The 144,179-nt window shown below is 45.8% G+C and overlaps 1 protein-coding gene across 8 annotated transcripts; it reads right to left on the reverse strand.

Annotated features, from left to right (window-relative positions):
• Positions 1 to 17,776: 17,776 nt before the first annotated feature.
• LOC115474957 (probable endonuclease 4) lies at positions 17,777 to 116,932 on the reverse strand. 8 transcript variants are annotated; one of them, XM_030210697.1, is made up of 9 exons: positions 115,699 to 116,932; positions 86,054 to 86,208; positions 74,840 to 74,989; positions 66,771 to 66,983; positions 64,860 to 65,042; positions 61,238 to 61,369; positions 20,760 to 20,864; positions 19,150 to 19,279; positions 17,777 to 18,091 (listed from the first exon to the last, which is right to left on the reverse strand). In XM_030210697.1, exons 2-9 carry the CDS (start codon positions 86,187 to 86,189, stop codon positions 18,019 to 18,021), a joined length of 1,122 nt encoding a protein of 373 aa, XP_030066557.1. In that variant the 5' UTR covers positions 86,190 to 86,208; positions 115,699 to 116,932; the 3' UTR covers positions 17,777 to 18,018. The 8 variants fall into 8 exon arrangements, with proteins under 8 accessions (XP_030066557.1, XP_030066589.1, XP_030066544.1 ...); XM_030210729.1 differs by lacking the exon at positions 115,699 to 116,932 and adding an exon at positions 115,035 to 115,140 and having other exon boundaries at positions 66,771 to 66,980; XM_030210684.1 differs by lacking the exon at positions 115,699 to 116,932 and adding an exon at positions 115,035 to 115,140.
• Positions 116,933 to 144,179: the final 27,247 nt, after the last annotated feature.

Raw genomic sequence — 144,179 nt, forward strand, 5'->3', positions numbered from 1 at the left:
GTAGTTTTTTCTTTCACCGAATGTTTTGGATTAGTTGCCTTCACCTTTGAGTATTGTGTTAGGTGTATGTGCACGCAGTATATGAATAAGAAGAGTGGAGTTTTTTTTGTGAAGACTAGTGATTGAAGAAGTGGGGTGCTCCACAGATATATGGTGGTTTCCACACAGGAGCATTCTCTAGGATTTCTGAAGTCTTTTTTTCTCCACATTTCATATATGTTAGCGATCACACACCTCCAATACCCAGGTATATAATAGTGGAATTTGTGGGTTATATACTAGTAGTAGCTCCCATGGCAACACTGTCATCACCCAGAAGTGACATCTTCTGGCCACACTCAGTGTCCACATCTGTCAGGTTCTGAAGGGCACCACAATCTGTGCCCCTGGTTGAGGACAGCTGTTGCAATGGCTAGGCAAAGATAAGAAAAGGCTATACAATAGGAAGGGAATCCCAGGCAGCTGCAAATTAAGACATTTGCTTTTAGCTCACAGAGCAGTGCTTCTCAACCCTCTCCTGGATACACACCTAGCCAGATGGATTTTCAGAATTCCAATAATGAATATGCATGAGATAAATGTGTATAGGTTTGTCATAAAACGCCTAGCCACTGGCCTGGGGTTAACCCATGGCCACTTAGAGGGTCTATCCCCAGCACAGCTCAGGTCCACCTGCACATGCCTTTTATGCTCTACAATAGCACCCTCCTCCCACCAACTGGGTCACAACCACCTCTGGGCGAGTCTCTTGCTCTCAAATTATCCCCAGTGATTTCTAGGCTATTGGAGCCACTCCCAGTGGTCCCACAGTTCCCAGAAAGAACTCAAAGACTCAACAAACAAACCACCAGGATTCTTTATCAGTCCAGACAAACAGGGCAAACAAACAATTATGTTTATTCTCTTCAAAATATTGAACAGTGGAACAAAATGTGCAAATAACAAACAGTAACAAAATAACTGAAAAATGGATCAATTAGAAAACTAACTAAACATTTGTATACTGTCTAAACAGTACCTGGGAAGGTCAGGACATATCATTCGCAGAGCCTCAGCAAAGTGATCAGTCTTTCTTTCCTTCTGGGCTAAGACTGAAATAACAGCCAGCAACAACTGCTGGGTAATTTCAAACTCCAGGCCAATCAGAGCCCGGTCAACAAGATTTTAAATATATAATGCTTCTTGCTTCCTGTTTATGTCAAACTAAAGAAAAAAACACTTGGTTCTCTGAAACAGCTTTAAGCATACACATGCACCATCTGCTGGCCAAACAGGAGAAATAAACTTCAGACAAGATAGGAAAATACCCAATACATTTTACAGGTTTAAAAAACACTATTTCTTCACATCAGAGACCCATTATATGCAAATCTGTCTCACATATATTCATTGTGGTGATCCTGAAACCTGATTAGTAGGTGTGCCTTCAGGAAAGAGTTGAGAAGCACTGAAGACAGCTCTAAGCCGGGGTGGACTGACCATTTGGGCAATTGGGCAGTGCCCAGAGGCTTGCCGCCACCGCACGATACAGCCTCAGTGGGCCCTTCCTGGTACCACCTTGAAGAGCTCTGGTGGTCTAGTAGCAACACTCTTTCCTGCCCGCTGCTGCTATTCTGCCCGGCGCCTCAGTGTTTTAAAAATGGCTTCCAAGACTACCATGGGAAGTCTCAGCACCTATTTTGAAAACACTGCGGCACCGGGCAGAATAGTGGTAGTGGGCAGGAAAGAGTGGGGTTCTTTGCTGCCCTCTAAAGAAGCCACTTTACCACCAGGGCCCTTCAAGGTAGGACCACTGAAGCTCAGGGGAATGTAGTGTGTTGGAGGGGGGTGGCAGCAGTGTAGTGGTGGGGAGGGGGCGGCCAGTGGCAGCCAATGACCCTTAATGCCCAGGTGCCCAAGTCATCGTCAATCCACCCCTGGACTGAGCTGAAAGCAACACAGGAATTAGAATTCCCTACCATTCATGCCCCAAATTTGCCTCAATACATTTTCTTTGTAAATATTATGGCATTTATTTATTGATTTTAACCACATTATAACCAGCAATAAATCAATAGAAAAACCAACATTTTCTGTTTACAGTAAGAATAAAATTCCAATCACCCAGGTCACAGGTGTGATGATCCTCTATGGCCTCATCACTCTTATCTTCTCATCAATTCAGAAACAAATTAAGGCAATATTTTCAAAGTATTTTAAATATATACATGTGGCCCCCTAAGCAAATAAACTGCTTTTTCTTTCATGATCATGAGTAAAATGTCAGCTATTTAGTCCTCCTTAGATGGCACCCTTCAGGGCCAGCTTAACAGACTAGGCCCTGAACACTTCTTTTTTTTGTGTGTGTGTGTGGGGGGGGGGGGGGGGGGGGGGAGAGATCTACAATCAAGGCAAAATAATAGGCCATGACAACCAAATGCACTGAAAAAAAAACCAGCATGGAATTTTACAATTCTATGTATTTCTACAGGTCATTTTAGGAGGGGGTGGTATGGCAGTGATTCTGTTATCACACTCTTGAGTGTGAGAGGTGTCAAGGGGCCTGAAATTTAATTGAGGTGGTACAAGGCTGAAGTTTCACATAGAACTCCAACTGTGATCTGCTGAGAAGTGTTGACATCAAACGGAATACAAATGTTTTAAATAATACTATAGCACCAGCCCTGGTACCCTTTGGTCTTTCCAATGGATCTCTAGTACCAGAGCCAAAACCACCATCAGCCTAATAAGAGAGATATCCACACCTTCAACTTCTTCCAGACAACCCAAAAGAAAGGTTAACAGGAATTACATTGCACTCCATTTAAGTCCACGTCGGATAAGCGCATGCTCTGTTAAACTGCATGCCGTACTTCAGTCCCGTTTTTGGCGTCATCAATTTCTATGGGGACAAACTTCTGTTTAGCACACCACTGATAAGTGCAAGATTCGCTTATATGCATGGTTTAAGACCGCTCCTCTGCAGGAAAGACTCCGCATAAGCGCACGCACGGAATATGGAAGCTGATTGGCACGTGACAAAGAGGCGATAAATTTGAAATCTCATTGGTTACCTGCCACAGGCAATGAGAGTTAATTTGTTAGAATAAGCGCACGCACGGAATATGGAAGCCGATTGGCACGTGACAAAGGGGCAATAAATTTGAAATCTAATTGTTACAATGAGAGTTAATTTGTTAAAATAAGTGAAAGAAAGTTGTTAGAGTGTACAATGGAGTCGTTGTCGTGCAACTGTACGACTTTAACACTGGCTGAACAAATAGAAGTTCTTAAAAAATTAGAAAGCAAACAAGGTCAAGCAACTATTGCTAAAGAATATGGGGTCAATCCCAGTCAAATTTCACGTATCTTGAAGCAGAAAGATCAGCTTTTGGAAGACTGGCAAAACAATACTAATCCACCCAGGAAACGTAAACGGGCAAGAAAAGCTGAGGATGTAGAAGATGCTCTTCTTCAGTGGCTTTCTCAAATCAGGAGCAGACCATTTCCTGTCAGTGGTCAACTGCTTATGGAGAAAGCTAATCAGCTAACTGAAAGTCTTGCACTAACTGATTTCAAAGCCACTGTTAGATGGTTGGAAAGATGAAAAGAGAGGAACAACATAAAATTCAAGAAACAGTATGGTGAAAAACAAGACACTGATGACTTTGATTCTGAAAATTGGGTTGTTTCAGTTCTTCCTACCATCTTGAACAAGTTTGCACCTCGTTACATTTTCAATGCTGACGAAACCGGTCTCTACTGGCGAGCGATTCCTGATGAAACACTTGCATTCAAACAAGCCGAAACTACAGGAAGTAAAATGTCGCAGGACCGACTGACAATCCTCCTTTGCTGCAATATGGATGGGAGTGAAAAGTTGGAACCCCTCGTCATTGGAAAGAGCAAACAGCCCCGTTGCTTCAAGAATGTTAAGAGACTTCCTGTGTCATACGAGGCTAACGCAAATTCATAGATGACTGGGGAAATTTGGAAGCAGTGGCTAAAGAAGTTAGACACAAGAATGCGGGCACAAAAGTGTTTGATTTTGCTGCTTTGTGATAATTGTGCTGCACACAGGGATGATGTCAGGCTGTCTAATGTCAAGATGGTCTTCCTGCCATCAAACACTACCTCTCTGATTCAACCTATGGATCAGGGCATAATAGCCAAATTTCAAAAAACATTATCGGGCTCTTGTGCTATGTCGTCTGATGAGCGTTATGGATGACCAGACTGGCAAGGATAAACGTGCTGTTGAATTGGCTCGTAATCTATCACTGTTGGATTCCCTACATATGCAAAAAGAAGCCTGGAATCATGTTACACAGGCAACCATTGTGAACTGCTACAAGCGGGCAAGCTTTGTTAAGGATGTGGAGAGGGACGAAACAGATGTAGCTGTTGCAATCACATCAGATGAACAGGCTATTGACATCCCAGCCGGTGTTAATGAAGAGGAGTTTCATCACTACGTAGCTGTTGCAATCACATCAGATGAACAGGCTATTGACATCCCAGCCGGTGTTAATGAAGAGGAGTTTCATCACTACGTAGCTGTTGATTACGATCTGACAACAGCTGACAACAGCACTGATGTCGAGAGATGTGCCTACACGCAGGCAACGGCTGATGATGAAACAGATGATGAAATGAGCAGCGAGGCACATGCTTCCGAAATTCAACAACCTCCTGTCAGTTCTGCAAGAGCGCTGGAGAGTCTCAACACTGTGCGGGCCTATCTGGAGGCCACTGGATGTCAGTGCTATGACAGTTTTTACCGTCTGGCAGACTTAGTCTATGGAACTCACAGACACAATAGTGTACAGAGGACTATGACTGATTACTTCAAGTAAGCCTAACATCAGTTAACGGAGACTGTATACTGTACATATAATAAACAGTACGTGTTTAGCAGATTTCGAGCTTCTTTGGGTCTACTACTACTACTATTTAGCATTTCTATAGCGCTACAAGGCATACGCAGCGCTGCACAAACATAGAAGAAAGACAGTCCCTGCTCAAAGAGCTTACAATCTAATAGACAAAAATAAAGTAAGCAAATCAAATCAATTATTGTGTACAGGAAGGAGGAGGGTAGGTGGAGGCAGGTGGTTACAAGTGGTTACGAGTCAAAAGCAATGTTAAAGAGGTGGGCTTTCAGTCTAGATTTAAAGGTGGCCAAGGAAGGGGCAAGACGTAGGGGCTCAGGAAGTTTATTCCAGGCGTAGGGTGCAGCGAGACAGAAGGCGCGAAGTCTGGAGTTGGAAGTAGTGGAGAAGGGAACAGATAAGAAGGATTTATCCATGGAGCGGAGTGCACGGGAAGGGGTGTAGGGAAGGACGAGTGTGGAGAAATACTGGGGAGCAGCAGAGTGAGTGCATTTATAGGTTAGTAGAAGAAGTTTGAACAGGATGCGAAAACGGATAGGGAGCCAGTGAAGCGACTTGAGGAGAGGGGTAGTATGAGTAAAGCGACCCTGGCGGAAGACGAGACGGGCAGCAGAGTTTTGAACCGATTGGAGAGGGGAGAGGTGACTAAGTGGGAGGCCAGCAAGAAGCAGATTGCAGTAGTCTAAACGAGAGGTGACAAGGGTGTGGATGAGGGTTTTGGTAGAGTGCTCGGAAAGAAAGGGGCGGATTTTACGGATGTTGTAAAGAAAGAAACGACAGGTCTTGGCGGTCTGCTGGATGTGAGCAGAGGAGGAGAGAGAAGAGTCAAAGATGACCCCAAGGTTTCGAGCCGAGGAGACAGGGAGAATGAGAGAGCCATCAACAGAAATAGAAAACGGGGGGAGTGGGGAGGTGGGTTTGGGGGGGGAAAATGAGAAGTTCGGTTTTGGTCATGTTTAATTTCAGGTGGCATTGAGACATCCAGATAGCAATGTCAGACAAGCACGCTGAAACTTTGGTTTGGATGCAAGGTGAGATATCAGGGGTAGAAAGGTTAACTGCACACTCCGGTTAACTGCATGTATTTCTTTGGTCCCAGACCCTTGCACTTAAGTGAATTGCACTGTATTATAAATCTTCTGAATGATTATAAGTACATAAGTAATGCCACACTGGGAAAAGACTAAAGGTCCATCGAGCCCAGCATCCTGTCCACAACAGCGGCCAATCCAGGCCAAGGGCACCTGACAAGCTTCCCAAACGTACAAACATTCTATACATGTTATTCCTGGAATTGTGGATTTTTCCCAAGTCCATTTAGTAGCGGTTTATGGACTTGTCCTTTAGGAAACCATCTAACCCCTTTTTAAACTCTGCCAAGCTAACTGCCTTCACCATGTTCTCCGGCAACGAATTCCAGAGTTTAATTATGCATTGGGTGAAGAAACATTTTCTCCGATTTGTTTTAAATTTACTACACTGTAGTTTCATCGCATGCCCCCTAGTCCTACTATTTTTGGAAAGCGTGAACAGACGCTTCACATCCACCTGTTCCACTCCACTCATTATTTTATATCTCTATCATGTCTCCCCTCAGCCGTCTCTTCTCCAAGCTGAAAAGCCCTAGCCTCCTTAGTCTTTCTTCATAGGGAAGTCGTCCCATCCTCGCTATAATTTTAGTCACCCGTCGCTGCACCTTTTCCAATTCTACTATATCTTTCTTGAGATGCGGCAACCAGTATTGAACACAATACTCAAGGTGCGGTCGCACCATGGAGCGATACAACGACATTATAACATCCTCACACCTGTTTTCCATACCTTTCCTAATAATACCCAACATTCTATTCGCTTTCCTAGCCGCAGCAGCACACTGAGCAGAAGGTTTCAGTGTATTATCGACGATGACACCCAGATCCCTTTCTTGGTCCGTAACTCCTAACGTGGAACCTTGCATGATATAGCTATAATTCGGGTTCTTTTTTTCCCACATGCATCACCGTGCACTTGCTCATATTAAACGTCATCTGCCATTTAGCCGCCCAGTCTCTCAGTCTCGTAAGGTCCTTCTGTAATTTTTCACAATCCTGTCGCGAGTTAACAACTTTGAATAACTTTGTGTCATCAGCAAATTTAATTACCTCGCTAGTTACTCCCATCTCTAAATCATTTATAAATATGTTAAAAAGCAGTGGTCCTAGCACAGACCCCTGAGGAACCCCACTAACTACCCTTCTCCATTGTGAATACTGCCCATTTAACCCCACTCTCTGTTTCCTATCCTTCAACCAGTTTTTAATCCACAATAGGACATTTCCTCCTATCCCATGACCTTCCAATTTCCTCTGTAGCCTTTCATGAGGTACCTTGTCAAACGCCTTTTGAAAATCCAGATACACAATATCAACCAGCTCCCCTGTGTCCACGTTTGTTTACTCCTTCAAAGAATGAAGTAAATTGGTCAGGCAAGATTTCCCCACACAAAAGCCGTGCTGACTTGGTCTCAGTAATCCATGTCCTCGGATGTGCTCTGTAATTTTGTTTTTGATAATAGCCTCTACCATTTTCCCCGGCACCGACGTCAGACTCACCGGTCTATAATTTCCCGGATCTCCCCTGGAACCTTTTTTTATGTTTGATAATTTTTATTGATGACATCGCACAGACAGAAAATAACACAATCTGCTAATCTCAGTACAATGTGTATGTCAGTAACCACGTTGAATCAAATCTACACTCGTCTATGCATCATCACATTTAACATTTTCAAAACTACCCATCCCCTTCCCTTCCTGACGGAGTAGCAAAATATAGTACTGTTGTGTAGAAGTACATCTTGACCTTGAAATTTACACAAACAACAAATCATTTTTCCCATGTAACAATCCCCCCTACTCCCTCCCCTTCCCCTCGTGAGCTGCTTAGATGTTTAGGATATAGCTGCGACCTCTAGAAGGCAAGGTCAGCCACAGCGGTTCCCATTGCATGCGAAATTTCTCACCCGATTCGGTATCCAGGGAACGGACACCGCATCTCTCAAGTTTCATCTGATAAAGTAACTGCGTTCTCCAGTAGACCACTGGAGGTTTCAAGTCGGACAGCCAAAATTTCAAAATGGTGGAGATCCCATATAGTGTCGCCAAACGCACAAATCTCTTGAACCCTTGGGGTGGCAATCCCGAAAATTTATATTTATAAAACAAGAGGAGGGGATCGCAGACCACGGTGCACCCCCACATTTGTTGTAATGTTTGAGTGATCTCACCCCAGAATTCCATCACCAAGGGGCACAGCCAAAACATATGACCAATACTGGCCTCCCTTCTGCCACACCTAGGACAGGCCCCGTCACAGGACTCTATCATATGTGCAGCCCTCTTAGGAGGTATATATGTTCTTAATAAAAATCTGTATAGTCGCTCGCGCTGTACGACCGACACTTGTAGCCCATATAGTTTTTTTATAAAATCCTTGCATATGTCGGTCGTAACTGCAACTTCCAGGTCAGTTGACCAATCTTGGGCCAAGCGCGCATAGTCTATTTCAGAGGTGGAATCCTTTAATTGCTGGTGATGGAACCTGAGGGGAACTGATAACTGGGCGCCCAGTGAATATGTCTCCCTCAGTGTGTCTATTACATCCTCTGTTAGGTCAGTCCATTTCAGGGATGCTATGTAATGTTTTAACTGAAGATGTTCAAAGTGATTACTCCCCTGTATCCCAAATTCCTCCACTAGTGTCTGAAGGGTTTTTATTTTCCCCTCTTCATCAACTACATGTGACAGATAATGGATGCCCCGAGCTGCCCATTGTCTGAAAACACTGTTCCCCTGTCCTGGTGGGAAGTCGGGATTATTCATGATAGGCAGTAGAGGAGTGGTCTTGGCTGTAAAGTAATATTTCCTACACACCCATCGCCATGTGTTTCTAAGGGATTGCAACAAGGGGTGCCTCTGAAACGCGCATGTAGGTAATCGGTTACCTGAATGCAATAAATAACTGAAATGTATCTCCGGAAAAATAGTAGTCTCAACTTCGGTGACAGAGAACTCTTGGGTACCCCGATACCAGTCGTTAATATGACGCATCGCACTGGCGGTTGCTAAGTTCCGCACGCTCAGAAGTCCCATCCCCCCTTGTTCCCTCGGGGTTGTGATCACTGTCATCGACAATCTGGGGCGTTTCCCTTTCCATAATAACCCCTGAATTTGCTTATCCAGGGCTTTTTCATCCTTTCCTTTCAAATACAGGGGTAGCTGCTGAAAAAGATAGAGCCATCTCGGGGCTATAAGCATATTAAAGAGAGCAATACGCCCCCATATAGATAATGGTAGGGTCTGCCACAGGGATAATCTGTGTTTCGTATTTTCCATCAGTGGACCTACATTAATTCTGTACAGTGAGGATATATCCCGTGGGATCATTATTCCTAAATATTTTAAAGCCCTATCCTCCCATTGCAACGGAAAGGTTCCCTGCCACCTCTCACGTACAACTTCATCCACTGCTAAGGCACAGGACTTCTGAAGGTTTAAGGAAAAACCCGATAGCTCACCATACTCTTTCAGAATCTCTAGGGCTCTTTGCAGTGAGGGCTGTGGGTCACGCAAAACCATAAGAATATCATCTGCATACGCTAAGGTTTTGACCTCCGCCCCTCTCATCTGTACTCCTTTAATCTCCCCGGAGCCATTTAAGAGTCGCAGCAGGGGCTCCAGTGATAGATCAAACAGGAACGGGGACAAAGGACACCCCTGCCTCGTTCCTCGCTTAACGGGGAACCACTCCGATCGGTTCCCATTTGCTATGATCTGTGCCCCCAGTCCTGCGTAGAGCACCCTAATAATCTGCATGGCCTCTCCCGGGAGTCCCACCCATTCCAGTACTTGTAGCAGATATCCCCAATTAACATGGTCAAATGCCTTAGAGGCGTCTAGACTCACTAGCATGAGGGGGTCATTGTTGTTTTTACAAAGTGCCATGGCAAGGAGGATCTTTCGAATGTGTGAAACCGAGTGGCGTTTGGGAACGAATCCCACCTGTGCGGGGCCCACCAAAGCTGAGATATGTTCTGCCAATCTGTTGGCCAGAATTTTGGCAAGTAGTTTAATATCTACATTGATAAGCGATATTGGGCGGTAAGAATCAGGATCGGTTGCCACCTTCCCAGGCTTTGGTAGCAACGCAACTAGGGCCGTATTTTCATGTTTCGGGAACTCCCCTCTCTCTGTCACTTCCTGAAAGTAATCTAATAATATCGGAATGAGAGGCAATTGTAATGCTTTATAAAACTCTCCGGAAAATCCGTCAATCCCTGGCGCCGAGTTATGTTTCAAACCTCCAATAGCTCTCTGCAGTTCTCTTGATTGTATCGGCTGGGCTAATTGCTCCCGTGCTTCTGGTGTAAATTTTGGCATCCCAGCCCTAGTTAAGAGTGCCTCTGTTACTTGTTTTGGGGGCGAGCCCGTTGAGTTATATAGGTCCTGAAAATGTGCCTGTACAATTTGCAAAATATCAGTTGTTCTGTTCCTCAGATCTCCCTCTTTATTCCTCAGGGCCGTGATGGTACGGTTCCCGATCCTAGTCTGGACCAACTTTGCCAATATGCTCCCTTGCCTATTGCCATATTTATGTAATCTGTACTTTTGATATATTATGCCTCTTTCGGTCTGCTCGTGTATTAGCGAGTTTAAGGTGGCCTGGAGAGCCTCGTAGTTATCTCTGTTAATTTGGGTCGGGGAATTTAGGTATGTACGCTTGGCCCCCCCTAGCCTATCTGATAAATTAATAATGCTAGCTGCTATTTTCCGTCGTCTCGTTGCTACGTACGAGATAACTTCCCCCCTCATCACGGCCTTTGCAGTGCACCAAAACAAAGTCGGGTCTGATTTGTGTTGTTGGTTATGTAATGAGAACTCCTCCCATTTTTGGTGCAAGAATTTCACAAAAGCCACATCTTTAATTAGATAATTGGGGAATCTCCATGTCCTAGCTGCCCGACTTCCTACGTGATCTATCAACTGAAACCACACTGGGGAGTGGTCTGAGATCAACTCTTGTTCTATGCCAGCTGCTGTTACGTTTGAGAAAAGCCGGCCTGATATAAACAAATAATCTAACCGGGCCCAGGTCCCATGGGCCCGGGATCGGTGAGTGTAGTCCCTTACCTCAGGATATAGGGACCTCCAAACATCTACCATCCCAATATCCGTAATGAACGATGGAAGGATCCCTCGGTCCCCATCGTTCCCAGCCCTGGCATTCCGACTGCCTGTGCAGTCCATGCTTGGGTTCATCAATGTGTTCATATCCCCTGTAATGATTAGATTCTTGTCCCTATAAGGTAGCAGGACCCGCAGTAGCTCTGAAAAGAAATCTGAGGTAGAGGGGGTGGGTGCATATACAGATAACAATATTTCAGACCCTTGTAGGTTTAGCTTAACTAACAGGTAGCGCCCATTCTCATCTCGCATTATAACCTCAGATGTACAGACCAGATGTTTACGGTATAAAATCGCTACTCCCCCTTTTCTCTTGCCGGAGGACACATAGTCTACTTGTCCCACCCAGTCTCTCTGCAATTTCTGATGTTCCGCGTCAGAGAGCCTCGTCTCTTGTATACAGGCTATGTCCACTCCCATCCTCTTCAAATGTGTTAAGATCTTCCTCCTTTTTATTGGGGAGGAAACTCCTCCCACATTCCATGTTACTATTTTATAGTTGGAAGAGCCCACACACAAATTGTTCTATCAGTGAAACCTTAGTTATATATAAATCAGTGCCAAGGCCCCAGCCCTTCCCCGGCACCCAACTATTCTCTTCCACCGGTCTTGGGAAACTTATCTCTTCCCCACCAAATTAAGATATCGCAGTTTATCACCCCGTGTTCATAACTATAGCAGCCCGCGGTCCCTCCCGATCCCCCACCCACCCCAAACCCTTTTCCTTGTCCCAACGTAACTTGTTCTAAGCCCTTGTTGTCTCCCCCCTTATGCCCCTTATCATAGCTATAAGTTTGTGACTCCACTTTGTCGTCACCGAGGCCACCTTTCTGCGAGGGTCCCCACTCCCCTTTAGTGTCATTACTTACTTCAACATTTCACAACTTAAAGTTAAACCGTTTTCCAGTTGTCTAAACTTAGTACTCAAAACCACCAACTATTTAGAACAGTATGTCCCAACAGATAAATTCAACTAGTCTCATACCAGTTCTTAATCATGGGACCACTTCTTGTTGGCCCAATTCGCCATTTATATAATCCATGGCCAATTTCTCAGATGTAAAGGAGCTCCACTTCCCGTCTTTATGGATTTTGAGAATCGCTGGGTATGTCAGGGCAAAACGGATTTTCTTCTCTGCTAGCGCCGAGCATGCCGGATGAAACCGTCGTCTCTTTTCTTGCAGGCCTGCAGAGTAGTCCGGGAAAATTAAAATTCTCCGTCCATCGTATTGTAGAGTGTCCCTTTTTGATTTAAATCCTTGCATAATCTCCTCTTTGTGAATATAGTTGTGGATTTTTATGATGACCACACGGGGTTTTTGCTTCTCTGCTTGTAATCTCCCCAGCCTTTGGGCTCTCTCAATGCAAAAACCCCCACTACTGTCCGAGAGGGCAAATTCTTGCTGCAGCCACTTTTCCAAGAGGGAACCCAAACTTTTCTCGGCAATCGATTCGGGGATACCGACCAGCCTCAGATTTGAGCGTCGCGCTCTATTTTCGAGGTCTTCCATTTTCTCCGCTTGTAGCCTGAGCTGTTGTTCCATTTCTGCCATTCGCGGCTGGTGAACATTGCACGTGTCCTCTATCGTCGATACCCTTTGTTCTATTTCGTGGGTTCTTTTTGATAGATCCGCCACGTTCGCGTCCATCTTCCCCAGTTGGTTTGCCAGCGATTGGAATCTCGGCTCCAGGGCCTCCACCACCGCCGTAGTCAACTGAGTAAGTTGCCGTTCTGAAAATTCTTCCCGCCCGCCGTCCACCATTTTGGGCTCCGCGGGCGAGGGTGGTAACTTCCCCTTCTCCACCTTTACACTTCGCTTAGATGTTCCAGCCGGCATGGGGAGCAAGAAATGTTCCATACACACTCCGAAGTTCAGGGTCGTATTTAAAATTCGATTTTGCTGCAGTATTCAGGTGTTTGTCGTGAAATAAGAGGAGCGGGGACCCGGAGCTCAGCCTCTATGCTGTTACCGCTCCCAGCGCATCACGTGACCTGGAACCTTTTTTTTTAAATGGGCGTTACATTGGCCACCCTCCAATCTTCCGGTACCACGCTCGATTTTAAGACTACTGGCATGGTTAGCATCATATAAACTCCAGACCAGTGGCGTACCAAGGGGGGGGGGCAGTGGGGGCGGTCCACCCCGGGTGCACGCCGCTGGGGGGGGGGGTGCCGCGCGCGTGTTGGCCGAGTCCGCTTGTTCCCTCCCTGCTGCTCCCTCTGCGCGGAACAGGTTACTTCCTGTTCCAGGGCAGAGGGAGCAGCAGGGAACGAGCGGACTCGGAGCCGACAGGCACGTGGCACCCCCCTAGCAGGTAAAAATGCACCCGGGGGGATGTTTAATATCGCCGGGGGGGGGGCGCTGCACCCGGGGGGGGGCACATCAGCGATCCACCCCGGGTGTCAGCCAGCCTAGGAACGCCATTGCTCCAGACCGCCCAAAACACAGCAGCCAGGCTTATATTTGGCAAATCGCGTTTTGAAAGCGCCAAACCCCTCTGAGAAAACTCCACTGGCTCCCAATCAAAGAACGTATTGCTTTCAAAATCTGTTCCCTGGTCCATAAAATTATCTATGGCGAAGCCCCTGGATACATGGGAGGACCTCATAGACCTGCCAACCAGAAATACAACAAGATCAGCATGAACATACCTGAATCTCCACTACCCAAACAACAAAGGACTCAAATACAAATCAACATATGCATCCAGCTTCTCCTATTTAAGCGCACAACTATGGAACGCACTGCCAAAAATAGTAAAAACAACGTACAACCACCTAAAGTTCCGGAAAAAACTAAAAACGAACCTGTTCCAACATAAAAACAAGAGTACCTGTCATACACCACCACCAAGAACAAAATGGACTCACCCCAACTCTCCCTCTTCCTACCTAATGTTTCCCCAAGGTATCTACCATATATGATCCCCATTCTACCACAACCACACCTTGTCCTTATGTATACTTTGTATTTGTTCAGACTGGAACCGGCGAATCGCCGATACGGTACTATGTAAGGCACATTGAGCCTGCCAATAGGTGGGAAAATGTGGGATACAAATGTAACAAATAAAATTAATTAATTGCTTATATGCGATAGGTGTAGTAACAAATTGCCAACTGCTCTGGATGTGATGCTATTGTTCAATCACACAAAGGAGTGTAACCTGAAGAGTGACAGACAGGTCTGGCTCTGGATGCCTTGTTGGGCAGGCTGGATAACTGGATAAACAATGCAGCTCTTTACACAGTAACACAATAAATGAAGGAAGGAATAGGAACCTGTCTATACCATAGCATAAATGCACAGGAGGTTAGTGGCTTTCAACTGAAAGGAAGCTCAGGAATGAGGGGGCATAGGATGAAGGTGAAGACTCAGAAGTAACCTTCACGGAAAGGATGGTGAATTAATGGAACGGCATCCTGATGGAAGTGGTGGAGACAAAAACAGTATCCGAATACAAGAGAGCTTGGGCCAAGTACATAAGATCTCTAAGGGAGTGATAAGGAGAGTAGATGGCATGGATGGGCAGACTGGATAGAACATAATGAGGAGCATAATCGAACAGGGCGCCCAAGTTTTCCTGAGGGCGTCCTCACAGGATGTCCCCACTAAGGGGCGGGGAAACCAATATTATTGAAACAAGATGGGCGGTCATCTTTCATTTCGATAATATGGTCGGGGACGCCCAAATCTCCACATTTAGGTCGACCTTAGAGATGGTCGTCCCTGATTTTCAGCGATAATGGAAACAGAGGATGCCCATCTCAGAAACGACCAAATCCAAGCCATTTGGTTGTGGGAGGAGCCAGCATTCGTAGTGCATTGGTCCCCCTCACATGCCAGGACACCAACTGGGCACTGCAGTGGACTTCAGAAAAAGCTCCCAGGTGCATAGCTCCCTTGTGTGCTGAGACCCCCCCCCCAAAAAAAAACCCACTCCCCACAACTGTACACCACTACCATAGCCCTTAGGGATGAAGGGGGGCACCTAGATGTGGGTACAGTGGGTTTGTGGTGGGTTTTGGAGGGCTCACATTTGCCACCACAAGTTTAACAGGTGGGGGGATGGGCCTGGGTCCGCCTGCCTGAAGTGCACTGCAGTACCCACTAAAAACTGCTCCAGGGACCTGCATACTGCTGTCATGGAGCTGGGTATGATATTTGAGGCTGGCATAGAGGGTGGAAAAAATATTTAAAATTTTTCTTTTAGGGTGGGAGGGGGTTAGTGACCACTGGGGGAGTAGGGGGAGGTCATCCCAGATTCCCTCTGGTGGTCATCTGGTCATTTAGGGCACATTTTTGTGGCTTGGTCATAAAAAAATAAAAGAGGACCAAGTAAAGTTGGCCAAGTGCCCTTCTTTTTTCCATTATCGGCCGACGACGCTCATGTGTTAAGCATGCCCCAGTCCCGCCTTCGCTACGCTTCCAACACGCCCCCGGGAACTTTGGACGTGACGGAAAGCAGTTGAGGGCGCCCAAAATCGGCTTTCGATTATGCCGATTTGGGCGACCCTGGAAGGACGCCCCTCTCCCGATTTGTGTCGAAAGATGGGCGCCCTTCTCTTTCGAAAATGAGCCCAAAAGTGTTTTATCTGCCTACACTTTTCTCTGTTTCTTTGAGATAGATTTGCATACATTGGAGACTCGGGGAGGATTTTATAAATGGCACTCAAAATGGGTGCTGGAAAAGAGCAATGCCAAGCACTGTTGTATAAAAGGCACAATGCTCTGTATAAAAAAAGTGCTAGAACCAATAACTGTGCCCAACTCTGGGGGCCAGACTTACACCTGCTGAAACCGGTTATAAATCCTGGCGCCCAAATTGGGCGGAGAGACCCATTATTCTGTAACACTGTGTGCAACATTTTGGAATGTCCCTGACCTGCCCATGCGCCTCCTATGGCTACTTCCCCTTTTGAGTGGCACACTATGGGGGATTTAGGGACCCAGAGTTATAGAATAGCGTATAGCCAGATGTGTGTGCAAATCCTCATTGGTGCCAATTATCATCAATAACTGGTTGTCAGTATCCAATTATTGAGTTAACAGCTTGTTGGGCAATTAAGTTGCATGTGTGTCTCAGCAGCGTGCCCAATCTGGGGGCCAGTGAATATAAATCTATCACCCCCAGCACCTCCCTCCCTCTCCCCAGCATGCATATGCATTATGGATACTTTGAAAACCCATCTGGCCAAGTGTGCTTCCAGGAAAGGCTTGGGAAACCATGCACTAGGCTACTCTGCCATTCCCGGCAACTTTTCCTATACAACATACAGTATATAAAGAAAGGTGAACATGCCAAAACATTTAAGATTGCAAATCAGGGCATCTAAAGTTTTGATACCAACTGATAAGTTTGTGATTGTCACAGTAGAGAGGCGTGGTAGCTGTGTTAGTCCACTTTTAAAGGTAATCAGTAGAAATAAAACATGGAAAAGAAAATAAGATGACACCTTTTTTATTGGACATAACTTAATACATTTCTTGATTAGCTTTCGAAGGTTGCCCTTCTTCGTCAGATTGGAAATAAGCAAGTGTTGGTAGATGACAGTATATATAAGTGAAACATCAAAGCATTTCAGTGACAGTCTAACAGGATGGGGGTGGATAGGTGAGGGACAGGGAGATATGCATGGAGACAGGAGGGTGACAATACAGTACAATTTTATGGTTTATAATGGGCTAGAAAACCCAGATCTTTGTTAAGTCCTGTCTGGCGGGTGTCAAAATATTTAATCATTCTGACTTCAAAGGTCTTACGTTCCTGTATTGTTTTAAAGTTCCCTTTTAAGATTCTTACCATGAAGTCACTGGTACAGTGTTCTGGTTTTGTAAAGTGCTGCCCCACAGGCATGACATCTTTATTGGTACTGGCATTTTTCATATGGTGTCTATGTAAATTAAATCTCTTCTTTAGCATCTGACTAGTTTCCCCAATGTAGCAGCCTTCGTTGCATTTTTTACGATATATACACCACATTGGAAGATGAGCACGTGAAAGATTCCTTAATGTTGAATATTTTTCCTTTGTGAATGACCGTGGGGATCCTGCAAAATGTTTTGACATTGTTTGCAGTTGGATATATTGCAAGGATGTGTGCCATTCTTTTCGAGTCTGTGTTGGGAGCTTACTTCTAATTAGCTTGTGTTTTAAGTTGGGTGATTGTCACAGAACTCCACCTTTTACCTCCTTTCTAAAATCTTCCCTCCACCCCCCAACAAAAACACACACACTTCTAAAGCTTGGCCTCATTAAACTTGTGGAGGTTGTATATAGATTTAGTTTGCTCTAATCCACAACAGATTCTGCTGCAAACTGTGGCACCATTTGCAAGTCAATTTGCAATTAGTACTCTCCTATGGGAGGTCTGAAAATGGATGTCACTTCCCTCTTTAGCAGTTGCATACCTGGACTAGGTTACTTCTAGATACAAATGCGGCAGCTGGAGGGTATTATCATCATAGCTGTTATTTTGTTCATGGAATTGAACAGCTACTGCCTTCAAAGTCGTAAATTAATCCCTGCTCTCCTCATCTGTTGTGCTCACCATCGGGCCATGTGCCCGATCACTCCACAGTACAGCCTTGATTAATTAAGCTTTATTTAGGGCCTGACCCACTAAGTCTATCCTTATGTCTGAGATCACTTATGTTTTCAAGAAGTCCTGCTGTTTATTTATTTATAATCTTTATTGAAAAAGACAAGAATTGGCAAATACAGCTATAAGCAAAACAATTGATGGGAAAAAATTATAAACTAATACAAATAAAAATAAGCAAATGTTGTAACTCCAGCCAGATGGAAAGTTTCCACACCGGCACTGAAGACTCTTCTCTAGCAACCATCCTTCGCTTACTCACAAACGGATGAAGAAGTGGATTTCTGAGATAAGGTGGTCAGTCTCATTTATGTCATCACTTCTAAGTGTCACCTTCGCCTTTACAGAATGTGTAAAGCAACTCTATTTCTTCCCTGGGGTCACCATGGATTGGGCTGGACAAATTCAAAAAGCAGCTTTAATTCTGGACAATACCCTGTATAAAGCAATCATGCTTCACAAATTCAATCAGCAAAGCCTGTTACGAATGTTACAATCTGCTTGTGTCTCAGGCTCCAGCTCATCTGAACAACTCCCTAATGCTCAACGCTAATGAGATGCAGATATAGGAGTGCTCATAGCATTGAGTATTAGGGAGTTGTTTAGAAGTTAGGGGGAGGGTGATGCCTGGCACATGCGCTCAAGAGTCGCGCCCCAAACACAGCTCTTCAGCACATGCCCAAAACGCCATGGGAGGAGGAAGAGGTGCCGACTACCAGTTCATGAAATACCTTTATCACTGGTGCATGTTCTGACGCACACATTGGTATCTGTTTTCTGCACCTTTAAAAATAGGTTTCCATTTTTTTTTTTAGTTTAGAAAGTTTATATTTAAATGCAGGAAACAGGCGCCAATGTGTCCTTTCACTTTTGGGTCTGCTCTGACACATGCACATTCGTTTCTCACAACCAGAAGAACTTAGGGGCTTGCACGGGCTTCCTTCTGCTTCCAAAACCACCCACAGACTTTGGCTCCAGTTGTTACCCTTTCTGGGGTTTTTACTATCTTTAGCAGCAATAGCAGCATCATTTTTATTGAAATAATTCATGTACCAGATAAAAAGAGGATGAAAGAGCACTCACAGCTTGGCCCAGCACCACAGTACAGATAATTCCCACTGCCAAACCCATTTCTGTATAGTTTGTTGTCTAGCGCTCGCATAAACCACTCGTTAACCGCATGCTGCTGCCTGTAGCAGTTTTATGCATCAGAACCTGAGAGCCTTTAAAAAAAATTTTTTTTTTTTTAAATCTGCCAAGTCCTTTGTTTCAAAGCCCTGTGTCACTCCTCTTCATGCCTCATCTAGCACTGAACTATAAGGAAAATCTACATTTTTTTGAAGCACACTGTGGCTATGGTTTCAGGATCTCCTGTCTCCCAAGGCTGACAAGAAAAACGAGAAACAACCCTGGAGAGAAAATGTATTAAAAGGATTGTTCTGAAACAACTCACCTGTAAGGGGTCTCAAGAATCATGGGAATGTCATTAAAATGTGGCTCATTCATGATGTGTCGGAAGCCCTCCAAGCCGATGTGTCCTCGGCCAATGTTTTCATGTCTGTCCAGGTGGCAGCCCAAAGCTCCTTCATTTGGTGAGTAATAAAAAAAAACACTACAGAGAATATGATGGCAGTAACAAGGGGGGAGGGGGTGGAACTGCTGGTACACCCTTTAGAATTACGTTAACTGAGTTTATTTATTTATTGCATTTGTATCCCACATTTTCCCACCTCTTTGCAGGTTGTTATGGGACCTTCAAGAAATAGTTGAAAAAATGGGGGTCAATATTCAAAAGCATTTAACCAGGCAGGTAAGGCTCTTGCTCAGCTAAATCCCACTGAGCAAACCGGCACCTGATATTCAGCGGCACTTAAAGGGTTAGTGCTATTGAATATCACCACTGGCCATTCCCTAACCAGACAGGAAGAGGCCGGTTAATGGCTATTTTTGGTCCAGTAAGCAGCTAAATAACCACATAAAGAGCTGTCCTAACTTTATGCAGCAAGGTAACTGGACAGTGGTCTGAATATCAGATATTCAATGCCGGAAGCCACGAGTGCCCTGGCACTAAATATACAGAGATAGTTTAGCCCGCGGCTGGAAGTGGCTTACAAACCACTTACCACTGGGGGCTGAATACTGACCCCGTTTTTTTTGGTGTGTATTTTAAAATAGGTATAAGTGGAGGTTATTACAGTGGGAATAATTTTATCTCACCTTGAGCTCTATAGGGTGAAGCGAGTAATCAAATGATTTTAAAGTAAACATGGTCACAACGGGTCACGACTGATGCTGTAAACCTTGATCCATGGCACTGCTTCTGGTTTGCACGCTAGTATTCTCCACCACTGCCCATCCTGTCTGTGCACTAAGGGGTTAATCTTATGAACTTTTTTTCACATGTAAAAGGGCCTTTATATAATTATCCCAAAGGTTACAAATGTAAAAGTACATAAGTGCCAAGAGGGCTTGAACTTTTACATGACTTAGTGCAGGTGTGTTCTGGAGAGGAGTCTGGGCAGAGTGTGGGCACGGTCACAATTTATACATGTACATAAGTACATAAGTGTTGCCATACTGGGAAAGACCAAAGGTCCATCAAGCCCAGCATCCTGTTTCCAACAGTGGCCAATCCAGGTCACAAGTACCTGGCAAGATCCTAAAACAGTACGTGTAGCTTACACGGTACTCGCAAGCATTTATACTAAAGAGGTTAGGAACAGACGCATTCTTGCCTTCTCAATCTGCTTTTAAGTGGAACTGCCTATTTAATGAGGCATTAGGATTCACAGGTTTATATCATCTTAAGTACTATCTGCTCTGCAATATCTTTTAAAAGTTTAGCATTGCACTGCTTTATCATATGACTGTATAATTCTGAACTTCCTCTGGTAACTGAACTAGACATGGATAAAACTACTCTCCATATCCCCAAGAATTCATAAGCACATGGAAGCTGAGCATTTTTACCAGCACGGGTAAGCAGAGCAGTGTTCTGCTTTTTCAGCCTCCCCCCCCCCCCCCGGTGGTTGTAAAGGAAGCCCTCTGACAGCTGGAGCTCACCTTTGGAATCGTTTAGGTGGACGGCCTTCAGGTAATGAAGCCCCACCACAGAGTTAAACTCATCCAGCATCTTCTGCAGCCCTTCTTTCTTTGAGAGATCATAGCCTATAAAAGAGCAAAAAACAGAACCACACAGTAGTGATTTCAAATGTTTTGGGGAATATTGAAGAAAATTTGCTACTAAAATTAATATTCTAAAATGAGTTCAAGTCTCATGTTTATTTATTTAGAGGCACTTGATATACCTCTTAAACAAGTTACTTTTATTAAGACAATTTTCAAGTTCTTTCCCTAGATAAATGAGTTACCTGGGTAAAAGGGAAACCTTTATATTCAGTTGCACTATCAATTTAAATAGCACTACTCAATCTACTGTATGTGCAGCACCAGCATTCAGTGGCAAATACCGGCACAAGTTAGGCCTGCTATTTCAGTGGCCTCAATTATGCACATTGTATGCACAGCAAAGGAATTTCCCTATTCTACATATAACTTCGGGCCTCCAGTCCTTCCTCCTCAAAAAAGCAGTTTTTATGCATGTGAAGGGCAATTCTAGAACTTGGCAGCCAAATTTATACACATTTTGTGAGCATAAGAGGCTGCAATGCAACTAAGCGCTATTCTGTAAGGGCACCCATAAATGGCGTAGTGTGTAAATGCTAGGGAGCCATGACATGGGTGGAGCTACCACCTAGTGCTCATAACTTACACAGTCAACTTCTCTTACAGCATTTAGGTACCCACATTAACGTCTTGACACTTATTTTTCTATAACCTTTAGTCCCTCATGTCAAGTCTTATGTGAGGGACTCTAATCAACAAATTGAATCAATGGTTTAGAAGTGATGACAACTTGATGTTAGTTACTACAGATGCGACAGCCTTATACACAAACATACCTCAAGATAGGGTTAGATATTCGGTGCGTCAGGTGTTAGAAATGGAACACTACTCTGAGGAAAGGATCTCCTTTTTACAAGCCATTGCAGGGATAGTGTTACAAAGAAATTATTTTCCATTTTCAGACAAATATTTCCTTCAGATAAAGGGAACCAAGATGAGGCAACAGTTACTCCCCTCCATTGCTTGTTTATATATGGCTCAATTTGAGAAAATTTATATATAATACTGAGTTTGTTGATGTTCTCATATGAAAGAGATTCATAGACTAATTTTTGTTTGGAAGGGGGATTTAGATAGAATAAAAATATTTTCAAAATGGGTCAACTCCCTGGATGTCAATATACAGTTTACAGCAGAATAGAAGTCATATGATTCATTTTTTGGATGTTAGTATTATGTTGGAAGAGGGTCAAATGCAAACATCCATATATTGCAAAGCTACAGATAGAAACACACATATTATAGTAACATAGTAGATGACGGCAGAAAAAGACCTGCATGGTCCATCCAGTCTGCCCAAAAAGATAAACTCATATGTGCTACTTTTTGTGTATACCTTAGCTTGATTTGTATCTGCCATTTTCAGGGCACAGACCATAGAAGTCTGCCCAGCACTAGCCCCGCCTCCCAACCACCAGCTCTGCCACTCAATCTCAGCTAAGCTTCTGAGGATCCATTCCTTCGGAACAGGATTCCTTTATGTTTATCCCACGCATGTTTGAATTCCGTTACTGTTTTCCATTACCGTTTTCATCTCCACCACCTCCCGTGGGAGGGCATTCCAAGTATCCACCACTCTCTGTGAAAAAGTACGTCCTGACATTTTTCTTGAGTCTGCCCCCCTTCAATCTCATTTCATGTCCTCTAGTTCTACCACCTTCTCATCTACGGAAAAGGTTCGTTTGCAGATTAATACCTTTCAAATATTTGAACGTCTGTATCATATCACCCCTGTTTCTCCTTTCCTCCAGGGTATACATGTTCAGGTCAGCAAGTCTTTGTTCATACGTCTTGTAACGCAAATCCCATACTATTCTCGTAGCTTTTCTTTGCAACGCTTCAATTCTTTTTTACATCCTTTGCAAGATACGGCCTCCAAAAGTGAACACAATAACTCCAGGTGGGGCCTCACCAACGACTTATACAGGGGCATTAAAACCTCTTTTCTTCTGCTGGTCAGACCTCTCTCTATACAGCCTATCAACCTTCTAGCTACAGCCACCGCCTTGTCACACTGTTTCGTCGCCTTCAGATCCTCAGATACTATCACCCCAAGATCCCTCTCCCCGCCTAACACATACGTCTCCCGTGGATTTCTACTCCCTAAGTGCATCACTTTGCATTTCTTCGCATTGAATTTTAATTGCCAAACCGTAGACCATTCTTCTAGCTTCTGCAGATCCTTTTTCATTTTTTCCACTCCCTCCCGGGTGTCCACTCTGTTACAAATCTTAGTAACATCCGCAAAAAAGGCAAACTTTACCTTCTAACCCTTCAGCAATGTCACTCACAAATATATTGAACAGAATCAGCCCCAGCACTGATCCCTGAGGCACTCCACTACTCACCTTTCCCTCATCCGAACAAATTCCATTAACCACCACCTTCTGGCATCTGCCCGTCAACCAGTTCCTAATCCAGTTCACCACTTTGGGTCCTATCTTCAACCTGTCAAGTTTATTAAAGAGCCTCCTGTGGGGAACCGTGTCAAAAGCTTTGCTGAAATCTAAGTAGATTACGTCTATAGCACGTCCCCGATTCAATTCTCCAGTCACCCAGTCAAAGAATTCAATGAGATTCGTTTGGCACGATTTACCTTTGGTAAAAGCATGTTGTTTTGTATCTTGCAACTTATTGGCTTCCAGGAAATTCACTATCCTTTCCTTCAGCATCACTTCCATTACACTTTTCCAATAACCGAAGTGAGGCTTACCGGCCTATAGTTTCCAGCTTCTTCCCTATCACCACTTTTGTGAAGAGGGACTACGTCCGCCGTTCTCCAATCCCATGGAACCTCTCCCGTCTCCAAGGATTTATTAAACAAATCTTTAAGAGGACCCGCCAGAACCTCTTTGAGCTCCCTCAATATCCTGGGGTGGATCCCGTCCGGTCTCACGGCTTTGTCCACCTTTAGATTTTCAAGTTGTTCATACACACTCTCTTCAGTGAACGGTGCTCTATACACTCCATTCTCATTTGTGTTTTTGCCAGTCAATCACGGTCCTTCTCCAGGAGTTTCTTCTGTGAAAACAGAACAAAAGTATCTATTTAGCACATTTGCTTTTTCTACATCATTATCTACATAGCGGTTCGCAGCATCTTTCAGTCTCACAATTCCCTTTTTAGTCTTCCTCCTTTCACTACTTTCCTCCTTTCATTACTGTAGTTTGCATTCTCAACACCTCCGCAGTAATATTCCAGTTGGACAATTCTTTGGTCATGGAGGTTGTGTTCAACAAGACAAGACTTTAAGAATCAAGCATTGAACATGACTAGTTGTTTTCCAGCACAGGGACATACAAAACCAGTCATTAAGAAAGCATATAAAAGGGAACTGAATGCCCACTGGTTCCTTCAATAGCTTTGGAGGATTCCTCAGTGGTGTGTGTTTAACCATATTCTCCACAGACAATGCAAATTAGGAAGGCCATTCAGAGGCACTGGCACATGTTCAAATATTTTCCTGTATTGCAACAACCTTTAAGATTTGCTTTTTGAAGAGGGAAAAATTTAGGCAATTATTTAGTACGATCAGTTCTGCCAGAAATAATACAACATGATAGTGATGAGGGCTCTGTTGGACATACACAATGTAATAACTGTATATATTGTCCTTATGTGTGGGAAAGAGTACAAATCCCTCATACATTAAAAAATATTTTCTGGGACAAATGACATTGTAACACACAGCACAGGTAATTTACTGTATTAAATGCCCATGTGGACTGTATTATATATACTGGCCAAACTAAACAGAAAATCAAGATTAGAATTGAAGAACATCTGAGCAATTTGAGATTGCAAAAGAGAAGCACTGCTTGTGGAGCACTGGGTAAAGGCTCAACACAGAGTGCATGATTTGCGTTTTGTGGTACTGGATCAAATCCAGCAGCGGAAAGGTGGTGATGTTTCGCATATATTATTGAGGAAAGAACAGCGATATATTTTTTAGCAGCAGACTGTTGCCCCCACTTGGCTTCAATAAAGAAATAAAATGGAATAGCATTTGCTTAGGAAAAAGTGAGATCACTTGATTGGTCTTTCAGTTTAAATTGGCCAACGGGGTATGGAGCCCCATATGAAAAAGAGGCTGAGCATCTAAAGTTGGTTAGATTGGTGAGAGTTGGTAGTAACACTGATCAAAGAAAGTGGAAATGTTGATATTCATAAGGACTGTGATATGTAATAATATGTATTTTTGCTTACATGCAGAAATATGGATATTCCCTGAAGAAGCTGGCATACAGCAAAACTGAGACCCCAGTCAGAACTTAAAAGGAATCTTAAATACAAGTGATATTTTGGGCACGCCCGTGATCCAGTTCAGTATGAGATAGTTTATAACAATTCTTGAACTTGGAAGATGGAAAAACAATGGACTTTTAAAGAGGATAAATTTATCAAGTGTCTATTTATAAAACAGATTGCTATAGTAAAGAATGTGCTATGATGGAAAACGGGGTGTTCTTTTACAATTAAAGCACACTGAGCACATTTATTGCTGAACACAAACTAAAAATTTTTTTAAAGAGTGTTAAAAAAGAATATATAATAGTCTGAAGTATTTAATAAGGTAATAGAAGTGAACGATTTTTGTGAAATAAAGATTCTTTATGAGATTAGTCAACAAAAGTTTTCCTCTGTTAATAATTTTAATCTAGATAGGGTTGAGTTTCATAAAGAGGTTCCTTTAGTGAATAATTTTGACCCACATTCATGACCAGTCCATGGCTGGTGTAAATGAGCGCCTAAATTTTCAGCATGCCACTGCCAGTTTATATTAGAGTACAGTAGAGTATCGCTCCGCTGATGTGACAGCATCGTCGTTCAAATGTCTTTCTCGGTGTCGCATTCAGTCAAAAGGCAACATTGCTCAACAAGATTCTTGGTCACAATAAATTTTATTCACTAATTCCTGTTTCTTCCTTAACATTTACAGCACCATCTTATCCTGACAAGGACAAACTGAGAAGTGCTGAAATTAGAGTGATTTTTCTTCCTCCCAATGTCACATCATTGTGTCAGCCAATTGACCAGGGCATACTTGAAACATTAAAGAAAAAATATCGCCTTAAGATTCTAACAACGCTTGTTTATGCATTGGATGACGGAAAAAGAACGTTAGAAATGCTAAAGAAAGTGAACATTAAAGATGTAATTTACTGGATTACTCAGCAATCATGGGATGAAATTGAACCATCAATCCTAGTAAGATTATGGAGAAAGTTATTTTCTGAAGATGAAAATGGACAAGGAGATGACACTGAACATGAAGCTGCTGAGGAAGATGATAAGCTCCTTCCTTTCTTACAAGAAATACCAGGCTGTGAGAATGCAGCAAGAAGAACTAACAGTGATGTGATTGCTATGTGCTCATCCATGTTGACACTCCTAGGTACTCCTCAGATCATATCAAAAGTGACTTCATGGCTCAGAGGTTAAAGCGGACAGGTGGTGCACAGGCAGTGTTGTAAATCTTCCCTGTTGAGGGTAAAGGCCAAGGCAGAGAAGACGTCTAAAGATGAATATGTGACTGTGCAGATGGTGTTGTCAAAAGCATTTTGGCTTATTGGACCATGGAATGCTTTTCCATGGGCTGTTGAGCAGAGATGGTGTCCATCTATCAAAGAAGGGAAGAAGTATCTTCAGCAGCAGACTGGCTAACCCACTGAAGAGGGCTTTAAACTAGAATAGTTGGGGCATAGTGACCAAAGCCCCCAGGTAAGTATAAGTCCTCAGCTAAGTGAAGAATTCAATACCTCTACACAAATGGGAAAAAGGGGCAACATTTGGAGAGCACTGTATACTAATACCTGAAGTATGGGAAATAAGGTTTTAGATCTTGAGGCTGTGATAGAAGGGGCTGATTTGGATTTAGTGGCAATAACAGAAGCATGGTTCATGGAGAGACATGACTGGGATATACTTATACCGGGCTATAATCTGTTCAAGAAAGACAGGGTAGGAAGAAAGGGAAAGGGAGTGGCATTATATGTTAAAGATAAGGCTACACAACTGCAGGACCTACAGGTAAGGAAGAAGCACTGTAGGTCAACCTGGAAAGAGGGAATGGCAAATGTATTTACATTGGTGTGATATACAGGCCTCCTTCACAGACAAAAGAAATGGACAGAGATTTAATTGAAGACATTCAAAATATAGCTGTGAATTGTGAAGTACTATTAATAGGTGATTTTAATATACCAGATATTGATTGAGATATCCATATTGTAGAAGTGTGGAAGGGATCCAGTAGGGGACCAAGGAGAAGTGGAGAGTTTGTTTCAGTCACATAAAGAAGAATCATTAGGCTCTTCTGATGATGAAAGGTGTAACCTTGGATGGAACAAGCTGTGAATATTATCTGTTATCTGTAACTGCTGAAACTAAATGTACTATATAGGACCTTGAGACTACAAAGCATAAGCCAAGAAATGTGTGTATAGCCAAGCCAAAGAAAATAAGGTGCACTGTAAATGTTGCAATGTGTAAGAAAGGAAAAGGAGCACATTGTTTACCAAATTTGTGATCAAGTAATAGAATGTGCTGCCATGCTGATTATTTCTAATAGAAAGCTGGAGCTGAAAGGAGAATTCAGAAGTACATCAAGCAAGGCTGCTAGACTTCTTCCCTAAGACTTTAGCACACTTGCTCGTATATTTGGTGTTGTGTTTTATTCCCTCGTACATACCTCGGACTCTGAAGCAAGGCTGCTAGACTTCTTCCCTAAAGCTTTAGCACACTTGCTTGTATATTTGGTATTGTGTTTTATTCCCTTGTACATACCTCGGACTCTGGGAGCCAAGAGCCAAGGCAGACTGTTACCCCAGGTTGGATCAGAACCACAGTGGGACAGAATATTCTAGAATATGGGTGGACTTAACGATTAGGTGAGAAATAATTGGTGACACATTAATAAGGTAACATGTTCTGGGAGGGTACATGATTTCCTTCTTTATATGTATTGAGACAAAGTGTATAAAACGACAACGACATTGACCCAGACCAATCTCCCACATCACCCATCCCTACCAACCCATCCATTCTATCACTACCCCCCTATCGCCTATATCTACCGACCCATCCACGCTATTCCTATGTTATATTTAATTTCTTACCTTATCTAACAAAATTCTGTATAACCTAATACTATGTAAGCCGCATTGAACCTGCTTTTAGTGGGAAAGTGCGGGATACAAATGTATTAAATAAATAAAAGAAGGTAAAACTAAGATATGGGGAGGCAGACTACTTCCTCCATGTCAGGAAGCTGACTGGCTGGCCTCTCTAACTGTTCCTCTTCTTTATTTCAGACTTGCATCTAAGCTTGCGCTGCTGAGCAGCAGTTGGACTTTCTCTTATTCCTGAATAAATCTTTCTTTTTATTTCATCTCTAAGTAAGTGGTGATATTTATTTGTGTGAGGGTACTGAGTCACAATCCAGGGCTGGGAGCACTCCAGCAGACACTGCTGGGGTAGAAGTGTGGGAGGCCCCTCAAAACGGTGGGAGTTCGGTTCTGACCCACACAACCCTAGCATCAGATAACTATGATTCGGATTATTCTTCCCAATATGCATCACTTTGCATTTGTCTACATTAAGTTTTATCTACCATTTGGATGCCTAGTCTTCGAGCGTCCCAAGGTCTTCTTATAATTTCTCATAATCCGCATGCATTTGAACAATTTTGAATAGTTTTGTTTCATCTTCAAATTTAATCACCTCACTCATCATACCGATTTCCAGATCATTTATAAATATGTTAAACAACACCGGTCCCAGTACAGATCCCTGTGGCACTCCACTATTCACCCTCCTCCATTCAGAAAAAAGGCCATTTAACTCTACCCTCTGTTTTCTGTTCAATAACCATTAATCAACAGAACATTCTCTCCTATCCCATGACTCCTTCATTTTGTAAGGAGTCTCTCATGAGATACTTTGTCAAAAGCTTTCTGAAAATCTAGATAAACTACATCAACTGGCTCGCCTTTATCCACATGTTTATTCATGCCTTCAAAGAAATGAAGCAAATTGGTGAGGCAAGACCTCCCTTGGCTGAACCCATGCTGACTCTGTCCCATTAAACCATGTTTGTCTACATGTTCTGTAATTTTATTCTTTATAATAGTTTCTACTATTTTGCCCGGCACTGAAGTCAGGCTTACTGATCTGTAATTTCCCAGATCACCCCTGGAATTCTTTTAAAAATCAGCATCACATTGGCCACTCTTCAGGTACTACGGACGATTTTAATGACAGGTAACAGCTCACTAGCAACAGATCAGCAATTTCATGTTTTTCAATACATCTTCCAAGTTGACCAAGATTTCTTTCAGTTCCTCCACATTGTCGCTCCTAAAAACCATTTCCGGTACTGGTCGATCTGTTACATCTTCTTCTGTAAAGATAGAAGCAAAGAATTCATTCAATCTCTCCGCTATGGTCTGCTCCTTCCTGATCTAACTGTTCACAGGTTCCCTTGCAGGCTTCCTAATTCTGATATACCTGAAAAAAGTGTTACTATTAATTTTTGTCTCCATGGCAAGTTTTTCTTCATATCCTCTTTTAGCCTTCAAAAAACTAACTTTTTCAGTTGGGGGATTACCTCAAGGAATTGTCTGGATGGGAACATCTGGAAGAAACTGGAAAACAGTGGGCAAAACTGAAAGGAGCAATTGTAAGGGCAACAATACTTTTCGTAAGGAAAGTAAATAAAAATAGAGGAAAAGGAGGCCGCTATGGTTCTCAAATGTAGTAGCTTGAAAAGGTAAGGAAAAAGAGATTAGCCTTTATAAACTACAAGAGACTGCAGAAAGAGGAAAATAGGCAACAATATCTTGGAAAAGCTAAGAGAAGCTGGTAGAGTAGTCAGGAAAGCAAAGATGCAGATGGAAGAAAAAATAACCAAATGGTAAAAGGGGGGAGCCAATAGAGTTTTTAGACATGTTAGTGATAGGAAGAAGTGCAAAATCAGCACTGTGAGACTCAAAGGTGAAGGGGAGAAATATGTAGAAGCTGATCAAGGTGGCCAAACAGGTACAAAAGGTGATGATGAAAGCTAGAAAGATGCTTGGGTACAAAGGAAGACGAATGGCCAGTAGAAAAAAAAAAGGAGTTGATAATGCTCCTGTATAAGACTCTGGCGAAACCTCATTTAGAATTCTGTGTACAAGTCTAGAGACCACATCTTCAAAATTATATAAATAGTATGGAGTCGGTCCAGAGGGCAGCTACTAAAACAGTCAGTGGTCTTCGTCATAAAGCATATGGGGAGAGACTTAAAGATCACAAGCAAACAAATCCCACTAGAAAGTAGTAAATTCTTAACAACAAATTGGTTGACATTCAATGTGACAGATGATATAAATATCAAACATCTTATCTTTTTTATGTTTCAACATTTTTTATTGATGGAGCAATACATCAGATATAACCATTGCATGAAATATACAACATTGCAAACTGCAAACAACAAGAAAGGAAGAGAGTTTTGAAATAATTCTTCCATCATCAGTTCCCCCCCTCCCCCCATTTTGCCCCTCCCCTCCCCCAACAGTCATATATCTCACCACCACTATCCATCTTCTAAATTCCCCCCCCACCTCATATTCCATAGGACTCATACTTTGATAATCCCCGAATACCCTCCCCCCCCCCCCCCCCCCGAGGGATGTCCCCTGGTGGAGCTATACTTGCCTCAAGAGTGCTCATGGAGGCTCTCACTAAGATTACATCTTATTAAGAAGCAGACTATGCCCGCTGATACTCAGCACCCACAAATAAGGGCCCCAAATCTGTGTGAAACGCGCCAAACGCTTCGGGGACCCTCTTGCCTCCCTTGAGGCCAGCAAATGTACCTGATTCCTCCAGTGCCAATAAGCGGGTGGCTCTGGCACTGTCCAGTATTGTAAGATGCTTTTCCGAGCCACCAGGCTCATCTTACGACTCAAGAGTCGAGCGCCCACAGATTGAGCATAAAAGGCTCCTTGCGTGTCCAGTACAAAGTGGTCCCAGGTTCCCGTCACAGGGGTCCCCAACAATTGAGTCATAAACCTACTAATCTCCCCCCAAAAAGCCTTCACTCCTGGGGAGTCCCAAAAAGCATGAAAAAGTGTATGAGGGAAATTACCACACTTAACACAGGTAGCCCCCTGCAAGAAGTCAACATGAGCTAGTTGCTGCCCCAATATATATGCCCGCATAATTACCCGATATCCACATTCCCAGAGCCTCTCGTCAGAACTAAGGGTTGGAATTCCCTGCAGCGTACACCCAACATCCCATCCCGTTAGGGGGGCCCCCCGATTCTTGTTCCCACCTTCTTTTGATATCAACATAGCTTTTGGGGGGTCTCCGTCGAACTAATGCTTTGTGGAGTGCTGACATTGACATTCCTGTGGCCTCTATTTCCTGAAAAAAATCTCAGGCTACTTCCCAAATGTAGCCTCAGCATAGAAGGGTCCAATGTTGAGATGTAATGTTTAATTTTGGCATACGTGAACCGATCCCCCCAAAACGTCCCTATCCGAGTTTGCAGCTCCTCATATCCTATTAAGTTCCCGTCCACCCCTAGCAAATGTTCGATCTTTGCAATTCCCAGCCGCTCCCATGTCAGGAATACCGGGTTGTCCTGATCTCGTTCAAAGGCTGGATTCCCCCGGAGAGTCAGCTGGTCCGACATTGTGGGGCTCCCCCACAACGCCTTCACCAGCCCCCTCCATACCTCCCGTAATGGATTAAGTAGCACACTATTCCTGAGATAGCACGGGAGCTGCCTACGCGCCTGGTGTAACAACGAGAAGAATTAGAAGGGAGCAAAATACCCCCGTTCCATGTCTATCGGAGTATAAACACTAGTTTGATTAAGCCAGTCTCCTAGATGACATAGCAAACAAGCTTGGTTGTACAAAGACAAATCCGGCAGCCCAAGACCTCCTTGTTTCCAGCCTCCCAACATAAATTAATACCTCAATTTAGACTTCTTCTTTACCCAACAGAACTTGCTGAAAGTCCCATTTAAGCTTTTCAGATCTTTCTGTAGCAAGTGGAGCGGCAATGACTGCAGCAAGTATAGCCAGCGAGGAAATATGATCATCTGCACCAGATTCACCCTATCCCGCAACGACAGTGGGAGGGCTCCCCATTTCTCCAACTGCTTCTTTGTTTCACATATGAGAGCCGTAACGTTAACAGCATATAATAACTTCAGATCCAAGGTCAACCAAATGCCTAAATACTTGAATAAGCCCTCGGCCCAACTCAGAGGGAAGTCCAGACCTATCATTCTTTTCACTTCTGAGGAGGATGCCAGTGCTTCCGATTTAGTCAAATTTAGATGCAATCCTGCAAAATCGCCATATTCCTTCAAAATTTCCATTAGGGCCTCAAAGGAAGCTCACGGATCAGTCAGCTGCAGAAGAAGGTTGTCAGCAAAGGTCACTATACTAAATTGAGATGGACCCAACCTCATCCCCCTTAACCGAAGAATTATTTATGATATCCCGAATAAGTGGGTCTAATGATAGTACAAATAGTAGAGGGGACAGCGGACATCATTGTCTCTTTCCCCGAAGTATGGAGAAAATCTGCGACACTATACCATTTACCGAGACCCTGGCCTGAGGAGAATGATAGAGGGCCCGAACTGCTGACAAGAACCGTCCCGTGAAGCCGTATGCCTCCAGAGTTGTGAACAAAAAGTCCCAATGGACCTTGTCAAATGCCTTTTCAGCGTCAAAACTTATAAGTAAAGATGGCGTCTCTCTTCTTCTCCTAATCTCCAGTGCTGTCAAAATCTTCCTGAGATTCTTTGCTACCGTTCTCCCCTCCACGAACCCCACTTGCGCCTCATGCACTAGCCCCGGTAATACACCCGCCATACGACTGGCCTTGATCTTAGCCAATATTTTCGCCTCCACGTTTAACAACGAAATAGGACGATAGGATTCTGGCTTCGTTGGATCTTTACCTGGTTTTGGCAATACTACAATTTGCGCCAGAGACAAATTAGATGGCAATTCCTCCATGTGAACCACCTTATTGAGTTATCTAGTCAGAGTTGGTACGATATCCTCCCCCATCACTTTATAAAACTCCATCCATAATCCATCCGGGCCTGGGACTTTAAGCAACGGGCTCCTCTCTATCACCAAGGCCACCTCATCCTCCTGTGCCAGCCGATTTAGGTTTTCCACATCCACCTGTTTCAAGGAGGGTAAGTTAAGGTTCAGATAAAGGGTCCCCCAAGAGTCCCTGATCCAGGGGCTTTTCATACAGTTGACTGTAAAATTTATAGAAAACCCCACAGATGGCCTCATACGCACGTACCATTTCCCCATGACCATCGCTCAGCTGTAGTACCCTTCCTCCTCCCACCTTGGGCCGCACCAGTCGGGCCAATAAACGACCCGTTTTATTTCCGTGCTTATATAACTTATATTTATAATAGGCTAGAGATTTGGTGGCTCTTTGTTGTAAAAGCTCGTTGAGCACCACCTGCAACTCCATTAAACGGGATTTATGTACCTCCTTATGCGTCTGCCCAAAGAGCTTATGAGCCTTGCACACTTGGGAACTCAATCTCAATATCTCTCTATTCCATGCTGAACGAACAAAGTGTGTATAACTAATGACTTCGCCACGAAGTACCGCTTTCGCGGCATCCCAGTACAATATTGGATTATCTATATGCCCCTCATTCAAGACCGCATAGTCTCGCCAGAACGCCACAAGCTTCTCCCTAAAGCCCATATCCCCATACAGTTCAATCGGAAACCTCCAAAGCCTATTCTTATGAGTCTTTGGGCCCACTTCCCAATCCATGCTCACCCAGGCATAATCTGAAATTGTATAAGGCCCAATTTCCACCTTAAGTATTTTACCAAACAATTCCCTTAAAGCTAAGATGTAATCAATTCGTGCCTAGGTGGAGTGGGCCCGGGAGAGGTGCATGTAGTCTCTTTCCGTGGGGTGTAATATATGCCACATGTCAACTAAATCTAAAAAGCTCCCCATCCTTTTCAGGCCTCTATTTGAAGCCCCCAGATCCCGCTGGACCCCTTGCAAACAATCCATTTGGGGGTCCCATACCGTGTTGAAATCTCCTCCCACCACCACCGGAGCCCCTGAGTGACCAATTAGGTGACCTATCACTTCCTGATAAAACTTCTTATCATACTGGTTAGGCGCATATATATTACAGAGTACATTTTTTTACCTTTATTTTCCATTTCTACCAATACATATCTACCCCCTGGGTCTATAGACATGGGCCTGATTGCTGCTGCCACCCCCTTATGAAATAACACTGCTACCCCTCCTTTTTTCCCTTGGGCTGCCACCGCTGCCACTCACTCCCCCACCCACCACGTTTTCAGCTTAACGTGCTCCGCTTGACTAAGGTGAGTTTCTTGTAGTACGGCGATATCGACTTTGTGTCTCTGTAGGTGTTGTAAACTTTTTGTTCTTTTTTTTTTTTTAAAGTATTTTTATTACTTTTTTAACATACATAGAACAGATGCTAATACCAACATTTGAACCAATTTCCTGCGTGTTCAATCCTCTACTCCCTCCCCCCCCCCCCCAACACATAATATTGATAATGACCGTTATGTCTACATGGTGCTGCTTTGTCCTAGTTCCATATTAAGGAGTTAATATAAGTTTGGGTGCGTCCAAATCCACGCCAGCTGCCAGTCTCCATGCTGTATACTTGTCCCATTGTTTATAGAATTGTGTAATCCGTCCTGCCTTTATTGCAGTTATTTTAGACATTTGATAGAGATAATCCATCTTGTGTATCACCTTTATCACTGGTGGCATCGTGGGTTGCTTCCACGCCGACGCCAATGCAATCTTCCCTGCGACCAGCCACACCGAGGCCAGCTGATGTGCTGTCGATGGAATGGCTGCCGGTTGAAAATGTAATAGGCACGTCTCAGCCTTAAAGTCATATGGTTTCCCTATGATTTTTCCTAGCGTCTGAATTAGCTCCAACCAATACTCCTGTGCCTTGGGGCATGTCCACCATATGTGAGTCATATCACCCTTCTCCTTACACCCCCTCCAGCACCACCCGTTGCCTTTCTTATACATTTTTGCTATTTTGTGAGGAGTCATATACCATTGATACAACATTTTATATCCACTTTCCACTAGGGAACTAGAGATGGAAACTCGTAGCATATGCATCAGTGCCTTATCCCACTTTTTGGTATCATAGCTTATCTTTAAAGCTTTTTCCCACCTTTGGGTGTAATATACTAGTGGATTATAGTATGATCCCAACGCTCTATATAGTCGAGATATACACCCTCTTTGACATCCTCCTCCCAAAGCCATCTCTAAGGCAGTATCCTCTATGGTCAGCTCCCTTTTAGCCCTCCTATTTACATAATCCCAGATTCTAGTATAGTGATAAAGGTGTGACCCTGGCAAATCAAATTCTTCTTGCAATTCTGCGAATGGTATCATACTCCCGTCTGCCCATATTTGGTTTAAAGCTACCAACCCCTTTTGTTTCCATATTCGAAACACATTGTCTGCTGCCCCTGTAGGACATCCCATTGCTGTCTGTATCTTCATGCGCCTAAAGTGTTTCCTGCCTGGAAGGAACTTCTGTCGCAGGGTACTCCAAGTTTGTAAGGGAAAACGTACTGCGGGGGGCTCCCATCCTATACATGTTAATAATTGTCTCTGCGGGGCCCATAATATAGGGTCTAAGTTCTCCATACCCAACCAATGCTTCTCAATTTGTATCCAGGGCTTTACAATGTTGGAACCCCATGCCATCAGCACACGTAATTGTGCAGCTTGATAATATTGGAGGAAATTGGGTACCCCCATGCCCCCCTTGTCTTTAGGTTGGAACATGATAGCTGCCCTTACTCTAGGTGGTTTATGTTGCCATATGTAAGCAAATACTTTGCGATGTAAGCGGCGAAAGAATTGTTTGGGGATCGGCAGGGGCAATGCCAAAAATAAATATAGAATCTTTGGCAGGACCATCATCTTTACCGCTGATATCCATCCCAGCCATGATAGCTCCAGCCCTTCCCACCTCTCTAATTCCTGGAACAATTCTCGAATTTTGTAAGGAAAATTTGCCTCATAGAGATCTGCTATTTTAGCTGTAAGATTGATCCCCAAATATCGCAGTGATCGAGTAACCCAGTGGAACGAATACCTCTGTCGCAGCGACTACTCCAGCTCCTCGGGTAGGCCCACCCCCATTATCTCTGATTTGTCCATGTTCACCCGGAATCCCGATAGCCTCCCATACTCTTCTAAACTTTTCATTACCCCTGGTAGTGATTCCTGAGAGCGGGTTAATGTAAGCAAAATGTCGTCCGCAAACAACATTATCTTATAAGTCTCCGCCCCCAGGGTCAAACCATGTATACCAGTATGTTGTCTAATGTGTTGAGCCAACTTTTTGTTCTTTTAACTGGAGAATTAATTCCTCCAACATTCCATGTTACCAACTTTACCACGTTCTATACATTTGTAAGATGTTCAGTGCAGAAAGTTGATGTCTCAATCGCTCCCGCTCGCCATCATGCTCTTTACGTCTGTAAGAGTTAAGTGAGATACCCTTACCTTGTACAACTGCCTTAAGACCCTCCCAAAGGGTCAGGGCAAAACCTCCGGCCCAGCATTAAATTGTAGATATTCCCGCACCGCCCCTACAATATAGTCACACTCCTCTGATCCAGAAGCAACCCATTTGGAAACCACCAGAATTGCCTTCCATAGCAAGAAGAATCATTACACAACGCCAAACAAACCAGAGTATGGTCAGACTATATTCTGCTCAATAGTCACTGCATCCACCCGGGTAAGCAGCTCACGGCTCACTCCCCAAAAGTCTATTCAGGAGTACAAATCGTGAACCACCAAGTAACATGTATAATCCCAGTCGGTAGGGTGCCAATGTCTCCATGGGTCAAGGAGGTCCCACACTTCAAAAAAATAAATAAATAAAAGGCTCTCAGATGCTTTCTATCTGCCTGTCCATAATGGGCCCCACTGGAGGAGTTATCAAGCTGAGCATCAAAAGTCGAATTAAAATCCCGTCCCCCCCCACCCCACCCATAAGGTGACCCTCTGCGTTATCCGTTGTAAACAATCTAATCCCTCAAAAAAGCCTTTTTGGTCAGTAATGTGCACATAAATATTGACCAAAGTATACATATTTTGGTTAATAGTGACTTTCAAAATTAAAATGAACCCTAGCTTATCTCAAATAATATCGTGAACTTGAGGAGTAATGGAATGCGCAAAGAAAATTCCCACCCCATTGGTTTTGGTACCCCTTTTATTAGAGGCCAGAGAAATGTGGGGGCATTTTTTATGTTTAATCAAATGTTCATGGGAGGGCTTAAGCTGAGTCTCTTATATAAAACCCACCCCTCCCCGCAATTTTTTTAATTACATTTGTACCCCACACTTTCCCACTCATGGCAGGCTCAATGCGGCTTACATGGGGCAATGGAGGGTTAAGTGACTTGCCCAGAGTCACAAGGAGCTGCCTGTGCCTGAAGTGGGAATCGAACTCAGTTCCTCAATCTGTCAGCTTCCTTAAATAGGAATTGACGCTTACACGGAACACTAAGACCTCTCACATTCAAAGCAAACAAAGTAAGTTTTGACAAACCCATTTACAGAACACTTTGAAAGATGATAATACAAGAACCCAAAGCATAATAGTGCCCCTCTAGCATATGTAATAGAACATAAACCCTTTCCTCTTTCCACTCACAACACAGAATAAGACACCCTTCCCCCTGAAAATCCCCATCCCTAAGCCAAGAGATAACCCATCTATATATGGGCTCAAAGAGGAAGTCAATCCCATCCAATGGGCATCCACCAGACTCCCCTTCCCACCAAACTCCAGGGAGTATCACCCCACCTTGTAGAATCGATTGGTCCACTGCAAGTGATAACTAGTAATAAATGCTCTAACACAACTGTCATGAAAGGCCTAGAGCCCACTCTGCAGCCACCTAAAGGGTCTGTCCCAGAAATGTTCATGTCTGCTATCACCTGGTCACATGCTCTATAATGGCATACCTTTTCACCCGCCTGCTGGGTCCCACTTGCCTCTGGGCTAGTCTCCCATTCTCAAGTTATTCCCTAGTGATTTCTAGGACACTGGGGCCCACAATCTCAGGGATCCCACAGTTCCCAGAAAGCACCCACAGACCAAAACACAAACCACAAGGATTCTTAGTCAGTCCAAGACAGCAGAGTTAATAAACTAATAAGGTTTATCATCAGGAAACTGAACAGTGAACCATATAAAACAGATGGTAAAGTAATAGGCAATAGGTAACTGAATATGTATCAATTATAAAACTATCTAAATATTTATTTACTACCTGGGTAGTACCTGGGGCGGTCAGGAAATATAGCTGCTTACAGGTTATAATATATAAGTGTTCACTGGGCCTCAGTGAAGAGATCCTTCTCTCTCCCTATCTGAGAGTAAAATATTACCTCACAACTTAGGCGAGGAAAAGGAAACTGTCAGTTCTGTAACAATTTCACAAACAAAAGACAGTCACCATCTGCTGGCCAAATAAGAGAAATGCACTAGGGAATAAATATGCCATACATTCCATAAGAAGTCACAGACATAAATCCCCTGTTTCTTCACAACATAATAACTAAGTGGTATGCAAACTGGTCATCACACACAACCCTCAGAACATTATATACTGAATAACAAGAAAGTATATAAGAATGCCTGATCCTGGTCGATCAGGGGCAGCAGAAGCGCCATCAGAACTGCACTGAAGTCTTCTCCCCCTCTGAGGTCCCCGCGACCAGCGCCAAGTGCTTTGAGTGGGGCGAGAGTCCCGGGAAGCCCCCGAGACACCCTCCTCCGTGATCAACAATAATTTAGCTTCCCTTAGCAAACTTCGGGCTTCTGCTGGCGTGGTGACCTTATGCAAAACACTACGAAGGGTAAAGGAGAGGCCAAATGGATAATGCCACCTATATCTCATATCACATGAGATCAGGCATCTCGTTATGTTTCGAAATTCTCGCTGTTTCCTCAGAGTTAGTGCAGACATATCTGAAAAGATTTCTACCTTGCAGCCTTCCGAGATGATATGGACCACTTTCCTCATAGCTTGCAATATTTGCTCCTTTAAGGGAAAATGCAGAAAGCATGCCATGAGATATCTGGGCTTCTCACTCATCCTAAGCCCAAGAACCTGATGAACTCGCTTAAATTCGATCTCGGGCACAGCACACTCCGGGGTGGCCACCAAGAGGAACTGATGGCAGATATTCCTCATAAATGTCTGCGCTGTGCCATCCAAACCTGTTTCGGGGACCCCGCACTCTGTTTTCCCCGTCCTCTAGTTTTAGTAAAAGTTCCTCCTGTTTTTTCTCCAGGTCTGAATATTTATTATGCAGAGCCTCTAACTCGCCATCATAATCTACTACCTTTTCTTCAAAGTCATTCAATTTCTGGTCCATATCTTCTACTACTTTGCGGAAGTTACTTACGTCTTGATACAGTTCTTGTTTAAGGGAGAGCATGGCTACTTTCAGCTCCTCTATCGATCCCCGCAACTCACTGCGTCCCGCCAGGCGAGCATCCTCATCTGCCAGCAGTGAAATCTCCGTTGCCGCCGACTGCAGCTGGTCCACGTGTTGCATCGCCATTTTATTGGGTGTCTGCTCCGGCACCGACACTGGCTGATAAGCGAACGCTTTCAAGTCAGGCTTTCCTTTTCGCCCCGCCTTGTACCCAAGTCGATCTGCCACTCTCCACTCAGATAAACACGCTATATCGGGCAATCGATCTGCTAATGATAGCTAATAAGGTAAAATTATGTATCATACCTGATAATTTTCTTTCCATTAATCATAGCTGATCAATCCATAGACTGGTGGGTTGTGTCCATCTACCAGCAGGTGGAGATAGAGAGCAAACTTTTGCCTCCCTATATGTGGTCATGTGCTGCCGGAAACTCCTCAGTATGTCGATATCAAAGCTCCATCCGCAGGACTCAGCACTTAGAGAATTACACCCACAAAGGGACACTCTGCCCAGCTCACCACCGCCGAAACGTGGGAGGGGAAGTAACCCAGCTCATCCCCACACAAGTGGGGGAGGGGAATCCGTCCAGCTCATCCCCGCGGAGCGGGGGAGGGACACCACCCCGCCGATGCGGGGGGATCTGGCTTATCCTGCAACCGCAACCGCGGGAGGAGCTGACTGACCCTAACACCGCCGAAGTGGGAGGGGTACAAAGCTGCCCTACAGCCGCACGAAGCGGGAGGGAGTGCCGGCAGAATTTAAGTCTCAATCCAGCCCGTAAAACGGAGGGGAGAGGAATGCAGCAGCTCACTGTAACACAAACTCGTCTCAACTCTTGAAGAATCCAAGTGAAAAAACTTGAACACGAAGTCCTCCTGAAGTAACTGAAGACTAAACTTGAACCTAAAATTCAACCAGAATATAAACAGTACAGATATCTGGGAGGGGCTATGGATTGATCAGCTATGATTAATGGAAAGAAAATTATCAGGTATGATACATAATTTTACCTTCCATATCATCAAGCTGATCAATCCATAGACTGGTGGGATGTACCGAAGCAGTACTCACCCAGGGCGGGACATTGAAATCCCTGACCTCAACACTGAAGCTCCAAACCGGGCCTCCGCCCGTGCCGCCACAGTCAAGCGGTAATGCTTGGAGAATGTATGGGCCGATGCCCAAGTTGCCGCCTTGCATATCTCTTCCAAGGAGACGGACCCGGCCTCTGCCATCGAGGCCGCCTGAGCTCTAGTGGAGTGAGCCTTCAGCTGGATAGGCGGCACCTTCCCCGCGGCCACATAAGCCGCTGCAATGGCTTCCTTGACCCATCTTGCCACTGTAGGCTTAGCAGCCTGCAGACCCTTACGAGGACCTGCAAACAGGACAAACAGATGATCCGATTTCCGGAATCATTGGTCACTTCCAAGTATCTGATGATGACTCGTCTCACATCCAGATATTTAAGAGCAGAGTATTCCTCTGGGTAGTCCTCCCTACGAAAGGAAGGGAGACAGAGCTGCTGATTCACATGGAAGCGAGAAACAATCTTGGGCAGGAAGGAAGGCACTGTGCGAATAGTCACTCCTGCCTCAGTGAACTGCAGAAAAGGCTCTCGACATGAGAGCGCCTGGAGTCGGAAACTCTTCTGGCTGAAGTGATAGCCACCAAAAAGACTGCTTTCAACGTCAGGTCTTTCAGAGATGCCCTCGACAAGGGTTCAAAGGCGGCTTCTGTAATGCTCTTAGCACCAGATTGAGATTCCACGCAGGCACCACTGAGTGCAGAGGAGGGCGCAGGTGATTAACTCCCTTGAGAAAACGCACCACATCTGGCTGCGAAGCCAGGGAAGCACCCTTCAGGCGGCCCCTGAAGCAAGCCAGGGCCGCTACCTGGATTTTAAGGGAACTGAGCGACAGGCCTTTCTCCAGACCTTCTTGCAGGAATGCCAACACTGAAGAAATTGGAGCAGTGAATGGAAGAAAATGAGCCTGCTTCACACCACGCTGCAAAGGTACGGCCAAACCCTGGCGTAAGCAGTAGAAGTAGAGCGCTTCCTCGCTCTCAGCATAGTGGCGATGACCTTGTCTGAGAAGCCCTTCTTCCTCAGACGCTGCCGCTCAATAGCCAGGCCGTAAGACCAAAGGGGGAGGGGATCCTCCATCACCACGGGACCCTGATGCAACAGGCCCTGCTCCACTGGCAGCCGCAGAGGATCGTCGACTGATAGCCTGATCAAGTCCGCATACCAGGGACGTCAGGGCCAATCCGGACCCACCAGGATTATCCGGCCTGGATGCTTTGCCACCCGGTCTAGCACCCTGCCCAGCATGGGCCAGGGCGGGAAAACATAGAGAAGCTCTTGTGTCGGCCACTGTTGGAGAAGAGCATCTACTCCCAGGGATCGAGGGTCCCGTCCTCTGCTGAAAAAGCGCGGCACTTGGCAATTGGCCAATGACGCCATCAGATCTAGGCTCGGCTGGCCCCAGCGCTTCGTGATGTCCAAGAACGCCTGAGCAGATAGCTGCCACTCTCCGGGCTCCAAGGTATGGCGACTGAGAAAGTCCGCCTTGACATTCATGACTCCGGCAATGTGGCCGCTGACAGCTGTTCCAGGTTCGCTTCCGCCCACTGGCATAGACTCATAGCCTCCTTGGCTAGAGGCGCGCTCTTGGTACCTCCCTGGCGGTTGACATAGGCCACAGCCGTGGCATTGTCCGACAGGACCCGTACTGGCTTCAACGCCAGTACCGGGATGAACTCCAAAAGCGCCAACCGAATGGCTCTGAGTTCCAGGAGGTTGATAGACCACTTTGCCTCTGCAGGAGACCAGAGCCCCTGCGCTGTCCTTCACAAGCAGTGGGCTCCCCAGCCCGACAAAGAGGCGTCCGTCGTGACAACAATCCACTCCGGGGTCACCAGAGGCATTCCCGCAGACAACTTGTCTGTCTGCATCCACCAGCTCAGCGCCTTGCGCACTGCTGGTCCAAGGGAATGCGCACAGCATAATCCTCCGACATCGGAGTCCAGCGCTGCAGCAGAGCGTGTTGTAGTGGTCTCATATGAGCCCTGGCCCAGGGCACTACTTCCATCGTGGCCGTCATAGAGCCCAACAGCTGCACATATTCCCAAGCCCGAAGAGGAGAGGCTACTAGGAACTGGTCCACCTGAGCCTGAAGTTTGACAATCCGATTGTCTGGCAGGAACACTCTGCCCACTTGGGTGTCGAATCGAACTCCCAGATACTCCAGGGACTGAGTCGGGCGCAGCTGGCTTTTCTCCCAGTTGATGATCCACCCCAGGGAGCTGAAAGAGCAACCACCCGGTTCACAGCTTTGCCGCACTCTGCATAAGAGGGGGCTCGGATCAACCAGTCGTCCAGATAAGGATGGACTTGTACTCCTTCCTTCCTCAGGAAGGCCGCGATGACCACCATTACTTTGGAGAAGGTCCGCGGAGCAGTAGCCAACCCGAACGGGAGGGCTCTGAACTGGAAGTGTCGGCCCAGGACTGCAAAACGCAGAAAGCGTTGATGGGGAGGCCAGATGGGAATATGCAAGTACGCTTCCTTGATGTCGAAGGATGCCAGGTACTCCCCTGCCTTCACTGCCGCTATAACAGAGCGGAGAGTCTCCATGCGAAAGTGCCGAACTTTCAAGGCCCGATTGACCCCTTTGAGGTCGAGGATAGGCCGTACAGAACCTCCTTTCTTTGGTACCACAAAGTAAATGGAGTAACGTCCCTTGCCAAGCTGATTTTCTGGCACCGGAACGACCGCACCCAGGCGGATCAGATTGTCCAAGGTCTGCTGCACTGCCACAGCTTTGACCGGAGACTTGCAGGGAGAGAGTACAAACCCGTCTCTTAAGGGTCGGCAGAACTCTAGCTTGTAGCCGTCTTTGATGACTTCCTGCACCCAAGCGTCTGAAGTTATTGTGGTCCACTCGCCCAGAAACGAGGACAGCCGTCCTCCAATCTGCACTGGGGTGTGGACCAAGACCCCGGGGGAGGACCGGAGGGAGCACCTCCAGGACGGCGGTCTCTGCGAAAGGAATGCTGCTTGGGGGAGAAGTTCCTCTTGAAGGAAGAGGAGGCAGAAGAGCCCGACCTGCCCGGGCGGTACCGACGGGCTTCCTGAAACCATCCTCTGGAGGTACCGGGATGAGTACTAGCCCGAGCCCTGACCTCTTCTTGCCCTTAGACGTGCCGAGATCGGTCACGATTTTGTCCAGCTCGACCCCAAAGAGCAGCTTGCCTTTAAAAGGCAATTTCGCTAGGCGGGATTTAGAGGCGTGGTCAGCAGACCAATGCTTCAGCCAAAGCCACCGCCGCGCAGAGATTGTCTGAGCCATGCCTTTAGCTGAGGCCCTCAAGACATCATACAGCAAGTCTGCCAAATAGGCCAAGCCCGATTCCAGGGCCGGCCAATCAGCCCTCAAGGAATGATCCGAGGGGGAAGCCCCGCTGCACCAAAGTCAGGCACGCCCTGGCCACATAGGAGCCGCAAACTGAGGCCTGCAAACTTAAAGCAGCCGCCTCAAAGGACGACCTTAAGGCCGCCTCCAATCTTCTGTCTTGGGCGTCCTTTAGGGCCGTGCCACCTTCCACCGGCAACGCCGTTTTCTTAGTCACCGCAGTGATTAAAGAATCCACGGTAGGCCACAGATAGGCCTCACGTTCACTTTCAGGCAAAGGATAGAGGCGGGACATAGCCCTAGCCACTTTAAGGCTCGCTTCCGGGACATCCCATTGAGCCGAAATTAAGGTGTGCATGGCATCATGCACGTGGAAGGTTCTAGGGCGGGCGCTTCGTCCCCAGCATAATGGCAGAGCCACAGGGGCTGAGGGAGAGATGTCCTCCGGAGAGGTAAATCTTCAAAATGCCCATGGCCCGCACTAAACAGGTTGGGCAAATCCTCTGAGCTAAAGAGCCGCGCTGCAGAGGGGTCATCCGCTCCATCCGAGCGGGGGATCCGTCTCCTCCAAGGAATCCGCAAAGGACCGTTGGGAGAACTCAGATACGCTGCCCTCATCTACATCGAGGAGACAAAGTCCTCAAAGGCCTGGGAATCAACCCGAGGGGCGTTTACCTCCGGGGGCCTCAACCTCTTTACCAGACGAGGGAGCAGGGGCAGCGTTTTGCATAAGGAAGGCCTGATGCAGCAGCAAAACAAACTCGGGGGAGAAACCCCCCAGACTGGGCACTTCCGCAGCCTGGGCTACAGCCCTAGACGCACCCTCAACCGGCGCTCGCAAGAGCGGGGGAGAGACATGCTGCGCATCCAAGATGGCGTCCGGCGCGACACTCCGCGAAGGAGCCGCGCGGGAAGAACGGCGCTTAACTTTAGCCGCTTCTGTGCCGTCGCCCAAATTAAGGGCGTTCATGGCATCAATGTCTCCCACCTCAAGGGCGGCCCAAGAAGAAGCCGTCCGAGCCGCGTGGCCGACCAATATGGCGGAGGCGAGCCGCGGGGGATGGGCGTTTATGGCGGGAAAAACCGCCACAACCGGAGGAAGGACCGGGACACTCATCGGTCACGAAACTGTCACCCAACAAGGGCGAATCAGACTTTAAGACCCCCGCATCCCCTCTGGAAGCGCACACGCGATCCGGGGAGCGACTCTTTGCGTCCTCGCCCTCCGACGCCATGGGCCACGTGGAGACCAATCGGGGAACCCCCTGCCCGCTATAAAAGGTAAAAATTACCTGCTGTCCGCTCCGAGCTGTAACGACCTGGTGTCCCAGTGAGTAGCTGCAATAAACGTTTAAATAAACGTCGAAATAAACGCCTTAAGGACGTTCAAAATTTTTTTTTTTTTTTTTTTTTAAACGGAGCCAGCGGGAGGGGGGAGAAAAGGAGGGACCTGGCGCCACCAGGTTTGCACTTGCTCAAGAAGAGCCCTCAACCCCAGGCACTCAACAAAACCTAAAAATTAGGCTTGGAGGCCTAGCCAGAGCTGCTGCTGTGTGTAACCACCACCTGCTGAGATAGAGAACATACTGAGGAGTTTCCGGCAGCACATGACCACATATAGGGAGGCAAAAGTTTGCTCTCTATCTCCACCTGCTGGTAGATGGACACAACCCACCAGTCTATGGATTGATCAGCTTGATGATATGGAACAGTACTTTTGTGCACTTCTTTTAAACAAAGACTAACTGAAAAGCAAAAAAAAAAAAAAAAAAAAACACATTTATCTTGGTCCCTCTGGTGGTGGCCAGCATTTCGCTCATAGCTGCATCAGGGTAGACAAGGCCCAGATATTTGAAAAAAATAATAAAAGAGTAAATTCCACATTCAGATCTTCAAGAATAAAAAAAGACTATTCTCTAACTTGCCAGTGTCAGTTTCAACACCATTTTGCTCCAAAGCTTTGCAAAAAGATGTCTGCTCCGGGGTCAACTTCCTTTTAAAACTTAGCAGGTGATGTCACAAAATATAACTGGTCACAAAATACAAACCATTCAAAAAATATTCCACAAAAAATTAAAATTACTTCCTTCTCATAGAAAAGGATGCCACTCAACTCTAGTATTCAAACCCGTGGGTTCCTTGGTGTTTAACTGAAAAAAAACATTCCTGCTCTCTGCGCAATACAGCACCCTTCCTGTCACATCCCGGTCTTCCCTCTGGTATATGGTCAATCACACAGCACTTCAAAGAAGCAAATGAATGCCCCAGTGCAGCAGAAGTATTCCACCAGCGGCTCCTCCAGCCTACTGTGGGTGACAACTTCTGTGCTCATAAATCCTGTTGCAAAATGGCTTCAAGGTCTGCCCAACAAAGTTTAGGACAGGGGCACATGACAACAAAACTAATATTGCAGATTGTTTCAAATCATAACTTGAAATTTTGATTTGTAATTGGATACAAATTTCCCCAGTACTGTGCCTGATTTCACCAGCAAGCTGCTATCCGCCACACATAAAATCTCTTTCAGATTACAATTCCTACTATACGCAATTCTTAAATCCTTGGTGGCAAAAATTTTATGAACCCGGAACAAATCCCAGTGTCTCCTGAGAATCGCTACTGATTTTCCAAGACCAGTTGTATAATGTAAAATACAAGTCAGAACCCATTTTTCTTCCAGGATAGTTCACACATTAAATAAAAAGGTCCCTAGTTAGATATTTGGATCTCTTAAAAGCGGCCTTGACTATTTTGGCTGGACATCCTTTGTAGCAATCAAGACTTGAGTTCATTAGCACACTCCTTAAACATCCAAGTCTGAACAATTTCTTCTGTAGCAGCTACAAGCTGGGTGGGACCAGGATAAGTTTTTTTTTTCATTTACAGTCTGTTTAAAAGAAGTGCACAGAAGCATTAAAATTCACTGTAATGTAGAATTTGTCTATCAGTGTAGGCAGGAGGTTTTTAGCCTATGTTTCAATAACTTTTGTTTTATAATTTCTTCTAATTAAAATGTATTATACTGATCTAATGCAGTACTCTGTTGTATACAGCTGCTGATCCTATATAATAATTCTCACCTCCAACGTTCTGACCTGCCTGGGACCGTGGCTCCCTCAGAGTTGGTCAGGTAGGCTCCGTAGATCAGACTGACGTAACTGGCCACATTATGATGTGACCCTAGCAGACCAACTCCGAGGGAGCCACGGTCCAGGCAAGAAAGCACGTTGGAGGTGAGAGGCGCTGTCAGGTCAGTGCAGGGGGCCCGATACGGAGGGGGAGGGGGCGGGGATGGGGGAGGGTGGAACGCACGATGTTCGTTTCCAGGCGGCAGCATCCGACAGTCCAACTCCGTTTCCCTCTCTGTTCCGCCCTCTGACGTTGTCACGTCTTGACGCAAGGGTGGGACAGAGAGGGAAGTCTCTACTGCGCATTTGCAGGTGAGTTGGTCACTTGCCATTTATATGTTTGATTGCATCAGTATATCACTCTGTAGCAATCCATTTCTCTTTTTTTCGGGGACCTTCAGATCCTAATGCTGGGGTTAGACGGTTTCCTAAAGGACAAGTCCATAAACCGCTACTAAATGGACTTGGGAAAAATCCACAATTCCAGGAATAACGTATAGAATGTTTGTACGTTTGGAAAGCTTGCCAGGTGCCCTTGGCCTGGATTGGCCGCCGTTGTGGACAGGATGCTGGGCTCGATGGACCCTTGATCTTTTCCCAGTGTGGCATTACTTATGTACTTATGATTAACATCTCTACATACAGTGGTGGAAATAAGTATTTGATCCCTTGCTGATTTTGTAAGTTTGCCCACTGACAAAGACATGAGCAGCCCATAATTGAAGGGTAGGTTATTGGTAACAGTGAGAGATAGCACATCACAAATTAAATCCGGAAAATCACATTGTGGAAAGTATATGAATTTATTTGCATTCTGCAGAGGGAAATAAGTATTTAATCCCTCTGGCAAACAAGACCTAATACTTGGTGGCAAAACCCTTGTTGGCAAGCACAGCGGTCCGACGTCTTCTGTAGTTGATGATGAGGTTTGCACACATGTCAGGAGGAATTTTGGTCCACTCCTCTTTGCAGATCATCTCTAAATCATTAAGAGTTCTGGGCTGTCGCTTGGCAACTCGCAGCTTCAGCTCCCTCCATAAGTTTTCAATGGGATTAAGGTCTGGTGACTGGCTAGGCCACTCCATGACCCTAATGTGCTTCTTCCTGAGCCACTCCTTTGTTGCCTTGGCTGTATGTTTTGGGTCATTGTCGTGCTGGAAGACCCAGCCACGACCCATTTTTAAGGCCCTGGCGGAGGGAAGGAGGTTGTCACTCAGAATTGTACGGTACATGGCCCCATCCATTCTCCCCTTTGATGCGGTGAAGTAGTCCTGTGCCCTTAGCAGAGAAACACCCCCAAAACATAACATTTCCACCTCCATGCTTGACAGTGGGGACGGTGTTCTTTGGGTCATAGGCAGCATTTCTCTTCCTCCAAACACGGCGAGTTGAGTTCATGCCAAAGAGCTCAATTTTTGTCTCATCTGACCACAGCACCTTCTCCCAATCACTCTCGGCATCATCCAGGTGTTCCTGGCAAACTTCAGACGGGCCGTCACATGTGCCTTCCGGAGCAGGGGGACCTTGCGGGCACTGCAGGATTGCAATCCGTTATGTCGTAATGTGTTACCAATGGTTTTCGTGGTGACAGTGGTCCCAGCTGCCTGAGATCATTACCAGTTCCCCCCTTGTAGTTGTAGGCTGATTTCTAACCTTCCTCATGATCAAGGATACCCCACGAGGTGAGATTTTGCGTGGAGCCCCAGATCTTTGTCGATTGACAGTCATTTTGTACTTCTTCCATTTTCTTACTATGGCACCAACAGTTGTCTCCTTCTCGCCCAGCGTCTTACTGATGGTTTTGTAGCCCATTCCAGCCTTGTGCAGGTGTATGATCTTGTCCCTGACATCCTAGACAGCTCCTTGCTCTTGGCCATTTTGTAGAGGTTAGAGTCTGACTGATTCACTGAGTCTGTGGACAGGTGTCTTTCATACAGGTGACCATTGCCGACAGCTGTCTGTCATGCAGGTAACGCGTTGATTTGGAGCATCTACCTGGTCTGTAGGGGCCAGATCTCTTACTGGTTGGTGGGGGATCAAATACTTATTTCCCTCTGCAGAATGCAAATAAATTCATATACTTTCCACAATGTGATTTTCCGGATTTAATTTGTGATGTGCTATCTCTCACTGTTACCAATAACCTACCCTTCAATTATGGGCTGCTCATGTCTTTGTCAGTGGGCAAACTTACAAAATCAGCAAGGGATCAAATACTTATTTCCACCACTGTATACACTGACTGTGGCTCAAGAACAATTGCTTAATCTAGGTCTGGGATTTGTACCTTCTGTCAGATATGACCCATTTTTGACACGTGTCTTTATTCAAATTTTTCAGAAAGCTGCATTTAAAGAGATATTTCCTTGTTCACCCATCGTCACCTGATCAATTATGCAATCTAAATCAAAATGGATTCCTCTTGAATATTTGGATTCATCTATCCTTGCCTTCCAAAAATGTATTCTACATGATTTGGAACGAGCTGAAAAACAACATGCATTAGAATTTAAAACGTCTAATTTATCAATGACTCAACGTGAGGCTCTTGTATCATTACAGATGCAGAAGGAGATATTAGTGATGCATGCTGAAAGGTGGAGCTGTTACTCTTTGGGATATACATAAGTATGTTTCTGAGGCTTACAGACAACTGCAGGATGGCACAACCTACAAAAAAATTCCTGGTGATCCTACCCCAGAGTTATTAGAACAGATCAAACATTGGGTGCTAAATGCTATTGAAGATCAAATGCTTACTTCAAAAGAAGCCAAATTCTTGGTTTTGGAACATCCAAAATGTTCAAGAATCTATTTCTTACCTAAGGTACATAAAAAATCTTCTGGACCCACCAGGTCGTCCGATTGTATCTTTATGTAATACGGTTCTGGAACCATTATCAACATTTTTAGATTATTTTTTGAAACCTATAGCGCAGCAAGTAAAATCTTATTACAGGACACTACAGATTTTTTGAAATGTCTTCAAGGAGTTGAGATTGCAGAACATTCGATTTGGTGACAGTTGATGTCACTTCCTTGTACACTGTAATTCCCCAGGAGGAAGCCTATCAATTATATCTGAGGTTCTTGATAATCGCCTCTGCCTCAAAGGATATCTAAGCAATTGCTGATGAACTTAGCATACTTGGTTATTAATAGAAACTATTTTTTCTTCCAAGGTGAATATTATGAGCAACAACAAGGGGTTGCTATGAGTGCTAGTTTAGCAACATTATATTAGCAAAATTTGAAGAACGTTTGTTTATGATTCAAGAGATTTTAAATCTATTTCTCTATGGAAACATTTTTTAGATGATATTTTCTTCATCTGGAATGATATAGTTCAGCGATTATTAGAGTTTTGGGATAGATTGAATACTTAACAATCTAATTTTAAATTTACTTTTCACTACCATGCTTGTGAGTTGGAATTCTTGGATGTGTGGGTATATAGGGTGAATAAACAAATACATACTACATTCTGTCAGAAACCTGCCACACGAAATACTTTGCTACCTTTTACCAGCAGCCACCCTTATCATTTAAAGGCTGGTCTACCGATTAGTCAATTTTTAAGGTTAAGAAGAATTTGTTCAAGTACAATTGAATTTGAGACTCAAGCTTTGGCAATGTCTAAGCGCTTTCAAGAACGAGGATATCCTAGAATAATGGTGCGAAAAGCCTCCCTGCGAGCAAAATTCTCCCAAAGGGATCTATTATTGCAATATCGCCCCAAATCAGAAGATGACAGATTAACAGCTGTTATACCATATTCTCCTTTAAGTTCCAAAATCAATAGCAACATTCATTACATTGGAGAATGTTACAAATATGATTGTTTTTTAGAACATCCTATTTGCGCTTACAGCCGTAGTAAAACATTGGGGGAGATTTTTACTTACAAGCGTCTTGATTATCGTGCTGAATCGACAGTCTTTGGGACACTTTTGATGTGGATCCTGTCAATGGTGTGATTTGATTATTGAGGGGTCCTAGTTGGCAAAATCCGCTGAATGAAAAATTGATCTATGCTCATTCTCACACAACATGTTCAACAATAATATAGTATCTACTATAATAAAACTCACCCTCAACATTCTGAAGACAACGTTTCTGAAGTCACTCAGTCACTCACTGAAGGGTTCATGGATTCATGGTGGTGAAGCCAGAACACTGACCATGTCTCTCTGCCCCGCCCTCGCATGACGGACCCAATCAGAAAAACACCCTCAACATTCTGAAACACAAAGGACCATCACAACACCGTTCCCAAGCAACACTAGGCAACGTAAGACGGACCAATCAGAGGAAACTACGTGACAATAAGGGAGGAGCATTCCCCAGCAGAATGGCTCATTATCTGTGCAGCACGGAGAGCACAGAACCACCGCTGGAATGAGAGAAGAATATTCCTGCTGTGGGTATGTGCAAAAATAGACCAGGGGAGGGGGGGGGATTTTTAAATGCCTAATGCCAGTCCTGAAGAGTGCCAGAGGGCCTATAGCACAGACTATATTTGGGATCGCTTGACATGGAGTCAGAGGAGCCGGAAAACAACGTGCCCGTCACCATCTGGGACAAGGACAAGCTGCGGCCCAGCTGGAAGGATTACCCGCGACCCAGCCAACAGCAAACAGCGACCAAGGAAGGGGGAGGAGTAGGACTCCTTCCCTGCCTAGGAATCGCTGGAGACTGGCTGCCAAACTAACGAAACAACCGCACACCGACGCACCACCTCCATCATTAGAAAGGCATCCACTCTTTCTTCAACAGAAATGCAAACTAATAATACAAACAAACAAAGAATACATGGTTTCTCAGGTGGCTGCAGGTAACTCCCCACCCCCTTCCTCTTCCCCTTTTGCCGAAGCGGCCAAGGACGTGCCCAACCATCCCCAGCCTCAGGCAAGCTGTCTCCCACCTCGGGGATTCCCTGAGCACCCAGAAAAAGACGGCGCTGATTCCTGCAGCGCATAAATGTTCCAGCATTCCACTCCAGCCGGCCTGAAATGGACCAAACATACCGGATCACCCCCCGACGGCCCGAGACCGTGCTCTCTCCCTTCCGCCAACTTAAAACAACCATCCCCGTCCTCAGGCAAGCCGTCACCCACCTCCAGGATGCCCAGAACCCCAGCCCAATGGAAAAAGATGGCGCTGCTTCCAACAGCACATTTCTCTTCCAGCATTCCCCTACAGCAGCCCTGAAACGGCCAAAAAATACCGACAGACAAAGAACGTGCTCCTCAACCTTCCGCCCATCTAAAACAACACTGCTGCCTCAGCACAACACAAAAAAAAAAACAACACTCAACAAAGGCTGACACCTCCTACAACCACATTTACATTTCACCAACAGAAAGACCCCCCTCCACAAACCTCCTTGACAGACAAAACCACACACACACACAATACAACAGAAACACACCCTCAAAGCCACACACCAATCCAACCCACTTTGCCAGCACAGCACATCCCCCAACCCCCAAGCAAAAAACAAAAAAAGACACACATCAACAACCTGCACACACACCGCACCCTCACACACTCACACAAAATAACTCTGTGACACATACACACACACACACACACACACAAAAAAAAAACACATGCTAGCGCCCGTTTCATTGGTTTCGGAAACGGGCCTTTTTTACTAGTATGCTATAATATGTCCTTGTGAGAAAGTATACATCAGGAGATCAAGCCGTTCGGCACAAGCTTGATTGGTTGAGCATAAATCTAGAATAAAAAAATCAAGTTATCACAGCACCTTTAGTGTAACATTGGATGCAATACCAACATTCGCTCGATGATATAAAACGGAGAATACTAGATCATATACAGTTGGGATGGGAGGGTGGAAATATAGGTCAACTTTTGAATTTCAAAGAATAACGCTCTGAGCTTGACTGGTGGTCACTGATATGATTGGAGGATGAGATGCATTGTAGGAACCAATCAGAATGCATGTTTTGTAATCAGCTGTGTGCTATTTAAATTGATTGTTTAGTGCCGACAAACTGCGGCCATTTTGTTCAAACTTATGCAGGAGCATGTTTGGTCTGTAGCTGTGAGTATTTAGTTGTAAAAGGGGAGCTATACTACTATCATTGTTTCATAATGGCAGCATAAGAAATTTTATAACTTCTACTTTATTTTTCCAGGTAACCTCTTCCCTGAGGAAGAAAACAAAACTTGGCCATGTTGGCAGGGGTTCTCCTGTGGATAAAGTGTTGCCGTTGAGAAAGATAAGTGCAGATATATACTTTTAAGAAAATCGTAAAAAGCGTTAAAAAATACTCAAAGAAAAAGAAATAATAGGAATTCTAATACAAATGATAGGTGAATAAGGGTTGATCTATGAGGATTTGCGCCTCAACCATTGTCCAGGAAGGATAAAAGAACATTGAAAACTATGTTCATATGGTGAGAGCAGCATTAGTATCGGAAGATCCCCGAAAAAAAGAAAAAGAGAAATGGATTGCTACAGAGTGATATACTGATGCAATAATTATATAAAATATAACTAAGATGATGTAATGGTGGTTTGGGACAAGGACTGTAATAAATGTTTTGGATAAACAGCATAAAATGTTTTGGGATCTTGCCTGGATTGGTCACTGTTGGAAACAGGATGCTGGGCTTGATGGACCTTTGGTCTGTCCAGGTATGGCAATACTTATGCTCATGTTCTTAACAAAGCTTTGAAGTGACATTATCGCAATTATTTACAATCCCAGTCCCTGCACCAATATTGCATTCATGCATCGAGATTCTACAACTCTGCCTACCGCTGGGATCCTGAACACGGAATGGAGAACGTTTCCAAAAATGATATCCTGGAGATATCCTACCACAGGGTAGAACACACCTCCCTCCCACGTCTTCCTAAGTCCTACATATTCCATAACAGGCTCCTCCCATCTAAAACCCTATCCATCGCCTTTGCAGAGAACAGGCAAGTTACCAAGTTACCCTCGCGTCCAGTCATTCAACTATCTACATTCTTAATAATCAGATCACCATCCAGTAGAAAAAAGGAGAGAGATAATGCCCCTGTCATTGGCAAGACATTACCTAGAATTATGTGTTCTCTTCTGGAAGCCATATCCCAGAAAGGATAAAGTGGGCACATTTCTTGAAAGTTGCCCAAGTGTAAACTGTGTGGATAATTTTAATCCAAACACTGTATCAATATAAAAATGCTAAATAGTAGTAGTAGTATCAATTTTCAAAGAGCCAGTTTTTCTTTTGAAAATGGACTTGGGAAACATATGCGCACAAATTTGCACCTATTTGTGCAGGTACATTTCGCATGTAAATTTAGGTGCATACTCTTGAAATTCCAAAAGTAAGCAAATAAAAGGCAATTGTATAATGTGGTATCACACACACACACATCAAAAGAAATGCAGTTGGTCACAAGGGGTATAGGAAGCTGACGTGGTTCCTAAGTTGATCCGCATGTTAACAACTATTTGATTATTATTTGAGATTTATTGATAATAAAGTTTTACTATTTAATTTATAAGTGTTTTTTGTCTATATATGGAGGAGTAGCCTACTGGTTAGTGCAGTGGACTTTGATCCTGGGGAACTGAGTTCGATTCCCACTGCAGCTCCTTGTGACTCTGGGCAAGTCACTTAACCCTCCATTGCCCCTGGTACAAAATAAGTACCTTAATATATGTAAACCGCTTTGAATGTAGTTGCAAAAACCTCAGAAAGGCAGTATATCAAGTCCCTTTTCCCTTTCCCTTATATACAGACCCCTGATGAAGGTATAACACTGAAACATGTCCTGTATCGGGTCACCAAAAAGTTGGCCTTCTATACCCCTTCCTGTGGCCAACTGCACTACTTTTGATGTGCTTCGCTTGCCGTGTTGTTGATTCCCTCTGTTCGAGCACACGCATACTGTCGTCATGGCAAGGGTGGTGGATGCCTGGGTTGCTCTTTCAGAGGAGGTGATGGAGACAAAAACAGTAAAAGAAATTTTTTTTTAATGCAGGATACACACAGAAGATCCCTGCTGAGAAAACAATGGAGATATTTACATTCAATGAACAAAAAAAGTTTACTAGCAGGCTTATATTCAAAAGAGAACGGCACCCATCTTCCGACACAAATCAGGATATGGGCGTCCTTCTCTCAGGGTTGCCCAAATCGGCATAATCAAAAGCCGATTTTGGCCGTCCTCAACTGCTTTCTGTTGCGGGGACGACCAAAGTTCATGGGGGTGTATTGGCAGCGTAACAAAGGCGGGACTGGGGTGTGCTTAAGAGATGGGCGTCCTCGGCCGATAATGGAAAAAAGAAGGGCGTCCCTGACGAGCACTTGGCCGACTTTACTTGGTCCATTTTTTCTTGTGACCAAGCCTCAAAAAGATGCCCGAACTGACCAGATGACCACCAGAGAAAATCGGGGATGACCTCCCCTTACTCCCCCAGTGGTCACTAACCCCCTCCCACCCTAAAAAAAAAAAAAATTAAAATTTTTTTTTTGCCAGCCTCAAATGTCATACCCAGCTCCATGACAGCAGTATGCAGGTCCCTGGAGCAGTTTTAGTGGGTGCAGTGCACTTCAGGCAGGCGGACCCAGGCCCATCTCCCCCACCTGTTACACTTGTGGTGGTAAATGCGAGCCCTTCAAAACCCACCAGAAACCCACTGTACCCACATGTAGCTGCCCCCCCCCCCCCTTCACCCCTTAGGGCTATGGTAGTGGTGTACAGTTATGCAGAGTGGGTTTTTTGGGGGGGGTTGGGAGGCTCAGCACCCAAGGTAATGGAGCTATGCACCTGGGAGTTTTTTCTGAAGTCCACTGCAGTGCCCCCCAGGGTGCCCGGTTGGTGCCCTGGTATGTGAGGGGGACCAGTGCACTACGAATGCTGGCTCCTCCCATGACCAAATAGCTTGGATTTGGTCGTTTCTGAGATGGGCGTCCTTGGTTTCCATTATTGCTGAAAACCAGGGACGACCATCTCTAAGGTCGACCTAAGTGTTGAGATTTGGGCGTCCCCAACCATATTATCGAAACGAACGATGGATGCCCATCTTGTTTCGATAATACGGGTTTCCCCGCCCCTTCACAGAGCCGTCCTGCGAGGACAGCCCCAGGAAAACCTGGGTGCCCCGTTCGATTATGCCCCTCTAGATATCCCATGTAATTAGCTTAACGGAATTGAAGAATAGTATTTTCCAAGTTATGGGACCACAACTTTGAAACTCTCTACCTCATGAACTCTAATTTAATGCACTTTTAAATGCTTTCTAAAAAAATAAAGGCTTATTAGTTTACAATGGTATATAAATCAAACTGTTTGATAAAAGATGGAATTTTACACAACATGAATGACTGGTACATGGTTGGCAAATTTTAAATATATTATATGTTAAAAGTGAGTTTTATGTCTTAAGTATTTCATGCCACTTCACTGTGAATGTTTTCTCTGTTATGCACCTAAAATTATAGAGTGGAATAGAAATTATTTGAATAAATAAAATAAAAATACTAGCCCATAGCAGTTCAGCCCATAACAGAAGCATTATAACTGCTTTGTTTCTCCAAGAAGTTATTGAGATCACCTGCATGGAGCTGCAGGTATTATCCTAAATAGCAACAGCATAATTATCCTGAGGCTCAGAAACAACACTGGGACAGGTTTGCATGGAGCAGAAGTGGCACAACAGCATCAGGAATCCAAGAAGGTTGAGTGACCTGGTATGTAGGAACCCGTTAACACCCAAGCTTTAAATGCGCATGAGGAGGTCAGGTCCTTTTTACCACATCACTAACATCAGTGGCTCTGGAGTTTACTGAGCCTAAAAAAGATGACAAGGAAGGGGGCCTGAATGTCAGTTTTAAGTATTGATTTTGTAAGAAACAAAGATGAAACCTAAAATGGCCGACTAGGGGAGGAAGCAGAGGCCATCACTTTGGTAGATTTTAAGAATGCCGGGGTTGGAAAATTCTGTATTTAGAGTATGGGAACAGAAAGGAATAGCCTTGCTGGAAACTTTGTTAATAGAGAGAGGTAAGTTAATGCCATTTGATACAAGAGAAGGTAGGCCTCACATGGGGCAATTGATTTGCATATATACAAATCAAGCATTATCTGCCAAGCTGGATGGAACCTCAGTGGGGTCTCGGTTGGGATCAAACATTCGAGAATTTTTCCAGCAGATATGGGAATTGGGAGTATCAGTGTTGGGGCTTAATCAGGCTCTTAATAAAAGGACCCTGAGTAGAGTACATGCAGAGACAAAGAGGAGATGGGAGGAGGATCTGGGGAAGTCTTTGGGGGATTGGGATATAGCTGCAACTATTAAAAGCATTGTCCTCTTAACAAAAGATGAGAGACTAAGGGAGTGTGGTGTACGTGTGATGCTCAGAGCATATACAACCAAAATACAATTGGTACATACAGTGGTGGAAATAAGTATTTGATCCCTTGCTGATTTTGTAAGTTTGCCCACTGACAAAGACATGAGCAGCCCATAATTGAAGGGTAGGTTATTGGTAACAGTGAGAGATAGCACATCACAAATTAAATCCGGAAAATCACATTGTGGAAAGTATATGAATTTATTTGCATTCTGCAGAGGGAAATAAGTATTTAATCCCTCTGGCAAACAAGACCTAATACTTGGTGGCAAAACCCTTGTTGGCAAGCACAGCGGTCAGACGTCTTCTGTAGTTGATGATGAGGTTTGCACACATGTCAGGAGGAATTTTGGTCCACTCCTCTTTGCAGATCATCTCTAAATCATTAAGAGTTCTGGGCTGTCGCTTGGCAACTCGCAGCTTCAGCTCCCTCCATAAGTTTTTCAATGGGATTAAGGTCTGGTGACTGGCTAGGCCACTCCATGACCCTAATGTGCTTCTTCCTGAGCCACTCCTTTGTTGCCTTGGCTGTATGTTTTGGGTCATTGTCGTGCTGGAAGACCCAGCCACGACCCATTTTTAAGGCCCTGGCGGAGGGAAGGAGGTTGTCACTCAGAATTGTACGGTACATGGCCCCATCCATTCTCCCATTGATGCGGTGAAGTAGTCCTGTGCCCTTAGCAGAGAAACACCCCCAAAACATAACATTTCCACCTCCATGCTTGACAGTGGGGACGGTGTTCTTTGGGTCATAGGCAGCATTTCTCTTCCTCCAAACACGGCGAGTTGAGTTCATGCCAAAGAGCTCAATTTTTGTCTCATCTGACCACAGCACCTTCTCCCAATCACTCTCGGCATCATCCAGGTGTTCACTGGCAAACTTCAGACGGGCCGTCACATGTGCCTTCCGGAGCAGGGGGACCTTGCGGGCACTGCAGGATTGCAATCCGTTATGTCGTAATGTGTTACCAATGGTTTTCGTGGTGACAGTGGTCCCAGCTGCCTTGAGATCATTGACAAGTTCCCCCCTTGTAGTTGTAGGCTGATTTCTAACCTTCCTCATGATCAAGGATACCCCACGAGGTGAGATTTTGCGTGGAGCCCCAGATCTTTGTCGATTGACAGTCATTTTGTACTTCTTCCATTTTCTTACTATGGCACCAACAGTTGTCTCCTTCTCGCCCAGCGTCTTACTGATGGTTTTGTAGCCCATTCCAGCCTTGTGCAGGTGTATGATCTTGTCCCTGACATCCTTAGACAGCTCCTTGCTCTTGGCCATTTTGTAGAGGTTAGAGTCTGACTGATTCACTGAGTCTGTGGACAGGTGTCTTTCATACAGGTGACCATTGCCGACAGCTGTCTGTCATGCAGGTAACGAGTTGATTTGGAGCATCTACCTGGTCTGTAGGGGCCAGATCTCTTACTGGTTGGTGGGGGATCAAATACTTGTTTCCCTCTGCAGAATGCAAATAAATTCATATACTTTCCACAATGTGATTTTCCGGATTTAATTTGTGATGTGCTATCTCTCACTGTTACCAATAACCTACCCTTCAATTATGGGCTGCTCATGTCTTTGTCAGTGGGCAAACTTACAAAATCAGCAAGGGATCAAATACTTATTTCCACCACTGTATGAAACTGCACGAAGGGATTAATTGTAATAAATGTAAACATGTTCGACATACATTCCTCCATGCGATATGGGAATGTCCCAGAAATCAACAGTTTTGGGAACAGGTGAGACGGTTTTTGTCTAATACACTAAAAGAGGGGGTACAGGGGTCCATGGAACAATTTGTGTTAGACAAACCCAAAGCATACTATCCGATGAAGAAACATGCCACCCTTCTGTGTCGCAAATTATCCCTAGTAGCCCGGAAAGTTATATTACAATACTGGGTGCCGGAGGTTCCCCCGGCATATTGGCACTGGAGAAACCAAGTACATTTGCTGGTGACGTGGGAAGCCAGGAGGCCAAAGGATCCCCCAAGAGGAGAAAGGCTTTTTTGGCAATATGGAACCCCTACTTGTCCAGCCTAAGTTCTAGGGGAAGAAGCCTTATTGTCAATGCCTTGTGATTTCAGAGACAGATACCTAATGGGGAGGAGATGGGGGTGACATAAGCTTAACGATAGAGTGGTAAGAGCTTTTGAGAAGTACGGTTTTGAAAGCGAAAGTTTGTATAACTGCAGTACTGGTAAAAAGGTATGTCCTGTACTGTCACCAATAAATTCGATATGTAACAAGGGTGGGAACAAGGGGAATAAGGGATAGGGGGAGGGGGTTAAGGGATAGGGGAGAAAAATGTTAAGAAAGTTAGATCATTGTTCAGTAAAGAGTTGGATGTATACAGCATGACTTGTTTACGTGAAAGTACTGATATGGTGTACCATGTTGAAATAATAATAAAAACCGTTTAAACATAAAGAACGCTTGGGACAGGTGAGTAGCTGGTGATTAGAAAAGATTTAAAAGTGTTCAGAACACAGGTAAGAGGAATGAGTGTTGGGGGAGAGTTACTGCTGTGGTTGCATAACGGACTTTTAAATACATCTACCAATTGGATGGATCTCAACTGGACAAACTAGACTAACCATTTTGGACTTTACTTGTCCTTTGCTACACTGCTATAAAGAGGAAATATGAAAAAAATAAACAAACAAACTGTATTTGACACCGAAGGATCTCGCTTTGATAGCCTGACCCTGCCAGAAATATTTCACACTGCTGTGTCCCATCTTAGGTCACTTAGAGGGGCATAATCGAACGGGGTGCCCAAGTTTTCCTGAGGACGTCCTTGCGAAAGGGCAGGGAGATGGGCGTCCATCTTTCGTTTCGATAATACGGTCAGGGACGCCCAAATCTCAACATTTAGGTCGACCTTAGATATGGTCGTCCCCAATTTTCGGCGATAATGGAAACCAAGGACACCCATCTCAAAAACGACCAAATCCAAGCCATTTGGTCGTGGGAGGAGCCAGCATTCGTAGCGCACTGGTTCCCCTCGCATGCCAGGATACCAACCGGGCACCCTAGGGGGCACTGCAATGGACTTCAGAAAAAGCTCCCAGGTGCATAGCCCCCAAAACCCACTCCCCACAACTGTACACCACTACCATAGCCCTTAGGGATGAAGGGGGGCACCCAGATGTGGGTACAGTGGGTTTCTGGTGGGTTTTGGAGGGCTCACATTTACCACCACAAGTGTAACAGGTGGGGGGGGGGGGGGGGGCCTGGGTCCGCCTGCCTGAAGTGCACTGCAGTACCCACTAAAACTGCTCCAGGGACCTCCATACTGCTGTCATGGAGCTGGGTATGATATTTGAGGCTGGCATAGAGGCTGGCAAAAATATTTAAAAAAAAAAAAATTTGAGGGTGGGAGGGGGCTAGTGACCACTGGGGGAGGGGGGGAGTAAGGGGAGGTCATCCCCGATTTCCTCCGGTGGTCATCTGGTCATTTAGGGCACATTTTGTGGCTTGGTCATAAAAAAAGGACCAAGTAAAGTCGCCCAAGTGCTTGTCAGGGACGCCCTTCTTTTTTCCCCATTATCAGTCGAGGACATCCATGTGTTAGGCATGCCCCAGTCCCGCCTTTGCTATGCATCCGACACGCCCCCGCGACGGAAAACAGTTGAGGACACCCAAAAATTGGCTTTCGATTATGCCGATTTGGGCAACCCTGGGAGAAGGACGCCCTTCTCCCAATTTGTGTCGAAAGATGGGCGCCCTTCTCTTTCGAAAATAAGCTTGTTAGTATCACTAGTATGGATGCCGGGGGGGGGGGGGGGGCGTTGAAGAGGGGGAACAACTGGTGATTGACAACTGGCATAAGTAGGTATTGACAGGACTGTGGCTCACCTGCAGCAAAAGCATGGCAGGTATCGAGGCACACACCAATCCGTGACTTATCTTGCACTCTGTCGATGATCCCTCGCAGCTCTTCAAACTTGCCTCCAATGGTGGTTCCCTGACAGCTCATGTTCTCCAGGACTTTCATGAGGTAAGGAGTGAAGGAGACCAAAGAAAAAAAAAAACAAGCAACAGTACTTCATTTGTATCTGTATTTTGGTTCTCACTGAACAGGACTTGCAGTCCTCATTACACTTCAAAGAATGACCTACACAGAGATGCTCGAGGTCCACAGGGCCACATAAGCTAAAGTCACCAGTGGTGAAATTCGTGGCTCTAGGTGGCAGTGTCTGTAGGGGCCAAGAACTGCAGCGCAGGCAGAGACTGAACACCCAGATTCAGCCCCTCTGGAGCAGGGCTTCGGAACCTGGATAGCTTTTCCCTTCACAATGCCAGCTGTGTACAGCTCATAGAGGTCCATTACTAAACTGCTCATTATAACAAAATCCTGAGGATTTACTGAACTGTAGTTCCTGAGTACCACAGATTGGTAAAACCCATAGGACTTTTGAAGGTGTCAATACAGCGAGGTACACTGCATGTTCTGGATGCATTAATGCACAATGACAGGCCAACCATCCTCTGAAGGAGTCAGCAGGGCTAAACCCAAAAATTTCCTCTCTCCTCTGCTTGTGCCCCCAGCAGCCACTAGTATTTATAATCGCCTCATCAAAATATCTGAATAGAATACAACCAAATTACACAAGCTCAACAAAAAAATAATAAAAACCTATCAATATAAAATAAAACCAATAATCCAGTTAAAACAAAACATAAAGCAAAGGGGACCTTTTACTAATTTGTAGTTACTACAGCATAACGCGGGAATATACTGCAAAGTAGCTACAAATTTTACACGGCACCCATGGAAGAAGAATCAGCATTTTTCTAATGCAGGTCCTGTGTTAAAGTCGCAATTAGTGTGCAATACCTGGCCTCAGTTAAGGTGGGAGCTCTTAAGTGCTCCTATGTTAACTCTGCATTAGCTAATTAGCACGCAGTAAGTAACACGCTTCAATGCCCACTCTCTGCCCATGCTACACCCCGACAGAAAAATTCAGAAACATAATTTAATGTACAGAAAACTACCATATTATTATGGATTCTGAACTTTCGTTTCAAAAACAGATTTCAAGTGTGATAAAAACTTGATTTTTTTGGCTTTGTGCCATATCCGTTCCCTTCACGGTATTCTGAACATGTCTACTCTTCATACCTTGGTCCTCGCTTTTGTCATGTCACGAATTGATTATTGCATCACTATATATGCTGAGATAACCCAGTTCCAGCTTAAGCACCTACAGACTCTGCAAAATACTGCAGCACGTTCGTTATGTGGTGCAAGATGGTTTGACCATACTTCTCCCCTATTATTTAATCTACATTGGCTTCCGGTTCATATCAGGTCTCAGTTCAAAGTTCTTTGCCCGACACACAAGGCCTACTTCTCAGGAACCTCATCTTATCTTTCTTCTTGCACTATTCCTTATATTCGCACATGGTCACTTCGGTCCCTGGATTCTCACCAATTGGTACTACCTCTGCCCCACTGCACCCACCAAGCACTCAGCATTTTTCTTCCTAGCCCCACAGCTTTGGAAGGACTTACCTCCCCCTTACTTTTTTTTTTTTGTTTAAGTAGTTTTCAGACATATGCTCTAATTGTGCTCATACACATTTGTACCCTTTAATAAGTGTTTGGTTGTACCTATCCCTATTTGATTATTTTCACATTCCTTTTATCTATCATTTAGTTATTTGTCAACTGCCTTGCCCTGCTAGCTGATTAGGCAGTATATCAAGCGTACATAATGAACAAACAAACCCCCTTAATGCAGTTGCGTGGTAGCCTGCTTCCATGTGTTAACCGCACATTAAATTCTTAACACACTTTAGTGAAAGAGGTCCAAAAAACTCCTACCAAGACAAGGCAATCCGGGGGGGGGGGGGGGGGGGGGGGGCAATGGATTCTTCTACTTTTCTCCGCCCCATGTCAAAAGGGACCTCCTTTTGAAGCACCCTGAAACTGTGACCACACCCAGACTCAGAGCAGAGCAAAAGATAAGACAATAACCCCCCCCCCCCCCCATGCCCCCATCCATGTGCCTAGCTCATTGCAAAGGAAGTCAAAACCCCAGGGAGTCAAAGTCCATGGCCTCCCACACCCTGACTCAATTCTCCAGTAGTGAAATTAGTTGGGGAGGGGGGGGGAGGCAGGAACAATCTCTATTTGCTTCTGCCCCAGTCACTGCTATATTTCAAAATGGTGGCACCTCACAACTAATGGTACATCAGATGGCAGACAGAACCCTAGCAGTATGTTGAAACACAGCAGCACCTGAAGTAGCAGCAAGGCGGATTGCTCCTGCCTCCTTCCCCGATTTCACTGCTACAGGGTTGAGTTCAGTGGTGTGTAATGTGTGTGGAGGGCCTATTTCCTTACCTTTTGACCTGTTGTAGGTCTAGGGGAGTGTTGCAGTTTAGGTTGCTAGCCCACCAAAATCCTCAGGGTCCCCCCCTTGACAATATGCAAATGGGGACACTGGCCTACCTGGGACTGACATATTAGTGGCCACTGGGACCACCACTGGGGAGGAAGAGTGTTGTTTTTTTGGTCATACTGACCTCTTTAGGAAGATCCGCAGGCACAATGAATCTCAGGAAGAAAGTTACTGTAAAGGTGTAACTTTTCAGTACCAGTGCACAGTGAAAGGGTTGAAACAAGCTGCATTTTAACCCAGTTACACAGCAATGAGCTACTCTGCATGTTTTTTATTTTGTGATGATTTGAGTTTGATTTATTTGGTATTAAAAGCTGGGGTGTGCTGGTAAAATTTTTAACAGGCTCTCTCTCCAGGCGTAGCCAGCCCTGCAATTTGGGGGAGGGGCAGGGGTGGACTGGTGGGGGCAATGCATGCCTCTTCCCCCCCCCCCTCATGCAGGCATACCTTTGCTTACAGGGATGCCAAGCCCCACCAGCCACTCCCCGCTGCTTGTTTCTGGCTCTGATCAGCATGCTAGGACTTCTCTCGCATGCTCAAGAAGTCCCAGGTTGCTGCTCAGAGCTGGAAACAGGGTGCCGTGAGCAGCAGCATTTTATTTACTTGGCTGGTAGGACTCAGCATCCCCATCATCAAAGTAAAAGAGAATTCAGGAGGGAGCCAAAGCCCACATTTTGGGAGACAGTTGTTAAAAGTAGCCATGGGGGGGGGGGGGGGGGGGGGGCTACTTTAACAACCAGCTCCCAAAATTCTTAAAAACAGCTCTTGCAAGCTTGTAGAAGCCTGCTCCAGCACACAACTGATTAAAAGCCATGTCACTGCAGTTTAACATGTGTTATTTACTGAATGACACACAATAACGCAGCCTAATAAATAGATCTCAACGAGAGACTATTAAACTGTGTTTAGAGAAGTGTTCAGAGAAGAGAAATTATTCCTAACCACAGAGGCCTGCTGATAGACAGCCATATAAATAAGAGGACAGGCTGAATACAGAGCCCTGCTTTATCAATTTTGATATCGACTCAGCATGGGTGGGTGGGTGGGTGGGGGGGGCGGAGGATCATTACCAACTGTGACTCCATCCACACATCCATGGGCATAGTTGATTCCATCAGCAATGCGATTCAGGCATTCATTCACAGATGTTGCATCTATCCCAGCGCCTGGGTGCATGTTGTAGAGGGTGAGGCCCAGCTGACGGCAGCACTCAAGCTCTTCAACCAGCATGTTTTGGCTCTTTTCAAAAACATCTAAATGGGATAAGAAGATTAGGGAGGGGGCCCACAAGAATATAATGCAAGTCACTGCTTTACAGGAACATTAGCAGTCTGGCAAACAGTCGCACATCATCTCCAACAAACTTACATTTCAATATTACACCCGAGAACAGGAACCTAGTCATGCTGCATTTCTCCTATGGGAAAATGAATGGGACCTCAGCTGTTTTAAAAAGCTAAGATGACATACTAATATAAACATCCATCCAAGAGATGTCATTTTGAAGACATATTTTAAGTTTGTTTTACAGTGATATTTCATATGTGCACTTTGATACAAAGCGTTAAGCACCGAATCATAAAATGCAGCACTCATCTTCCATGAAGTTAATTCCTAATTTATATCATTAATAACACTGTCCTAGTGTCTACAAAAGGATCCTTAAAGTTTCTTGATGCTAACAAATAGGATTCATTGTGCCCGTTTCCAATTTTACCTCATTGGTTGTATTCATGCTTATATTGGGTCATTTTACTACTGTTAGGCTACTAACAAAAACTAAATTTTAAGTCAAGCTATACTTGCTGTACATTTCCTCATAAAGATGCTTATTAAACCCAATTAATAAAATTTAAAATGGACTCAAGAACAACCATTGAAACCCAATATACGTGACTAAGATGGTGGTAGGTGCCTACCATCAGACATAGTGGCAACCAAAACAATGACAGCCTTTAAACATGTTAGGGGAGGCGTGGAGAATGGTAGAGGCTGCTGTTTTTTTTGGTTTTTTTTAATATGTAGAAGAAATGAGAGGAATATAATTTGTGAAGGGTGGTGATGGGAACAAGGTTGAGAGATTGGGTGGGTAGCTGGTATTGTTCCGAGTAAACGGAAATTTATATCCTTTTCTATCCAAAGTGGTAAACAATTAGAAAGAGCCTCTGCCGGGGCAGGCTGATGGGCCCACTGACCTTCACCTTCCATCATTTATTATGTTAAAGGTGAGAGCTATAAATACATAGTGCAACAGGGATGCTCTTCTCGAAAATAAATAAATAAATCAAACAGGCTTACTAAACACTTGGAGTGACCACCATGCCTACTTAAAGAATTTTAAAATTTCTGATTTGCACACATTAGATATGATGAAAGACTATATATCGCACAACAGAACTGATTTAACCATCAGGTAAACCAGGTGGTCACAGATATGGGGGAAACAATTACTATAGTTTCCCCCTCTATCCTGCCCCCTCCATTCTGATACAGCCCTCATAGTGTTTAGGCAAGAAAGCTGCCAACCAACTCCAGTCCCATTTCCTTTCCCCTTATGTCCTTGTGCAGCAGGGCTGATGAAGACACGCCAGCCAGAGACACCAATCCTACTTCTTCCCAATACAGCCAGGTGAGGCCGAAAGAGGAATGGCTGATGCTTGCAAAACAGACTTTGGAACATCTGTCCAGTTTCTGTGCAGGTAAGAGTGCAGTATTAGCTATCGTGAAAAGTGGCTGAAACAAGGGTATATGCGCCTGAAGCAGCGTCTCTTCAAGCCTTTTTCCCCTGTCATTTTCAACAGACCCTTTCACTAGTAACCTGAGATATAACCTCAATGAAAGGGGTTGGGCAAATCCAAATTATTGATGCCACTGTTTTTTTTCTTCTAAATTTGCTGTTTTACACTGAGCTGCACTGTGTTCTACTGCATGTGTGCTATGTCTCTAGTAACCAGTAGAAGCCTCCCCCATCCTCCCTGTACCTGGTTTAGGTGACCCAAGGTTCATGACGTAAGGGCTGTGTGGGAGGATAAACCTCACTGGGAAGTCATGTTCCTTGCAGCACAGCCGGAACCTCTCGGCCGCCTTCTCCTCCAGAGGCCTGGATCGCCAACTGCGCGGAGACCTCAGAAAGAGGCCCAGAGCCCGGCCCCCAATCCCCACCACGTGTAAAACTGCTTTCCAGATACCACCTGCTTACAAATAAAACAAAAATGATGATGACCCTATCATAAGGAATTCCCATACATTATCAGCATACCAATTAATCTCGAATTACCAAAGTCCCCACTTCCTTGTGATTCCATGGATGTTGCATAGATTTCCTATTTACTTTGACTTTACAACAGAAGGCCTTCTCCACCCTCCCCTTCCTAACTCCTTTTTAACTTCTTGGAAGCTTTTCCTGCCTGCAACACTGTGAGCCTTATAGTGCCAGAGCTTTTGAGTAGCAGCGCAAGTGCCAACCATCTCAACAGAGGGGTGGAAGAAGAGAAATATGGTGTCTGATGGGGGGGTGGGTAGGAGGTTGGAGAGACAGCTGCTGGCTTGGGTGGGGTTCAGAGAGGAGATGGCTTGCAGCTGGTTAGAGAAGAGGCCAATGCCTGGATTTGGTGGGGGAGGGGAAGAAAAAGGTGGCAGATAACATCTATGAAGAGGATCAGACAGTAAAGGGAGCAACAGCAGCTCATGGGAGGAGTAATAATCAGTAGCAAAAAGGGTGAGAAAGAAGATGACAGAATGGAAGAAAGGTAGAGGAGGTGAGAGCAAGGAAGGGAAGGAAATAGAAAGCTGAAAAAGGGGAAGAGAACAGGGATAGGGAGAAGAGGTAAGTGACCCTCTAACCCTCAATTACAATCTATTTAAATTTAATTTAAATCAAAATGTATGAACGGCACTACTCCCAATTATCTAAGCAATTTGCCATAAACAAATAAAAGGTAAAGGGCTCATGGACTTCATATAACACCTTTCTGTGGTAGAACCAAAGTGGTTTATACTTATTGGCACCCAGTCATAATAGCCCCGACAAAAAAGTCGACAAAAACATCCTTCTGACAAAATAACCCTTGACAAAATAGCCCCGAAGAAAAAAATAACACATCACAAAAAATATAATAAACTACAACCGAAATCTTCACTGATAAAGACTCCTACCAGCATTCGACTGCATAAAGCAAATATAAACAAACAAAAAATGCTATAGCTACAAACTGGTATTAATGATCTGTTCTGCTATTTAAAGGAACTATTCTTCCATCACCATGCTAATTAAAAAAAAAAAAACAACAACAACAATATTGTCATTATTTTCATAGTTTTAACCAACCTGTTTGTCAAGGTAAGATTATTAGGAAAAAAATGCAGTACCATATTCTGGGCAGCCTGATTGGGCCCTTTTGTCAGGGGGCTATCTTGCCAAGGGTTATATTGTGGGCAGACCATTTTGACAGAGGCTGTTACGTCAGGGATTATTATGTCAGGAGCTTTTTTGTCGGGGCCGTTTTGACCAGGTACCATATTTATTAAATGCAGGTACTTTCGTTGTCCCTAGTGGACTCACAATCTAAATTTTGTGTAGCTGAGGCAATGGAGGATTAAGTGCACTGCCTAAGGGTCACAAGGAGCTGCACTGGGAGTTGAACCCATTTCCCCAGGTTCTTAGTCCACTGCACTAGCCATTAGGTTCCTCCTCCACTCAGACAAAATACAAAAAATAATCTTACATTAAAAACCATCCTTGAACAACCAGTCATTCCGGATTCTCTCTCACCCAAATTAAGACTGCCTTCAGAGGTTCATCTCTATTCAATCTCCAGAAATGCCTTTACAAACAGCCATGACTTTAACCACTTCCTGAACTGTAGGTAATCTTTGCAACCATGAATTGACTCTGGCAAAGCATTCCAGTATAAAGTGCCATTACAGAAAAAGCCCTTGTTCTAGTTCTCACATACCATACTTTGATTTGCAAAGTTTTAAAGTGTTTTACAATAAAACATAAGAAATACAACAGCATAATATACAATATCTAAATATAAGAAAGACATTTATCTACTATAATAAAACGCAGCCTCAACGTTCTGAGGACACTGACGTCACTGAAGTCACTCACATACCGGTTTGTGGTTTCATGGTGGTGAAGCCACACAACATCTTCATGCCCCGCCCTCGCGTCACACGTGATGACGTCGAGGGCGCAACACGAAAACAAGGCTAATTAACGCACAGGGAGCAGTAGGGAAACACGCGGAACGTGTTTCCCTACTCCTCCCCTTCCAAAAAATCCCAGCCGCCCAGGACGTCCACATCAATCCGGCCCCTTTCCCCACATAGTCCCGCCCCTTAGAAGTTACCGCCCCGCCCACGGTAGCACACTCACCCTCAGCAACGTCCCTCCCCCCGTCACCTCCCCTCCCCTTCCGCCTGTCTCCCTGGTGGTCTAGAGGTACCTGTTCGGTGGGGGCAGGAAAGAAAGAGCCCCCTCTTTCCTGCCCGTAGCGGTGGTGGTAGCATCCTTGCCACATCATGTGGGAGTCCGGCTCTCGGCATTTCAAAATGGCCGCCGAGAGTTCAAGCTACATCGCGAGACTTCAACTCTCGGCGGCCATTTTGAAATGCCGAGAGCCGGACTCCCACACGATGTAGCAAGGATGCTACCACCACCGCTACGGGCAGGAAAGAGGGGACTCTTTCTTTCCTGCCCCCACCGAACAGGTACCTCTAGACCATCAGGGAGACACGCTTAAGGGGAGGGGAAGGGAGTCCCCTGCCTGCTAGCGCCCGTTTCATCGCCGCCACAAACGGGCCATTTTTACTAGTATTTATATACAGTGCACTCCATTTAAGTGCACGTCAGGTAAGAGCATGCTCTTTTTACCTGCATGCTGTACTTCAGTCCCGTTTTTGGTATAATCAATTTCTATGGGGACAAACTTCGTTTTAGCGCACCACTGATAAGTGCAAGATTCGCTTTTATGCATGGTTCAAGACCGCTCCTCTGCATGAAAGACTCCGCATAAGCGCGTGCATGTAATATGGAAGCCGATTGGCGCGTGACACCCAACGAGATTTCAAATTTACTGCCTCTTTAACTGCCACAGGCAGAATAAGTGAAAGAATGTTGTTAGGGCGTACACTGGGGTCGTCGTCACTGCGGCGGAACTGTAAGACTTTAACACTGGCTGAACGAATAGAAGTTCTTAAAAAATTAAAAAACAAAGTCAAGCATCTTTTGCTAAAGAATATGGTGTCAATCCCAGTCAAATTTCACATGTCTTGAAGCAGAAAGACCAGCTTCTGGAAGACTGGCAAAACAATACAAATCCACAACGGAAACGAAAACAGGCAGGAAAGGCTGAGGAGGTAGAAGATGCTCTTCTTTGGTGGTTTCTCGAGTCAGGAGCAGACAGTTTCCTGTCAGTGGTCCACTGCTTATGGAGAAAGCTAACCAGGTAGCAGAAAGTCTTGGACTGACTAAATTCAAAGCCACTGTCGGATGGCTGGAAAGATGGAAGGAGAGGAACAACATGGTGAGAAACAAGACGCTGATGACTTTGGTGCTGAAAATTGGGTTGTTTCAGTTCTTCCTACCATCTTGAACGAGTTTGCACCTCGTGACATTTTCAATGCTGACGAAAATGGTCTCTACTTGCGAGCGTTTCCTGATGGAACACTTGCATTCTAACATGCCGAAACTACTGGAGGTAAAACATCGAAGGACCAACTGACAATCCTCCTTTGCTGCAATATGGATGGGAGTGAGAAGTTGGAACCCCTCGTCATTGGAAAGAGCGAACAGCCCCGTTGCTTCAAGAGGTTAAGCGACTTCCTGTGTCATACAAGGCTAACACAAATTCATGGATGACTGGGGTAATTTGGAAGCAGTGGCTAAAGAAGTTAGACACTAGAATACAGGCACAAAAGCGTCAGATTTTGCTGCTTTGTGATAATTGTGCTGCACACAGGGATGATGTCAGGCTGTCTAACGTCAAGGTGGTCTTCCTGCCACCAAACACCACCTCTCTGATCCAACCTCTGGATCAGGGCATAATAGCCAATTTCAAACAACATTATCGGGCTCTTGTGTTACGTCATCTGATGAGCGTTATGGATGACCAGACTGGGAAGGATAAACGTGCTGTTGAACTGGCTCGTAATCTATCACTGTTGGATTCCCTACATATGCAGAAAGAAGCCTGGAATCATGTTACACAGGCAACCATTGTGAACTGCTACAAGCGGGCAAGCTTTGTTAAGGATGTGGAGAGGGACGAAACAGGTGCAGCTGTTGCAAACGCGTCAGATGAAGAGGTTATTCACATCCCAGCCGGTGTTACTGAAGCGGAGTTCCATCACTACGTAGCTGTTGATTATGATCTACAAACAGCTGAAGACAGCAGTGATGTTGAGATATGTTCCTACATGCAGGCAAGAATGGCTGATGATGGAACAGATGAAGAAATGAGCAGCGAGGCACATGCTGATGAAATTCAACAACCTCCTCCTGTCAATTTCGCAAGAGTGCTGGAGAGTCTCAACACCGTGCGGGCCTATCTGGAGGCCACAGGATGTCAGTGCTATGACAGTTTTTACCATCTGGCAGACGTAGTCTATGGAACTCACAGACTCAAGAGTGTACAGAGGACTATAACTGATTACTTCAAGCCAGCCTAAGGTCAGTTATCTGAGACTGTATACTATACGTATAATAATAAACAGTACTGTACATACGTTTATCAGATGTCAAGCTTCTTTGGGTCACAATGGTTAAGTGCACGCTAACTGCATGCATTTCTTTGGTCCCAGATCCTTGCACTTAAGCGGATTGCAATATTATATATATCTATATATATCTAGTATGCATGATCTTACGAGACAAGTAGTTGGGGAACAAAGTCAGTGCTGGGCAGACTTCTACAGTCTATGATCCAATTATGGCTAGACAGATCTGAATGGGCTTCTACAGCAACTCCAGTAGTGGGAAATATGACCAATGCCGGGTAGACTTCTACAGTCTGTGCCCCAAAAATGGCAAGGACAGATTAGATTGTCAGCCCTCCGGAGACAGGGAAATATCTTGGTACATCCTATAACCCACTCTCTCAACCAACCTACCCAGGCCTCCTTCTCCTCTTTTCCTGCTATCACCGAAGAGGAAACCGCCCATCTCCTCTCCATCTCGAAATCCACCACCTGTTCCTCAGACCCCATCCCCACCAACCTACTTATCACCATCACTCCTACTATCACCCCCACCATCTGTCATATCCTCAACCTCTCTCTCTCCACTGCAACTGTCCCGGACACCTTCAAGCATGCTGTGGTCACACCACTCCTCAAAAAACCATCACTTGACCCTACCTGTCCCTCCAGTTACCGCCCCATTTCCCTACTACCCTTCCTCTCCAAGATACTTGAACGCGCCATCCACAGCCGCTGCATTGATTTTCTCTCCACTCATGCCATCCTCGATCCGCTTCAATCCGGCTTTCGCCCCCTACACTCGACAGAAACGGCACTATCCAAGGTCTGCAATGACCTGTTCCTCACCAAATCCAAAGGTCACTACTCCATCCTCATCCTCCTCGACCTATCCGCCGCTTTTGACACTGTCAATCACAACCTACTTCTTGACACACTGTCCTCCTTTGGGTTCCAGGGCTCTGTCCTCTCCTGGTTCTCCTCTTATCTCTCCCATCGTACCTTCAGAGTACACTCTCATGGTTCGTCCTCCTCCCCTATCCCGCTCTCTGTTGGAGTTCCTCAGGGATCTGTCCTTGGGCCCCTTCTTTTTTCAATCTACACCTCTTCCTTAGGCTCCCTGATCTCTTCTCATGGTTTCCACTATCATCTTTATGCTGACGACACCCAGCTTTATCTCTCCACACCAGAAATCACTGCGGAAACCCAGGCCAAGGTATCAGCCTGCTTATCCGACATTGCTGCCTGGATGTCCAACCGCCACCTGAAACTGAACATGGCCAAGACTGAACTTACTGTTTTCCCACCCAAACCCACTTCTCCTCTCCCTTCACTCTCTATCTCAGTTGATAACACCCTCATCGTCCCCGTCTCATCTGCCCGCAACCTCGGTGTCATCTTCAACTCCTCCCTCTCCTTCTCTGCGCATATCCAGCAGATAGCCAAGAACTGTCGCTTCTTCCTCTATAACATTAGCAAAATTCGCCCCTTCCTCTCCGAGCACACCACCCGAACTCTCATCCACTCTCTCATTACCTCTCGCCTTGACTACTGCAACCTACTCCTCACCGGCCTCCCACTTAGCCATCTATCCCCCCTTCAGTCCATTCAGAACTCTGCCGCACGTCTTATCTTCCACCTTAACCGATATACTCATATCACCCCTCTCCTCAAGTCACTTCACTGGCTTCCGATCAGATACCGAATACAGTTCAAGCTTCTCCTACTCACCTACAAATGCACTCGATCTGCAGCCCCTCCTTACCTCTCTACCCTCATCTCCCCTTACGTCCCTACCCGTAACCTCCGCTCTCAAGACAAATCCCTCCTTTCAGTACCCTTCTCCACCACCGCCAACTCTAGGCTTCGCCCCTTCTGCCTCGCCTCTCCCCATGCTTGGAACAAACTCCCTGAGCCCATAGGCCGGGCCCCCTCCCTACCCATAAGCCCACCTCTTCAATGTCGCCTTCGGCACCTAATCACTACATCTCTTCTCAGGAAATCTCATCTACCCCAACTTGACATTTCGTCCTTTAGATTGTAAGCTCTTCTGAGCAGGGACCGTCCTTATTCGTTAATTTGTACAGCGCTGCGTAACCCTAGTAGCGCTCTAGAAATGTTAAGTAGTAGTAGTAGTAATTCAACTCATCTTGAGCTACTACTGAAAAAGGTGCGAGCAAAGTCCAAATAAATAAAGTTCAGTATGCATATGTTATATCGCATCATACCATATGCCATGAATTTATCTTGTTGAGCAGACTGGATGGACCGTGCAGGTCTGAGTTGTCATCATCTATTATGTTACCATGTTATATCTCTTGCAATAATATGTTTGCTGTGCTTGGTTATGCTGCTTCAAGATGTTCTAATAAAAGGTTTTGAACTGTCAAATAAACATGCCAGCTGGCAACGTTTTAAGGATTCAGGTCAGGAGTCATTGTGCCAAGGGGCTGGATGGTGAACCCGGAAACGAGGGGAGTGGAGAGAGTAGGGCCAGAGATGCTGTCCGGCCACTGCTGCTTCTCCTGTTGAGCAGCAGTGGCTGCTACAAAAAGAAAAAAAGCCATAAATGTTTTTAAACATCAAGCGCGGCACTGCAGACAGCCATCAGGCATTGGCTGTCGGCTCTGCAGCCGCTCCTCCTCTCGCCTCCACGTCACTGCCCCTGGAGTAAGACCTCTCACATACACTCTCTCTGACACACTCTGTCACACACACACACACACACACAGACACTCTGTCTCTCACACACTCTCTCTCTCTCTGACACACACTCCATCTCTCACACACACACACTCCAAGGAAAACCTTGCTAGCGCCCGTTTCATTTCTGTCAGAAACGGGCCTTTTTTACTAGTATATATATATATATATATATATATATATGTAAAAATGTATATATGGAGCTCACCATTCATCAGAACAGCAGCTGTATAACTTCATACTGATCAGATATCTGTATAAACATGTCCATATATTCAGAGAGTACAAACATGAGTGCCTCTGCTGAATACACACTCATGGCTCCATACAGATATTGGGTCCATTAAATTTATACCTACAGCTGAATATTGCCAAATGTCCCAGACCACCCCAAATCCCTCCCAAATTTTAAAGTGGCAAACTGACTAAGATTTATATAGCGAAAGGTTAACCATTCTGTGTGAAAGGCCAAAACATTATTTGTAAAAAGCATTCATGAGGTCAGTACTTGCTACTGACTTATCAGTGCTTTAAAATACCAATCTCAATTACATCTGTGTACCTATGTACATTATGTATATAAAATCAACACCTCAAATTTCGCTTTACCAGAACATGCTAAGTGTCGTGTTAGAACCACGTATACCTTGTATGGAGAGATGTGCTCCTACATACTTCTCAGACCTTGTTCCAGACTCTCTCACAGGAGATACCACTTTTCTCTCATTCAGTTCCTTGCTTGGCTCAATTCCAGTCTCCGTTCCAGCCTCCACCACGCTGCACCTCGCAGAACAAGCTGCACACACCAGAAATAAACACCTTCACTACAGAGAAAGGTTGATCAAAATAGCAAAGGAACTAGCGACACTATACTCCGCTGTAGTAGTCACTGCAGCAGCACCCACATTCGCCTTCCCTCTAAGTTTACTGCTCTGACTAAGCTCATTCTGAGTGCACAGAACAAATATTTCAACATTGCTGAGGAAGGCCAATGATGTGCTCCACTACATGCTGGAGGTGGAGGAGGCAACACAGCATCTCACTGGACTTGGCAGATGCTTATTTCTAGGAAAAGCAGCATTAAATCTGTCTCATTGTTCTGGGATCTTGCCAGGTACTTGTGATTTGGATTGGTCCCTGTTGGAAACAGGATACTGGGCTTGATGGACCTTCTGTCTGTCCCAGTAAGGCAACACTCATGTTCTTATGTTAACCACTCCTCTACAAGCATACAAAAGAGAAGGAATCTCTCTCACGTGCATCACACCATCTGCATGAGGTTAAGCACCCCTTTCTGTGCAGACCCCTCCCCCAATACAATGCTCCAATGGTTCATGCTTCTGCCGTGCATCATGGAAGATCCCTGTGAAGCCTGCTGGAATGTTCTGGAGGAAGAGGAGAGGATCAAGGGTCCGGACATAAGCAAAGTGGGAAATAAGATTAAAGTAAAAAACACAAGAGGTGATTTTTTTTTCTCTTTAAAGGAGTGAGAAGTCAGTGATGCATCTGCTAAACAGCAAGTGATCACAGAAGCAGATAGGGACTGTGAAATCCATCTAGTCTGGCTAATTTACTGTTGATTACAATACTATAGATCTCAGTTCACTTTCGGCTTCTCCCTTCACTTCTACACAACTTGAAAATTAATTCAAGACATGGAATAGACAAAGGTAAAATTATGTATCATACCTGATAATTTTCTTTCCATTAATCATAGCTGATCAATCCATAGACTGGTGGGTTGTGTCCATCTACCAGCAGGTGGAGATAGAGAGCAATCCTTTTGCCTCCCTATATGTGGTCATGTGCTGCCGGAAACTCCTCAGTATGTCGATATCAAAGCTCCATCCGCAGGACTCAGCACTTAGAGAATTACACCCACAAAGGGACACTCTGCCCAGCTCACCACCGCCGAAACGTGGGAGGGGAATTAACCCAGCTCATCCCCACATAAGTGGGGGAGGGGAATCCGTCCAGCTCATCCCCGTGGAGCGGGGGAGGGACACCACCCCGCCGATGCGGGGGGATCTGGCTTATCCTGCAACCGCAACCGCGGGAGGAGCTGACTGACCCTAACACCGCCGAAGCGGGAGGGGTACCAAGCTGCCCTACAGCCGCACGAAGCGGGAGGGAGTGCCGGCAGAATTTATGTCTCAATCCAGCCCCGTAAAACGGAGGGGAGAGGAATGCAGCAGCTCACTGTTACACAAACTCGTCTCAACTCTTGTAGGATCCAAGTGAAAAAAGAACTTGAACACGAAGTCCTCCTGAAGTAACTGAAGACTAAACTTGAACCTAAAATTCAACCAGAATATAAACAGTACAGATATCTGGGAGGGGCTATGGATTGATCAGCTATGATTAATGGAAAGAAAATTATCAGGTATGATACATAATTTTACCTTCCATATCATCAAGCTGATCAATCCATAGACTGGTGGGATGTACCGAAGCAGTACTCACCCAGGGCGGGACATTGAAATCCCTGACCGCAACACTGTGGCTCCAAACCGGGCCTCCGCCCGAGCAGCCACAGTCAAGCGGTAATGCTTGGAGAAAGTATGGGCCGATGCCCAAGTTGCCGCCTTGCATATCTCTTCCAAGGAGACGGACCCGGCCTCTGCCATCGAGGCCGCCTGAGCTCTAGTGGAGTGAGCCTTCAGCTGGAGAGGCGGCATCTTCCCCGCGGCCACATAAGCCGCTGAAATGGCTTCCTTGACCCATCTTGCCACTGTAGGCTTAGCAGCCTGCAGACCCTTACGAGGACCTGCAAACAGGACAAACAGATGATCCGATTTCCGGAAATCATTGGTCACTTCCAAGTATCTGATGATGACACGTCTCACATCCAGATATTTGAGAGCAGAGTACTCTTCTGGGTAGTCCTCCCTACGAAAGGAAGGGAGACAGAGCTGCTGATTCACATGGAAGCGAGAAACAATCTTGGGCAGGAAGGAAGGCACTGTGCGAATAGACACTCCTGCCTCAGTGAACTGCAGAAAAGGCTCTCGACATGAGAGTGCCTGGAGCTCGGAAACTCTTCTGGCTGAAGTGATAGCCACCAAAAAGACTGCTTTCAACGTCAGGTCTTTCAGAGATGCCCTCGACAAGGGTTCAAAAGGCGGCTTCTGCAATGCTCTTAGCACCAGGTTGAGATTCCACGCAGGCACCACAGAGTGCAGAGGAGGGCGCAGGTGATTAACTCCTTTGAGAAAGCGCACCACATCTGGCTGAGAAGCCAGGGAAACACCCTTCAGGCGGCCCCTGAAGCAAGTCAGAGCCGCTACCTGGACTTTAAGGGAACTGAGCGACAGGCCTTTCTCCAGACCTTCTTGCAGGAACGCCAACACTGAAGAAATTGGAGCAGTGAAGGGAGAAAGTGAGCCTGCTTCACACCACGCTGCAAAGATACGCCAAACCCTGGCGTAAGCAGTAGAAGTAGAGCGCTTCCTCGCTCTCAGCATAGTGGCGATGACCTTGTTTGAGAAGCCCTTCTTTCTCAGACGCTGTCGCTCAATAGCCAGGCCGTAAGACCAAAGGGGGAGGGATCCTCCATCACCACGGGACCCTGATGTAACAGGCCCTGCTCCACTGGCAGTCGCAGAGGATCGTCGACTGAGAGCCTGATCAAGTCCGCATACCAGGGACGTCTGGGCCAATCCGGACCCACCAGGATTATCCGGCCCGGATGCTTTGCCACCCGGTCTAGCACCCTGCCCAGCATGGGCCAGGGCGGGAACATATAGAGAAGCTCTTGTGTCGGCCACTGTTGGAGAAGAGCATCTACTCCCAGGGATCGAGGGTCCCGTCCTCTGCTGAAAAAGCGCGGCACTTGGCAATTGGCCGATGACGCCATCAGATCTAGGCTCGGCTGGCCCCAGCGCTTCGTGATGTCCAAGAACGCCTGAGCCGATAGTTGCCACTCTCCGGGCTCCAAGGTATGGCGACTGAGAAAGTCCGCCTTGATATTCATAACTCCAGCAATGTGGGCCGCTGACAGCTGTTCCAGGTTCACTTCCGCCCATTGGCATAGATTCATGGCCTCCTTGGCTAGAGGGGCGCTCTTGGTACCTCCCTGGCGGTTGACATAGGCCACAGCCGTGGCATTGTCCGACAGGACCCGTACTGGCTTCAAGGCCAGAACCGGGATGAACTCCAAAAGCGCCAACCGAATGGCTCTGAGTTCCAGGAGGTTGATAGACCACTTTGCCTCTGCAGGAGACCAGAGCCCCTGCGCTGTCCTTCCCAAACAGTGGGCTCCCCAGCCCGACAAAGAGGCGTCCGTCGTGACGACAATCCACTCTGGGGTCACCAGAGGCATTCCCGCAGACAACTTGTCTGTCTGCATCCACTAGCTCAGCGCCTTGCGCACTGCTGGGTCCAAGGGAAGGCGCACAGCATAATCCTCCGACATCGGAGTCCAGCGCTGCAGCAGAGAGTGTTGTAGTGGTCTCATATGAGCCCTGGCCCAGGGCACTACTTCCATCGTGGCCGTCATAGAGCCCAACAGCTGCACATAGTCCCAAGCCCGAAGAGGAGAGGCTACTAGGAACTGGTCCACCTGAGCCTGAAGTTTGACAATCCGATTGTCTGGCAGGAACACTCTGCCCACTTGGGTGTCGAATCGAACTCCCAGATACTCCAGGGACTGAGTCGGGCGCAGCTGGCTCTTCTTCCAGTTGATGATCCATCCCAGGGAGCTCAAAAGAGCAACTACCCGGTCCACAGCTTTGCCGCACTCTGCATAAGAGGGGGCTCGGATCAACCAGTCGTCCAGATAAGGATGGACTTGTACTCCTTCCTTTCGCAGGAAGGCCGCTATGACCACCATTACTTTGGAAAAGGTCCGCGGAGCAGTAGCCAACCCGAAAGGGAGGGCTCTGAACAGGAAGTGTCGTCCCAGGACTGCAAAACGCAGAAAGCGTTGGTGAGGAGGCCAGATGGGAATATGCAGGTACGCTTCCTTGATGTCCAAGGAAGCCAAGAACTCTCCTGCCTTCACTGCCGCTATAACAGAGCGGAGAGTCTCCATGCGAAAGTGCCGCACTTTCAAGGCCCGATTGACCCCTTTGAGGTCGAGGATAGGCCGGACAGAACCTCCTTTCTTTGGTACCACAAAGTAAATGGAGTAACGTCCCTTGCCAATCTGATTTTCTGGCACCGGAACGACCGCACCCAGGCGGATCAGGTTGTCCAAGGTCTGCTGCACTGCCACAGCTTTGACCGGAGACTTGCAGGGAGAGAGTACAAACCCGTCTCTTAAGGGTCGGCAGAACTCTAGCTTGTAGCCGTCTCTGATGACTTCCAGCACCCAAGCGTCTGAAGTTATTGTGGTCCACTCGCCCAGAAACGAGGACAGCCGTCCTCCAATCTGCACTGGGGCGTGGACCAAGGCCCCGTCATTGGGTACGAGACCCTGGGGGAGGACCGGAGGGAGCACCTCTGGGACGGCGGTCTCTGCGAAAGGAATGCTGCTTGGGGGAGAAATTCCTCTTGAAAGAAGAGGGGGCAGAGGAGCCCGACCTGCCCGGGCGGTACCGACGGGCTTCCTGAAACCGTCCTCTGGAGGTACCGGGACGAGTACTAGCCCGAGCCCTGACCTCTGGTAACTTCTTGCCCTTAGACGTGCCGAGATCGGTCACGATTTTGTCCAGCTCGACCCCAAAGAGCAGCTTGCCTTTAAAAGGCAATCTAGCCAGGCGGGATTTAGAGGCGTGGTCAGCAGACCAATGCTTCAGCCAAAGCCACCGCCGCGCAGAGATGGTCTGAGCCATGCCTTTAGCTGAGGCTCTCAAGACATCATACAGCAAGTCTGCCAAATAGGCTAAGCCCGATTCCAGGGCCGGCCAATCAGCCCTCAAGGAATGATCCGAGGGGGAAGCCCGCTGCACCATAGTCGGGCACGCCCTGGCCACATAGGAACCGCAAACTGAGGCTTGCAAACTTAAAGCAAACGCCTCAAAGGACGACCTTAAGGCCGCCTCCAATCTTCTGTCTTGGGCGTCCTTTAGGGCCGTGCCACCTTCCACCGGCAACGCCGTTTTCTTAGTCACCGCAGTGATTAAAGAATCCACGGTAGGCCACAGATAGGCCTCACGTTCACTTTCAGGTAAAGGATAGAGGCGGGACATAGCCCTAGCCACTTTGAGGCTCGCTTCCGGGACATCCCATTGAGCCGAAATTAAGGTGTGCATGGCATCATGCATGTGGAAGGTTCTAGGCGGGCGCTTCGTCCCCAGCATAATGGCAGAGCCAACAGGGGCTGAGGGAGAGACGTCCTCCGGAGAGGAAATCTTCAAAATGCCCATGGCCTGCACTAACAGGTTGGACAAATCCTCTGAGCTAAACAGCCGCGCTGCAGAGGGGTCATCCGCTCCAACCGAGCGGGGATCCGTCTCCTCCAAGGAATCCGCAAAGGACCGTTGGGAGAACTCAGATACGCTGCCCTCATCTACATCGGAGGAGACAAGGTCCTCCAAGGCCTGGGAATCAACCCGAGGGCGTTTACCTCCGGGGACCTCAACCTCTTTAGCAAGCGAGGGAGCAGGGGCAGCGTTTTGCATAAGGAAGGCCTGATGCAGCAGCAAAACAAACTCGGGGGAGAAACCCCCCAGACTGTGCACTTCCGCAGCCTGGGCTACAGCCCTAGACGCACCCTCGACCGGCGCTCGCAAGAGCGGGGGAGAGACATGCTGCGCATCCAAGATGGCGTCCGGCGCGACACTCCGCGAAGGAGCCGCGCGGGAAGAACGGCGCTTAATTTTTGCCATTTTGGTGCCGTCGCCCAAATTAAGGGCGTCCATGGCATTAATGTCTCCCTCAAGGGCGGCCCAAGAAGAAGCCATCCGAGTCGCGTGGCCGGCCAAGATGGCGGAGGCGAGCAGCGGGGGATGGGCGTTTATGGCGGGAAAAACCGCCACGCCGGAGGAAGGACCGGGACACTCATCGGCCACGAAACTGTCACCCAACAAGGGCGAATCAGATTTTAAGACCCCCACATCCCCTCTAGAAGCACCGAAGCGATCCGGGGAGCGACTTGCGCCCTCGCCCTCCGACGCCATATGCCACGTGGAGATCAATCGGGGAACCCCCTGCCCGCTATAAAAAGGTAAAAATTACCTGCTTTCCGCTCCGAGCTGTAACGACCTGGTGTCCCAGTGAGTATGCTGCAATAAACGTTTAAATAAACGTCGAAATAAACGCCTTTAAGGACGTTCAAAATTTTTTTTTTTTTTTTTTAACGGAGCCAGCGGGAGGGGGGAGAAAAGGAGGGACCTGGCGCCACCAGGTTTGCACTTGCTCAAGAAGAGCCCTCAACCCCAGGCACTCAACAAAACCTAAAAATTAGGCTTGGAGGCCTAGCCAGAGCTGCTGCTGTGTGTGACCACCACCTGCTGAGATAGAGAACATACTGAGGAGTTTCCGGCAGCACATGACCACATATAGGGAGGCAAAAGGATTGCTCTCTATCTCCACCTGCTGGTAGATGGACACAACCCACCAGTCTATGGATTGATCAGCTTGATGATATGGAAGTTTATGTTTTACCCAAACACCTCAGACATTTCATGCATCCATACCCCGTTCTGTGAAGAAATGTTTGGCTGTTACTTCTGAGCCCATCCCCTCAGAATCTCACACCGTGACCTGATTTACAACATCTCCACTGCTGGAAAGGTTAGCTTCTGGAACACTGTTTATGCCTTTGAGGTCTCTGAATGTCTATTCTATACCCCCTTGTATATCTCCTCTCCCTTCGGGTGTACATACTTACATCCTGAGGTCTCATTTCACAGGGCTTTTAGTACAAGACCTGCATCACTTTGGTGTGCTATCCCAGGATGGCCTCTACCTTTTCAGAGGTACAGCCTCCAGAACTGATCAAAATACTCTAGGGCAGGGGCAGGCAACAATGGTCCTCGAAGGCCACAACCCAGTCGGGTTTTCATGATTTCCATAATGAGTATGCATGATATTAATTTGCATGTGCTGCTTCTATTGTATGCAAATAGATCTCATGCTTATTCATTGTGGAAATATTAGAAATCCGACTGGTTTGTGGACCTCGAGGCTGTGGTTGTCCATCCCTGCTCTAGGGGGTGATCTCATCCCCTCTCTACAAAAGCATTATCTCCTATTTCTCTTTGTACTTGTTACGGCTCTCTATCCACCCCAGCATCCCTCTGGCTCTGACCACTACTTTCTCACACTATTTCACTACCATGAGATCATCAGATCCATCACCCTGAGGTCTCTCACCTTTCTGGAACACATCCTCCCCATATGCTGCGAGCATAAAGACAAGCCTACAGTATGAAAGAGGAAGAGCTGTGCCCATTGTTAGTAGAGGGAAAAATCCCTGTCTCTTCAGTTTCACTAGAAAATTAACAAAAATGAGTTCCGAGATCCTGGATTCTCTCTTTACCTCTCTCATTTCATGCTATCACTGCCACCCTTTGCTAACATCAGCTAAGTGCAGGGTTAAGAAACCTGCTTCAGATGAAATATGTGAACATAAGAACATAAGCACCGCCATACTGGGAAAAGACCAATGGTCCATCAAGCCCAGCATCCTGTCTCCGACAACAGCCAATCCAGGCTTCAAGAACCAGGCAACCCTCCACCCCCCCTCAAAAAAAAAAAAAAATTTTTTTAATAATGTTTAATGGACTTTTCCCTCAGGAATCTGTCCAAACCCCCTTTAAACTCCGTAAGGCCAGCTGCTGTCACTACATTTTCCAGCAACGAGTTCCAGAGTCCAACTACACGCTGAGTAAAGAAAAACTTTCTCCTGTTTGTTTTAAATTTACCATATTCTAGCTTCATCTTGTGTCCACTGGTTCTTTTGTTGTTTGAAAATGTAAACAAACGCTTCACATCTGTCCGCTCTACTCCGCTCATTATCTTGTAGACTTCTATCATATTACCCCTCAGTCGCCTTTTCTCCAAGCTGAAGAGCCCTAACCTTCTCAGCCTTTCCTCATAGGGAAGTCGTTCCATCCCTTTTATCATTTTCGTCACCCTTCTCTGCACGTTCTCCAATTCCTTTATATCTTTTTTGAGACGCGGCGAACAGAATTGGACACAATATTCGAGGTGCGGTCGAACCATGGAGTGATACAACAGCATTATAACGTCCTTGTGTTTGTTTTCCATCCGTTTCCTAATAATACCCAGCATTCTGTGCACTTTCTTAGCCACTGCAGCACAATGAGCAGAAGTTTTAAAAGTCTTATCCACGATAACTCCCAGATCCCTTTCTAGGTCTGTGACTCCTAACGCGGAACCTTGCATGACATAGCTGTAATTCGGGTTCCTCTTACCCACATGCATCACTTTGCACTTGTCAACATTGAACTTCATCTGCCACTTGGACGCCCAATCCCCCATCTCGCAAGGTCCTCCTGTAATCTTTCATACTCCTCCTGCGACTTGACGACCCTGAATAATTTTGTGTCATCTGCGAATTTAATTACCTCACTAGTTACTCCCATCTCTAGGTCATTTATAAATATGTTAAAAAGCAGCGGTCCCAGCACAGACCCCTGCGGGACCCCACTAACTACCCTTTCTCATTGAGAATACTGACCAATCAAGCCTACTCTCTGCTTCCTATCTTTCAACCAGTTCTTAATCCATAGTAATACCCTACCTCCGATTCCATGACTCTCCAGTTTCCTCTGGAGTCTTTCATGAGGTACTATGTCAAACGCCTTTTGAAAATCCAGATACACAATATCCACCGGCTCCCCATTGTCCACATGTTTGTTCACCCCCTCAAAAAATGTAGTAGATTGCTGAGGCAAGACTTCCCTTCACTAAATCCGTGTTGACTTGGTCTCATCAGCCCATGTTTTTGTATGTGCTCTGTAATTTTATTCTTAATAATAGCCTCTACCATTTTGCCCGGTACCGACTATAATTTCCCAGATCTCCTCTGGAACCTATTAAAAAAATCAGCATAGCATTGGCTACCCTCCAATCTTCCGGTACCACACCTGATTTTAGGGATAGATTGCATATTACTAACAGTAGCTCTACAAATTCATTTTTCAGTTCTATTAATACTCTGGGATGAATACCATCTGGTCCTGGTGATTTAGTTTGTAGAACTGACCCATTACATCCTCCAAGTTTACAAAGAATTCATTTAGTTTCTCTAACTCGCCCGCTTCAAATACCCTTTCCGGCACCGGTATCCCACCCAAATCCTCCTCGGTGAAGACCGAAGCAAAGAATTAATTTAATTTCTCCACTACGGCTTTGTCTTCCCTGGTCGCCCCTTTAACACCATTTTCGTCCAACAGCCCAACCAATTCTTTAGCCAGCTTCCTGCTTTTAATGTATCTAAAAAAATTTTTACTATGTATTTTCACTTCTAACGCTAACTTTTTTTCAAAGTCCTTTTTTGCCCTCCGCTTTACATTTGGCTTGGCATTCCTTATGTTTTATCTTGTTATTTTCAGTTTGTTCTCTTCCCCACTTTCTGAAGGATTGTTTTTTGGCTCTAATGGCTTCCTTTACCTTACTGTTTAGCCATGCTGGCTGACATTTTGTCTTTTTTCCTCTTTTTCGAATCTGCGGAATATATTTCTCCTGTACCTCTAGGATGGTGTTTTTGAACAGCATCCACGCCTGATGCAAGGTTTTTACCCTGTGAGCTGCTCCTTTCAGTCTTTTTTTCACTGTTTCTCATTTTATCGTAATCACCTTTTCTAAAGTTAAATGCTAGTGTGTTTGCTTTCCTAAGTTCACTTACTTCAATGCCAATATCAACACTGATCATATGATCACTGTTATCAAGTGGCCCTCGCACCGTTACCCCCTGCACTAGATCACGAGCTCCACTAAGGACTAAGTCTAGTATTTTTCCTTCTCTTGTCGGCTCCTGAACCAGCTGTTCCATGAAGCTGTCCTTGATTTCATCAAGAAATTTTATCTCCCTGGCGTGTACCAATGCTACATTAACCCAGTCTATATCTGGATAATTGAAATCACCCATTATTATTATTACATTGCCCATTTTATTTGCTTCCCTAATTTCCTTTGACATTGCTGCGTACATTAGCTCATCCTGGCCAGGCAGACGGTAGTACACTCCTATCACCATTTTTTCCCCTTTTCACGTGGAATTTCGACTCACAAAGATTCTAATAGTGGTTTTGTATCCTGCAATATTTGCAGCCTATCAGAGTCAAGGTTCTCATTCATATACAGTGCTACCCCTCCTCCAATCCTATCTACCCTATCACTACAATATAATTTGTATCCCGATATCACTGTGTCCCACTGATTATCTTCCTTCCACCAGGTCTCAGAGATGCCTATAATATCCAATTTTTCATTGTGTGCAATGTATTCCAGCTCTCCCATTTTATGTCTCAGGCTCCTTGCATTTATGTATAGACATTTCAATGCACGCTTATTGCTCAGTTTTATATCACGTTTCATACATGGCATTATTAATATGTTATCTTCTGCCTGGTTGTTATTATTTTTACTTAAGGCCATCTGATCCACTACAGTCTCTTTGACATCCTTACCTATAACGAACTTTTCCTTCCCTGTTTGGGTGATACCCTCAAAAAATACCTTATCCTGAACCATGCGCTTTTGAGTGACTGTCGGCCTTCCCCCGTTTCTAGTTTAAAGGCTGTTCCAGTTCTTTTTAAAATGTTGACGCCAGCAGCCTGGTCCCATCCTGGTTAAGGTGAAGCCCATCAGATCAGAATAGGCTCTCCCTTCCCCAGAATGCTGCCCAGTTCCTGACAAATCCAAAACCCTCATCCCCGCATTGAGAATATTCTCCAGCCACACTAAATCCCAAGTTGCTCCTCAATGCCAAATATTTCACACTAACCTGTTGGCGACTGGCCTGGGCGCTTTCGTTGTCTACTTTTGCTTTTTAACGTTGGTTCCTGTTTCTGAGAGGTAGGCTGTTGGTTTGATCTCCTTCTACCCTTCAGGCCATGGGTTCTGTCTCCAGCTGTCTTCATGCTTCACAGGCACTCTGATCTGCAAACATGTCAGTGTATCATGTCAATGATATCTCAGGGTGACGACGTTCTTAAAACCAGAGACTGCCATCTTAATCATGGAACATTAATGATCTCAAAACAGGAATGCAAAATACCAATGTGAAGAGTTCAGAAACATCGAATGCACTACCATACCCTTATATCTAACAATAGGCAGACTTCTTTGAAAGGGGTTTGCAAAATCATTTATCAAACCTGAGAAATACTTTGGGTACATTAACTTGATCTGTGACCCTTTTCTGAGCAACCGAGTCAGCCACTAGAAAGATACTCAGTGGACCCACAGAAACCTGTTCAAAATACACCACCTCTGCAGACCCACTGACTCTTCCAGTGGACTTTCTCAAGATCTCTGGCAACAATTCAGATGCACAGCTGCCAGGTTATCCAGTTTCAGGAAGGAGGTTTTAGACATTCATTCCCAGTGCATTATATTTGTGCCATTTAAAACAGTGTTCCTGATCCCATAATCAGGATAGGGTTATCAGAAGTCCAGGACTGGCACAAAATATCCTTAATGGAACTGGGCAAATTGGCAGCTATAAAAATGGGTGTAGAATTTTTTTCCTAGAATTAACTAGGCTCAAATCTGAATCAAATTGTTTCACAGTGGTTCAATAAAGTACTCCTATCCAGTTTTGGGGGAGTAGCCTAATGGTTAGTGCATTGGGCTTTGATCCTGGCGACCTGGGTTCGATTCCCACTGCAACTCCTTGTGATCTTCAGCAAGTCTCTTAACCCTCCATTGCCCCAGGTACATCAACTTAGATTGTGAGCCCTCCAGGGACAGGGAAAGTACTTGCTTATAATGTGTGCAGCACTATAGAAATGATTAGTAGTTTTTTTGTTCACTTTTTGTTTATATCAATTGAGCTTAACACATTTCTCCTCTTGCTTTTTCCTAGAATGCTGAGGAAAGCCCTGTGGACATTCCAAACTTTCAACTACCATATAAAATATCTAGGAAAGATACTATAAATGTTTTCCAATATTTATACAGCAACTGGAAACCACCAGAGTAAACAATAACTCACCATGCTTAAATATGATGCAGGCCTCACCCAGGGCTTTAACACATCACTATGAGCCAAGTATTTTTGTTTCATAAAATGCGGATCATAGCTCACAGTGATAACGTCTTAGAGGCAATGACAGGATGTGCATCAGCAGTGGGCCATGGTAGGTGACAAGCCAGGGAAGGGGCTTTGCAGGCCACATACATTTTTATTTTAATTGAAAGAAGTCTTTATTCAAAATTTAGAGAGTAAGCAAATAACAAGTGGCAGTCAAAATATGGCACAAATTCAAATGAGTCCAATAGCTAGATTAATGTTCAGGTAAACGTAATAGAGAATATAAACCAAAATTAACTTCAAGTTTTATGTATATTTTAGCAACCGTATTCTCCAAATACCCTCCCATCCCGCCCAAAGAAAGAAACGAGAGAAAGAAGAAAAAGAAAAAAAAATTTCTTTTCTTCCTTTTTTTTTCTCTAACTTACATCACTGGTACAGTTGGCCAAAAAAGGAAGCCAAATTGCTTCCCATTTAGATAAGGTTTTACAGCGCTGGGCCCAGAGTATCTCCATTTTGCATATATACCAAAGCTTATTCATCCATTTAATAATAGAAGAAACCTGCAAGGATTTCCATGAAGCAGCCAAAGTATCCCTGGCCGCCAACATAGCTTGTTGGACCAGCAAAGATTGAGAGGTGTCCAGACCAGGTGGTTTCTTTAGAAAAAGAAAAAACTCAGGAGACCACTTGATGTGGCTCTGGAGTCTATACTGCACTGATTTCCAAAAAGCACGAACCTTAATACAACTCCACCACAGATGCCCCAAAGTGCCCTCCTGCCCACATCCTCTCCAGCACAATGAAGACACCTGCTGGAACATATGATGAAGGCGGACAGGAGTCAGATACCATCTATACAAGACGTTTAATGCATTTTCCTTCCGTGGAATAGAGATAGAGATCCTAGTCAAAGCACATTCCATAATATTCCAGTCGTCCTCAGTCAGTGTCACCCCCAACTCCCGAAGCCAGCTCTTCCGATACTCAACGGGGGCCAGAATCCGCTTACGTTGAAAGGAAAACAAACAGGTAATCAAACCTCTCGTCTCCTTGGAATCCACACACAAGTCCTCCAAAAAATGAGGCCTCATGCATAACTTTTGCTGTATCTCTCCAGCTGAAAGAAAATGTTTCACCTGCAGATAGGCAAAAATGTCTTTAGATGAAAGTGCATATTTTTCAGATAAGCTTTGAAATGGAATAAAATCTCCTTTGTCAAAAAAGTGACCCCATGATTCTAGACCAGCTGAAAACCAATTTGTAAAGGTTGCAGATTCAAGGCCCGGGGGAAAAAGTGGATTATGAATTACTGGAGTAAGCTTAGAAAGTATCAGATCCTGTTTACCAAATAGACTGTCCCAATAATGAAAAGTTGTTGAGATTGAGGGACAGATCCCCTTATCCAATTTCCTATACCTCCGGGGAAGCCATATTATGTTTCAACATTTTTATTGATATCTCAAAAACATAAATGCTTTACATCTCTTGATATTCAAGCTCGGTATTAAAACAAGGAACACTGAAAACAATTTGCTACATTTAGTCATCAACCTTTTTACTGTTTTATCCCCTCTTCCCCTCCCCCCACCCTCTAGGAGCCAATCCCTCTCTCTCTAGTAGATGGTCATTACACCCAGTCCCATCTTATATTTAGCAAGTGAGGTTCAGTAGCATACTGCGGCCTCGTGGGCTCAATTTCTGTATGTACCCATTCCAAATTCGCATAAAATTCTTTTTCCCTTTTGGAGATCTCCTCGCTTCCCTGGCCTCCCATGTTGCTAACAAGTGAATTTGATTCCTCCATTGCCAATAGGCCGGAGGGTCTGGTGAGACCCAATACTGCAAAATTGTCTTCTTTGCCACTAGGCAGATTTTACAACACCAGAGCTTTGCCCCTTTATCTTTAATACAAAAAGCCGCTGGTGTGTCTAAAACATAATGGTCCCAAGATCCTCCTATTGTCTCTCCCAGTATAGTGCTCATGTATCTCTGGATCCGTCTCCAAAAGGCTCTAACCTTTGGGCATCCCCAAAAAGCATGGTATAGTGTGTGTGGTGTCATATTACATTTGTCACAGCTATCCATGGTATTTAGGTCTATATGGGCAAGTTGTTGTTTGGTAAAGTAAGCTCTCATAGCTACTCGATATCTGCATTCTCTTAATCGCTCATCTACTGTAAGGGCTGGGACCCTCTTCAAAGTAGTAGCTACATCCCAATTTCCTAATTTCCCCCCTGACTCTTTTTCCCACTGCAGTTTAATTGACTGAAAACTCCTGGGTGCAGATAGGTGTACTAACTCTCTATGCAGGGCCGATACTGTCACTCCCGTACCCTCTAATTTTTGAAATAGACCTCGCATTTTCTCTTCTAGTTTTATTTGGAGGGCTGACTGGTCAAGACTTAAAATATAATGTTTGATCTGAGTATATGCAAACCTGTTTCCCCAGTGTGTACCTAGCTTGCTTTGAAGCGCCTCATATGCCACCAAATGCCCATCCCCATCCAGTATATGTTCCACTCTTGAAATACCACCCGCCTCCCATCTTAGGAATGTCGAATTTTCTCGTCCCGGTTGAAAATTTAGGTTACCTCGTATGGATAAGAATCCCGAGACCGTAGGTTGTCCCCCTAGCAGTCCCACTAGTCCCCTCCAGGTCTCCCTCAACGGTTGCAGCAGCACACAACATTTGAGGCCCATCGGGAGATGTCTCCTCTCCTGGTGGAGCAGTGTTAAGGGGTAATAAGGTGAAAAATATGCTTGTTCAAGCTCGAATGGGGTATACTCACTTGTGTGGCCCACCCAGTCTCCTATGTGCCTGAGCAAACAAGCCTGATTATATATTCGGAGGTTCGGGAGGCCCGGTCCACCGGTCTGCCATCCCCCTATCAAATAAGCCATTTGCAGCCTAGGTTTCTTCTTTGCCCAACAAAATTGGCTGAACATTCTATTTACTCTCTTCAGATCCTTCTGCAACAATCGGAGAGGCAACGTTTGCATGGCATAAAGCCATTTGGGAAAAATTATCATGTGAATTAAATTAATTCTGCCTCTCAATGATAAGGGTAGCCCTGCCCAGTTATCTAGATTTTTCTTCGTATCTGCTAGAAGAGCATTAATATTAAGATTGTATAATTCCATAGTATCCATAGCCATTCTAATCCCTAAATATTTAAAGGAGCCCGTCGCCCAACTTAGAGGAAATTCCTGACCCCATCCCTGTATCACTTCTTCAGAGGAGGCTAAAGCCTCTGATTTAAGTAAATTCCGGGGAAGCCATATTAAAGAGCGCAACAAACACCTACCAGCCGAATCCTGTTCCAGGCTTATCCACTTCTTATGGGAACTAGCATGATACCACTCTATTGCAACAAGCGCTTGTGCAGCTTTATAATACCAGTATATATTTGGAACACCCAGCCCTCCCTGTTTTTGGTCTCTATATAACAAAACTTGAGAAAGATGCGGTCGTTTGTTGGACCATATAAAACGAAGAAGGCGGTTCTGAATGCCTAAGAGAAAAGAATGGGGTAAACGCAAAGGAAGAACTTGAAAAAGATACATCAAGCGTGGTAGCACATTCATTTTCATGGTAGCAATCCTTCCAAACCACAATAATTCAATAGACCCCCAGTCTTCTAAGTCTTTATATATATTCTTTAAAAGAGAAGGGTAATTAGCTGCAAATAAATCAGAGAATTTTTTAGTGAGGATAACCCCCAAATATTTAATTCCCAGGGAAACCCAATGAAATGGAAAGGATTCTTGTAAAGACACCAACATTGGGCCAGGGATACCCACAGCCAGTGCCTCTGATTTAGACATATTTAACTTAAAAACCTGAGACCGAGGAGTATTCATCTAAAAGCTGAATTAAATTAGGCAAAGAAATTAAGGGTTTAGTTAAAGAGAGCAAGATATCATTAGCAAAGAGTGCCAATTTGTAGTCCTTACCAGCCACCTGAAGCCCCGAGATGTTAGGGTTAGCACGAATCGCAATGGACATAACCAGAGCAAATAGCATAGGTGAGAGAGGGCAACCCTGTCTCGTCCCCCTAGATAAAGGAAACATATGAGAGTTACCTCCATTAATACGTACACATGCTTTAGGAGAATGATAAAGAGCCTGAGTTCAATTTCTAAAGTTCCGACCCATCCCCAGTCTCTCCATAACGCTCATCATAAAAGGCCAGTGAACGCGATCAAAAGCCTTTTCGGCATCCAGACCCAGAAGGCATAAAGAAGTCAGACTTGTTAGCTACATGCAGCAAATACACCATCCGTCGCACATTATCTTTAGCTTGCCTTTGAGGGACAAAACCAACTTGATCAGGATGAACCAAGTCAGCAAATACACCATCCGTCGCACATTATCTTTAGCTTGCCTTTGAGGGACAAAACCAACTTGATCAGGATGAACCAAGTCTGGAAGAACCTTAGCTAGCCGATTCGCCAAACCCTTAGCTATGATTTTAACATCAGAGTTAAGAATGGATATAGGTCAGTAAGATGCACAATCAACCTTATCTTTACCTGGTTTTGGAATCACAGCTATCCAAGCTTCCATCATGGAAGGAGGGAGGGCCTCTCCTTCCTGAACCCCATTACAAATCTCCACTAAGAGAGGAGCTAACTCACTCCTAAACACCCTGTAAAAGTCATTCGGCAACCCATCCAAACTCGGGGCCTTGCCTGACGGTAAGTCCTTAATTACTGAGACAATTTCCGCAGCCTTAACAACACTATCAAGAGAAGATCGCTGTTCAACAGATAAAGAGGGAAGAGACTAGGAAGAAAGAAAGGCCTCTATTGTATCCTGTTTAATGTGAGGATCTGCTGAATAAAGGGACTTATAAAAGGACTGGAACCTTTGACGAATCAAGGAGGATTGGGTCAATACCTTGTTCTTGGCATCTCCAATATGCAGGATTGTACGGTCAAACTGCCTCTGCTGCAACCTAAGAGCTAAAGCTCGCCAGGTTTATTCTGAGTGGAGTAATGATGTAACTGTTGCTGACCTTGTACAAACTGGAGTTGTTCTGAGTAGATGTTGTCCAACCTAAGGCAAAGGGCCTGAATCTCCCACAAATAAGTAACCGATTGCGACGACTTATGCCTGGCCTCGAGACAGGATAATTGTGACATACATGCTGCAACCTCCTGTCTCTGGGCCCTAGCCCGAGTACTAGCATGTTTTAAGAAAAACCCCCTCGTTACGGCTTTCAAAGTATCCCATACAATCCCTGTAGGAGGACCCGATTCCAAGTTAATATCAAGATACTCCTTCAGGACTTTACGATATGCAGCCAACAACCTCTCGTCCCTTAATAGGGAAACATTTAGGGTCCACCTAGTATCTTTATCCGCCTCACAAAAAGAGGAAAGATGTAACCATGTTGGGGCGTGGTCCAAAATAGTAATAGAGCCTATACCCGTAGTACTACTGCCCTGTGAGAGATATATCAAGGAGAATATGGTCAATGTGGGAATAAGAATCGTGAGAGTGAGAATAAAAAGAATAATCCTTCTCCCTCGGATGATATAAGCGCCACATATCACAAACTGCTAATGTTCGGGTCAGAGCCTCCAGGGCCTTAGAGTTTTGAATGTCAGCCCTCGAAATTACACCAGTCTTATCAATGCTCGGGTCGAACATTGCGTTAAAATCCCCCCCCCCCCCCCCCCCCCCCCAGTACCAACTTACCAACCGGGTCTGCTTGCACCACTTTTCCAAGCCGGGCAAAAAATGCTCCCTGAGATTCATTAGGCGCATATACAGCTAAGAGGGAGAAAGGAGAGTTATTCAGTAACACCTGTAAAAGCAAAAAACGGCCCGAAAGATCACGCTTAACTTTCTGTACCTGTACCTGCAGGGAGGAGTGCAACAAGATCGCACCCCCCGTTTCTTCTTGGAGCTGGCATCAGAAGCACAAAAGAAATTTTGATACTGATATTACATAGGAATTTCTCATGTTCCCTCTGGAAGTGGGTCTCCTGCAAAAATACCACATGGGGAGTTCGGAGTTCTCAGCAGCAATTCCCGAAACAACTTTTGGCGCTTTCGGGGAGAGTTGAGACCCTTAACATTGTAGGACAAAAATTTTAGATCAATACTCATTTATGGCACATATCATGTGAAGAGAGGACCAAACTCTGCACCGGCAAAGGAGAAAAAAGAAGAAAGTGAGAAACAAAGAAGAGAGCAGAAAGAAAAACACAACCCAGTCCCTCTCCCTAGCAAGCTTCACCTTTACGAGTCCCAACCCGGTAATCCCTCCCTCCAATTCTACAACCTAATTCCAGCGTTCCCGATTCTCCACCCCCCAACCCTACTGTTCCCCTATACATAGTCTACTACTACTTATCATTTCTATAGCGCTACTAGACATACGCAGCGCTGTACACTTGAACATGAAGAGACAGTCCCTGCTCGACAGAGCTTACAATCTAATTAGGACAGACAAACAGGACAAACAAGAGATAAGAGAGTATTAAAGTGAGGATGATAAAATAAGGGTTCTGAACAAGTGAACAAGGGTTAGGAGTTAAAAGCAGCATCAAAAAGGTGGGCTTTTAGCTTAGATTTGAAGACGGTCAGAGATGGAGCTTGACGTACCGGCTCAGGAAGTCTATTCCAGGCATATGGTGCAGCAAGATAAAAAAGGAACAGAGTCTGGAGTTAGCAGTGGAGAAGAGTGCAGATAAGATAGATTTACCCAGTGAACAGAGTTCCCGGGGAGGAATGTAGGGAGAGATGAGAGTGGAGAGGTACTGAGGAGCTGCAGAGTGAATGCACTTATCTCTCTATATAAAAGGCAACACCAACGTTCTATGAAGCCTCCAGCCGGAAGTGTGAAGGGGGCGAGATATCCGGTTTCCCTATGAGTGTCTGCCCCGCCCTCTCTGTAACACAGTCAGTGAAGGAAAACAGCAGAGCACGAAATCAAATCGCTGGCTCTGTAACAGTGAATGACTCAGAGGGGGGAGGGGAGAGAGGCCAGAGGGCAGGGACACACACACTCCCACATGCACACAGAAGAAAACATTGCTAGCCCCCGTTTCATTTGCATCAGAAACGGGGCTTTTTTACTAGTAGATCAATAAGAGGAGTTTGAACTGTATGTGGAAACGGATAGGAAGCCAGTGAAGTGACTTGAGGAGAGGGCTAATATGAGCATAACGACACTGCCGGAATATTAGTCGTGCAGCAGAATTTTGAACAGATTGAAGAGGAGAGAGATGGCTAAGTGGGAGACCTGTGAGAAGCAAGTTGCAATAGTCTAAGCGAGAGGTGATAAGAGCATGGATGAGGGTTCTGGTAGTGTGCTCAGAAAGGAAAGGGCGAATTTTGCTGAAAGTATAGAGAAAGAAATGACAGGTTTTAGCAGTCTGTTGAATATGTGCAGAGGAGAGGGAGGAGAAGAAGATGAAACCAAGGTTACGAGCTGATGAGACAGGAAGGATGAGAGTGTTATCCACAGAAATAGAGAATGGGGGAGGAGAGGTTGGATTAGGGGGAAAGATAAGAAGCTCAGTCACACCTTCCCCACCCACCCCCTCCCTCCAAATCATCAAAAGCCCCCAAGACAGAGACCAACAAATCCCCTTAACTCGGCACATCGGAAAAAGTAATCCACCAACCTGAAGAACTACCCAAAAACCCCCGCACCCAGTGGTGTGCTGGTAAATTTTTAACAACAGGCTCTCTCCCCGGTCCACATCGGCGCCCCCCCCCCACTGCGCCCCCCCCCCCCCCCACCTCTGCGCCCCCCAAAATTACAGAGCTGGCTATAGCCGGGGGGGGGGGGGGGGGGGGCAATGCATTACTCTCTCCAGGAAAAAAAAATTAAATGATCTCAGGTTCCAATCTAATTCATGTTTAATATGGGATAAAATGCCATAAATAAGTAAATAAATATAAATTTTTAACGTTCAGCACCTGATTCTCAAAGTGGACATATTCCAAACACTATAATAAAAATAAAATGATTTTTTCTACCTTTGTTGTCTGGTGACTTTATTTTTCTGATCATGCTGGCCCAGTATCCGATTCTGCTGCTATCTGTCCTCTTAACTCCATTTCCAGGGCTTCCTTTCCATTTATTTCTTTACTTTCCGCCTTTCTTCTTCATTTCTTGTCCTACATCCGTAAGTAAAAGCTGGGTCCTCCGCAGATTTGACTGTCCAGTGGATCCAGCTTCTGCCTATTTTCTTCATCCATGTGCAGTTTTTCTCCTCTCTTCCTTTTCCCTCATCTCATCTCCTTCCTCACTCTTCCCTCCCCTCCAATTACCAAAACTGACACAGTTCAATCAATAAATCAAAAATAAAATTATTTTTCTACCTTTTTTTGGTCTGGTGTTTTTTCCCCTAATCGTATTGTTCCTAGTTTCTGCTTCTTATTTCTTCTATCCTCTTAGGCCCAGATGATCAAAAGCCCTGCGCTGTTCCAAACAGCGCCCTAAAAATAGCGCCTGGACAGCGCAGGGCTTTTCTGCATCGATGATCAAAGATAATGCATGCAAATCTAAGCAGCACTATTATCTTTGATCATCATGTTTAAAGTGCGGGAGAATTGTGCCGAGCATCAGCACAATCCTCCCGCACTTGTTTGACAGGTCTGGGCTGTCAAAAGCCCAAACCTGTCAAACAGCCTGCCAAGGCCCGAACCCCAACCCCCCCGCCGAACCCCCATAACTCGTGGTGGCCGCCTCCGGCCAAACGCTATCCCACCCTCCTTCCCACTCAGCGACGGGGGAGGGGGGGCTGGAGGTTCGGTGGGTCTCCAGCCCACCCCAACTCCTCCCCCCCCCCAAGCGTTCTGAATCTATGGTCCCCCCAGCGTTCTGATTCCCTGGTGGTCCGTGGTCACCCACCCTCCCTGCCGGCCCCCCCTACCTTTTGTTGGAGGAGGGACGCAGCCTGCCTGCCTCCCTCCTCTTTCTGTCGACGCCGCTGCAAAATGGCGGCGCCCAGCCCCGCCTATTGCATCCTGGGATGCGCTGGGCGGGGCTACAGACCATGTAAGGGGTTCGGGGGGGGGGGGGCTGGAGACCCACTGGATCTCCAGCCCTCCCTGGGCATGGAGGGGCTCGGATCGTCGGGGGGACCGGAGGTCCACCGGACCTCCAGTCCCCTGTTTGCGTTTGCTTTGGGGGGGGAACGGGGGCCTGCCAGCATGCAACTGCATGCTGGACAGGGCTCACCATTCCTCCCCAATGATCCGCAAAGTCTAACACCAGCTCAGAGCTGGCGTTGATTTTGCCGCGGCCAGCAACCCAATCTTTGGCGCGCTGGCCGCTGATCATTGGGGATGAATGCTGGAAGCCCTGTTTAGCATGCATTTGCATGCTACTTGCGTTAAGAGCCCTCGAGTGCGTTGTTGCAGGCGCTCGAGGGCTCTGATCATGGGTGGTTTGCAAACCGGCGCTAGTATGGCGTTAACAGCCTCTAGTGCCGGAGTTTGCTTTTGATCATGAGGGCCTTAGTGTGCTGTCTATCCAGAGCCTCCTGCCCATTTGCCATTTCTTTTCTGTATTCCTATCTTCTTCATTTCCTCATTGATTTTTTTCATACTCAGCTTTCTCCAACTTATTTTCTGCATCTTAAATTAAATGTCTCCTTCTCATCCTCCAGTCTTCAAGCTCCCTCTTTCTACTGTTTCTATCTAGCTCTCCATCTGTCCCCCACCCTCGTCAAACACCCTCTTTTCCCTGTCTTCCCTTCCCTCATGACATTATGTCACCCTGATCTTCCCTGTCACCTACCTCCATGTTCAGTACGTCCTCCCATCTCCCTTTCCACTATGTCCAGCATGCCCCCCCCACAAGTTTCCCATGTTACTCCATTTCCAGGATCTCCCCTTCCACCTTCTTCTGTGGCCAGTATATCCTCCATCTACTTTTCCACAATACCCAGTGTCTCCCCCTGATCTCCCCTTCCACTTGGCCTCCAGCATCTTCTCCTGATGTCTCTTTTCACATGGCCTCCTCTCCAGCATCTTCCGCCAATCTCTCCTTCCATCCACCTCTCTCTAGCGTCTACCCACCTCCTCACCAACATTTCCCCAATGTTTCCTTCCACCCACTATCCCGTTTGGGTAGAGGGTGGAATAGGGGAGGGAAGGAGGTGCTAGATGCTTGTATCCTAGATGCCGGGGTGAGGTACACATGGTGGCAGCTGTGATGGGGCAATCCAGTGCAGCAAGCTTTAGGTGCCCCTACACTTGAGCCCTCTAAGCCCAGTTTCCCTATTCTTTTCCCCCCAGAGTCCAGCATATCCCCTTTCCCAAACCAAGAAGGTCTGTCATTTTTCTTCTCCCTCCCGTTTCCCATGTATTCCTACATTTCCCTTCTCTGTCTTTCTCTCCTTCTTCCCCATCCAACATTGCCCCTTCTTGCCCCCCTCCCTATTCCCTTCTTCCTGGTGTCCAGCAATGTATATCCCAACCCACAACTGTGTGCCATCTTTCTTCTCCCTCCCTTGCCCCACATATTCCAGCATCCCCCTCACTCCTTCCATGTCCAGCTTTATCCATCCCCCTCCCCCATCCACTCCCTTCCCTCAAGCCTGTTCTCGTTCCGTTGCTGGACTTCCCCTGCCCAACGTGTTGAAGGATCAATCTCTCTTTCTCTCCCCTCCCCTGTTCTGCTTTGTCCCTTCATGCGCTCTTCCCCCGCCCCCTCCCCTCAAACCTGTCCTAGTCTCGTGGATTTTTCCCAGTGCAGCCAGAAGTAGAAACGGCAGGTTCGGAGCCTTTTGCTGTTGTGAATCAAGTTGGAAGAGCCGCCCCCTTCTTGGCAGCAGGAAGTGCGTGCGAGCGAGGGAGGGTGCATCCGGCAGACAGAACCCCCCCCCCCCCCCCCTGCTGTAACAACGAAGTCTGAAACCAGCTGGTTTTAGTTTCTGCTCATCGGGGCTCTACTGTGAAGGAGCTGCAGGGCAGTACTAGGACAGATCTGAAGGGAGAGAGCGGGCGGGGGAAGAAGAAGGGGAGAGAGATACTACAACGCTTTCAGCAGGGAAGGGACAAGGGAGAGTAACGCATTCAGTCCAGCAGCATTGGGGAGGGATTCACCACTGCGGCTGCTGCTGCGACGATGACGATGAAGGAATCAACTATTTACCCCCCAGATTGACGGGTTGCGCCTCCCCTGGGAGCCGGCTCGCCTGCCGGAACAACCGGCTCGCAAGAGCTTTAAAAATTTAACAAACGGCTCTTGCGAGCCGGCTCCAGCACACCACTGCCCGCACCCCTTCACTTCCCCGCTATTCTTACCACAATCTTATCCCCTTGTAGCATCTTACAAAATATACATTAACTCCCTGTATTCTCCACCCCCAACTCCTTCCTCTCTCTGACATCAATCAAAACAATTTCTATCTGAAATCTAAATCCCAGATATTGACCTTTAAATTCCTGAAAAAATATTCCCCTCAGTAATCATAACTGAATATAAACTGCCTTATAATAAGATCAGGTAGCCTTCGGGGGACTCTTGATTTATCGGAAACACGCTTCCACTGCTGAAGCTTGGCCCGAGATGTGGGGGTGATATCCACCGGCGGATGGTCAGCAGCAAACCTTCCTCTTTCAAACCCTTCCATACTTCCGATAAGAGTCTGAGACGATGCATCTTTCCCCTCACTGTAAAGCAGAGAGCAAAAGGAAAGGACCATCTATAAGGGATCTTATTTACGGTTATTTACGGTTACAGGTTTCATGGCACGTCGCTTGGCCAGAGTCAGTTGGGACAGGTCCTAAAACACCTTCACCTGAGACCCGTTGTAGTCAATATGTTGGACCTGACGAGCCCGCTGCATCAGTCGCTCTTTTATAGCATAAGAAGAAAAACAGACGAGAATGTCCCGAGGCTGCTTATCCCGTCTCTTCCCCAAAGCTCTATGAGCTCGCTCCACCATAATATCTTCCGATTCAAGCAGCTTACCACAAAGCAACTTGACCACAGCAACAACATCCTCTTTGTCCCCAACCTCTGGAACTCCACGAAAGCGGAGGTTGCTCCTCTGCCCTCGATGTTCCTGATCGTCAACCTTATATTGTAATTCGTCTAGGTATTCAAGGAGTTTTGACATTTTTGCATCTGCCCCATTCAGGTGATCTGCTTGTTCTTCAGCGCGCGTTTCCAAGTCCTCCACATGCCTCCCCAGCTCACGCAGATCCACACACAAAACATCCATACGATATAGTATTTCCTCCTTAGAGGGCTTGATCTCTTCATGAATCGCCTGTAAGCACTTAGCTAAGTTTTTAGAAATGCCCCGTTTAGTAGGCACATTCGGTGCTTCTGCGTTGGACATGGCGGAGTCAGAGTCGGAATGTGAAGCTCGAGCCAACACGAGCACATGGCAGCTCGCAGCCTTACTGGCCTGGCGCGCCGACTGGCCTCGCCCTCCTTTCGCACCAAAGACATTTTTCCAGCCAAACCAAAAAGTCACCCTACCAAATTCCTGCGATTTTCCGCTGCAGCAGGGAGGAATTTAAGGACGTGTTTATGCTCTTTATCGCTAGTTATAAGCAGGGACGAGACAGAGCTTCGGATCTAGGCAGCCATCAGCGTTCGTGACGTCCCAGACCACATACTTTTTTAAAAAATATTTATAACCATTTAAATTTTTACAAGCGATAAAACAACTTGCCAGAAATACAGAGAAGGTAATATATAGGAATTATTTAAATCAGGTAATTCTATTCTCTTCCTTAGACCACTAAATAGGGAGAGTGAAACAAGACAAGGAGATCAATTAAACAATAAACAGAAAAAAACCCCCGTGGTATTAACCTGTTTATCCCCAGATATTACTCATCTAACTCATTATTCCACATTGATCATCTGGTTGGCTTCTTCAAGCCCAATACGGTGTATAGTCAATTTCATTGAAAACATACTTATTATCCAATATTAGTTAGAAATAATACATCTGATTACATTCTCTCTCTTTTAAAAACCAGAAGTTATTTAACAATGTATCTACTTAAGTCTCTAATTCAGATCCCACTGATTAAAGTAATCCCAGTTTTCACAGGCTTCACTCCTTTTAAAGTAATAATTGAGAAAATATTTCTGAGGAAACCTTTAGGAGTCATACCTGGAACTCTGGGAAAACATAATCGCGATACTAATCATCTATAACAATATTCATTTTATTATTCAAAGTTTCTGGTCTATTATCATTTTCAAAATCATAACCACTTCTTGCTCGTGTAGAACTTCATTTGTTATATCAATTTTTCACTCTCAAAGTGTTCTGTTAAATTGTCCATGTAACTCTCCAATAAGATTATATCTGAAACAAAATTATTTACTGCCACCGTTAAGTCCCAAAGCGTATTCCAGATGGTATTCAATGTAACCTCCATGGGAGCCAAAAACTCCAAGCTGATTTCTCTTAGGTGTTTAGGAGTAGTTCCGCAGAGTCGGGTTCTGCTGTCAACGTCCTCCGTTTCAGCATATGCCTCTAACTCACTCCTCCACTCCTTTGGACATGGTAGTTGAATAATTCAGGAGCGATGGAGTTGTTTTTTTCCAGGTCCAAGAGCGCCAACGCTCCTTTGCCGGCGCTAATCAAAGGACTCGCCAACCCTTTCATCTGTGGGCAGTTCGTCGCACAGCGGTCCCGCACTTGCTGCTCAGGGGACAAAACGCTGGCCATCGGCGGCTGACCGCCGGTTGTCCCCTTCCTCTCAGTTAAGGTAACTGCATTTGCAGAGAGGAAATTTACATAGAGAAGACAAAACTTCAGAGGGCAGCTAGGCCGTTGGGCATACAAACTTCAGGTCGCCATCTTACCACTCTCCCAGTTCAGGACACTCTTTGTCTGGTTTCTCCTCAGAGGTCTGTCTGATATGGGTAACCCTTCAGCATAGCCCTCTGAGTCATTGAAACACAGAAGCCCCTCCACCACTACAAGGTGATGTCCCTTCAGAGGGGTAGACCACATACGTTTTAATTGACGCTAAACTGTGGGCCAAAACTTTCAGCAGGCCACAGTTTAAACCTTCCACTTCACTGCTGACAACCTCCCCAGACACCACTCACTCGTACCCTAGCTATGTATGCGACACCTCTACCTTGTGTCAAGTGTGCAGTAGAGGATTCTGAGGAACATCTCACAACTCTTCCTCTGCACCCCAGCACCAGACTTCTCATTCAAACCCTTGCTACTCACCTAACACTCATTCCCTTAGTCTCTGGCACATACATACATCCCACCTCAGTTACCCCCCCCCCCCCCCATTACAACTTGTCACCCCCACATGTACATACTTCCACTGCACCCTCAGCATACACACGCCTCAACCTCAGAATCTAACCCACAGCAGATACCCCAAACACACCTACCCCCAATGTCCCAAATACCATCCTCACAGTTCACTTGTACTCTCCCCTATTCTGGACGTCATACCACTGCCTCCCACATACAAATTCCTGCCTCCCAATCACACACCACTTCTGCTCTCCATATCCAGCCACACACCACCTGGTCTAAACTCTTCAGATTCCCCCCCCACCATTTCTCCCCTCCCAGACAGCAAATCTGAGGGGATACCCCCACCCCATTGCTCGCACTACAACACTATTTTGCCCATCTTTATGTTTTCACCCGGTGCCCGTTCAGCCCTAGCTACGCCACAGAGACCTATCATCTTGTTTACGTAGTCCCAAATAATGCCCTTGAACAGGGGCCCATCTGTTTGTGGCACACCCAGAACAAATCTGGGGAGCCCTTAATTAGGCTCCGATTTAAAGTTTATGAGTGCTAGTGTAATCCCCCCATTATAATGGGGATTACTAAAGATCATGAGAGAATCATAGCTACATGATGCAAGGTTCCACATTAGGAGACACCGACCAGGACAAGGATCTAGGTATCATCATTGATGATACTTTGAAACCCTCTGCTCAGTGGGCGGCAACGGCTAAGAAAGCAAATAGAACGTTAGGACTTATTAGGAAATGAAATGAAAAACAAAACAGAATGTTATAATGCCTTTGTATCACTCCATGGTGTGACTGCACCTTGAATACTGTGTGCAGTGCTGGTCACCAAATCTCAAAAAAAGATATAGTGGAATTAGAAAAGGTACAGAGAAGGGCGATAATGATGATAAAGGGGATGGGACGACTTCCCTATGAGGAAAGGCTAAGACGGCTGGGGCTAAAAAAACAGCTGAGGGGAGTTATGATAAAGGTCTATAAAATACGGAGTGGAGTGGAATGGAATGGGTGTATGAGAATCGCTTGTTTACTCCTTCCAAAAATACTAGGACTAGGGGGCACGCAATGAAGCTATTAAGTAGTAAATTTAAAACAAATTGGAGACAATATTGTAATGTGTAATTAAAACTCTGGAATTCATTGCCAAAGAATGTGGTAAAAGCAGTTAACTTAGCAGGTTTTAAAAAAGGTTTGGCGGTCACGTGACGCGATGAGCGGGAGAAGACGCTAATAGCGCAGCTCCTGCCTTCCCTTAGATTCTTTATCAAAAATTCGTCCTAAAAATTGGATACAATACCCCACAAACGAAGGTAAACGAAGAGTGTTTAAAAGGAGAAAAGTTTAATACCACTTTGGAGGAGAATGACATCTAAGATTACCAGAAAAGACAGGGAAAAGACCCGGCCGCCCGACGACAAGATGGCGGCTCCGGCGAGCCCGGGGACATCAGCGGTGGGATCCGCGTGGGCAGCCGAGATTGTTGGGGAAGTTACTCAGGCATTGGAAGCCATACTGGAGAAAAAGCTGGGAGCGCTGGATAACAAACTGGAACAATTACATAACAGCGTAACGCAAATACAATTGGACATGGGACAATATCAACAACGGGCAAGTGATACGGAAGATCGTGTGGACAAGGTGGAAACAGAAGTAAGTCGCTTACAAAAGCTAATCGCTACTTACACCGATAAAATCGAAGACCTCGAAAATAGATCGAGGCATAACAATCTTCACCTCGTGGGGCTTGCTGAAGATCTAGGAGAGCGAGACCTGGCCAAATACCTTGAGACATGGCTTACCAAAGAACTACAGCTACCGACTACGCTGGGCCCGCTGCGAATTGAAAGAGCGCATCGGCTGGGCCTTAAGCAGGGAGCAGAAGGGCGGCCCAGGGTAGTTATATGTCGCATACTTAACTTTGCCCACAAGGTAGCCATTTTGCAGGCGATGAGAGGCGGAAAAGATCCACACAGCGGCAATAGGAAAGTATTATGCTTTCAAGATTACTCTGCCGCGGTAGCGGCGCAACGAAAGAAATTTTCCCCAGTGTGCTCGGAGCTGATACAGCAAAAAGTTAGATTTGCATTGATGTATCCAGCGAAACTGCGAGTAACCCACCAAACGGGAAATAAAATATTTACCACAGCAGAGGAGGCGAAAGAGTTCCTAGATCAACTGGAAGGAGAAAACTGAAGCGCTACTAAGCTCACACGAAGAATATATAAAACTGGAAAAGATAAATAAACAATGCACCAATTGGTGGCACTAAGCTCAAGAAATCTCAACAGAAGGACAATAATAATTAATAGTACTTTCACCCTGAAGCTGAGACTGTGTTAAACCAACATAGCAGAACAGATATGGGTGTAAACAGTGGAAAACATCAGCAGAAAGAATAAAATACAGAATTCAACTAAGAACATGGTCCCAATGGATGACTCTACACTATAAGGGAAGCTGAGCTTACAAAAAATGATACAGTAAGACTGAACTGAAATACAGACTGAGCAATTTTGAAGAGGAACAATGAAACCCATCTAAACTCACTAACTTAACCACAACAAATATCTTGATTCAATCTGACAGCAGTTAATACAGAGATGAAGAAAGGTATGATGAACAAATTTGTCAAGCTGTACTGTTGCTACTATTAAACTGAGTGCAGAATCTTGGATTCAAGATAAGTATAACTATTGTGGAAATGGTAAAACATAAGAAGCAACTTTAAAGAGAGCTATAAAGAGGATGTTGGGGCTTAGTTGGAAGGACCCCCAACATGAACGTGGGACTATAATTGAAATAGTGGATTATGTTATAACTATAGAAGCCCTGGATTACAAATGAAGTTGTCTCATGGCAGTAACGGGACATAGATGATGCAACACTGATCTGGCCGGTGGAAATCACATAAGTTTATGAGGATGATCATCATAGACTTACTGAACTAACTTAATAGCAGATAATACAAGGATGAAGAGAAGAATGTTGAGTAATTATAAAACACTGCATTGATATTTATGTTAATTTACACTGTATGGTTAAAGTTTAAAATGTGTTAGTAATCGATAGAGGGGTCAAAAATATGTAAAAGATTCATCAGCGAGTTAATATATAGAGGGAAACAGTAGGACGAATATACTGCATACAATGAGAACAGGGGGGGGAAAAAAGGGAAAGGCGTCGAAGGTGACCTAATTCCAATAGGAATAGAAGGGGATAGAAGGGGGGGAGAGGGGATTCACAGGGGAAGGGAAGGGATAGGGGAGGGGAGGAGGGAGGGAGGTTACAGGAGACAGTACCAGACAACACAAGTGATACCTGAAAAGAAAGATAGACTATTCGCTCAATTATTTGAACGGGGGGGGGGGGGGGGGGGGGGCTGGAGGCTGGGCTGGCTCCTCTCGGACATCAAGATCATGTAAATATGGAGATGGAAGGCCAAAGCAGATACACTAATTAAGGTTATTACATGGAATGTTGGGGGCATCCCTTCGCCCATAAAAAGATCAAAAATCTTAAGACACCTCCAAAGGCTTAGGGCTGACATAGCCTTTTTACAAGAGACACATTTAACTGCAGAAGAACATGCTAAATTGAATAAATGGTGGGTGGGGGAATATATGTCAACAGCAGCGGTGGGGAGAAAAAGGGGAGTAGCAATTCTAATTAGAAAAGGAATAACAAACCACATTCATAAGATAATCCAGGATCCTGAGGGACGATATGTGTTAGCTATTGTCACAATTAATAGACAAAAACTCTTACTGGGCAGTATATACGCCCCAAATGTCCTAGATCTTAAAATCTACAAAAAACTAGTGGCAAAAATAGCACGTTTAGAATCAATACCAATAATACTGGGAGGAGATTTTAATATGACCTGGGACCCATAAATAGACCAATCGCACCCTCCGGCAACAATCCACCGAACACAAACTAGAGGATTACCTGAATTATGCACCACACTAGATCTCATAGATATATGGAGGACGTTGCATCCTGGGATCAGAGAATATACACATATGTCAAGAGCTCATGGTACCTCTTCCAGGATTGACTACCTATTAACATCAAGCACATTATTTCCCACAATTAGAGACGCTGATATAGGACCGTGCATTATCTCGGATCATGCGACGGTACATATGAATTGGATGGAGGGAGGGGAAGAAGAGAAATTTCGGGGGTGGACGTTCCCAATGTATTTAGTAAATAATGTGAGATTTCGAGAACATTTACAAACGAAATGGGCAGAGTATAAACATTTTAATGAGGACACAGTACCAACTTCAACTAGTTTTTGGGAAGCCGCAAAGGTGGTCTTGCGGGGAGAAACTATCAGTTTTACTACCCAATACAAGCGGGCAAGAGACAGGGAAATCCTGCGACTGGAGAAACAATTGAGAGAAGCGAATAGACATTATGGCTTAAATCCTTGCCCTCGGCTTAGACAGGAGATATTAGAAATACAGGCGGCTTTTAACTCCTTACTACATGATAGGGAAGTGAAATCCCAAACATATTATAGATTCCAATTGTATAAATTTGGGAATAAGGGAGGGAAACTTCTGGCAAGAGTTATTGCCCCTAGATACGCTTCCAGAAATATCACTAGTATAAAAACACAAGAGGGAAATTTGATACATTCTAATAAAGGAATTAGACAGGAATTTAAAACATATTATCAACACTTATATAGCTCCACAGAACAAGAAGGGTTATCAGGCACGCAAAATCTTCAAAACCTTACGATCCCACAGATAAATGAACATGACCGCAATCTATTGAACGCGGAGATTAGTGAGGATGAGATCACATGGGCTATAGGCCATAGCAAGATGGGTAAAGCGCCAGGTCCCGATGGATACAAAGCAGAATTTTATAAATTAATGGGAGAGTCGATTGTACCTACATTAAAGTGTTTAAAGAATGGATATCAAATGGTACATTACCTGAACATTTAAATCTAGCGCGTATAATTGTGTTTCCAAAGCCCAATCGAGATGCGCAACTAGTAACATCGTATCGCCCTATATCGCTTATTAACCATGAAGCAAAATTATTCGCAAAAATTTTAGCAAATAGACTAGGCCGTGTCCTACCAAAAATAATCCATGAAGCTCAAGTTGGCTTTGTGCAGGGTAGGTCGGTTGCTAAGAATCTCAGACGAATTTTGACATCATTGGAATATTTAGAGCACACTAATGAACAAGCTTTAATGATTAGTTTCGACGCTGAAAAGGCGTTCGATAAAGTGGAATGGTCTTTCTTATATGAGGTGATGGAGGGATATGGTATAAAAGGAGAGTTTGTACAGGCGATTAAAGCTTTATATGCAGACCCTCTAGCGCAGGTAATGGTCAATGGGAACTTATCTGAGGTAATTCATATAGGCAGGGGAACGAGACAAGGCTGCCCGTTATCGCCCTTACTATTTGCACTATATTTAGACCCTCTAATTAGGGATATTCAAGAATGCCCAGCAGTGCCTGGAGTGGACATACAACATCAGCAGTTCAAAATGGCTGCATTTGCAGATGATTTGCTAATTATTTTAAAGAACCCAAGAGAAGCGCTGGGTAATGTATTAGAGATTTTTAGGGAGTTTGGAGACTACTCGGGATTCACGCTAAACCTTGACAAATCAGAGGCCTTAGCTATAAATACAGATGCCCATAGTCTGTGGCCCATAGATTTCCCTTTAAAGCGGGCAACTAAATCTTTTAAATATTTAGGCATTCTATTACCGGTAAATACAAGAGATCTATATGATTTAAATGTTAGCAAACTCAAAGAGCAGACTATGCACCAGTTAAATTCTTGGCAAAACCTTACGATATCTTTGACAGGGAGGATATGTTTAACAAGGATGGTGATAATGCCGAGGTGGCTGTATGTTTTACAGGTTCTACCACTAAAACTCAAGCAGACTGACATAAAACACTTTTATAAAATTCTGAGAAAATTCTGTTGGGCTGGGAAAAGGGCCAAACTTCAATTGAAATTCCTGCTAGGAGGGTGGAGACAAGGGGGAATGGGGATTCCAAATATTAAATACTACAATATGGCTTGCTTGCTAAGACAGGTTAGAGATTGGGTAATGAATACATCGGATCATACACCACTTGAGTATGAGACAGTGTACTTCGCCCCATATAATTATCTAGCGTTATTACATACCCAGAATAAGATACTCCCCCATAGATTTAAACATAGTGTCTTGCTCCAGCCTACCAGGGAAGCGTGGAGATATATAGGGAAACTTCTGGGGGGAGACCCCTTTAATACTGAGATATTAACTATTAGGGGCAACCCGATGTTTGTACCGGGGATAGAGAATCAAACTTTTGTCACATGGGAAAGAAACGGCATAGCAACCATGCAGGATATATTGGGGGTTGATGGGCATATCAAAGCAGTAACACAAATGCAAACTAATGCACAATGGAGGGATCATTTTGCGCATAGCCAATTCACGCACTATGTGCGCACACTAAATACAGATGAGATTAAGAAACACTTAGGTGAGAAAATTAGAAAATTCTTCGAAGAAATAGCTGAGGAGGTGCCGTCAATCTCCAGTATACATCTGAAATTGTGGGGACTGATGCCTGAGAAAGAGTTTAGTCAACTCCGTCAGAAATGGGAAATAGATAAAGGCAGAGCATTGACAGGTTGGAATATTGTAAAACAAATACAGGATATACCCAGAATAGTAGGAGGAGCTAACCTTAGGGAATGTGCGTTTCGCATGTTGCATAGGGCTTATTTTACCCAGACACAATTATACAAATCAGGGGGCATCCATACCGCTACCTGCCTGAAATGTCAGAGGGCAGATAATACGCTATATCATGCGATATGGGCATGCCCTGCAATAAAAAAATACTGGAGACACATAGCTGTATTTCTATCTACAACTGTCAATTGTGATATAGTATTGAACCCTCTATGTCTAGTGCTAGATAAACATGACGCCTTTCCCAGGCTAAACAAAGATAAAATGGTGCTATGCCGCAAAACATGTCTCATTGCCAAGAAATGCATAATGCAGCACTGGACCTCTGCACACCCTCCGACCTTCTGGCATTGGCGGAACCAGGTACACCAATTGCTTACTTGGGAAGCGAGAGAGGCAAAAGGGACATACAAGCGTAAAGAGCGCTTTCTAAAAATCTGGGGGTGTTATCTGGATGGGATGACTCACAGAGGGAGAAGTCGAATTCTTAACACTCTAATATTTTTTTTTTTTTGGGTGTCAATTGTGATAACAGAAGACTCATTTATAGGTAAATAGGGGGGGAGGGGGATCTTATGATCAAGATGTGATATTGGTTATAATATATAGCCGAAACTGGAGGATAACAAATGAAAACACATAAGACATTGGAGGTTGATACTATTATACTTTATTATGTAAATGATTTTACTCCTTTTCTTTTGTCAATAATATCACAATAATATATCAGCTTGTTGGAGGGGAGGAATGGGGAAGGGAGGGAGGGGAGAAAGGGGAACATGGGGGGGGGGGGGGGGAAATTATTACAAAAATGTTGTTGATGATATATTTAGTTGACTGCGATGTATATATACTCATTTTGGTGTTGTATAATGGTCTGTTATTACGATAATACAATAAAAAAGTTGAAACATAAAAAAGGTTTGGCTAACTTCCTAAAAGAAAAGTCCATAAGCCATTATTAAGAAGGACTTGGGAAAAATCCACTGCTTACTTCTAGGATAAACAGCATAAAATCTTATTTTACTGTTTTGGGATCGTGCCAGGTACTTGTAACCTGGATTGGCCATGGCTTGATGAACCTTCGGTCTATTCCAATATAGCAACACTTATGTTCTCTCCAAAGTTACTGAGGGGAGGGTTCTGGCGTTGTGGGTGGTAAAGGATCCAGCCCAAGGGGGTGGTGAGTTCTTAGATGAGTTGCTGAGGAAAATGTTCCTGATTGTTGAGTGGCAGTGTGGGAGGAGTTAGGAGTTAAAAAATGTCGTTGGGGAGTGCATGATGTCTATGGTTGCCTGTACCCTCACTGGAACCCTTGGATGAATCCTGGATAACCAAAGTGGTAGTTTTTGCAAATTCCAGCATTAACCCTGAGAAGCTGAGGAGTGCTCCAGGTAGAAAATAGAGAGTATGAGAGCAGAAAGAAGAAAAGGCCTGTTCAGAGAAAAGAAGGTACACCTTTTGGAGGAAAGTGGACAACCAGGGAGGTCTGATCCAAAGAAGATCTGCTTGCTGTAACAGTACTGCAGGCACAGCCTTGGGTTGTTTCACCCAGAAAGGATGGGTATGGACAGGAAGAGCTGTAAATATGTACATACTGTTAGATTATAAATTGCACTGAAGATACACCATATCTCTAAATTTGCTCTGGATTTATAGCTTGCATCTGTTATTAAAATGGATTATAAATTGACTAAGAAGGTTTTAACTCACTGTTGCAGAATACTCAGTAAATTTGGGTTATTTTGAATAACAGCTTTCTGGATTACATTGTAAGCTCTGTCGAGGATGGACTGTCGTTTCATACGTCTAGTAGCAGTAGTAGACTGGAGTTTTCTTTGAATGAGGGAGGGACAGGGAATTCAGAAAGTGGGTACAGTGAGATAAAGGGACATAAAGCCCAGCTCAAACCCCTATGGGCCGTCCATTGTAACAGGTCCGGCCCAGCCTACACAGCTCAGTGTGCATAAAGACCCTTTTTCTGTGGTGGACAAAGACCATTGACCTTTGTGACCCGGCTCAGGGGTGCCTGACCCCGAGAGCTAGTCGGTGCCGCAGGACACTGTGCTGGAGGTGGTGAGACCCGAGTTACAGCAAAAGGTAAAAAACGGATACAGTGGGATCCTCCCGGATTCGATTTAAAAACCTTTAAAAGTTAATTTTTTTCTTTGCCCAGACATTTACATATGGACATTTTACATATATCTTCCAAAATAAATGTTTTTAGAAGAAGACAGCTGATGTAGTTAAAGCTAAAGATTATTCTCCCAGGATCCTCCTATTTCCTTACCAATCTTGTCCTCCTTAAAAGTTGCGATCCTCCGTGCGACGGTAACATTACGTCACAGGGGGCGTAACTTAGCGGATTGGGCGTTCTCAAACGTAAAATAAAGTTTCATGACAGAAGGGGCGCTTCTTTGTTTTCACGGCCGCTACTGCTGACAGTATGCAGCGATCACCAGCCATAACCCAGCGCTACACAAATCTTTTAGAAAGTTAAACAAAGAGGTGCAATAGACTGAAGTGGAAGTGAGCCTATCTAGTCCACTGTAAGATAGGAAGCCAATTAAGTTAATCTCTGTTTCCTCCACGCCCCTTCGCAGCCGTCATTCCCATACATTCAAATCACAGCAAGCAAACCTATGAGCTACTGCAAGGGGGTTTAATAGCCAGGAGTGGAAGTGAGCCTATCTAGTCCACTGTAACCAAGGAAGACAATTTGGTTCATCTCTATTTCCACTCCCCTGCGCAGTCGTCATTGCCATTCACACAAAACAAAGCAAGCAAACCTATTCGTTCCTGCATCTGCATTGTAGAGGTCTATACAATAATGAGTGGAGTTGACCAGGTAGACGTGAAGCGTCTGTTCACGCTTTCCAAAAATACTAGGACTAGGGGGCATGCGATGAAGCTACAATGTAGTAAATTTAAAACGAAAGTTTTCTATTTTTGATCAGAAGGGCCAAATATATCAAGATCCTGCTGTATGTGGCCCTTGAAATTGAAAATAGACCAGGATCTTGCAGTATGCGGCTCTTCTGATCAAAAACAGACCAGGATCTAGAGGTATGCCGTCCTTCTGATCCCAAATGCAGCAGGATCCTGGTCTATTTCGCCCTTCTGAGCGAAATAAACAAGGATCCTGCTGTTTGTGGCCCTTGAGATCGCAAATAGACCAGGATCCGGCAGTATGCGGTCCTTCTTATCAAAAATACACCAGGATCTTGATGTATGCCGCCCTTCTGATCCCAAATACAGCAGGATCCTGATATATTCGGGACTTCTGATCAAAAATACACCAGGATCCTGATATATTCGGGACTTCTGATCAAAAATACACCAGGATCTTGATGTATGCCGCCCTTCTGATCCCAAATACTACTACTACTACTACTACTTAACACACCAGGATCCTGATATATTCGGAACTTCTGATCGAAAACACACCAGAATCCTGGTGTAGTCAGCCCTTCTGATGTCAATTACACCAGGATCCTGGTGTCTGTGGCCCTTCTGATCCAATATACACCAGGATCCTGGTGTATGCAGCCCTTCTGATGAGAAACAGAGCTTAATCTAGGTGTATGCTGCCCCTCAGACAATTAATACAGCTAGATCTAGGTGTAAGCAGCCCTTCCAGAAAGATTTGGACATATGCAAAGAGAGTTTCTGCTGTGTCTAGCAGGTACAATCATTTTAATGCTGTTTTGCTGATTTAAAGTTTCATGTTATATGTTCATAGGGGAAACTTTAAAATAAATGACATCTTTGTCAAATTTTAAAAAATGACACACATAGGCATTAAAATTTTTGCAAGTAACATAGTAGATGACGGCAGAAAAAGACCTGCATGGTCCATCCAGTCTGCCCAACAAGATAAACTCATGTGTATACCTTAACTTGATTTGTACTTGCCTTTTTCAGGGCACAGACCGTACAAGTCTGCCCAGCAGTATTTCCCACCTCCCAACCACCAGTCCCGCCTCCCATCACCGGCTCTGGCACGGACCTTATAAGTCTGCCCTCCACTATCCTCGCCTCCCAACCACCAACCTCTCTTCCCCCACCTGATCCGCCACCCAATTTCAGCTAAGCTTCTGAGGATCCATTCCTGCTGCACAGGATTCCTTTATGCACATCCCACGCTTGTTTGAATTCCGTTACCGTTTTCATCTCCACCACCTCCCGCGGGAGGGCATTCCAAGCATCCACCACCCTCTCCGTGAAAAAATACTTCCTGACATCTTTTTTGAGTCTGCCCCCCTTCAATCTCATTTCATGTCCTCTCGTTCTACCACCTTCCCATCTCCGGAAAAGATTTTTTTGCAGATTAATACCTTTCAAGTATTTGAACGTCTGTATCGTATCACCCCTGTTCCTCCTTTCCTCCAGGGTATACATGTTCAGGTCAGCAAGTCTTTGTTCATACGTCTTGGAACGCAAATCCCATACCATTCTCGTAGCTTTTCTTTGCACTGCTTCCATTTTTTTTAACATCCTTCGCAAGGTACGACCTCCAAAACTGAACACAATACTCCAGGTGGGGCCTCACCAAGGACTTGTACAGGGGCATCAACACTTCCTTTCTTCTGCTGATCACACCTCTCTCTATACAGCCTAGCAACCTTCTCGCTACGGCCACCGCCTTGTCACACTGTTTCGTCACCTTCAGATCCTCGGATACTATCACCCCAAGATCCCTCTCCCCCTCAGTACCTATCAGACTCTCACCACCTAACACATAAGTCTCTCGTGGGTTTCTACTCCCTAAATGCATCACTTTGCATTTCTTCGCATTGAATTTTAATTGCCAAACCTTAGACCATTCTTCTAGCTTCCTCAGATCCCTTTTCATGCTTTCCACTCCCTCCCGGGTGTCCACTGTTGCAAATCTTAGTATCATCCGCAAATAGGCAAACTTTACCTTCTAACCCTTCGGCAATGTCACTCACAAATATATTGAACAGAATCGGCCCCAGCACCGATCCCTGAGGCACTCCACTACTCACCTTTCCCTACTCCGAGCGAACTCCATTTACCACCACCCTCTGTCGTCTGTCCGTCAACCAGTTCCTAATCCAGTTCACCACTTCGGGACCTATCTTCAGCCCATCTAGTTTATTTAAGAGCCTCCTGTGAGGAACCGTGTCAAAAGCTTTGCTAAAATCTAAGTAGATTACGTCTATAGCACGTCGATGATTCAATTCTCCAGTTACCCAATCAAAGAATTCAATGAGATTCGTTTGGCACGATTTCCCTCTGGTAAAACCATGTTTTCTCGGATCTTGCAGCTTGTTGGCTTCTAGGAAATTCACTATCCTTTCCTTCAGTATGGCTTCCATTACTTTTCCAATAACCGAAGTGAGGCTTACCGGCCTGTAGTTTCCAGCTTCTTCCCTATCACCACTTTTGTGAAGAGGTACCACCTCCGCCGTTCTCCAGTCCCTCGGAACCTCTCCCGTCTCCAAGGATTTATTAAACAAATCTTTAAGAGGACCCGCCAGGACCTCTCTGAGCTCCCTCAATATTCTGGGGTGGATCCCGTCCGGTCCCATGGCTTTGTCCACCTTTAGCTTTCCAAGTTGTTGATACACACTCTCTTCCGTGAACGGTGCTATATCCATTCCATTCTCAGGTGTACTTTTGCCAGTCCCTCGCGGTCCTTCTCCAGGATTTTCTTCAGTGAAAACAGAACAAAAGTATCTATTTAGCAAATTGTAGTATTTTTGGAAAGCGTGAACAGACGCTTCACATCTACCTGGTCAACTCCACTCATTATTTTATAGACCTCTACAACGCAGATGCAGCAACAAATTTATTTATTGCGTTTGTATCCCACATTTTCCCACCTTTTTGCAGGCTCAATGTGGCTTGAATAGGTTTGCTTGCTTTGTGTGAATGGCAATGACGCCTGCGCGGGGGAATGGAAATAGAGATGAAACAAATTGGCTTCCTTGGTTACAGTGGACTAGATAGCTCACTTCCACTCCTGGCTATTAAACCTCCTTGCAGCAGCTCATAGGTTTGCTTGCTGTAATTTGAGTGTATGGGAATGACGGCTGCGAAGGGAAGTGGAGGAAACCGAGATTAACTTAATTGGCTTCCTATCTTACAGTGAACTAGATGGGCTCACTTCCACTTCAGTCTATTGCACCTCTTCGTTTAACTTTCTAAAAGATTTCTGTAGCGCTGGGTTATGGCTGGTGATCGCTGCATACTGTCAGCAGCAGTAGCGGCCGTCAAAACAAAGACGCGCTCCGGTTTTAAGGTCGTACGTGGATCCGGAAGATCCCGGGGATCCCGCAGATCTGGCTTTTACACCGTCCCCCGTGTTACAGTAGGTTTGAAGAATTGATGACTGACACTGCTGCTCACACACAAGTCAAAACTGTCCTAATTCAACCCCTCATTTTGTCTTTTACCACGTCCGCAATACATGCACACGTGTTTTTCCGTACAAATGCAACTTTCCTTCCATCCTGAGATAATCCCAATCTTCCGTTTCATGATTAGGAGTAGAAAGCGTTTCGGACCCTCTTGAACGCTCACATTAAAAGCAACAAAAAATACAACACACAAAGCACTGGGGGCGGGGGTCGTGAAAGCAGATCAAGCTAAACACCCTTACATTAAGAGAACTAGCACAATCTGAGTGATATAACACACAACGCAAAGAAAAACAACCCCCACCTCCCTCACTGGAAACAAAACCCTGCTACAACAGCGCTTAAGAAATCAAGTGACTAACCTCACTGTCTGCAGGCGCAACACAACTGGCAAAGAAAAAAAAAACTCTGCTGCTGCAACCACCAGGTTGAGGGTTGATGAAGCGCGCTGCGCACACAAAACGGGAAGTTTAGTCAACCAGGAGCTGAAGTGACGTCAGAACGCTGAAACCAATTAGGTCAATCTAAGTTTTCCCTTCTCAGAGCGCAGCTGTCATACCCGTTCACTCAAAATAAAGCAAGCAAACCTATGAGTTGCTGCTGCATCCACCTTGTCGTTCTTTATTGTTGGTAGCATTTTATTTAATCTCACTTATATTTTCAAACATGCCAGTTTGTGTAGCATACGGATGTTCACAGAGGAAGCATAAAAACGGGATAACTTTTCATAGAGTAATAATTTGTTATAAATCTTAGTCAGTGGTCAGTTGGGGCTGGTTACAGGGACACTCTTGCACGTGTTATATTCGTGCAGAGATTTTTTTTTTTCCTCCAGTTAATGGGCCACTAAAACATGAGAATCAGGTGCTCAACATTAAAAGTTTCTATCTGAGGGGGTTAAGATGGCGCCCAGAGCGGACGTGTTGTAAGTTCGCTCCAGCACGTCTCGCTAAAACCTTTTTTCTTGGAATCGAAAATGCCTCATTCTAAAAGGAAAGGGACTGTCCGACTAGCTCCCCCACCTACCGGGACGTCCACGCCAGTGAGACCAGAGCTGGAGCGCTACTTCCCCGCTCTTTCTCCTGCAGTAAGTGGGGCAGATTCCTTAGCAGGTGGAGCCGGTGAAGCGCCTCCCCCGCTGGAAGGAGAAACATCATTGTCTCCCCCGCCGCTCTCAATACCTCCGTGCCCCGCTCTGTCAGCAAGCCGGGTAGTGAAACCAACAGACTCCAGAATGGTGGATGTTGGTGAACCTCGTGGGGTGACCGGCTCAGCATTACCATCTATGGCCTCGGGGATAGAATCGGAGGTAAGCCTAGGGAAGATATGGCTGAAGTTACTTGATATGGAAAGAACCTTACAACAATCCTCAGGTGAGGTTAAAATTGTGAACTCTAAAGTCCAAGAACTGAAGGATTCAATAGAAATAGTGAAGCAGGATTTCTCACAAAAAAACGGAGTCTTTGCAAATGGAGATGAAGCAGTTGAGTGAATTTAAAGTGGCAGTAATAAAGGACAATGCAGAAATAAGAAGAAAAGTTGAACAAATAGAGAACTATAATAGGAGATTAAATCTCCGCCTGCTTAATTTTCCTAAACTTTTTGGGGTTCCCCCAGTAGAAATGTTTATTAGATTTTTGAGAGAAAATCTGAATTATCCCCAAGAGATAACTCCACCCTTAAACAAAATCTACTTTATACCTAATACAATTAAAAAAGCAGATGGAGAAAGAAATGGTAACGAAATAAATGTGGATAATATTACTGCTATATTGGAACAGACTTTGGACAATGTCACTGAAAGGGCGACGCTGATAGTTTCCTTTGTGTTTCAGCAAGATTGAAACTCAATAATGAGATTATACTTTAAATCAGCGAACCATGTTTTCGGAGGAGAAAAAATTTGGCTCTATCCTGACGTGACAAAAGTTACTTAACAAAGAAGGAAAATGTTTCTGTCAATAAAGTTAAAGACAATAGAATTAGGTGGATCCTTCCTCTTGGCATATCCATGTAAATGTATTGTAAGGTTAAATCAGTTAAAATATGTTTTTTATATGCCTGATCAGCTCCAGTCTTTTCTAGACTTAAAACGAGAGAGAGAAAACAGTAAATGAGAAGTAAAGTGCCATATTTTCTTCAAGTTAAAACTGAAATTTATTAAGTCTTCACCAATTCCTAACCCCCCTCATTGTATTGAGGTCTAATGAAGCCAGTATTAGGTATGGATATGAATTGGTTATGTAATAATATTGTTTCTATGGCTGTATTTTACTTATCAGATTTGTATCTGTTTAAGTGCATTGAAAAAACTAATAAAAATTATAAATGATAAAAGTTTCTATTTATGTACGATATTTGTGAGAAATATATAAATATATTGCTTTTTCACTTAATAAAATGGTAAACTACATGGATTATGCCCTTGTAGAAAGGAAAGCTTTGGGGATAAACAGAATAACTATACTTGTGTGAGTGTGTGTGGTAATATTGCAGTGCATTTCTAATAAGGACCACCACATTAATACATAGAAATTCATATAACATTTTAAGATGGCTTTAAAATTGCTGAACGGGAGCTAGAAGAATTGGCAGTTTAAATTGCTGGCTAACAACCAGTGTGAGAAGCAAGATAACCAGGGAGAGAAAGGGAGAAAGCCCAATAGGCTTGAACCTGCTGATGTAGAAGTGTATGAAAGTCTCAAGGACAGAAGGCTGAAAGCCAAACATGAAAGCTAAGGAGCTAACCATGAGTGGAAACTCTGTTGCTATGGAGGAATTTGCAGTATTCACAAGAGGGGGAGGGGTTGATGCCTATAACTGCTTGAAATCAATATCCAATGAAAAACTTAGGGGCAGAAACTTATGTTACCAGAGAAAGGAATATAAACTGTAAGAATTAAGGAACAGGTGTGCCTGCTTGCTTCACCAATTAGTTTCTGGAAGTTATTTCTTTGTATAGGTTCTCAGGTTATCTGGGAGCTATTCTAACAGCATTCATATCCCACATTTAACATGTATTAGGTTGAAACCAATAATAATTTGAAAGCTTTTTTTTCCTGTGTCTAGATCAAAAGATAAAGATGGTTTGTGGGAACTTGCTCCTTCTGTTTTGAAGAATGCGGTCATATATTATAAAAATGCACTTAATATTGACTACTAGTAAAAAAGGCCCGTTTCTGACACAAATTAAATGGGCGCTAGCAAGGTTTTCCTTGGAGTATGTATGTTTGGGAGAGTGTGTGTGAGAGAGAGTGAAACTGGGTGCGAGTGTGTCTGTGAGAGAGAGAGAGTGAAACTGGGTGCGAGTGTGTCTGTGAGAGAGAGAGAGTGTGTGCCAGGCCCTCCCGCCCTCCAAATTCCAGGGTCATCACCCCTCCCTCCCTCCCTCCCTCCGAGTTCCAAGGTCGTCCCCTCCCTCCCTGCCTCCAAGTTCCAGGGTCATCCCCTCCCTGCCTCTGAGTTCTAGGATCGTCCCCTCCCTCCCTCCCTGCATTATGCTCTCTCCCCTGCATTCATCCATATGTAGACAACGTCCTCTGTGCCCTGCCCCCTCCATCCATCCATGTGCAGCATCTCTTCCCTGCCCCCTCCCTCCAAGTTCCAGGCCCCCCTCCCTCCCTCCCCCCCCCTCCGAGTTCCAGTGTCCCCCTCCCTCCCAGTTCCAGGGTCCCATGGAACTGGGAGGGAGGGGGGACAGAGAACGTCGGAGGAGTGACGTCAGCAGGTGGTTACAATCCCAGTGACACACATTGGAACATTGGAGGAGAACGTTGGAGGAGTGATGTCAGCAGGTGGTTACGATCCCAGTGAGACACATTGGAATGTTGGAGGAGCAAATTATTATATTAGAAGATTACTATTATTTACTACTGGTTGATATATAGCAGAAGTTAACCAAGTCAACTTCATGCTTTGTAATATCATTTTCTCAGTTATTACCCAAATACAAATAAAATGATAATGTTAATTCTACAACCGTGGCTGCCTGTCATGGTAGTTAGGATAATCTGGTCCTGGAGTTACCCAAGGCAGTCAGGTATGTCAGGATATTGACATGAATATTCATGAGAGAGATTTGCATACAGGGGAGGCAGTGCTTGTTATGAAATGCTTTGAGTCCTACTGATCTATACATCTGTTGTGTTATTTTGGCAGCTGTAAACAGTCAGGTGGGCTTATAGGGAGGGAGGGGAGTAGGGGAGGGCAAGGGTTCTTGGGGTATGTTCTCTGTAAAAGTTTTCATAGGTAGCCTTTATTGCAGGTTTTGGGCTGGGATTGGTCTGTTATTGTTTAGTTTGGGTGAGTGCCCCTTTATTAGTTAGTATATAAGAAGGTAAGAGAGTTTTTCACCTCATTTGCTTTTTCTCACCAATTGTGAGTTTTTTTGCTTCTGGGTTTTTTTTCTTTGTCCTTCTTGGGAAATCAGTGATATTAACCTACTCCTGATACAACAAGGATAGTATAAATACTTTTGTATTTTTCCTGTTTGGAGATTTGAGGTTTCAATTGTTTGTAATATATTTTAAGTGGAGGTTTTTCCACAATTAAAGGGACACTCACAAACTAATTGTATATAGCAAACTCCTTGTAGAGAGTTAGAGTATTTCAATAGAGTTTGTTTTTCTCCTATTTAGTATTAAAGTTTTTATTGTGCCATGTTGGATGGTTCACTGTTTTTTCTTGTTCTGTATGAAGCTTATCAACCAACATGTTTTGCTTTTAATGATTAAAACATACAAAAATAAGTTTTGGATATTACTGAATTCTATTATTCTGTCTCAGTGTATTTCCAGTTTTAGCACAGTATTAGCCATCACAAGAACAAAATATAAGAAAACCAATGGACTGCATTAGGGGCTTTTAGCCCATTTAGTTATGTTTCAACATATGAGAGATCTGTTTGACAAAAAATATCTTTATTATTTTGACTTATAAAGCGCAGATACTTAGCTGTAGCAGGTATTCTCCGAGGACAGCAGGCTGATTGTTCTCACGATTGGGTGACGTCCGACGGCAGCCCCAGATTGGAAGATCTTCCTAGCAACAAAGTTTGCTAGCCCTCGCATACACATGTGCAAACTGCGCATGCGCGACCGTCTTCTCGCCCGTAGCGCAAGCGTGCTCCTCAGTCAAGTAAAAAGCAAAAGACAAGGGAAGACACAACTCCAAAGGGGAGGTGGGCGGGTTTGTGAGAACAATCAGCCTGCTGTCCTCGGAGAATACCTTCTACAGGTAAGTAACTTCGCTTTCTCCGAGGACAAGCAGGCTGCTTGTTCTCACCATTGGGGTATCCCTAGCACCCAAGCTCACTCAAAATAACAAACAGTGGTCAATTGGGCCTCGCAACTGCGAGGACATAACTGAGATTGACCTAAATAGAAACAACTAACTGAGAGTGCAGCCTGGAACAGAATAAACATGGGTCTAGGGGGGTGGAGTTGGATTCTAAACCCCAAACAGATTCTGTAACACCGACTGCCCAAACCCACTGTCGCGTCGGGTATCCTGCTGTAGGCAGTAGTGAGATGTGAATGTGTGGACAGATGACCATGCCGCAGCTTTGCAAATCTCCTCAATAGTGGCTGACTTCAAGTGGGCCACTGACGCTGCCATGGCTCTAACACTATGAGCCGTGACATAACCCTCAAGAGTCAGCCCAGCTTGGGCGTAAGTGAAGGAAATGCAATCTGCTAGCCAATTGGAGATGGTGCATTTCCCGACAGACACTCCCCTTCTGTTGGGATCAAAAGAAACAAACATTTGGGCGGACTGTCTGAAGGGGTTTGTCCGCTCCAGATAGAAGGCCAATGCTCGCTTGCAGTCCAAGGTGTGCAACTGACGGTCAGCAGGGCGGGTATGAGGTCGGGGAAAGAATGTTGGCAAGACAATTGACTGGTTCAGATGGAACTCCGACAGCACCCTTTGGCAAGAACTTAGGGTGAGTGCGGAGGACTACTCTGTTATGATGAAATTTAGTATATGGAGCATGGGCTACCAAGGCTTGGAGCTCACTGACTCTATGAGCTGAAGTAACAGCCACCAAGAAAATTACCTTCCAGGTCAAGTACTTCAGATGGCAGGAATTCAGTGGCTCAAAAGGAGGATTCATCAGCTGGGTGAGAACGACATTGAGATCCCATGACACCGTAGGAGGCTTGATAGGGGGCTTTGACAAAAGCAAACCTTTCATGAAGCGAACAACTAAAGGGTGTCCCGAGATAGGCTTACCCTCTACACAATAATGAAAAGCACTAATTGCGCTAAGGTGAACCCTTACAGAGTTGGTCTTGAGACCAGACTCAGACAAGTGCAGAAGGTATTCAAGCAGGGTCTGTGTAGGACAAGAACGAGGATCTAGGGCCTTGCTGTCACACCAGACGGCAAACCTCTTCCATTTGAAAGAATAACACCTCTTCGTGGAATCTTTTCTGGAAGCAAGCAAGACTCGGGAGACACCCTCAGAAAGACCCAAGGAGGCAAAGTCTACGCTCTCAACATCCAGGCCGTGAGAGCCAGGGACTGGAGGTTGGGATGCAGAAGCGCCCCCTCGTTCTGAGTGATGAGGGTTGGAAAACACTCCAATCTCCACGGTTCTTTGGAGGACAACTCCAGAAGAAGAGGGAACCAGATCTGACTCGGCCAGAAGGGAGCGATCAGAATCATGGTTCCACGATCCTGCTTGAGTTTCAGCAAAGTCTTCCCTACCAAGGGTATGGGAGGATATGCATACAGGAGGCCCTTCCCCCAATAAAGGAGAAAGGCATCTTACGCTAGTCTGCCTTGGGCCTGAAGTCTGGAACAGAACTGAGGGACCTTGTGATTGATCTGAGTGGCAAAAAGATCTACCAAGGGGGTGCCCCACGCTTGGAAAATCTTGCATACTACTCTCGAGCTGAGAGACCACTCATGAGGTTGCATTATCCTGCTCAACCTGTCGGCCAGACTGTTGTTTATGCCTGCCAGATAGGTGGCTTGGAGAAACATGCTGTGCTGGCAAGTCCAAAGCCACATCCTGACGGCTTCTGACACAGGGGGCGAGATCCGGTACCTCCCTGCTTGTTGATGTAGTACATAGCAACCTGATTGTCTGTCTGAATTTGAATAATTTGGTAAGACAGCCGATCTCTGAAAGCCTTTAGCGCATTCCAGACCGCTCGTAACTCCAGGAGATTGATCTGAAAACCTGTTTCCTGGAGGGACCAACTTCCTTGAGTGTGAAGCTCATCGACATGAGCTCCCCACCCCAGGAGAGACGCATCCGTAGTCAGCACTTTTTGTGGCTGAGGAATTTGAAAGGGACGTCCCAGGGTCAAATGGGAGCGAATTTTCCACCAATGTAGGGATTTGAGAAAAACTGTGGACAGTTGGATCACATCCTCTTGATTCCCCACAGCTTGAAACCACTGAGAAGCTAGGGTCCATTTAGCTGATCTCATGTGAAGACGGGCCATGGGAGTCACATGAACTGTGGAGGCCATGTGGCCAAGCAATCTCAACATCTGCTGAGCTGTGATCTGCTGAGACGCTCGTACCCAGGAAACAAGGAACAGAAGATTGTCTGTCCTCGCCTCAGGGAGGTAGGCATGAGCAGTCTGGGAGTCCAGCAGAGCTCCTATAAATTTGAGTCTTTGTACTGGAAGAAGATGGGACTTTGGATAATTTATCACAAACCCTAGTAACTCCAGGAGCTGATTAGTCATCTGCATGGCCTGTAGAGCTCCTGCCTTGGAGGTGTTCTTCACCAGCCAATCGTCGAGATAAGGGAACACATGCACTCCCAGTCTGCGTAGAGATGCCACCACGACTGCCAGGCATTTTGTGAACACCCTGGGCGCAGAAGCGAGACCAAAGGGTAGCACACAGTACTGAAAATGCTGTGTTCCCAGACGGAATCGAAGATACTGCCTGTGAGCTGGCAGTATTGGGAATGGGATGTGAGTATAAGCATCCTTTAAGTCCAGAGAGCATAGCCAATCGTTTTTCTGAATCATGGGAAGAAGGGTGCCCAGGGAAAGCATCCTGAACTTTTCTCGGACCAGATATTTGTTCAGGGCCCTTAGGTCTAGGATTAGACGCATCCCCCCCTGTTTTCTTTTCCACAAGAAAGTACCTGGAATAGAATCCCAGCCCTTCCTGCCCCAGTGGCACGGGCTCGACCGCATTGGTGCTGAGAAGGTCGGAGAGTTCCTCTGCAAGTACCTGCCTGTGGTGGAAGCTGAAGGACTGAGCTCCCGGTGGGCAATTTGGAGGTTTGGAGATCAAATTGAGGAAGTATCCTAGCTGAACTATTTGGAGAACCCACCGGTCGGAGGTTACAAGAGGCCACCTTTGGTGAAAAAACTTTAACCTCCCTCCTACCGGCAGATCGTCCGGCATGGACACTTTTATATCGGCTATGCTCGCCTGGAGCCAGTCAAAAGCCCGTCCCTTGCTTCTGCTGGGGAGCTGCAGGGGCCTGTTGAGGCACACGCTGTTGACGTGAACGAGCGCGCTGGGGCTTAGACTGAGCAGGCTGGCGGGCAGGTGGATTGTACCTACGCTTATTATAAGCGTAGGGAGCATTCCTCCTCTCCCCCATAAAAACGTCTACCTGATGAGGTAGATGCTGAAGGCTTCTGGTGGGAGAGTTTGTCGAATGCGGTGTCCCACTGGTGGAGCTGTCCTACCACCTGTTCGACCCGCTCACCAAAAATGTTATCCCCCGACAAGGAGCATCCGCAATCCGCTGCTGGACTCTATTCTCCAGGTCAGCGGCACGTAGCCATGAGAGTCTGCGCATCACTATACCTTGAGCAGCGGCTCTGGACACAACATCAAAAGTGTCATAAACATCCTTAGGAATTTGCGACACGCCTTCAGCTGCCTGACCACCTCCTGAAAAGGCTTGGCCTGCTCCGACGGCAGCTTATCGACCAAGTCCGTCAGCTGCCTCACATTGTTCCACAAGTGGATGCTCGTGTAGAGCTGGTATGACTGAATCTTGGACTCTAGCATAGCAGAATGGTAGGCCTTCCGCCCAAAAGAGTCCAGAGTCCTAGACTCCCGCCCCGGGGGTGCCGAGGCGTAATCCCTAGTACTCTTGACTTTCTTGAGAGCCAGATCCACAACTCCAGAGTCATGAGGCAACTGGGTCTTCATCAACTCTGGGTCCCCGTGGATCCGATACTGGGACTCAATCTTTTTGGGAATAGTGGGATTACTTAATGGTTTCGTCCAGTTCGCCATCAATGTCTGCTTCAGGACATTATGTAGAGGAACAGTGGACGACTCCTTAGGTGGTGAAGGATAGTTCAGAACCTCGAACATCTCAGCCCTGGGCTCATCCTCAGGAACCACTGGAAAGGGAATGGCCGTAGACATTTCCCAGACAAATGATGAGAAAGACAGACTCTCAGGGGGAGAAAGCTTTCTCTCTGGCGAAGGAGTAGGATCAGAAGGAAGACCACAAGACTCCTCATCAGAGAAATATCTGGGGTCTTCCTCTGCCTCCCTCGAGGCCTCACCTTCGGTATCGGACACCAGTTCTCGAACTTCGGTCTGAAGCCGAGCCTGTCTCGACGCCGAGGAACTAAGTCCTCTATGGTGATGTCGAGAAGAAGACTCCCTCGCCGCCGGCGACGAAGCTCTCTCCAGTGACGTCGACGGGGAGTCAACTTGGGTGGCAGTGGACGCCAATGCCACAAGCGGCACCGGCGTCGCAGTCCTCACCACAGGCGGGGAGCCAACCGCCGCATCTCTCGACGGTACCAATGGCACAAGCCCTGGCGGTACCGGAACAGATGGTCGCAGCAGCCCTTCCAGAATCCCTGGAAGTATGGCTAGGAGGCGCTCGTCTAGAGTGTCTGTCGAGCAAGGCTGTGGGGCTGGTACAGGCGACGAGGTCAGAATCTGCCTGGGGCGCGGAGGCAGTATCGGGCTGTCCTGAGAAGAGCGCATCGAGACCTCCTGTATGGAGGGTGAGCGGTCCTTCCGGTGTTGACGCTTTCTGGGTGCCGATTCCCTCGGCGCCCCAGAGCTCTCGGTACCGTGACGGGAAGGTGACCGATGACAGTACCTCCCGCTACCGACGAGGAGGACGTGGAATCCACACATCGCCTCGGGGCCGGGTCCGAAGGAGGTCAGTCCCAGGGGGCCTGTACCGCAGGAGCCCTTGAGGCAGGTGGAGACCCACGCGATGGCTCACTGCTACCAGCATGGGATCTCTGGACAGCCATCACCTGCGCTCCGGACGTCGATGCACCCTCCGATGCAGACATCGATACCGTCGATGACCTCAGTACTGCTGGCTCCGTCAACGTCGAAGGACCGGACTGGGCTCCAAACAAAAGGTTCCACTGAGCCGATCTCGCCGCCTGGGTCCTCTTTTTTTAGCTGAAGTCACAACGTGCAGGCGTTGGGACGATGACCAGCTCCCAAACACTGAAGACACGAGACGTGCCTATCAGGGAGCGAGATTGTCCGGTTGCACCACGTGCACTTCTTGAAGCCGCTGGCAGGCTTCGAGGACATGGGCAGAAAAATCATGCCGGCAAGGTCAAAATTCGCAATGGTGCCAGAAAGAAAGGCACCAAAACAGGGAAAAACCCGTACGGGCAGCCAAAATGGCTGCTCACGACAAAGAAAGGAAACTTATGGGACAAAAACTAAAGAAATAGAAACTTTTTTTAAACGGTAAAACATGAGTGAATTCATGCAGAAACACACCGAAATCGGCGAAAAAGCGGCGAAAACACTGCAAGGGCCTCTGGGGCACAGAACAACCGAGAAAACAGCCGTCCTGAGCTGCAGAAAAAAAAAGAGACTGAGGAGAGGTCACGTGACGCCATGGTGCAGGGCTGACGCTGGATAGCTAGGCTCCGCGCACATTTGCCCAAAAAACTGCTAATTTAACGTGCAAGGTGAGAAACGGTGTTGCCTTGTGTGCTGCAGGATCAGGAATCGATAAGCGATTGGAGGAACTGTAAAGAGAACCGGCATGGCAGCAAAAACAGTTCGCAGAGAGAGAGAGACAAATCTAAGCCGGCCGATAGCAAGATGGCTGACCAGCACGACCACGGGGAGCTTGTTGTGGGCTCCGCATGGCTGACGGAGATCACAGCTGAGGTAACAGCAGGGGTGGAGGCAGCGCTGGACAAAAAGCTACAGCAACTCTTCGATCGCACGGAGGAGGCTCATGAGAGAATTGACAGCATGAGCTTGGAGCTGGATGAAGGACTGCAGCGAGTATCAGAGATGGAGGAGAGCGTGGGGGCGCAGAAGGAGCTAAATAAGAAACTGGAGAGGCGCGTGCAGGACCTGGAGGTAAAGCTTGATGACTTAGAGAATCGAAGTAGGCGCCTGTTTGGACTTCCTGAGTCCCTCTTGGATAGAGATCTGCCTACCTTTCTGGAAGAATGGCTGCCATAACTTTACAAATAGGGGATAAATTACAACATTTTTGTGTGGAGCGGGCTCACCGGGTGGGGCCTTTGCGGCAGTCAGGGCACAGGCCAAGAGTGGTGATCTTAAAAAGCCTCAATTTCAGGCATAAGCAATATATTTTGGATGCGCTCCGTGGTGGACAATCCCTTACCTATTCAAGGTAAGAAAATCCTCTGCTTTCAAGATTATTCACATCAGGTGCAAACGATGAGGAAGGCATTCGCGCCATTATGTACGGAGCTCTTTAACAAGAAGATAACATTTGCACTCCTCTACCCTGCAAAGCTCAGACTCACCATTAATGGTGTAACTAAAGTATTTGAAAGGGTGGAGGTAGCCAAAGAATACATTAAACAACATGAAGCGGCACCGGATCCTCAGTGAAGTAGAGGAAACTTGCAGGATGCTGCAGTGGGTAAATTGAAGACACTGGTGCTGTACAGGTTTTAAAGTGGAGAGCAGGATATTGAGAGTTCCATTGAGAGCCTAAGGTTTGAACACTTAACTATTAGAATTGTGACTGATCGGGAGGATGCGATCTGACAATGTGAATAAGACAGTATCCAGGGTGAGCTCGGACCATCTTTGCTCCTCGTGGAAACAGATGCTGACAGAGTGGCTAATCGGGCCTGGAGTGGCAGCCAGGAAGCTACAGTTTACTGGTTTATTAAAATTGCTCAGAATTGACCTCCAGAGGATTCTCCCAGTTATTAGAGTAGGAGACAGATCAGAACTGATATTAGAGATGTGACACATAAGGGTATGCATGTTTAGGATGTTGGGGAGGGGGCACGGGGGAGGATGGATATGAGGTATGTTGTAGGGCGAGTGCAGGTGTTACTGCGTGACTGGTTCATGGAACAGGAGGGGAAAGGGGGGAGGGATACTGGAATGGGAGTTGGGAAGGGGCAGTATTTTGGGGGGTTGGGGGAGCACAGGGTTTGGGTAGTAGGGAACCAATTAGCAAAATGGGGTAAGGGGAGCTATGTGAGGGAGTGGAATGTGGAGTGGCTGTGGGTCAGAATACTAGGGATGGTGCTGCTGGGACACCATGCCTGATTATCAATAGATGAGATGGCTGTGTTGATGCACATGCAAGCTGCTGTGGACTAATGGGGCTTAAAGTGTACTCCTGGAAAGTGGGGGGGCATATTCTCCCCTATTAAACGTAAGAAAATACTTCACAGTCTTAAAAAGAAAAGGGCTGATGTAGTGCTCCTTCCAGAGACACATTTATCAACTCAGGAGCATGAGAAGCTTAGAACCTGGTGGGTGGGGACCATATTAGAGGCCCCGGCAGTGGGGAAAAAAGCGGGTGTTGTGATTCTGTTCCATAAATCTCTACAGGTGGAGGTAGGGCAGGTGTATGTTGATTCTGGAGGGAGGTATATCCTGGCACAGGTAAAGGCGAATGGTAATCCATGTCTCATTAGTAATGTCTATGCCCCTAATGTGTACTGTAAGCAATTCTACCATACACTTATCAGCAAGATACAGCAATTTAACATCCAACAGAAGATAATAGGGGGGGACTTTAACGTGGTTGCGGATCACACTTTGGATAGATCACATGGGGTAGTGGGAGCAGCTAAAGGCATAAAACTGTTATGTGGAGCATTGGGAGTGGTTGATGTGTGGAGGGTACTACATCCAAACACCAAAGACTATACACACTACTCGAGAGCCCATCACACCCAATCGAGAATTGATTACCTATTGATCGATGAAGAGAGTTTTGCACAAATATCGGAGGCCGATATTGACCCAACAATTATATCAGATCATGCGGCTATATATATCAAATTTCGAGATCAGAATCCACAAAATAGACAGTTTAGGTGGGTCTTTCCCATGGATCTGTATTATGATCCTGAGTTTTGGACGTATATTAGAGGGAAGTGGAAAGAATACTCATTACATAATGCATCTCATACACATACCCCGATATTATTTTGGGAAGCCGGGAAGGCTGTTTTAAGAGGAGCGATAATAGCATATAGTGCTAGGAAGAAGAAGCGAAGAGATTGGGAGATTATCAGATTAGGGGATCGGTTGGTACGCCTGAGGAGGTCTTTTGGGCAACAATCCACAGACCATATCCGTGAGCAATTATTGGCCACGCAGGCATCTCTGAATGAGTTGCTGCATCAGCGCGCAAATAAATCTGCTGAATACTATAGATATCAACTGTATAGGTTTGGCAATAAGCCTGGGAAGATGATGGCGGGACTAGTGAGAAGAGCGAAGGGGCAACGGAGAGTGTTCGCGATTCGGACGCGATCCGGGGGGGTTGGTACCAGGGGCGTAGCTACGGGTGGGCCTGGATGGGCCCAGGCCCACCCAGTTTCGTCTCAGGCCCATCCTCACCTTCTCCCACCCCCGCCATAGTGCTGCCTCCTCTCCTGCACTTCGCGGTCTCTGTCTCCCACCCTCACGGCAGCGCTTTCAATTTGCTATCAGCGCTGCCTGCCTGACAGCTGACAGACGCGGCGTGATGTCCTCCTGCTCTGGGGCCTTCCCTCTGCCGTGTTGATTCAACTTCCTGTTTACGCAGGGTGGATTGCACGCGGCAGAGGGAAGGTCCCGGAGCAGGACGTCGCGCCGCATCTGTCAGCTGTCGGGCAGGCAGCGCCGATAGAGCGCTGCCACGGGGGGTGGGAGATGGAGACCATGAAGTGCAGGAGAGGAGGCAGCGCCACGGTGGGAGAAGGTGAGTGGAGGCAGCGCCAATAACTTTAAATGTGCTGCGCGCTGCGTGTGTGTGGGGGGGGAGGGGGGTTGTAGTACCCACCCATCCAACCCGCTGGCCCACCCAAAAATTGTCTTCTGGCTACGCCACTGGTAGGTACATACTGTTACGGAGATACAGGACGTGTTTCAAGATTATTATACTAAGCTGTATACTAAAAATGAGATAGATGACTTAGAACCAGATATGTATCTTGAGAATGTTAACATACTGAAGATCACAGAGCAACAGCAGAGGGCGTTAAACAAACCAATAGAAGTGGAAGAGGTCCTTAGAGAAATCAGAGGAAGTGCATTGCATAAAGCTGTGGGGCCAGATGGATTTAGGGCTGAATTGTATAAAATCTTAATGCAGGATGTAGGGGACCCTCTAGCTAACGCCTTTAATAGGTCAGTAGAATCAGGGGAGCTACCGCAATCTTTGCAACTAGCGGATGTTATGGTTTTTTTTTTTAATCTGGGAAGGATTTTACCTTACCAGGCTCATATAGACCAATTTCACTCATTAGCTATGAAGCTAAATTATTGGCCAAGATTTTAGCCTCTAGGCTGGCGAAAGTGTTGCCGAAAATAGTGGCATCCCCTCAGGTGGGGTTTGTGCAGGGGAGACAGAGTGGGAAAAATATCAGGCTGATCCTGGCTACGTTGGAGAGGGTGCATAGGGAAGGAGGGGACTCCCTCTTGATCAGCTTCGACACTGAAAAGGCGTTTGATAGGGTTGAGTGGGAGTTCCTTTTTGCATCACTGAAGGCATATGGATTTGAAGGATATTTTACGCAAGCGATCTCCATATTGTACAAGAATCCGGCGGCGAGAGTGTTGGTAAACAGTGCGTATTCTTGCAGTTTCTGAATAAATCGGGGAACTAGACAGGGTTGCCCTCTGTCCCCATTACTTTTTGCCATTACCTTGGATCCCCTGATTTGGGAAATTCTGGGAAATGTTGAGATAGAAGGGATTAAACTGGGACCTCGAGAATTTAAAGTATCGGCATTTGCCGATGATATCTTGGTTCATCTGGCGAGACCGGAGAGATCGCTGCCGGTATTGATAGAAGTTTTTGAAGAATATGGGGCTTTCTCAGGGTTTAGCTTGAATATTAAAAAATCCGAAGGATTACCCACTAACAACATAGTAAGGAAGAATTGGAAGGGAAGGTTTCCACTGAGATGGGCGGATCAGGAGTTTAAGTATCTGGGCATTACGCTAACTGGGGATTTGAGAAGATTATATAGAAGAAATGTTGATGAGTTACTAAATTCTACAAGGAAACAGTTAACACTATGGGAAGGGTTGCCCTTAACATTGAGTGGGAAAGTTGGGTTGTTTGCCATGATGTTGTTCCCGAGATGGTTGTATGTCTTAAGACAACTGCCGATCTTATTGCAGACCAAGGATCTAATGAAACTTAGGGGAATGGTGACCCGGTTCTGCTGGGGTGGAAAGAGGGCTAAAGTCAAAATGGAATATTTGTATGGGAGTAGAATAGAGGGGGGCTTTGGGATGCCAGATGTCAAACAATATATTTGGGCTTGCTTGGCTAGACACCTAGCGGATTGGATATTAGAAACTGAAGAACATACAGTATGGAGTACGGAGTGTGTATTGTTTAGGCCTTATCACCCTTATTATATGCTACATGTTCCGGGTAATTTGCTGCCTAAGGGATGGGGTCAACATATATTATTACATCCAATGCGTCGCATATGGCAGTATATATTGACGTGTTTAAATAAGAATCCACATTGTACGGATTTGCTTCCTCTTGTTGGGAACGGTGCATTTGGCCCCGGGAATACACAGCCAAGGTTTACAAATTGGGCACAGGAAGGGGTGGTACTGGTGGCGGACGTTATGCAGGATTCGGGGAAGGTTATATCTAGAGAGGCGTTAGAGGATATGGTGGGAGCAGAGAATGTGACATGGTATGACTATTATCAATTACATAGTTATATTAAGCAGTTAAATAGAGTCGGATGCGACAGAGGGATATATGATTTATTGGTGAATTTATTCTTACCTCAGGGTAGGGAACAGACCTCGGTGTCGATACTTAATAAACAGTTAAGTATGATTTCCCCGCACCGTGGATATGAGGAAATTGCCCGGAGGTGGTCTGCGGATATGAGGGTGGAGATTAGAAGTGGAGATATAGCCCTGTTTTTGAAGGAGATAGTATATAAAGTGTCTAGTGCCAGACATAGGGAGATACAATTTAGAATAATTATGAGAGCATACTTCTCCCCTGTACAGGTTTATTATGCTGGTAGGATTCAAGCACCACATTGCAGTAAGTGTAATTTTCAGAGAGCATCATTGTATCACATGCTTTGGGAATGTCCAGACATCAGGAAGTTCTGGGGTAAAATTATGGAATTCTGTGAGACACTATTACATAAGACGATTCGCTTGCCACCTAAAATGTAGTGTTGGGTCTGAGGGGGAGTGGGTCAAATTTGAGGTATACAGAGTGTTTACTCATTTATAAGGCAATAATTATAGGGAAACAATGTATTTTACAATTTTGGACTCAGGATATTGGGCCCTCTTTCTGGCAGTGGAGGAATTTGTTTCATTCCTTAGTGCTCATGGAGGCACAAGGGGTGCACCGTAGTCCTAGGAGTAAACAATGTTTCTGGGAGATCTGGGAGCTGTACGTGCAGGCCTTATCAGGCAGAGCTCGCAGCTTTCTGGTGAACTCACTCACATTGTAGATTGGATGTTTGAAGTGAAGTGAATGTTAGAATAATCCTGTGTGGGAGGGAGATGGGCGGCTTAGGGGTTTAGGGGGAATGGGGAGGGCAGGAGGGGGAGGGAGGCGGGGGATACATGCTCTATGAGGAAGTGTATGCTGTGAAGATATGAAGACTGTTTCAAGTTAAAGATGTTTGGTATTCTTTAGTTGGTTATAAGAATATATTGCAGTGATACTGTATTAATCTGTTGGGTCTGGGAGGGGGGAGGGTTATATTTGAGGACCGTATCGGTTGATATAAAAGCAAGGTATCTTTTTTTGAGGGGGGGAAGGGGGGATTGATTAATGTGAAAACGAATTGTATCATATGTTATTAGATATATTGCTATGCTTAAGAGTTGCTAATAGTGATGATCTTACTGTATCATAGGATGTGATGTTTTCAATAAAAATAATTAAACATAAAAGAGACTGAGGAGCACGCTCGCGCTACGGGTGGGAAGACGGTCGTACATGCGAGGGCTAGCAAACTTTGTTGCTAGGAAGATCTTCCGATCTGGGGCTGCCGTCGGACGTCACCTAATCGTGAGAACAAGCAGCCTGCTTGTCCACGGAGAAACCACTTGTCCCTGAAACATGCTCAAACAACAGAATAATCCATTTCTGTATCTAAAAGGTAAACTTCTACAAAGCAGATGAAGATGTGATTCCATGTGCCCCAATGAAAGGAGAGCTTAATTCTACTTCCATTTAATTTCAATATATTCCATCATCTTTGTAACAAGAGGCTTCCCAAGGCAGATTACAACAACATTTAAGATGAACCCATCAGGAAACAGGATATCCTCACTGAAATTTGGTCATCTGTATTGTAGACAGTGTATTTATTTAGTTTTTAGTGTAGAAAAATGAGCACAAAATACAGAGTTTAAAATTGCTGTTTCCAGCAGTTATAATAATTTTTAAGCTGTTTTAATGATATTCAATTGTTATTTCATTATATTTATTTCTACATATGGTAAGCTTTCAAATAAATTAAAAAGCTGTTCAATAAGTACAAAAAAAACCAACTTTTGTCCTCCACCTTTTAAGGCACTGCCTATCCAACTGAAGCAGCTTTAGACTTGTTACAGATGGAGCAACAATTAAAAAAAAACCCCACAATGTGGATGCAGCAGCTCATAGGTTTGCTTGCTTTGTTTTGAATGAACAGGGATGACGGCTGCACTAGGAAAAGGAAACAGACTGTCCTAATTGTCTTTCTTGCTTATAGTGGACTAGATAGGCTCACTTCCACTCCTGTTTATTAAACCACCTTGATTGTGCTGGGGAAGGTTCTGCGAGATGACCGACATTGTAACTCATAAACCTGAGAGCAGGAATAGCTGAGCTATTACTTTCCTTGTTAATTGCATAACCGTTCTCCAGAACCGATGCACTAGAGAGCATTGATATCGTATTTAGAGCCAGGTCACCTTGAGTGCTGGCTGATTCGGTATTTTCAGTAAGGTAATAAGTAGAAATAAAACAAACCATAGTTGGACTAACGTAATACAGTTTTTGATTAACTTTCAAAGGTAAATAAACTGTAACTGTAGTTCTCCTTGGACAGATGATCTTGCAGCCACACAAGTGAAGTGACTCCCTGGTGACGTCACCAATCCGGACTAGTATCCAAGATTAAAGCATCTGTCCAGGAAGAACTACCCTTACAGGTAAGCAACTTTTATTTCTCTCTGGACAGAATTACCTTGCAGCCACACAAGTGAAGGCTCCCTAGTTGCACAAGTAGCAGATCCAACAACATATTGTAAACATGCTATTAATAATAATTATCAGTATATCGATAAGAAAAATAACTATAGGCATATAAATATACAAGCAACAAAGCCCGTTTCGTGAAAAATTAAATGGTCCCTAGGAAGGCTCTCTTCTAGAGGTCTGCACGGGAACGGGGTTTGCGGGGATCCCCTCCGGGTCAGTGGGAGTGCCGCGGGGACGGAAATAAACATGCGGGATTCCCGTGGAGATGGAGGATGTTCTGGCGGGATTCCCGTGGGGATGTGCACACATACCTTTGTTTTAGCGGGCGGAAACCAAGCTCTCCTCCAGTACGAAAAGAAGGATGCCCTCAACTGCCCCGTCGCAGGGACGGCCAAATTTCAAGGGGGGTGTCGGGCAGAGCAAAGGCGTTGATGTGCTCTGAGAAACGTCCATTTTGTGCGTCCTTAACTGCTTCATCACAGGGATGGCCAAATACTAAGTGGGTGTCGGGCAGAGCAAAGGCATGGATGTGCTCTGAGAAACGTCCATTTTTGGTGTCCTTAACAGCTTCATCACAGGGACGGCCAAATTTCAAGGGGGTTGTTGGGCAGAGCAAAGGCATGGATGTCCTTCTTGGAGAAACGTCCATTTTGGGCGTCCTTAACTGCTCTATCGCAGGGACGGCCAAATTTCAAGGGGGTTGTCGGGCAGAGCAAAGGCATGGATGTCCTTCTCGGAGAAACGTCCATTTTGGGCGTCCTTAACTGCTCCATCGCAGGGATGGCCAAATTTCAAGGGGGTGTTAGAGGCATAGTGAAGGTGGGACTTGAACGCCTAACACTTAGACGTCCTTCATCCATGATCTAAAAAAAAAAAAAAAAAGGAAGTCCCTGACGAGCACTTGCACGTTTTCACCCAGGTCTCTGTCTCAACTCAAGTTCAACACGTGCAGGAGATTTGCTCAAGTTGTACGTAGTGAGTCTTCCACTGCCAGACCTCGGTATCCACAGCAGAGAACTGCACAGAGGTGAGCTCAGCTGACTACTTTTATTTTTTATATGTTTATAGGCAGTTTATTTCTCTCATGGTGGGAACTGGCTGTTTGTGAGCTGTTTTACTGCAGGTACATAAGTAATGCCACACTGGGAAAAGACCAAGGGTCCATCGAGCCCAGCATCCTGTCCACGACAGTGGCCAATCCAGGCCAAGGGCACCTGGCAAGCTTCCCAAATGTACAAACAATCTATACATGTTATTCCTGGAATTGTGGATTTTTCCCAAGTCCATTTAGTAGCAGTTTATGGATTTGTCCTTTAAGAAACCGTCTAACCCCATTTTAAACTCTGCCAAGCTAACCGCCTTCACCAAGTTCTCCGGCAATGAATTCCAGGGTTTAATTACGCGTTGGGTGAAGAAAAATTTTCTCTGATTTGTTTTAAATTTACTACACTGTAGTTTCATCACATGACTCTAGTCCTAGTATTTTTGGAAAGCGTGACCAGATGCTTCACATCCACCTGTTCCACTCCACTCATTATTTTATATACTTCTATCATGTCTCCCCTCAGCCGTCTCTTCTCCAAGCTGAAAAGCCCTAGCCTCCTTAGTCTTTCTTCATAGGGAAGTCATCCCATCCCCGCTATCATTTTAGTCGCCCTTCGCTGCACCTTTTCCAATTCCACTATATCTTTCTTGAGATGCGGCGACCAGAATTGAACACAATACTCAAGGTGCGGTCGCACCATGGAGCGATATAACAGCACTATAACATCCTCACACCTGTTTTCCATACCTTTCCTAATAATACCCAACATTCTATTCGCTTTCCGAGCCGCAGCAGCACACTGAGCAGAAGGTTTCAGTGTATTATCGACGACGACACCCAGATCCCTTTCTTGGTTTGTAACTCCTAACGTGGAACCTTGCATGACGTAGCTATAATTCGGGTTCTTTTTTCCCACATGCATCACCTTGCACTTGCTCACATCAGTGGTGTAGCAAGGGCGGGGCGGTGGGGGCGGTGAGGGGGTGCTCGCTCCCGCTGCTCCGCCTTTAAATTTTTTTTTTCGAAGCGCCGGAGAGTGGCAGACAGTGCGCCTCACGTCTGCCCTGCTAGTAAAGAAGATCTCACTGACATCATCGCCCTTCCCATATTGAGTCCCGCCCACCCTCGCGGTAATAGGAAGTTGCCTCAGAGGGGGGCGGGACTCATTGTGGGAAGGGCGATGACGTCAGCGAGATCTTCTTTACCAGCGAGGCGCGCTGCCTGCCACTTTCCGGCGCTTCAAAAACATTTTTTTTTTAAAGCAGGACAGGGTAGGAGAACGGATCTCAGGTCAGGTCGGGTCGGGGGGGGGGGGAGATTCAGATGGGAGAAGGGGATTGGGGAGGGGTGGGGGCACTCAGAGGGGTGCTTAAAGGGGATTAGGGAGGGTGGGAGAGCATCAAGGAGGGGAGAAGGGGATTGGGGAAGGGTGGGGGACCTCAGAGGGGTGCTTAAAGGGGATTAGGGAGGGTGGGGAGCTCAGAGAGGGGAGAAGGGGATTGGGGAGGGGTGGGGGGAGCTCAGAGGGGTGCATAAAGGGGGTTAGGGAGGGCGGGCGAGCTCAGAGAGGGGAGAAGAGGATTGGGGAAGGGTGGGGGAGCTCAGAGGGGTGCTTAAAGGGGGTTAGGGAGGGTGGGCGAGCTCAGAGAGGGGAGAAGAGGATTGGGGAAGGGTGGGGGAGCTCAGAGGGGATTAGGGAGGTTGGGGAGTTCAGAGAGGGGAGAAGGGGATTGGGGAAGGGTGGGGGAGCTCAGAGAGGTGCTTAAAGGGGATTAGGGAGGGTGGGAGAGCATCAAGGAGGGGAGAAGGGGATTGGGGAGGGGTGGGGAAGCTCAGAGAGGTGCTTAAAGGGGATTAGGGAGGGTGGGGGAGCTCAGATGGGTGCTCAGAGAGGGGAGAAGGGGATTGGGGGGAGGGGAGTGCTCAGATGGGAGAAGGGGTCTGAAGCTGGAACTGGGGTCTGACAAGGGGGCAGGAGGGAAAATGGGTCCATGCCTGGGGCAGGTGGGAGAATGGGTCTGGGGCTGAAAGGGGGGGGGGGATGCAAGGCATGTGGTGGATGAAGGGGACTGGAACTGGGGGCTGAAAAGAGGGGGCAGAGAGAAAGGGGACAGATCCTGGATGGAAGGGGGGCACGTGAGGGAGGGCAGACCCTGGACGGATGGGAGAGGGAGGGCAGACGGATTGAAGGGGCAGAGAGAAAGGGCAGATGGTGGGTGGAAGGGGAGAGAGAAAGAGGGCAGACTGGGGCAAATGGTGGATGGAAGGGGCAGAGCTAGAGGGCAGCTGTTGATGGAAGGGGGAGAGAGAGAGATGGCAGACTGGGGCAGATGGTGCATGGGAGAGAGGGCAGACAGTGGATGGAAGGGGCAGAGAGAGAGGGCAGACACTGGATGGCAGAGAGAGAGCGGAGACAGATGCTGGATAGAAGGAAGACAGTGAAAAGATGAGGAAAGCAGAAACCAGAGACAACAAACTGTAAATATATAATTTTTATTTTTTTGCTTTAGGATAAAGTAGTATTGTAGCTGTGTTAATAAATGTTTATAATAGAACATGTAAATAAGGTAATCTTTTTATTGGACTAATTTTAATACATTTTACTTTCGGAGAACAAAACCCCCTTCCTCAGGTCAGGATAGGACATTGTAACAGTACTATTCTGAACTGACCTGAGGAAGGAGGTTTTGGCCTCTGAAAGCTAAATGTATTAGTCCAATAAAATGATATTATTTGTTTTATTTCTATTTGTTAATTTGTAAAGTGGTGATTGGTATTTGTTAGTTTTTTCAAATTTACATCTGCTGTCTTTATATTTTGCACAGTACTAGAGGACATTTTCTGATTCTGTGGTGTTGCATTGTATGCAGAGTCTGGCATCGGGGGTTCAGTTTAATTTTTGTCTAAATAGAAAGTTTGTGATTACTTATTCTATAGTGGATTAGGGTGTATCTATTTGTGAAAAAGACATGGCTTTCGGTTGGCATTGACTGTGCAGGATCGACGATCTGTACTAATCTGTCTGTTTTCATTTTACAATAGGTGAATTGATGTTCTAGTGCTCACTGTAGTGTTTAAGATGCATTCCTTTTCCTTGTGTGACTCATACAAATTACTGCTTATGGTATGGTAGAATTGCTCTATAGGTCCTGAGTGTTTTGTATTCTCGGTATGCCTAGTACTGGATTTCAGGGGGGGGGGGGGGGGGTGGTAAAAAATGACCGGCCCCGGGTGTCAACTACCCTAGCTACGCCACTGGCTCACATTAAACGTCATCTGCCATTTAGCCACCCAGTCTCCCAGTCTCGTAAGGTCCTTCTGTAATTGTTCACAGTCTGTCATGAGTTAACGACTTTGAATAACTTTGTGTCATCAGCAAATTTAATTACCTCGCTAGTTACTCCCATCTCTAAATCATTTATAAATATATTAAAAAGCAGTGGTCCTAGCACAGACCCGAGGAACCCCACTAACTATCCTTCTCCATTGTGAATACTGCCCATTTAACCCCACTCTCTGTTTCCTATCCTTCAACCAGTTTTTAATCCACAATAGGACTTTTCCTCCTATCCCATGACCCTCCAATTTCCTCTGTAGCCTTTCATGAGGTACCTTGTGAAACGCCTTTTGAAAATCCAGATACACAATATCAACGGCTCCCCTTTGTCCACATGTTAATTTATTCCTTCAAAGAATTGAAGTAAATTGGTCCGGCAATTAGCATATCCACTTGTTTCTTTTGTTGAGGGCATTGGGCTGTTTGGGTGACCAATAATTCTATTTCAGTGTGGAAAAAACTTCAGTTTGTTTTATGTATTTATTGCCGTGGGCCTGAAGTCTGGAACAGAACTGAGGGACCTTGTGGTTGACCTGAGTGGCAAAGAGATCCACCAAGGGGGTGCCCCACACTTGGAAGATCTCGCTTACCACTCTGGAATTGAGTGACCACTCGTGAGGTTGCATTATCCTGCTCAATCTGTCGGCCAGACTGTTGTTTACGTGGCCTGCAGAAATATGCCGTACCGGCAAGCCCAAAGCCACATTCTGACAGCCTCCTGACACAGGGGGTGAGATCTGGTGCTCCCCTGCTTGTTGATGTAATACATGGCAACCTGATTGTCTGTCTGAATTTGAATAAGTTGCTGGGACAGCCGATCCCTGAAAGCCTTCAGAGCGTTCCAGACCGCTTACAACTCCAGGACATTGATCTGCAAACCTTGTTCCTGGAGGGACCAACTCCCTTGGGTGTGAAGCCCATCGACATGAGCTCCATACCCCAGGAGAGACGCATCCGTAGTCAGCACTTTTTGTGACTGAGGAATTTGGAAGGGACGTCCCAGAGTCAAATTGGACCAAATTGTCCACCAATAAAGGGATTGGAGAAAACTCGTGGACAGCAGCTTGGTACCACTGAGAAGCTAGGGCCCATTGACCTGATCTCATGTGAAGGTGGGCCATGGGAGTCACATGAACTGTAGAGGCCATGTGGCTGAGCAATCTCAACATCTGCCGAGCCGTGATCTGCTGCGACGCCAGCACCTGGGAAACGAGAGACAGGAGATTGTTGGCTCTCGTTTCGGAAGAGGTATGCACGAGCCGTCTGAGAGTCCAGCAGAGCTCCTATGAATTCTAGTTTCTGTACTGGAAGAAGATGGGACTTTGGATAATTTATCACAAACCCTAGTAGCTCCAGGAGTCGAATAGTCATCTGCATGGACTGTAGAGCTTCTGCCTTGGAGGTGTTCTTCACCAGCCAATTGTCGAGATAAGGGAACACATGCACTCCCAGTCTGTGTAGAGACGCTGCTACGACAACCAGGCATTTTGTAAACACCCTGGGTGCAGAGGCGAGACCAAAGGGTAGCACACAATACTGAAAATGCCGTGTTCCTAGACTGAATCGAAGATACTGTCTGTGAGCTGGCAGTATCGGGATGTGAGTGTAAGCGTCCTTTAAGCCCAGAGAGCATAGCCAATCGTTTGCCTGAATCATGGGAAGAAGGGTGCCCAGGGAAAGCATCCTGAACTTTTCTCAGACCAGATATTTGTTCAGGGCCCTTAGGTCTAGGATGGGATGCATCCCCCCTGTTTTCTTTTCTACAAGGAAGTACCTGGAATAGAATCCCAACCCTTCCTGCCCGGGTGGCATGGGCTCGACCGCATTAGCGCTGAGAAGGGCGGAGAGTTCCTCTGCAAGTACCTGCTTGTGGCGGAAGCTGAAGGACTGAGCTCCCGGGGGACAATTTGGAGGTTTTGAGATCAAATTGAGGGAGTATCCCAGCGGACTATTTGGAGAACCCACTGGTCGGAGGTAATGAGAGGCCACCTTTGGTGAAAAAAATTTAGCCTCCCCCCGACCGGCAGATCGTCCGGCATGGACACTTTGATGTCCACTATGCTCTCCTGGAGCCAGTCAAAAGCTCAACCCTTGCTTTTGCTGGGGAGCTGCCGGGGCCTGTTGAGGTGCACGCTGTTGATAGGAACGAGTGCGCTGGGGTTTAGCCTGAGCAGCAGGCTGGCAAGAGGGAGGATTGTACCTACGCTTATTAGAAGAATAGGGAACAGTCCTCCTTCCCCCATAAAAACGTCTACCAGTTGAGGTAGATGCTGAAGGCATCCGGTGGGAGAATTTGTCGAAAGCGGTGTCCCGCTGGTGGCGTTGCTCTACCACCTGTTTGACCTTTTCTCCAAAAATATTATCACCCCGGCAAGGAGCATCCGCAATCCGCTGCTGGAGTCTATTCTCCAGGTCAGAGGCATGCAGCCATGAGAGTCTGCGCATCACCACACCTTGAGCAGCAGCCCTGGACGCGACATCAAAAGAATTGTAAACACCCCTGGCCAGGAATTTACGACATGCCTTCAGCTGCCTGACCACCTGCTGAAAAGGCTTGGCCTGGTCAGAAGGGAGCTTGTCCACCAAGTCCGCCAACTGCCGCACATTGTTCCATATATGAATGTTCGTATAGAGCTGGTATGACTGGATTTTGGAAATGAGCATTGCAGAATGGTAGGCCTTCCGCCCAAATGAATCCAAGGTTCTAGAGTCACGGCCCGGGGGCGCCGAAGCGTACTCCCTAGAACTCTTGACCTTCTTAAGGGCCAGATCCACCACACCAGAGTCATGGGGCAACTGGGTCCTCATTAACTCTGGATCTCCATGGATCCGATACCGGGATTCAATTTTCTTGGGAATGTGGGGATTAGATAACGGCTTCGCCCAGTTCGCCAGCAATATCTGTTTGAGGACATGATGCATGGGTACAATGGACGATTCCTTAGGTGGCGAAGGATAGTCCAAAAGCTCAAACATCTTGGCCCTTGGCTCATCCTCCATAACCACAGGGAAGGGAATGGCCGTAGACATTTCCCAGACAAAGGCCGTGAAAGACAGGCTCTCAGGAGGAGAAAGCTGCCTTTCAGGAGAGGGAGTAGGATCAGAGGGGAGACCACAAGACTCCTCGTCAGAGAAATATCTCGTGTCCTCCTCTGCTTCCCAAGAGGCCTCACCATCGGTATCGGACAGCAGTTCGTGAACTTCAGTCCGAAGCTGGGCCCGTCTCGACTCTGTGGAAACCTGGCCAAGGTGGGTACACTGAGAGGAAGACTCCTGCACCGGCGGCAATGGAGCTCCCTCCATCGATGTCGTCGGGGAGTCAGCCTGGGAGGCTGCCGAGGCAGGTTCCGCAAGCGGTACCGGGACCGGAGACCTCACCACGGGCAAGGAGCCAGCTGCCACTTCACTCAACGGCACCGGCGGCGCAAGCACCCCCGGTACCAGAGCGGACGGGGGTAGCAGCTCTTCCAGGATCCCTGGAAGGATGGCCCAGAGACTCTCGTTCAGAGAGGCTGTCAAGGAAGGCAGTGGGGCCAGTACTGGCGACGAGCTCAGAATCTGCCTGGGGCGCGGAGGCGGTACCGGGCTGTCCGAAGCAGAGAGCATCGACACCTCTTGTATGGAGGGTGAGCGGTCCTCCCGATGTCGACGCTTAGCAGGTGCCGAATCCTTCAGCGTCCCGAAGCTCTCAGTACCGTGCTGGGAAGGGAACCGATGACGATGCTTGTTTGCCTTCGCACGAAGCAAGTCACTGGAACTTCCCGGTACCAAAGAGGAGGACGTTGAATCCAAACACCTCCTCGGGCCCGGGTCCGAAACAGGGCAATCCCGGTGGGGGGGGGGGGGGGGGTCTGTACCACAGGAGCCCTCGAGGCAGGCGGAGACCTACTCGAGGGCTCACCGCTACCAGCAGGGGAATGGACAGCCCTCACCTGCGCTCCCGATGATGATGCACCTTCCGACGACATCGATACCTCCGATGACCTCGGTACCGCGGGCGTCAAAGTACTGGACGAGGCTCCGAACAAAAGGTTCCACTGAGCCAATCTCGCTGCCTGGGTCCTCTTCTTCAACAGAAGACAGAGAGTGCAGGCCTGGGGATGATGACTAGCCCCCAGACACTGAAGACATGAAACGTGCCTATCAGTGAGCAAAATCGTCTGGCTGCACTGCGTGCACTTCTTGAAGCCGCTGGCAGGCTTCGATGACATGGGTGGAAAAATCACGTCGGCGAAATCAAAATTCGCGATGATGCCAACAAGAGAGCACCAACAACAGGAAAAAACCCGTACGGGCATCTGAAAAAGCTGCTTCCGATGAACGAAAGAAAACTTAACGGGGAAAAAAACTGAACAATAAAGGAAAAGTTTTTTTTTTTTTTTTAATAAGGACACGAACGGAGAACTTTCCGAACACTTTCCAAAAGGAAAAAAGCGGCGAAAAACGCGCAAGGGGTCTCCTTGAGGCACAGAACGACCGTAAACAGCCGTCTTGAGCCACGGAAAAAAGAAGACTGAGGAACATGCTCTCGTATGGGCGGGAAGTCGGTCGTGCATCTGCACGCGAGGGCTAGCAAGCATTTGTTGCTAGGAAGATCTCAGATCTGGGGCTGCTGCTGGAAACAATCAGCCTGCTTGTCCTCGGAGAAATACATATTATACATACATCACTGGTCAGGAATTTCAGGCCCTTATCTCATCAGCCAGGAGGCCCGTTGCAGCGAAAGCCCAAAGTCTCCTTATGACTAGGAACAAGTCTTTTCTGCACGATGCATCCACCCACAGATGAGCCTCAAAGCTCTGCTGCAACAAGCCCCCCTTTTTATTAAGCTAAAGCTTATTTTCAGAGCCAAGCAAAATTACAGAATGCTTGAGAATAGGTAAACAAGCCATACTGTGGGAATGTGGTCACATGTTTCCAAGTCCAGGTGGCCAGTCTGAACTTCGAAAACAAGCACCATCCTCCTCTTCACATACCAAATTAATTAGAGCTGTGTCTTATCGTCTGCATTCTAACTTATTTTTACACAAAGTTAAACAATCATTATTAAACAGAATTACTTCTAATCAATACAGACCCCAAGTGCCCTTGTTGGTCAAGGCAGATAGAGTTGAAAAGCAATCTCTAAAATCCTTTTTATTACACTACAGAAGCTCCTCTAATGTCATATGAATCATGAGCTGCACAAACGAGTTGCAGTATCTTATAGGTCATGAAGAGCCACACGTATGGGAGATTGGGAAGCCGGTGGTAAATTATCGACCAGCTTTCCTAATGTATCTAAAATAGTGAATTGGTAATCCGTATAGTAGAAAATGTGAAGACCGATCCTGGCATTCAACATAGTATTTTGGTACATTTGTCTGCCAAGCAGATCCATCAATTTCATATCCTTAGTAGGAGGGAAATTGGAATGATCCCTTGCACCTTTATGTTTTCTCATACCGATTGAACTACTGTGGAATGATGAGGTAGCTGGGGTTTATCAAACCCTAGAGTATCTTGGACCTTGTACTTAGTATCTAAGCTTTTCTTAGTGGATCTAGTTCTGAAGGTTTGTGCCGATCTCTCAGTACTTCATGTAAAGGTAGAGCTTTGATCTCTTTTGGAGTATATTTGTAGCGCAACACTTGTAGCTTTTTTGATCTTGGGTCAGGCTGGACTGTGGACTGGATGTTTAGTGCTGATGCACATTTTAGTAAAAACTTTGGATACGATGTGTCTTCCGGCTGTGAGGATTTGGAGGGTGGTGGAGGAGATGGGTATGATGGAAGACCAGGTGTATTGTTACTGTGATCCCTAGGTGAATGTGATGATGCTCTAGAGGCAGGATTTGAATTGCCTGGAAAAGATTCATAGTCAGAAATTGCTTCAGCAGCTGTGGATGCTGAGGTTGATATTGAACAAGATAGTTTCCTATGTAAAATAGGAGGATCAGAATGGTGAGTAACTCGTGAGTTTGAGGTAAGGGCCCGGATGCGCTCGTTGAGAGCTTCCATCAGAAAAGGTTGGGGGGCCAGTGCCAGAATCTGAGGGGGCTCGAGAGCCGGTACCAGGCTGCCAGATGACCGATGCATCGGCACCTCCTGAATGGAGGGTGAGCGGTCCTCCCGGCGCCGACGCTTCTCGGGTGCCAACTCCCTCGGCTCCCTGGAGCTCTTGGTACCGTGCCTGGAAGGAGATCGATGACGGTGCTTCTTCGCCTTCGCTCAATGCCAGTCATCGAGACTCCTCGGTACAGATGAGGACGTGGAATCCACACGCCTCCTTGGGGCCGGGTCCGACAAAGGTCGGTCCAGGGAGGCCTGCATAGCAGGAGACCTTGAGACAGGTGGAGACCCACTCGATGCCTCACTGCTCGATGCAGTCTCTCGGCAGCCATTACCTGCGCTCTCGGTATTGCTGCTTCCCTCGACGCCGATGTCGTCGGCACCGAGCTCAAAGTCGACGTCGAAGGACTGGACCGCTCAGAAAAAAGTTTCTCACACTGAGCC

This window comes from Microcaecilia unicolor, chromosome 1, assembly GCF_901765095.1.
Source record: "Microcaecilia unicolor chromosome 1, aMicUni1.1, whole genome shotgun sequence".
Lineage (NCBI taxonomy): Eukaryota > Metazoa > Chordata > Amphibia > Gymnophiona > Siphonopidae > Microcaecilia > Microcaecilia unicolor.

Coding starts and splice junctions, on each gene's coding strand:
- LOC115474957 (XM_030210697.1), bottom strand. CDS start 86,189: ATGAAGACAGCTGGAGACAGAACCCATGGCCTGAAGGGTAGAAGGAGA. Junction 61,370..64,859: donor TGTGGATGGAGTCACAGTTG/GTAATGATCCTC, acceptor ACCTCATGAAAG/TCCTGGAGAACATGAGCTGT. Junction 20,865..61,237: donor CTGCCATGCTTTTGCTGCAG/GTGAGCCACAGT, acceptor GCTCTTTTATAG/GCTATGATCTCTCAAAGAAA.